The following is a 144,179-nucleotide window of genomic DNA, read 5'->3' on the forward strand; positions in this document are numbered from 1 at the left end:
TTTTGGGTGATAGAAATATTCCATATTATAATTGTATTGGTTGTTATGCAGCATATACACTCATTGTAATACATCAAATTGTAAACTTTAAATTGGTACAAAAGATAGTTGTATATACTGTATATCTCAACATATTTTTTAAATTCTACTTACAACAGCCACGAAAAAAAGGGAAAACAAAACAACCAGGAATAAATACAAGTATGTGTGAGATCTACATGGAAAAATAACATATACATGGAAATAAAAGAACTCAAGATATTATAAAGGACATAAAATGTGACTAATAAATAGAAAGTCATTTCATTTTCTTGGATAGGAAAATTCAGTGATAACAGGTAAGATTTATAATAAGTGAGTAAAATGTGCTGTTCTAAGTCTTTTTTATGTATTAACTTAATTTTCACAAGTGCCATATAATATTAGTACTATTATTGTTCTTTTTTTATCATCCAAGCAGAGACAGATAAAGTTACTTAGCCGAGGTCACAAAGCTGGTAAATGGTAGAGTCTGAAATTAAAAACAAGTAGTCTGGCAGTTTGGTGTTATATATCCATCAGAGGTAATTCTGCCTCTGAATATCATAAAGATGTCAATTTTTCCTCTATTGACCTATACATTTAATGATTTTTTAAAAAATACTATCAATTCTAATTTTAGAATGAGAAGTTTATTTTCCATTCTTATGGAAAAATAAACAATAATACAAAATCTAAAAAATAAGTAAAATGAAAAATCAATGGAACAGAACTGAGATGCTAGGAATAAAGCTTAATTCCAAATGAATTTATCTAGATGTAAGTATCAAAAAGGAAATGATAGATTTGTCAAAAATTATGTGGGATCACCAGTTGTCATCTGAAATAACATAGTATTTGATCCTTCCTTATTTCTTACATCGAGATAAAGTTCAGGTAGATTAAGATTTTAAATGTGAAAAGTGTAAACAAGAAAAGTAAAAAACATGAGAGAATTTATTTATAAATTTGTAGTACTGAAGGCCTAAGTATGATATAAAACCTCAAAGCCATAAAAGAAAAAATCGATACTTTCAATTATTTAAAAGTTAGAAATATCTGCGTGGCAAAAACGTCATTATTAATAGTGAAAGGCACTAATAAAAATGGGGGAAATATTTACAACACACATTACAGAAATGAAGTAATTTACTAAACTAGAAGTTCCTACAAATAAATCAAAAACCCAATGGCAAAAGGAGCAATAGACAAACTATTCAAAGAACAGAAATTTGAATAGCTCTTCATACGTAAAAAAAAAAAAAAGTATGCAAATCAAAACTCAAAAAAGATACCACATTTTTTATCTATCTGATAGACAAACATCAAAAAGCATGTATACTGTGTTGCAAAGACATTGGGAAATAAGCACTCTTACATTTTTGATGGGCATAAAAATTGATGCCACATCTATACATGGTAATTTGGTATGTCTGTCATAACTGAAGATGTATTTGCGATTTGAAACAATCATTACACTTTTAGAAATGTTTTATATACACATATTTCAAAACTGATTTTTGTACATGAGTAATTCTTGTACCAATATTAATCATATATAAACAGTCAAAATAAACTAAAGTTTATAAATAATGAAATAGCTAAATTAATTAAGATATATCCATACAAAAGAATATTATGAAGATGCTATGCATATGTGTGTTTGTTAAAACAGTGACATTAATATATTTTGAGAAAAGCATTCATTAAAAGTATGTATATATACATACATATATGTATTTTCATTTTTTCATAAACACTTACTTATATATAGGTATATATGTGTACAGGTTTGTATTTATAATCCCAGGAAAATCATACACAAAATAATTAACAGTGTTTGCCTCCAGGGAAGAGAACTGTGCATCTATGGAGAAGAGGTATATCATTTTATCCATTTCGGATTTTATATCATATATATAATCTGTTTAATAATTAATTTGTTAATTAATTATAAAATAGATATAAGAAAAGCTAAGTAATTTAGTGTCAATGGTCCATAGCAAGTCATTCAAGTACTGTGAGATTCTTGGAAATTTACCTTATACATTTTAATATTAAGCTTTCAGAAAGCAAACTGGACTATTTCTGTCAGATAAGAAATATTGAAGATGAACTTTTGAACTAATCATTGTGGCTTTCTTATATTTCAGGTTTTACTTGACCAGAGGTGGATTTGAAGTTTGAAGGAAGTGTATTGAGAGTGGGCAAAATAGGCTTACGTTATCACCTACTGTTTCAATTTACTAAAGGTTGATGCATGCATGCATGTGTGTTTCTGTGTGTGTGTGTGTGTGTGTGTGTGAGAGAGAGAGAGAGAGAGAGAGAGAGAGAGAGAGAGAGAGAGAGAGAGAGAGAGAGAGAGAGAGAGAGAGAGAGATAGCAGTAGGCAACAAGCATTGGTGGAGAAAAGAGAACCCCAAACTATGGGTCACAAAACATCCATTTTCTATTCATTACTATTACTTTGACTCTGTAAATAGTTATTGGGTCTTTCCCATAAATGGGTACCTTTCAGCATATTATGAAATGAGTGCTCCTATAGGATTTATTTAAGTAAGGAACAAAGGGTACATTAAGAATCTTTGTATTAAAAGGAATGACATTATTTTAAGAGATGTTTATTATTGCTCGGCATCACCAATGCAAAACAAAACTTGAGGATGAAGATGGCATTGCCAATGGAAAAGTGTCTTCCAGAACTGACGTTTCTTCCTGTGTTCCAGAATTGACTGGCCAAGCAGACAATGAGAAGGACTTGCTTGTTCTCCAAGCCTGTTAGGCTGGTGGCTTTTGCAAATACTAGGAATGTCCTTTCCACTCAATGTACAAACCCAGCTTCAGTTGTCTCAATTATAATTCTAACCTTTCAACCACCTGTTTTCCTACAAGACCACTCTACTCCAGGAAATTCAGAGTGTGCACACGTGCATACACACACACGCCACACACACATACAAACACACACACACGACGAGCACACACACAGTCTTACACACACAATGTTGACTTTATTATTTTAAATAATTTTGCTCAAATTTATCTCTCTGAACTCTGAACATCTCTTCTCTTTGGACCCTGCCTGGATCACTCCAAAGTTGTCACCTTCCCTTCTGAACTGAGAGCCCTTTATTGCCTTTATGCTAATATTAGTGTTGCCTTGTATTTTTGAGACACAAAAAATTGGTTGAGGTTGTTTTTAAATTATATTTTGTTTGGTTTTATTTTTATTTTTGCTTTTTTTAATTAAAAAGTCAAATCAGTTATGTTACAGTGAGAAGAGTGACATTCCAAGAGTCAAATTGGACTCTGCTTCAGAGTGATAAGCTCCAAACCACATTAAAAAACTGGACAACTAGACAAAATACATAACATTTGACAATGACAACTGTGTTTCCTCTGAGAAGGAAACAAATGAAATGAGCCCTCCAAGTGCTCTGGATTTCTGCCTAGAGACACTTTCAAAATTGAAAAGTGAAGCACAGTAGTCTCCCTGAGTTGAGATCCTCAGAGGAGGAAGTTATGCAGAGACAAAGCTCTAGGTATGTGCATAAGAGTTGTCTTGGAATATTTGTGTGACTAGTAAGCTATACAGGTATAGTTTGAATCTCCCCAAGGACAGGCAAAGGATAACTGGAGTCTTAAAGGTAAACAGTTCCCAAAGCTTGCCGAGGGCCAGAAGATATTCCAGGTCTAACCAGTTAGAGTGGGGAGACCTCCTTGGACCTCCAGTGCATTTAATAAAGACCCCAAAAGGGGCCACAACTTGGTAGTGGGACTAAATTAGCTCTGGAATAACGGCTCTTCTATACCTTGCCTAATGAAACTTGAACCTAAACTTGACTAAAATGAAGCTGATCCATGAGCACTCTTCTAAGAAAGACAAAATCCAAACACTCAAAAATGTAATATGTTCATACACATAAGTTATTTATTTTGTGTTTCTCCTCACCAAAATGTAAAATTCATTGGGCAGAGATTTTTATCTATTTTATTCATGGATATATATCAAATATTTAAAAGAGAGATTGTACAAAGTAGGCATGCAGTAAATATTTATTGAATGAGTATAAACTTTTTAGCCTTTTCTTATCCTATATTAAATATTGATATTACATGAACAGTATCATACAATGTTTTCTCTATATTAAATGTTCATATTACACAAACTCTGGCCTCATTAATTTGTGACTAGGAGAAAAAATATTTAAATAAAAGAAAAATCTTATTTTTCGAAACATCAGCAAGTAAAAATGAAGATAAACAATCACAATTCTTGTATTTGGGGAAAAAACAGAAAGCTTTCCCAAAAGTAAATTTTTTAATAGCCTAATTAAGGAGTAGCTAGATTTTCAAAAATGTGATGCTCTTACCTTTCCCACAACATAGTTTCATAAAACAACATATTCACACTGCACAGCCATGAAAGCCCAATATGGAAGTAGTCTTAAAGGGTCACTCGATATAAGGATCCAGCTCAGCAACATGGCCCCTAACGAAAAATGAGAATCCAACTCAACCAAGTAACAAAAAATAAAACACACAGAGATATCATTACCACGTAAAAAATCCAATATATGTTGTAATTTATTAAAATTTAGAAATACTGTATAGTCATAAAATAAAAATAAAATAAAAGAATTTTTCTAAGTTATGGTAACTTTTGTTACAAAGTAAAAATGTGCATAGGAACACCATTTTTCATATATTGCAGCAATTAATTTATCAGAAAAATTATATATTTCTCTCTATATTCTCTTTAAACATATAAGTGACGAGCCCCTATGTGAAGTCTGTTGACATATTCTCATTATACAAGATTTCTGTGAGCTAATAAGCTTGATAAATGCCACTGTAAAGGTCGATGCTCCCTGGTATTATACTTAGCTTTCTTTATTTCTCACCTTGCGATCATCAGGATTTCAAATCCCAATTGCTGCTCCCAGTTGACCTACTTTCCAATACACCTCCAAGTTTATATTTCAAATTGAACAAGCCAACTTACTAGATGCCCCACCCTACCTGCATAACTAGCTCCTCTTCCTCATGCTTTCCCCACTTTAGTGAATGGCATTTCACCCTAACCAAAGCCCCAAGAATTGGTTTAGTTATCTCCTGTCTCCTATGGTATCAATTTAATTTTTCTCCTTACTATCTCAGTACAAGCCTTCTACCCAAGTCCTGCCACTCTTCAGGTTTTTATTATCCCTAGTTTATTAAATCACAGTAGATCCAAGTGCCCTCCTTGTCTCCACCTCCCTCAGCAACTGCCCAATTTGTTCCCCAAGGTTCCCAGCATGATATCACTCACTACAGATGATTGCCCTTAGTAAGATTCTTTGTGCTTAACAAGATTCTTCAATGGTAGCTTATACCAGCTAATGTAACCCACAGATTATTTGTTTTGCCAGTTCTTTCAGTTTTTGTTGTTGTTTTGTTTTGTTTATTTTACAGCAGAAAAGAATAGCTTTATTAGAAGGAAAAGCAAAGAGACAGTACACTTCCAGACGTGGAAGCGGGCCAAGCAAGAGAAGGGTGGCTCAAAGGCCTATTTTAGTATTTAAAGTTAAAATGAACTGCTGCTTAAAATGAGAGACTTCACGCAAAATTCTATATTTTTATCTCCTCTCCAAAACTCAAACAATTGACAACACTGGGCTCTGCATTCCCAACATTGTGACAACTAGCTGAAGCTAAGTAGAAGGTGCTACATTTGGACAGGAGATAATACATTCGCCAGTTCCCAATAACTCATGTGAATTATCAAACCACTTTCCTCCACCTATTTGACACTTTATGGCACAGGTGTTGTCATTTGAGTTTACAACCTCTGACTCTACTTGATGCTACCCAGACTCTATCTGAGGACTGCTCTGATAAAAATCTTTTAAAATTTTCCTCTGATAAATCACATTACCTCTCAGTTCAGGTTTCTCATATATCAGATAAGAAGCAAAGACTAAATGGTCCCCAATATGCTCATTATAAGCAGGGGACTGTGAAAATAAATAGCCTGACCTCACATTTCTTCCTCCCTCCACTCTTCCACTAGGGCTTTTCATTCTCTGAACCCAACCAGAACCCCAAGGATAGATGGATGGTTTAAAATAATTTAGAACCCAAAGTGTCCAGGGAGCATCTAACTTATACAAAATCATGGTTGCATCCCCTGGTTCTGACTCAAACAGAACCCAGGGATAAGAGGCAAAAATTCTACTAGTAAGTTATTAAGCGAAATAGTGAGAGGCTAATCTTATCTCTATCCCTTGGTTCCTAGACATATTCTGACTATGTAAATGGAACCAAATATTAGCTACTGGCTTAAGGAACATTAGCTCCATCTTATAGAATGTTATGAAACCACGCAGGATATTTTTTCCTAGCTGACACTGTAACTAAGCCTTCCTAAGTCCATTGCACTATTCTGTCAGGACTGTTTGAGGTGGATGGGGCACATAGCAAGACCAAAGTGAATTTCACAGACATAGTCCAATGTCACACTTCTTTCATTATAAAATGATTCCCCTGGTCAGTGGTGATGTTTTATGGAAAGCCATGGATACAGCAATCTGTAATCCATGAACCAATATGCTAGCAGAAGCCCTAATGGCAGGGAAGGCACATATGTTCCTCAATAAGTCTGTTCCTGATGAGCAAACAGCCAGCCGCTCCTTTAGTGAGTGGTACAGGAACTCATCTTTGGCCTTTGTTACAGTAAGGTTGGACACTCAGCTGAGTTTCCAGAAGCCAGATCAGCATTGGTGAGAACAGGTCCATGTTGTTGAGTTCATGCATAATCTCCACTCTTGATGCCATGGCCATTTTGTAGTGAACCCATGAAACAGACACCAGGATCCTGGGATAAGAAGCTGACTAAATACATGATGAATCAAGTTGTCTATCTAATTATTAAGCACCTTCTTTGCAAATGAAGCCCTAGTAAATATCTATGTGGATGACAAATATTTTTTACTCAGTTCCCATTTTAATAGGTCTATTTATATACTTTACCTGTTCCCTAGACCTCTTTTGTCACCAGTCTTTCAAATGTGTTCATTTCGAATCAATGACCAGCCCATCAATCTATGAGCCACAGCTCATGAATCAACTACATCCACGCTCAAACCATCTTTCTTTCCAGAATATAGATTTAACCACATGAAACACCTGAAGTCCTACCTATTCCGGCAGTTCCCTTTCACTAGTATTTTTCAGGGCTAACTCTGAGAGGATTCACAATTGAATTGTTGCCCCCTTCCGGGTCATGCCAATTTTAAAAATATGAGGCAAAAGGATCCAGAGATCTGTTCACCTGATAATTATATCCCAAACCTATCCAGATCACAGGATAACCTCTAAAATTTCTTTTAGATTAATAAAGAGTGAAGAATTCACATAGTGCCACCCTCACATGTAAGCCCAAACCAGCTCTGTCCCTAAACTAGCACCTCTTGTTTCAGAAACATTTCCTATCAGGCAGTAAGGCTTACAAGCATTGAGTCAACTAGAAATTAACATTTCTACTGCATCAGAAAGAGGCAATAAAAACATTCTTTTAAAAGTATATATTTATTAAAAAATTTAAACATTATTTTAGAGCTATGTCAGTTTCTGTCTCCCATTTCTACTGTAAATGAACTTACTTTTACTGGAAAGGATAAAACTAATGGCAAGAAAAGCAAACAGTACTCACCCATGTAAACAGTTTCATCTGTAACTCATTAACCCTGTTACCCTCAGCCTCCCAGAAAATGTGTCCCATTTATTAGCTTCCAATCCCAAGTTCATGTTTGTCTTTTAGTCCTGGGTCACTATTGGGCAGTAAAGAAAGGAGACACTCTATTATTGATGACATCTCCTACATGGAGTTGACAATCTTACACCCTTGGTGCAGGTCGTATAATGAGTTATTTTTGTCTTTACCAGATTAGCCACCTCACTCTTCCCATTCTTTGTATTTTCTGCCCACTAAAGAAAGTAGAAAAATGCATATTACTGAGGTACCTCACTCTTTCTAATTCTTCCATCTAAAACAGAAGAAACATACTGAAATATTGATAGCTACGGAAGAGGAGCATTGCCTTCCAAAATGTGGGATACTATTAGTATTTGAGATGACTGGTTGGTATGCAAGACTATTGATTTCAGGTGCTACTCTAACCAAGAAAATAATATTAAAAAATAATAAGAAGAAAGTTAATTTTTAAAATATTTTCCTTCAATCCTTTAATTCCATCAGGAAAAAAGTCTTAGTTTTTATGCAGATAGAGCACTCCCAATGCTCAGAACATTTGGTGGGAATAAACATCTAGCTATAACCTATTATCATTATTCTGTTTTTTTTTGTCTATTTATGGAAAATGATGCTGATTATATAATAGTGATAAGTGATATTTCTCTTTTGATAAACTTGTTTTAAAAAACATAAATTATTTTAAGTAAAAATGTTAGCAAATAATGGTACAGATAATAAATACAATGGAAATTTCATAACAAGAACACAAAGAAATTTTGAAAAAAAAAGGAATCATTACCTTTTATGATAGGACTTTGTCCTAAAAGTAGGATTTGCTCAATATTGATGGTTGTTTATGTCTGGGCTGTATATTGTGCATAGAAGAGGATCTGCGGTTCTGAACATTTTCTACTTCCCATTTCCACATAATGAGATTAAATTATTGTTACATTTCCATTGTCTTAAATATATATGTACATTGTATTAAATATATGGTAGCATTGACTGTATTGTTCTAATAATTGATTGTGTGCATATGTATATATCATATTTTTACCACTTTTGATCATATTGAATCCCGAAATTTTCTTCTGAAATATTAGTTATTTCCTTCAATTAAATATATGAATCACTGTTTCCTGAACATTATGTCCTTGAGTATATTTCTGTTTGTTCACTTTCTGGGTTGTCTTTTACTTAGAATCTAGGCTTAATAAACTCATTTTATTAAAGTAAATGTGTCTGGAGATTTTGTTCTTCGGAAAGAATAGAGATAATTGGCATTTTGTGTGTAGGAATAGAAGAGCCTGCATTAAACTTCGTTAGTCTTATTCAGCTGAGATTAATGGTTAAAAATTATATTTTACTGCAATTATTTATATTTCTCTCTTACCCAGTCACATGCAAATGATTTTATTTGTTACTTTCACTTGAAACATCTGAATCTGTAGACAGATCAAGATGAAAGATTTATACCTATTTAGAATAATTCATTTTTCATTTCACTATTTTCAAACATTTCTTTTACCATATTGAAAACTGTAATAGGAAGATGTGGTTGTTTAAGTATCATCGCTTTGTTAATTTTTCATTTTCTGATATTCCATTGTATCTCCCAGCAATTATTGGTACTTACTTGACTTGACTGGACATGTTCCCCATAAGTCACTAAACCTTTAACATATCCCAGATACTTCCTAAGGCACAGCATGTTCTTTTTTCTTTCCTGGATTCTTGAATCAGAGCTAAAGTTGTTGTGGCTTTTGAACACAAATAAATAGACAACTTCTAGAGCTTTTTTTGGATTATGGTGATTAAGTTTTCACTCATTCTCATGAAAAAAAAAAAACAGTTTTGCCACATGTGCATAAACCTGAAGGGTTGCTGAACTCTAAGAACAGATTAGTAGTAAACACTGTAAAATAAACAGAGCCACTTTGGCAGCTATTGAATTTTCTAAAGACCTTCTCAAAAAAAGTTTATTCCCATGCTCAAATTTTTCATTTTTTAGTGCAAAGGGCATTTTGTGAAGTACTTTTTAAAGCATAGTAAATATAGTAAATGTGTTTTTTATATTAAATCTATGTTTAGAGTCCTACAGCTGTAATATTCAGGGACCAGGAATCACCTGTTTCTCATCATATAGATATTTTTAAACAAACACACAGCAACAACAACAACAAAGCATGAACTTCATGCAGATTTGTTTCCATGTTCTCTCTAGATTTACACTTTTTTCACTTAAAAGACAATTGACATAAGACAAAGACTTCTTCGTGTGTAAAATACAACTTTTTAAAATTATATTTAAAATATAGCTTTTAAAAACAATCTCTATTAAAGAATAAATTTCTTTAAGTCATTTTGTCTTTTAAAACTATCCAACATGAGTTTTGCATTTATTTAAAAATACAATCTTTGCTTATACATCTATTACAACTTACTTTTGGTTTTCAAATAATTTTGCAATTTAAGATTTACAAATATGTTAAGAAACAAAGAGATATAGCTTTTGTAATAGCTGATTAACTGCTAAAGAAGAAATTTTTTTCTACATAAAACAAATTTTATAATAAAGTCAGAATCATACAGACATTAAAGATATCTGAATACTATCAAAGTTTGATATTTCCTGCCCAAGAAGATTCTTGCCACCAAGACAAAGATGGAGAGAAATTAAGTAAAAACTCGAGACTTTGTATCTGCCAAAAATTTGAGGCCTTTACATATAGAAAGATAAGTTTTCTAGAAAGAAATGTAATATTATCAACCTGGCGTCCAGATAGCTTCTAAAAAACTCTTGCTCTTTTATCTTGTAGTTAAATTAAAGCCAAGTTCCAAGGGAAATTATTGGCTTAAATGAAGGAAAAACCCCAAAAGATTGAAATTGGCTCAATGTATTTTTGCTGAGTTTTACAATGCCATTTTTTACAAATATGAGAAAATAATTTTTTGGAGCTTGTATAAGAACATTTTGTATTGTTATTTATCTCCTGTTGAAAAAAAAGACTTATTCAAGCAGATTACAAAAACAATTACAAAGAAGACATAGTGCCAATAGGAATTATTATTCCAGGCATTAAAACTGCATTTGAGAAAGAAAACCCTCACTTATTTTATCCTAGAAGAAAAAAGCCCTGATTCACAATATAGCTGGAAAAGAAGGATTGAGGTGGGTAAGTAAATATTAAAAACCATGTTACTCTGAAAAGAAATTTCATGTGGCATCCGCTTGTGAATGTGGGCTGTTAGATTGCTCTTTAATCACTACATGTATTCTTGTCTTTATCAAAAGCAAGTTTACCACTTTCCTTTTCATTTTTCCCCTTGTGTGCACTGTTTCATTACATGCTAAATAATATTCTAATAGTTCAAAATCAGGCTACTTTCTTTCAGTTCAAATTGTACACCGAGCCCAGACATTTATCAACATTTCATTCCAAAATCTGATTAAAATTTTTAAAATGATAACGACAGCTAAAGTTAAAATACTAATTTCTATTGAGCACATATTATGTGCCAAACACCTTTCTGCAAGTATACCATTTAAGTCTCACCAACTTCCATTCTACAAATGAACAAATGGAGGCACGAAAAATTAATAAACTTGTGTCAAATCACAAAGCTGGTATTTGATGAAGCCAGGGTTTTAGTTCAGAGTCCATGAAGGGTGTCCCTATGTTACACTGCCAGTAAATAGAAGAAAGAGGAAGAAGAGGAGGAAAGGGAGTGGGGAAAAAGAAGAAATCATTAAAATAAAAGTGATGAAAATAAGAAATGGTCCTTTCAGTCAATCAAAATTTTTGAAAGATTTCTGGAAGACAGAAAATGCATTGGTGGAAGCAGTAAAATCATAAGAGCTGCAGCAGGCTATGGGGAAAATGATCACCGAGATATTGAATTTTAAGAAATGTCTGTATTACATCTAAACTAATTAGCCATTCTCCCTCACCCCAAAATACAATGCTGCTGCAGAATTTGTCTTCACTCTAAAATAGGCTTCCGTATCCAGTCATGACCCAACCAATGAAACAGAAAGAAAATATTTATACCAGAGAGAATTTAAAACAGAAAACAAATTACACAGGGTATGGTGTTGCTGAGAAGCCACACAGGGGATTGAGGGCAAAAGCAGGAAGCAGGTGGACGTGGTCTCCTGAAGACAAAGGGTCGGATCACTCAGTGGGAGCTTGGAGAAACCATGTCCCGGGAAAGCTGATGGTACTTTTGGAGACACTGCCTAAGACAGACAGCCAGAGGGAGGGAAAGCCTTTCCATTGTCCTCCGCCAGGCTGTCCTAGTCCATTGCCTTTGTCTCCCATTGGCCAAACTCAGTCAGAACCATCTTAGACATGACCCAGGAAAGACAGCCTGTGAGTCAGCTTTCCTGTAACACAGAGCAGAGCGATGGCAATGAATGATTCTGAATACACAGGCTCCAGACCAGCATGGATATTTCTAAAGGAAGTAAAAGGCCATCCTAGCAAGCTGTCCCAGCAAGAATTTTAGGGCCAGAGAAAAACACAACAGATCCTGACATAACCCTGGACTCCTAGCTTCACCAGTTATGGGGGCCTAAGTTCACCTGTCTATTTATTTCTCACACACTCTAAAGGGAAGCCCTTAGTTACCTTCCCCATTGTAGAGAGAGACTTTCTGTGTAAATTGGCCTACACAACAACAGAAGAACCACAATGGTAGTTGTCTCAAATTATCAAATGAATCAACAAGCATCTGAAGAAAATGAACAGTGTAAAAGAGGACTGTTATAAATAAACAGAACCCCTAACCCTAGGGGAAATAATAGTGTTGCATAAGAGAAATTTGAAATAATTCTAAATTAATGTCAGATAAATTAAACACCTACATTCATAAAACTAGTATATACTGCTATAAAAAGGAGCAATCAAAGAAAAGAAAATGTTCTTGGAATGTAGGTCATAAAGTTATTAATAAAAATTTCAATTTAAATTGATATAGCCAGTGTGGAAAACAGTATAGAGGTTCCTCAAAAAATTAAGAATAAAGTTATGCTATGACCCAGCAATCTCTTTTCTATATATCTACCTGAAAATTTTGAAACATTTATTTGTAAAGATACACATATGTATACCCTTATGCTTATTGCAGTATTATTCACAGTGCCAAGATGTGAAAACAACTGAAGTGTTCTTTGATGGATGACTGGATAAAGATGTGTTACAGATATGAAACACATATTCACTGTATCAAATATAGAAAGTAGAATGCAGAAATTAAAAATTGCTTATAATTCAATTACATGGGAAAAATCACTACTATCATTTTCATGTGTATCCTTCCCATGTTATACTTAGAAAAACAAAATCACACTTCTTCCACTGAATGAAATATTACTAATATTCTTCCATGTCAATAAACATGCTTTCATGTCATCAGTTTTTAGTACTGCATAGTTCTCTATTATATTGACATATTAAAATTAATATAAAGAAGATCTCTATGGGGAGTATTTTGGTATTTCCAGTAGAAGTAAGGCATTTTATGAGAGTGATAATAACTGATTACTGTGTCTAAATATCTTTCTGATTGTAACATTAAAATTATGCCAAATAATTTATTTTCTCTCCATTATAAAGCAACAGTTATATATCTTAGAATTATTTTTATCTTCTAATTATCAAAATAATGTCTGTTCACAGTATAAAATTTGTGAAATATAGAAAAATATAGTGAAGAAAATAAAAACATTCTAATCTTACCACACACACAGAAACACACACATATAAACCATAGCTACTGTTAATATATTATTAAGTACTCAATTCTATTTAAAGAATTAAATGTCACTTTACCTTTGGGATTAAGGGAAGTTATTAATATACACTTTGTTGTTTTTCATGTTCTATTTCTTATATTCCTTTTTTGTTTTACTAAATTATACCTTGAAGCAATGATTTTAGGAAGGAAATGTGTTTTTCAAAACTGTTTATATTTTGCCCTCACACCTAATACTCTGGTGCAAAAGCCTAGTTTTATAATTATCTTCAGAACAGAGACTTAAACCATATTAGAGAAAATTAAAGGAAGTTAACCAAGAAGAGCAAGAATAAAAGTAGTGAGTGGTTAACTACAAAGAGCATTTTGAGACCAAGAAGGACTACTTATGGCAGAAAAAAAAATCCCCAAATGGAGTAGTAGACGATAAAGTCAAAAGGTAAATATGCTGAATGAATGAAGTTTGACCTTAACCAAATTATGCAGTTCAAAAGATCATTACCCTAGAGAAAGTGGTAATGAAAACAATGAAATATTCATTAGCAAGTGTGAGTTTCAGACGTGATGTACTAAAAGGCAGCACATACTACTTTCCCAAATATCCAAATTTTCCTGTAAAAATGTTGGATTTGAAATAGTTTGCTAATACTATCACCTAGTTTCCCTTCTAGAACAATGTCGGAAAATTGTGCAGTATCCACTTTTTAGCTGGGTATATCCTAGAACATTTGTCTTATGGGTAGCATATCCTAAATTTAAATGCCTTTTTCCTAGAAGTAAAAAAAAAAAAGAATGTATCAGATTACAAAAAGACCAACAATAAAGTCCTTTGAAAAGTACAGATTCCTAATCTTGTGTCTATCGCTGCTTCAGTCTCCTTGTGTTGCCGTAGGAAGTCAGTTAATTGGAATGTGTCCTAAAAGTGAACCTCCTAATATGGTACCCAGCATATCTGAAACTCTCTTTAAATATTTATAGGACAAATACATTTATATAAGCACATTAATTGCAGAGAAGTAGTTCTATCAAACAATTTAACCCTTGAATTTTTACAACACTTTTTACTTCTGGAGATGCTTTCACATGTATTGTCTGATCAGCTACAATACATTGTATTTGGATGTTTTAACTATCATTAACAGAAAATCTAACTCAAACTGGCTAAAAATACTAACATGCAGTTTCTGAAGATATTAAAAATTTCTATTGTTGACTAATCTGACAGCTTAATGATGTCATCAAGGATCCTAATTTTCTGCTCTGCTTTCCAATGTCAACTTCATCATGGCTGCTTCATGTCAAAGGACAGCTGCCAAAAATAGAACTGGATTATATCCTTCCTCTTACATATACAGTTGAAGAGTGTCTCCCTTGAAAGTCCTTTCAGAAGATGAATGAAAAAGTTTCCCAAAAATCCCTCACTGAGGCTTTTCATTGCCCCAGATCACATTACATGTCTATTCCTGAATCAATCACTGGCCAAAGGGTATGATGGCTCTGATTTGCCTTAACTAATCAGAGCTCACTTCAGGACTTACTCTCTCTCTCTCTCTCTGTGTGTGTGTGTGTGTGTGCGTGTGTGTGTGTGTACATGTGTAGCAGGAAAGGGAGGAAAGGATACCAGAATGAAATCAGAATACTTTAGGCTAGAGGAAGGGAAGAATGGATACCAGGGAAACATTCAACAACATCCATTTCAGTCATTTTCTTGCTATCTAACATGAGAATTCTGAGGCTGGCTTGCCATACTAGAATAAGAGTATGATAGACTCATAAAACTTTAGAATTGGAAGGACCAGAGAAATGCTTTAGTCTAATCCTCTTTTTTACAAATGAAGAAACTAAGGTCTCCAGGTCTAGAAAGTCTAAATGCTTTACCCTAGGTCACAAAGACAGTTAAAATAGAACTGCTAAAAATACTCAAATTATTTAATAAACAATTGTATGCTATGCATATGACATTCCTTCCCAAAAATAGGAATGGTGACATTCCAGGTAAGATACGAATACTCAGTTGCTGACATATATCAATAAATTAATGATGAAAATATCTATAGGGTTTAATGGGTGATATTGTAAATAAAATAAATGATTAGAATAGTAATTATTTTAAAACTAAGTAATTATTAATGGATAAATTCTGTTGTTATTTGATTATTATCAATGTACCATAAAACTCATTTTCTAGGAAAAATTCTTAGGACTCTTTATTGCAAGAAGTAGTCATATTCTCTAAGAAATACTGTATTATTGGATCCCCCGGAAATCAAGAATGAGAAGAATGGGCAGAACTTGAACATAGATAAATTTGAAACAGTATTAAGCATTTTGTTTTACAATAATCCCAAACATTTTATTTGGAATTTTAATATTTTTTCTATTTTCAAGGTCATTCTAAAATTTTCTGTATTGTTAAGAGCCATTAAAACTAATGTAAACTAAATATGAACCATGAAATTATGTCCAAGAGACTCTGATTTTTTAACAGTTCAGTAAACCGTTGAACAATGCGAGGTTTAGGGACACCCCCCATCTCCCTGTCACCTTCGGTGAAGTTGAAAATCCAATTGTATAATTCAGGTTGGCCTTCCAAGTAGGATATGCAAAATACCAACCACGGAATAGAAATACAGCATATATTTTTCCTAGTCACAAAATAGCAGAAGGGCATAAGTTATTTCCATGTATGAAATAAAAAGTTTATTGAATAAAAAAACCACACTCATTTTTTCTATTTCAGACATAAAGGAACCATATGTTGTTTTCCAGAACTGTGATACCTCTGTCACCAATGATAATTTCTACTGTGTTTCAACCTTTCATCAAGCAATAGCAGGATTCTAAGAAATGATCACTGAAATATTCTAGAAACAAGTATGTGAGAAGAATAAAATTAGCTATTTCCAAAGAAGAAAAGACTAAGAACACTGACTATTGCTTTTAAGTCATTAAAACCTATACTAAATTACACTGGTTGTTATGATTCCCTGCCAGTGAACTTTTTAATGCACAACCTCGAATTGGGAAATATTTACAGGAAATATTTTATGTGACATGAAATCAGACATAAAAATTAAGTCACTGTGCAGGAGGGCACCAGTTTTCATTACTTTGAACATAACTATCAAATAGTAACTTACACCCTAAGCCAGAAGACATTAACATCAATTTTCTCATTATTCATTTTCTGCATGATACTTTTGTGATGATGAGTTGCAAAATTATTTAAAAGTACATATTAATTCTCTGATGAAATACTAGTAATGAAAATTAAAAGGTCTATCATTTAATGGTGCAAGTTAATCTCTACTATATTTTTTGGAGGCAAAAAGAAGAAATGTCAACTATAAATTAAAAATGTGTTGGGGAGAAAGATAATCCCTCTGCTTATCCCTCTTGAGTTCATATGGCTGGGTTAATAATAAAATTGACACAAAACCAGATAACAGGAGGAAAACCAATTTAATATGTGCACTTGGGAAATGATAAATGATGCTCAGAGAAATGATCGAAGCAGGCCACGTTTTATATTTTTTTAGACAAAGAAACAATAAATTTGTGAGGAGTTGACAGGATAAGGAAAGGTAGTTTGGGTACTCATTACTAAGAAATCTAGACAAAAAGAGGGATTGAGGTACCAAAGTGGTAAAGAAATAACAAGGTTTGTTGATACAAGCTTTTTGACCTAGAGTTCCTTAACTCTGATAATAAGGAGGCTTCTCTCAGCCCTCTTAGAGCAAGGAGAGCAACTTTCATAGGGGAGATTTACTTCATACATTTCAAGGAGACAAAGAAGAGTCAACAAGCCCTTCTTGCACGGGTTGCTTTTCAGGTAACTTTATTTCAAAATCATCTATCTGCCATTGAGGGATATTTGGGGGCTCTTACCCTGGGTCCCAAAAATGTATCAAGAAAAATTAGTCATTATATATACATACATATATATATATGTATATGTATATATACATATATATGTGATGTAATACATAATTATATAATTATATTTTCACATTATTTCTGTTTTCCAAGACAACCTTAAGCATTTTATGCTATTTTGAAATCATTCCAAAAAATCCATTGCTTTTAAATTTATTAGTTATTATATGTTGATATTTCAATATATTATGTGTTAATTGTTATTTAGAGGTTATTATGTTAGTATTTCAAGCCTACAATAGGATTCAGGCAAAGGAAATGCCCATTTACAAGCATAATTCTCAATGTATATATAAACTCACATAAACATGTCCAGCTATTATATATCTTGCTTTTGAAAGCATTTTGTGAATTATATTTATTATAATCGGCTTTAACATTTGTTCACTTTTGCCAACAAAGGTGTTGTGTTTGGAAACCCAAATATACTAAAGAAAGTAATGCCTTTGAACTTCTTTTCTGAAAGCTCAGCAATTATTTTGCCACTTTCAATTACATACCTGGCAGGTCACTTGTTTTAAGGGTCCCATTCCACAAATTAAGAGACAGAACAAAAATAAATTACCCTTTATTAGTCAAAATTCAGACCTGAAATATCAAAGGATAACAAGAGCAATGTAGAACCACAACACAGGCTTTAGAAATGTAATGGGGATAATATTTTTGAAATATCTCCTAGTGCATTTTTGCCTTTGATTAGATGGCAAAAATTCCTGTCATTACTGGCTAAGAAAAGGGAAAACAATTACCACAGCACTGGGAAGAAGAAGCATATGATGCAATGGAAATAATGTTTATCAAACCATTTCATTTTCCTCCTGCACATACAAGAAAACTACCTTTCCCAACTCCCACACACTTACATATAAGCAGAACCATATAAGATGTGGCCAGTAAGGAATGTTAATTCCTGTTCTCACCACTACCTACCCTTCAAATGTGCTTGAGATCTTTCACACACTCTCTTTACTGCTCTCCACATTACTTACTAGATGTGAAAAATGTTGAGGTTGAAGAAACACATGATGGAAGTACCCTAACTCCCCAAGTTCACTGTTGGAGGGGACAAACACAGGATACCCTGTCTCATTTCCCCACTAACTCTATTGGCCTTGGCAGGAGCAAAAAGTGAAATGTTATTGTGTTAAACCCCTGATTCATTATCCAAATACATATTATATAACAGAAGCTGTCCTTCAACAGGAAGCCCACAAGTCCTAGAAATAAAGACTAGAAGGAAAGAAGAGAAAGATGTCCCTCAAGAGTCAACTATAAGGGACTAAGATTCCATTATTAAGATTTTAAAAATAAATCCTGATAGGAGGAAGAGGGGTAATAAAATACCCAGTTGGGTGCCTCCCAAGGTCAGAGAGAGGAATACTTTCTTTTCACTTTTTAGAGTGCAGTCCTGGAAAATTGCAAGTCCCTAACTCAAATATCCAATTTAATGTGATGGTGGGGTAGGGGAATGGCTTCATAGTGTAGTGGTTAGCACATCTGCTTTACACACAGAAGGTCCTGGGTTTACACCCCACATGGAGCCACAGACCATACCGAGAGTGCACCAGGCCCCCTGGGTGCCCTGGGTGCCCTGAGTGCCCTGGGTGCCCCATGAGCATGTGGGAGGTGATGCCCTGCCTTCAGAGATCCAGTTCTTAAGGAGAAACAGCAACATCCATAGGTCAGGGGTATAAGGGGGGCAGAATTAAAGAGGGGGACAAATTTAATGTGATGGTGGAACAACATGGTGCCACCCAGACAACAGTTTAAGAATAACAAAGAAAGTTTTTGTGCATGGTAGTCTGCACATAGTGCAGAGAATTCGGAAACTCCAGTGGACCATATCCTGGAGGTATGTGGGCTGGCAGGGTGGGGTGGGGGCAGGCAGTCTGGAAAGTTCTGAGTGAAGCATAGACCTGGGGTTTTAAAAAGAAGAAGGCTACATATTTTTGCGAGTTTGCAAACTGAGACTAGATATGAACTAAATTTCCAGTGGAAAAAAAATCCAGATATGAAGGGGATACCAACATCATAGCATACTAATGTGGTAAATTGGGGATGAATGAGGAGCACAAAGAACAACATGTGGACCTAAGCCTTCTATGTATGCCCCTATCCGAAGATGTAAACTGATCCCTGCAGCCATCTTCTGATTTAAAAAGGGGAAGGAAAAAGTGAATTTCCTGAGAAGTAAGTAAAAGCCATGAAAGAATTTAGCATAAAATTGATTTGCATATTTACCCTTAAAATGCAGAGCTATCCCCAAATTATTCTAAGCAAGAGGAATCCAGAGCAATCTAAGTTTATTTTTTTTCAGCGCTCACCAGGAATGGCAGCTTGGGAGAAAGAGGAGATCCATTACAGACAATAAAGGTATCTACTTAGAAAGAGAACTATCAGTTTATAAAATTAATGAGAAAGCTGAAGAACTGGGTTTGGAAACCAGTAGGTATCAAGGGATGCCCTGAGGGCACCAATCAGAAATGGCAGGGACTGGCCTGAAGCAGGTGTGGCCTGAGGACAACACTCTTGGAAATTACTGAACACCTACTACTTTCAGCTTATATGTTTTGAGAAGGTGCACCTGATGAGCTGAACTTGTCAAGGGCCCTTTCTTTGGTAAGGAAGGAGAGGGCATGTCAATTCATTAACTCTAGACAGTAAGAAAGAGGTGATCTCTAACAGGAAACTGTAAGGTTCTATTAAAATTGAATGAATGAATGGTAGATGGATGGATGGATGGATGAATGAATGAATGAATGAATGAATGAATGAATGAATGTTCAGCATCCCCAGAGAACTCACAAATATCTGCTTTACCAGACCAACATACGCAAGGCTTAGAGAGGGTAGAGTTCCTCTCACTTGTCTTAGATTCACCTTCAAGAGCTCATTTCATAGAACAGGACTAAAAAAAAGACAATATTGACTTCCTTCAAGAAAACATCTTTCCAATAATGGTAAAACATAAATAAAGCATATTGTCTTATCCTTGGTCTCACTCATTGTCTTGCCCTTTGCCTCCCATTTTCAACAAGACATTAGAGCACTGTAGTACATCACTATATTTCCCCAAATCAGTGTTATTTCATCTTAAATAACAAACCAAGGTCCAGGAAAAATCTAGCCTTAGAGTGTTTACACAGCTTTCTGTCTCCTACAGTCAGCTGACTAAAGGAAAACAAGCAGAACTGTGCAGAAATCCTTGCTTATAAATGATTTTCTTCAATGTTTGTCCTATAAGAACCACAATTTACAAAAACATAGATGTTATAAAAGACAATCCTAACTTATAGTAGTCAATGAAATACAATTCCCTAATGAATATCTGCATTTAGACCATTTCCACAAAAGGCTTTCCCAAGTACCATGATTGCACAGAGATTTAAAACCAAAACTAAGTGTTTCATTTTTTGCTTCAGAAAAAAACTGTCCCAAAGGGAAATTAATGCAGCATTGGTGGAATAGTGGTGAGCATAGCTGCCTTTCAAACCTAAGTTAAAATTTTCACCTCAAACCTATGTACTTGATAAGTCAAGAACACTGCACCAAAACAACATAGTACTTTCGAGTGTATATGGAATATTTACTGAAATTAACAATACATTAGTAGATAAAATGAGTGTCAACAACCTTTTTAAAGATAAGCATCATACAGAAGATGTTTTCTGATAACAAAAAGAAACTAAAAAATCCTCTTAGGTTTGGAAATTAAGCAACGTACTTCCAATTAACACTTGGGCCTAATTTGGAATCACAATGAAAATAAGAAAATATTTAAATCTAATGTGGGAGATGTTACAAAACTGTGCTTAAAGGGAAATTCATGGCCTTAAATGGACTTATTAGAAAAAAAAAAAAGGAGCTAAAATGATCTAAGCTCTATCTCAAAGAGCTATAAAAACAATTAAATCCAAAGTAAGCTGATAATAGGAAAATGTCTAAATAAATAAATAAATACAAAACCTACTTGACAAAACTGATATAAGAAGTAGAAATTCTATTTCTATGCCTAATAAAAAATAAAAATGATTATTAAAATTGTTCACACAAAGATAATGCCAAGACCAGATATGCTTCACTTGTAAATTCTACAAAACTTTTATGAAAGAAATTGCACCAATTTAGTGCATTTCTTTCCAAAAAATAACAAAAGAAAATGTGATTGATATAATTCTTTATGTAGATAATTTGATAGACTCTATAAGTAAAGTTTAGAATTAATAAGTAAATTAGAAAGGGAACTGAATACAAAATCAAGATAAAAATCAATTTTATTTCTATAAATCAGTCACAATAATTAGAAAATAAAATTTTTAAAAAATCATAGAGTAGAATTAAAGGCTTCTAATACCTAAGAAATGAACACAACAAAGACCTCTTCACAAAAGTGTTACAAAAACTCCACCAAAAAAACTATAAAATATTATTAGAAAATAATAAAGAATATTTAAACAAACATTATTAAGTTCTTGGACCAGAAGATAAAAAATTTATTTAAAAAATGTGAATTCTTACCAAATTAATCTTCAGATTTAATGCAATACAAATCAAAATTCCAGCAGAATTTTTGTGTATCAATCTGATTCTCAAAGGCATATGAAATGAGCTGAAGGACTATAACTTATTTTACTGGACATCAGGATTTATGTTAAAGTATAGTAATTAAGGCCAAAATTTTACTGATGCAAAAATAGGCAAATATAGATCAATGGAGCAAAATAGAAATTCAGAAGCAGACCCGCACATTTGGGGAAATTTGATTTATGACAAAAGTTTCACTGCAGAGCTGTGGATAAAGACTTCTTAAAATGGTGCTGGAATAATTAGCTATTCCTATGGAAAAGAATGAAAGCAGAACCCTTCCTTACACTAGAGAGAAAAAGTCAATTCCAAGTGATTGTAGATCTAAAGACAAAAGGGTAATGTTAGAGGTTCAAAATGATAACATGAGAGAATATTATGATCTTGGGTCAATAAAGATTACTTAAGTATAACACAAAGAGCACTAACCATAAAAAAAAGTTGATTAGTTGGACTACATGATAATTTAGAAATTCTTTTCAATAAAATATTTTTAGTGTGTAAACTAGCAAGCTACAATGGTAGAGAAAATAATTGTAGTATATATAATTGACAAAGGGCTTATATTTCAAATATATAAAGAACTCCTACAAAACATACAAATAAAGCAAGAAAATAGACAAATAGGTAAAACACTGGAATGGACAGTTCACAAAGGGTATTCAACTGCATAGTAAATATATTAAAACGTGCTCAACTTCATTAATCATCAAGTAAATGCAAGTTAAATCCAAAACAAGATATCACTCTACACACATCAAAATGGATAAAATAAAAATAAAAAAAGACTAACAATACCCAGTGACATTGAGAATGTAGAGAAGCTAGAACTCATACTCTACTGGTAGAAGTGTAATCTGGCACCATTTTTGAAAAAAAAACTTGCCTGATGATATCTAGTGAAGTTGAACGAAGATATTCAGACTCTTTGACAAAATAATTTAACCCGTAGGTATATGGCCAACAGAAAATGGTGCATAGACATGTACAAGAAAGTTCATTGTAGCATTAATTGTAATAGATAAAAACTGGACAATTTGAAGTCCCATCAATAGTAAAAGTGATTAAACAATTCAATAATTCATTTTATAGCCACATAATAGAACACAATATAAATGCAAACAACTTCTACAAAGAACATGAATGACTTCACAAGCATATGTTAGTGAAAATAGCCAGACCCAAACGTCACTATGCTAACAGGTAAATAAAAAATTCAAGACTGTCCTGGTGTTAGAAGTTAGAATAATGTTATCTTTGGAAGGAGGGGGGAGGTGTGGTTGGGAGGAGATCCGTGGGCTTCTTGGGTGTTGACAATACTGTATTTCTGGAACCGAGTGGTATTTATTTGGGTATATTCACTTTGTGATTGAGCCACATACTTACAATATATGCACAAATGATGTTTTTTCTCTTATTTTTTCAGTAAGTGTTTCCCCAAATCACAGAATCATTATTTTCTCAAGATCATCATGATTAAAAAAAAAAAATACTAGTTACATGTTAAATGTTCACTGGGAATGGTTGGACACATCAACAGTGAAAAAGAAATAAAGTCTCAAAGATACTAAGGTATTGGTAAATGAAATTAAAAACTTACACAAACAGACCTCAGACCTAGTTGATTATCCCGAAAGCACTGAAGCACTGTTCTGTATTAACCTGCTTAAAAAATATATATATATATATATATATATATATATATATATATATGAGATACTCTCTACAAAGAGAAACATGTATTAAAAACTTCTTAAATTGAGTTGGATCATTTCAATGCATTTCTCTTTCACTTAAGGAAGCAGCCATGATGCAAAATGTGTGTAAGTAATAAATAAACAAGAACAGTTGCACATTTAGATAAAGGACTAAATGGATGCAAAATAAAAAGGTGTTTTTACAATTCTGTAATTTAAAAAAATATTGTCCTCACTAATGAAAAAGGAATGTGAAAAAATGTTAGAATATGATAATTTTTTAAAGCAAAGGAATTTAAAAATTAAGATTTTAAGCATTTACTTTGAAACAATATTAATTCATTCCTGGTATACAATAACACATGAATTAAAATTTAATTAACCCAATGGCAAAAATAAACAAGTTCAAACACAATTGTTCTTTATCTGTAGACCCGTTTAGTGCATTTGGTCTGAGTCTTGAGTTTAATACTTCCAATACTCTTCAAGTGGGGTGTACACACTAAATGCTCGTTCTGTTTTCAGGATTTTGGTGCTGAGTCAGGCAAGGCATAGATCCCTGGGGTAGGCAATGTAAGAATCAAAGGCGAAAGAATCAAACAGAACTTGAGTTCCATCAAGCTGACGTACTCCACAGAAACATTTAGCATAGAAAGAAGAAATACTTTACATAGTTTTCACTCTGGTTCATTTTTGACGTTTGAGGTTTTTCATTTATTTTTGTTTTCATTTATTTTTTAATTTTTTGTATATATCAGGTTAGAAAGAAAGTTCAGCCTGCTGAGAATTGGTGTCCCACTTTCATCTTTTTGGTTGAATTTTCCTGTGTATTTATATTTTGGCCCATACCTAATTAAGTAATATATTTCTTCCCAATTCTCATTTTTGAAAAAAAGCGGATGAATCCATATGATATTGTAGACTGAGCTTGGGATTAAATCCTTTAATTAAATGGATGATTCTTGCACTTTCAAATTGCTAAACCTATCTTGAAGCTACTCTGCATTTTTGAAAGCTCATCGTATTACATTAAGGCTTTGCTTTAAAGGTTATATTTTTGTTGGTCGTGGCATAAGATGTAGATATATCCATATGGTGCTTAACATTGTAAATTATTTTCCCCTTAAATCTCCTTAAACTTTAAACTTGTATTCAATGTTTGCACTCAGCTGTTCCCAGGAAACCTGGTGAAATGCACTGCTAAATTTTCACTGCATCTTTGATGTTTTTTCTTTCCTTGTTTTATGTCATATATAACTTGCTTTACTAGAACATCTTGAGCAGGAAGTGTTCTCTCAGGATACTATTAAAATGTGGTGGTGCTGATGGGATATAAATGAGGAGGTAAGAAGGAAAAAACAAGTAGCCAAGCAAGAGATGAGAGGAAAATGTTAGATAGTTAAAATTTAAGTGACAGTATGAGAGGACTCAGCCCAGAGTTACTCTATCCCAAATACTCAACCCCAATGTTTAGCACATAGTAGGTGTTCAATATTATAATTTGAATTAATTAATGATTATCAGAGCAAAACCTGATGAAAAGACAAAGATCAAAAGCTAGTTTGACCAATTACTACATGTATGACCCTAGGCAGATTTCTTGATTTTCTGAACCTCTAAAAAGATGAAAATAACATCCACCAAAAACTTTAGTGTAAAAGTCAGAGGAGACAATATATTTAAACCTTCCAGCAAGTATCAAGAATAGTAAGCCATCAATAAATGATTAACTATTATTGCTTTCTCAAAGTGATTGCTTATATACACACTTGTGTACCTAGAATCAGATGCATAAAAAAAATATTGAGGCCAAAATAAACTTTTAAAAAAGGAAAAAGTCATTGAAAGTTGTGTATATTTTAATATATCATACTAAATGTCTATTGTCGAACAGGTTTCATAGCCATTTCCTATTTTTAAAATGGCTTTCCAATGGCTTAAGAGAAAAAGTTATGATTATAGCTGCCAAATTTTACATCTGGACATTATGGAATGTCAAATGATCCTGATATTGGTAATCATTTTCTCTACAGCTCAGTGAAATTCTCCTATCAGTTATCATTTATTTGAAATAAGGGAAATTATATAGTCAAAAATAGTGGTACTGTTTAAAAGCATTATGACATACCTTGAAAGACTGGAATATAATTTGTTATCCTTCATAAACTTAAAGCAGCCATAACTAGTTCTTTTTTTGGCACTTATTCTTTTTCCCAAATCAATATGGCTTACCTACTAGGTTTGGCAGGATTGGTCCAGTTCTGGTCATTATTGAGGTTGTCACCGTCAAAAGTATGCATGGACCCTAAGAATTTATGTAGGTCCAGGAGACCAGGGAATGGGTTTGATCCTTGGTAGTCACTTCCTTTACTTCAATATCATTTACTATTTTTGTCTTCTGGTTCTTCACTGTATCTCCAGACAGGTCACAGAGTTAACATTGGCAGCTATCCACGGCCACAGGGAACTTTCACCCACTGCTTCCCAGAATTTTCCCAGTAAATACAACAACCATTCCCTCCATTTAAAGAACGCATCCCCAGTATCTCACAAAAACTCAGCAAAACCAGACCCTATATTCTCCCAATCCCTCTCCCTTCACCCATCTTTTCCCCAAATGGCCTTGGGCTTGTTTAATACCTTTGAAACACAAAGTAGTTTTATTTTCCCTTGACACAAGATATCCAAGAACAAATTGGCAACACCATCTTCTAAAGGTGGTGTGTTGGGTAATGTGAGGAACAGAAGGAAAAAAATTACTTATTATTGATTTAATTTTTCATAGAAGTAAAAACAAAGTTAAAGTTAAAATCTCAGTGAGCATTCTTCTCTATAAATTACATAGAAGATGGAAAAGTCAAGTTGAGTACCTGGAAGAAAACAGGACTTACAATTAGATCTTTTATGTCCACATGACCCAGCAACTCCACTATTACATATATGCCCAAGAGAAATGAAAACATGTCCTCCCAAAAATGTGTACACGGACATTTATAGCAGCATTATTTTCAATATCCCCAAAATGGATACAACCAAATGTCTCTTCACTGATTAATGGATAAACAAAATGTAGTATATTCATTCAATGAGCTATTATTCAGAAATAAAAAGGAATGAACTACTGATATATGCCACAACATTGATGAACTTTGAAACATTATGCTAAGTGAAATAAGTCAGCAAAAAAACCCCAAAAAACAAAAAACAAAAAAACATATTGTGTGATTTTGTTTATATAAAATGTTTAAAATAGGCAAATTTATAGAAACAAAATAAATTAGTGGTTGCATGGGGACAGCAAAGAAGGTATAGTGAGGTGGGAGTTGGTATTGGTGGAGGAGAAATAAGAAATGATTGTTAATCGATATGGAGTTTCTTTGAAGGAAGACGAAAATGTCCTAAAATTAGATTGTGATGATAAGAAATCATTGGAAAGATTTACTGTCACTTCCTACTTGAAATAATGGCCTTGAATGCACATTATTTATCAGGAAACAGATCCATGCAATGACAAAAAGTTCACATTAATAACACTTAAAATCAACAAAATTTTGGAACTCATCTGGCTGATTTATGATCGTTTGTACAACTAAATAATATAATTTGTTTAGAGAATAAAAGTAATATATGTTTTAATTATTGACATGTTAATTTATATGTTAATTCATTGGACCTATAACTCAATGCACTTACATTTTTACAGGAATCTACTTTTCTAGAAAATATAAACATTAACAAGGTATAACATCGACACATTTCCCAAATGTGTGAATAGTTCCAGGAAAATGCCTACAATTGCCTTTTATTAGATAAGCTTGGGTCAAACATCCGTCATTGAACTAATCCCTATGCCCTAAAAGATGACATATGCTGATTGATTGATCAAGGCTGAGTCATCTGACAGTTCTAGAACCAATAGATGAGGTCACCTCACTAGAACCACTTAGACTGAGATAATAGCAAAGGCATTTTTCCCAAAGTAATATCAGAAGATAAAATGGTTGCCAAGCAAGTAAGAACAACAGATGCCAACTATAACTTTGAATTTTTTTTTCTTTATTTATGTTACAAGTGATGAATATTTATCAGGCAATAGACCCATGTAACTAGTTTGGTTGTGACTGCACACATCCTAAGTGTATAAAATTTAGATCCATCAATACCTCTGCACCTCACTATAAAACTCATAATTTACTACATAAAGGAATAAAATTTACAAACTAGGAGGACCTCAAGTTCATTTATTCCAAATCCCATATCTTATAACTAAAAAGTTAAAGCACAGAAAGACTGACTGACTCATCAAAGTTACATACATCATGGCATGATGGAGACTAAATTCAGCTTCCTCCATGCCTCCAAGTGAGTTAAATGGCATTTAACATGAACTCAAATGACTGTAATACAATAATAAAAACAGCAAGAACTGTTAGAGAGGTACAAATAAAGTGTTCTGAGAATTCAAACACAGTAATCATCTTTGGGAAGGAAGCAGGCCACATGTTTCATCTAGATAGCTCAAACTCGCCCCTTAGGATGCTCAAACCTATTTTTTATATCATTTTATGTAAATTTTGAAAATGATATTAAATTTCTCTCTGCCTTCTTAGAATAGCTAACGCTGAACATAATGTGGCCTTTTGATAACCATGCCATCATTATGAATCGCTATTTCTGTTATTCTGTAAAATACACACAGTTCTGTGTCTGTGTACTTAATTGTCTGCTTCCTCCTTTCTTATCTAACAACTGTCACTTCATTACTGCCAGTTTGCTTGCCTCTAGCATTCCCTCATTCCTTTTTAATTTGTTACTTATAACTTACATTGAACTGGGAAACCAAAAAACACAATTATTATGGCCTCGGTTAAGTAAGAATAAACAATCTCTAAGTGGGAACATATAAGATGTTAAGAAGGAGAGTCCATGGCTTTAGTCTGGGGACATGGAAGCTATTTTGGGTACTCAAGGACCTTTTTGACTTATTTGTGGGTTTGCAATCCAGGGAACAGAGGGTGCTGGGAGTCTGACCTCTGATCAAATTGGACATTACTGTGTATAAGTTTTATAGAGATCTACTGGAGTTTCATCAAGGAAGCCAGATTACCATTCTTCCAGGGGATTATGACCGGTGTAGCAATGAGTTTATGTAGAAACACTTTCTAGACACACTACCGAAAATCTCCTAGAATATTTGCCATGGTTTAAGCTTATTTAACTGTGAGCCTAGAGTTGTGTAACATCCAAATTTCTATTGGCGAAACCACAACCTTTAGTCTAGATCCTCTAGAGCACTCAGCAATCTGATAGTTTCCAAGTCTCTTCTCCACAGTGAAAGTCATCTAAAATGCCATCAATAACGTTATTGCAAGCCCACAGAAATATAAAGCCAGCCCAACATTCTCAGCTCATCATACCCCAAAATATAGATTTCTGTTTAAAATCAAGACTCCTGAGTTCTATGAAAGAATAAAATCACAACAAAAATTAAAACTCTTATTTCATTGGCTCTGGTCTTTGACAGAAGAGTCAAAACCTTGGTGTCCTACAAAATCTCCATCAAATATTTATGGAGATCCCCAAGAAGTGCCTCGCCAATAAGAATACTCCTACGAGGCACCACAGTCTCTAACTATGATACTGTTCTTTCATTTTTCACCAAGAACCAAGCTTGCCAACTGATATCCATGGTCCAAGTAAGCATCATACCCAAAGCACTTGAGGGCTCACAGGATGCCTGTCCCTCCCAGCCCTTGATTCACTCTGTTAGGGACATCTCTAAAAGGTGTGCTATTTGTATTTCAATGATTTACTGAGCTTTCAGGTCTACAGGTCTCTTGTGGATAATCTGCATGAGACTTGGCCATGAGTCAGGGTTAAGGATGCTTGAGTCAGAAGGTAATACTCAGGGGCAATTACCCCATTCTACTTAAAGAGACTTTCTCTCTCATTCGATGTCTTTGTTTGAGTACTTTTTTCTTCAAGGTAAGTGCTTTCCAAGGAGAATCCTCAGTGCCCATGCAAAAAGGCCTCTGGTGAACTTATCTAATCAGTTTGTAATATGTTCCCCCAAAAGTCTCAGAATTTAGCTCTGGAGGTTGGAAGGAGAGAATGTATGTGAATTGAAATTCTGACCATCAATAATCTTTTTCCCTCCTCTATCCTTATTGTAATTGATCTTCACCCAGCTGTAGTACCTAAATTTTAACTTTATTATTTTTTCCTTCATCTATATCAAGTAAATCAATGCTCATTGTATGCAATCAGCTTAACTTTTAAAATAAATCCTTGATAAATTTGTTTATACAAAGAGCAATTTCTTTATTATAGATTTATTCACCCTCTACTTTATTCACTTACTGCTCAACTATTCTCATGATCAATTTTCTAAAAACAGCAGACTCATATACATGGTCTCCACTGTTACTTTGAATCCCATGTGGCAAAAATAGATACATAAATGAGTAAGATAAATATTTATACTCTGGGGAAATGTGTAAATGTTGCATACTGTAAATGTTTTATGTTTTCTAGAAGAGTACATTTCTATCAAAAAGATAAGTTTATTCAAATATAATCCCATTAATTTTCATGTTTTTAAAGCAGATACTATCGTTTTTCCCTGCTCCAACTATGAGATACAATTTCCTTCCAGGAAGATACAGTGACTAGGTAAATAAAACAATTGTGTCAAATGGTTAGATACCAAGATATCTCAGGTACTAATATTCCTTTAAAACAAAGTTGGAAATATATTCTAAGCATCCTCAGAATGGTAGAGACTGGACATCCTAATAGCACAGGGTTTTGGTGAAATGAGAAAAGACCTTTTCTCAGCCTGAACATGTGATAAAGCCCCACACTCCTGACAGACCCATCCACAGTCTTCTCAGAGAATATAGAACAAAATCCACTGTGCCTCTGAGGTCCCTGACATCCTGAGGCTAGGCACTCACTCTACATTCCAAGAGAGAAAGCTGAGGACTCGAATAAGCAAGCAAAGACTGCACACACACTTGCATGGGGACCCACGTACAAGTAGCTGCTCCCACACAAATAGTATTTCACCATTGAAAAGGCACTCTCATGCTTCACTGTGAGCATGCTTCACTTGAGAAGACAAAGACATCAACCTTCTCTCACTCTTTCTTCCCCCCACCCCTTCTTCCTCCTTCCTGGCTTTCCCTTCAGGCTTCCTCTCCCTCTTCTTTCTTCCATATTTCCTACTATTTTCTCCCTCTTTAGCTTCTGAAGGAGGCTATAGAGACAATGCCCTGAATATGCGGCACTTCTCCAGGCTTCTTACACTCATTTCATGGTTAATAACAAAATTTCTCAAAGCCAGTGGTGCTTTGGAAACACAGATCCTCATGAATAGCACTATTATTTCCTTAAGTCGAAGGCAGAGCACAGAAGAGAAATTAGACATCCAGGTCATCCATGTCCCTTACAGACAGGAGCTCACCTTGCCTCCCTTGGGCTATGTATACCAAGCTTTCTCCAGCCCTCAGAAAAATGCCTTCCTTGTGGATGGCACTGAGCCTCAGGAAGTCTTCTATCTTACAATCCAAGTTGTACCTGGTCCCAGATCTATGCTTTAATTTCACACATTTTCATCATTGCTTTATCTCTGTGTCAACACAATGTATTTTTCATCAGCCTCTTGCTGTTTTAATCAGCATTTCAAGAAAGATAGAGAGGTATAGAGGGCTCCTTTTCGAGAACAAGTAATTTAGTTCAGTGTTGCCGGGGGTCAGGTGAACCTAAAATGTTCATTTTTCACTCCCATAAACTACTGAGATTATTCTACTGAAATGTCTATCTGAATGTTTGGAAAATATCTGTTAAAAATGAATTCTTGGACATTTGAATTCTACACCTTTTGTTACATTTGAAGAAAGATTGCAAGGTTTTTTTAAATGCTTCCTTTCATCTAATTTTTTAGTCATTGAACTGCATGTTCTTTTATATATCATTCTTATTTCTTTTCTGGGAATAGGAAAATGTGAGACATTTTAAGGGATTATTTTTTTTTTTCAATTAAAATGAGTTGCAGAAAACTAAGAAATGTAACACTTCATTAGCAGGCATTTAATTCCCTAGCTTTTATTTTTAAGGAAATTGAAAAACCATATGCTTTCTGGTAACATTTCTGTTTTTCAATTGCAATATACATTATAACCTAGAACAGGGAATTTTTTGATAACTATGAGGTATTAACAAAAGACTTCAACCAGAATCACTAACTGGGATTTCCATTATTTAATGCCGGTGAGTGTAAGTTGTTATGTTTGTCTGAGGAGACAAGAAGGATACAAAAGCATGTATTAGAAACTGTGCACACTATGGATTTAATGTTTTAATGCACTGGCTTAAAATGGTGGATGTCATACTACAGATATTCTTTTAAGGTACTTCAAATAAATAAAAATAAAATGTTTATTTTTAATAAACACATTTAAAAACGTTTACAATAATGCCCTCTATAGTATAAAAGTTTACCCTTTCATGAAATTTTACTTTGAAAAAGCATTTTTAGAGATCATAATACAATGTAGTCAGTTCTAATGTTTTAAGAATGGCAGGAGATAGTTAATTTTTTCTATAACCTATTTCATACATGTTATATACATACTCAAAATTTTTATAGAATTCAAGTCCAGTTAAAATATGTTTTTCACTAAAGCCACTCAGGAACAAAATGCAATTTCTTTATCTTGATAGTTCAAAAATCATTTGGAGGTCTGGTAGTTTGTACATTATTGCTATGTGCAGCCATTCTCATTACACTATACATGAATTTTAAATCTATCTACTCGGCATGTTATGGAGTACAAACTATTTGAATTCTGCATAAAGGAAAGTTAAACATAAATTCAAATTCTGCAACATGCTATCCCTTGGCTTTTAGATGTTAATCCATTGTCCCAACATTAAGCATCTCAGAATAACCCCACAAGAAGAATAAAAACTAATAGTCAAAGACTGTAATGTATTATCCTGAAACTAAATTAACATTGCCACATTCTCTCCTGAAGAGAACACTGTAAACTTTACATTCGTCCTTGCTTTCTGTTCTTTCTTGTATTTAGAACAGACCAAAATTCTACTATATTCTACTGCATTTTATTCTTTTGAGTGTGACATCTGAGTGTTAACAACTTTTTATATGTGGCATTATATTTACTTACATATGCATAAATAATCAAGAAAAGTTAACCAGTATAACTTCTGATTGAAGTAAAAAACTTACATGATTTCAAAAGCTTCTTAAACTGCTTTGCTGAGGCCCTTTTCAAAAGAGGCTTTCAAAATTACTTTTAACAATACTAATAATAAAACCTAGAGCTCCTTTCCAGATTATATTAACCATAGGTCAGCATTTTTTCTCTTTCCTTTTTTTTTCCTTTTTTTTAATTGCCAGGAGAATTCTTAGCTTCTATTGACTCATTCATAGTCTATGACCATTGTTAAACATTCAAAAATACACATTCTAGAGAAATCACAGATCTTTTACTCAATGTTTTCTGCCTTTATTTCCTTTAAATAAAATATTTTCCATTTCACAAGTCTAAGCAAATATAATGAACAATTTGTGACAAAAGAGTGACAATTTAGAGATAGAGTAGATGCATTTTACATGCTGACTACAAAAAAAGATGGAAATTTCAGCTGAGCTCTTTATCTGCCACTTACCATTCTTAGAATAATGGCTGATAATGATAGAAATCACACTGGCTAATAGCACTATTAACATCTTCCATGTTAGCTTATATTCTTGCTGCGTATGAGTTCCTTTTGTAAATTTTTAAGTTCTATCTGGATTTTCTATGAAAAAAAGATAGGAAACATGACAATTTGGGGACGTTAATTCATAAGGCATAAACGTTCGCTAACTTGCAAGTTGCCCTCCACCTTTAGTCTTCTTTTGTTAAAATTGCAAGGTCTCAACTTTGTATTCAAATCATAATTTTGCTTTTCAAAATTCTTTGAACCTGATCTTTGAAATCTCTTATGGATCTAGTGGGTAATTAAATGGTACAATAATCGTTAGATGTATTTATGTTTCTGAATCAATGTGAGGCCAAGAAACAGAGTAACGGTGATACATGTCTTTTCGGAGGCTGCAATTTTATAGACTCTTTGGGCATTGTCAATTGAGTATTGACGTGAATATATGTGCATTTTTATTAAAAATACAAAACTATCATGAACAAAATGTCTTAAGTGAAAGGTTATGTTTGTTTATTTGTTTGTGTGCTGTGTTTTGTTTTGATGACTTTAAAAGTACACAATTAACTTATAGAAAGAACATCAACTGGAAAATTAAATCCATGATTCAAAATTCCCGGAGGAATTTTTGCACGGTTTATTTTGGCCAATTTCTGTTTCTTATGATGAATCATAGGGCCTTTGCAAAAAAAAAAAAAAAAAAAATGCCTAGGTTTTCTGAGCCAAGATGACTACAGCTGAAAAAGAATGGATTCATTTCTCGAAGATGGGGAAGTTAAAACACAGTTGTCCTAGATTGAATAGAAAGGGATTTGCTGCCTAAGAGACGTGGCATATTTGCTTTATGCATTGTAACTGTGGACACAAATAATCCATTTGCAGCAATAATTCTCAATTTATTGTTTATAAACCAGCCTTAATTTAAATCGACAAAACAAATTTCAAGAGCACACTTGTAACTCAGTTATTGGGAACTCAGAATCTATTTTACTATGGATAAAATGTTATGAATATTGTTTTGGCAGCTAGGCAAGACCACAAACTTATTTCATACTTTCCATCATTTTAACATGTGTTTATGTCAAAATCAGGCACAGTCTAAGAAACTGGGAGGCTAATATAATGAATAAGCTCTGTCATCTCAAAAAACTCAGGATTTATGCAAGGGATATATACTAAGGCTTTTCAACAGTGATCTGTATGAACCAAAAAAAAAGAAAAAAGAAAATTTCTACGCAAATAATTCAGCCTAAAAAAAAATCTTTAAGAGTACACAATTAAGTATATTGATTTATTTTCTTTGCTACAGAAATTGAACTAAATTTGCTTGCATGACATCATGCAACAGTGAAATAAGCAGAGCTGCAGTCAGATTTTCAGGTAGTGCTGGTTTTCCAGAGTTTGTGTTGTCTATACTGGAGTTCAAAAATCTCAAGCAAACTGAAGCCTCAATCTGCTAGGCTGCCTCGGGCCTGCAGGGTACAATGGGAGATAAAGAACTATAATTAGAGTTACCTCTCCTGGTAATATCAGAGTTACAGGGTGGTTGGATTTTATGCAATGGAGCCATACATTCCTGAGCCAAATTTAATTTTCCCAAGGGGAAAAAAAGGAAAATAAGAGAAATACTTCCTGGCCTGCATAAATCTAGTCTTTAGAATATATTTCTGCTTAATGCTGCTTTTTTATCTTCTCACCATAATCGCAAATATTTCAGAGTGCTAGCTCCTAAATTAGCATGGTGTATCCAAAGTGACTGACTGTCCAGTGAGTTGTGCAGCATTATCTCCACCACTCAATGAATGAATGCCACAGGAAATGTCAGGCTCTTTGTAAGACTGTGACATGGTTAGATGTTATTACTGTTTAGCAACTATAAAAATGGCCTAGTTTGCAATTTAGTAGGCCTATCAGCATTGAAATTATACAAGACTTTGTTGGGTTTGTCTTTGTTTTGAATATGGAACATAGAAAGAAACTCTCTTGATCTTGATTTTCAGCTTAAATGTGAAACACACAAAAAAGACCTCAGATTCCCCTTGAATTTTTGGATTGTGAGAAAAAGGTATGAGAAAAATTACCACAGTGATGTCATTTGATTTCTAATTTGATGTAATACAAAGATTTTATTAACATTTTATTAATGGAATATAAAATAAGTTCATATTTCAAATTATCATAATTCTCATTTGTATAAAATCTGATGAATTCCAGGAGTCCTCACAAATTAAGTACTTTGTTCTTAATCGCCATGGTACAGCCTGTAAAATGGGAGTACACATTGGACTTCAGAGTGGGGAAAGAGTTAGCTGTGAAGAGGATGAAGAGGAAGTGATAGCAAAGGTCAGAGGAAAGAAAAAGGTTTGGGCCATTCAGCCAAATGGGGTTCAGCAAGTGTTCTCACCCAGGTCTCTGTCCACTAAACTGGAGTTAAGGCAAAGATTTTGCTCCTGAAAGTCTGGAAACCTGGCTCTGATGGGAAAGTTAGTGGGAAAATCATACACCAGGATAATAAACACATAAGAGTAGCACTACTAGGTATATAGTCTTTAAGGATAAAAGTTTAAGAGGCTCTTTATGGAGGACCAATTTAGTTTTGTTTGGAGAGAGTACAATGTTCAAATCAGTATAATTAAAACATTAAAGAAAGAGTATCGATACAAATAACTGAAGTTTGAAATGTGATATATAAAAAGAGATATTCCTAGAAAAGTAAGGAAATGTAACCTAAACATTTTTCTCTTAGACTTGATGTGACATCCTTCTTTATGTATCTCTTTTTTTTATTTTCAGTAAAGCTTAGATTTTTATCATTTTGGTTTTGTATTCTTTTTCTCAGCTTTATCATCATCCTACTTTTAAAGTAAAAGGAAATGCGTTTGGCTTTCCATACGTAATCCCAGAGCATTTTTAAAAACCCTTTCACAAGTCCCTCAACTTAAACTTGATGCCTTTATTTGTTAGTGCCTCTTAAATTGTTGGGGAGGGGGCAGATTATTGCTATGAAAAACCTATGGAGAAACTTTTATGTGTTTTCCTACCAATTCCCAGAAATTTTGCACTTTTAAGTGTTTTATAGCATATGGCTACTGATGGTATATGTTTTGGAATTTAGTATGTAGGATCATTACATCCCACTTCTATATATCAAACTGGAGATGCCACTATTTGCCTAAGCACTTCCAGCCAGCAAATTTCCTCTGTTTTATTTTGTCTATACCTAGCATCTTCCACCATCATTTTATGTTACTTAGACCTTTCATCACACTGATTCTAGTTTTATTTTGCAAGTGATCAATCTATTTATGTATGTTCATTGTCTTTAATGCTTTTCATGAGGTTCTACAAGATGCTTCTATAAAGCACAAAAGAAAATTTTAACTAGCTGAAATTTTCATGTTTCAATCTCTTTAGTATTTTTTATTGTCGTAAAAAGGTACATTGGAGTCCCCTGAAAGTGTTGTCTTTGGATTCTGTGAATCTTTTAGCACCTTTTATTGATAAGAAGCATTTTTGGCAACTAAACTTCTTTGGATTTCTATCTAACAAACACCTGCTTTATATAGAATTTGACAGCAGCAAAAAGAGAGTAGCCATTGTATTTGGAACATGATATTTAATTATATTTGGAATCCCAAGAAAACAAATCCTTTACTTGTAACTTTTCTGTGTAGAACTTTTCTGTAAAATTATTATTATTCAATTTTTCTCTGTATTTTAAAATAGTTCTAAATCGTGTTATGACATTTTCCCAATTAAAATCAAGTATGGTTTCATAACAATATTGATTTCTGAGAATTTTATTCTGACAATCTAAACCAAGCTACAAAAAAAGAAAAAAAATGACAGTATTTCCAGTTTTTATATTCATGTGTGCATATGTCCTTATTTTATTTTGTGACTACATTTCTAAGTTTGACAATTAAAAGGTAACACTGGAAAATCCTCATTAGACTGTGGACTCCTAGAGGAAAGTGGCTCTGCCTTATTTATCTTTGTAAACTTGGTACCATTTTGGAAAATAAGCCTGCTAGTAACATAAAATACATTATCAAATTGACTTTTGAATGCATTAATTTTTCCCTGTTAAATTCACTGCCATCTTTACATTCTTCTCAGTCTGTTCTGTTGCATTTTGCATCACATTCTTCATTGCAGAATCAAACATATTTTTCTTTTTCATTAAATTTTATTATATATATATACCCAAAGTAAAAAAAAATTAGAAAATACAAAGTCAATATTTCCCTGAATTCCTCACCCAGATATAGCCATGAGGATTTTAATAGATACAGTGTAAATCTTTTCCCCTTGCGTACAAATGTGTAAATATTTTCCCCTTGCGTACAAATGCGACAGATGTGTGTTATATGTATTTTCAAAAATTGGGATCACATTACATATGCTACTTTGCAACCTCTGAAGCATCTTTATATGTTAATTAAGATATAACTGTAGCATCATTTTTAGTAATGGCATTTTTGTTTCACTATATATTTTCGTATAATTTTCTATTAAAATATTGCATACTGGCAACTCATAACTCAGGGCCCACAACTACATTTGGTTTTTCATGTACATATTTTTAAAACTTATATTTTGCAAAACTTTCAACTTACAATTATTTTCATAAGCCAAAAATTCTGGCAACTCTGTGCCTACAGTCCCAACTAGCAGCCATCTTTTAGAGTTGCCTGCATTGTTTGTCACACAACCAAGTTGCCACTACTCCCTATTGTTTTACACCCAGCCTACGTCACTGATTTCAGTTACCTTTCACTTGACTCTACCTTTGATTAAATAATGCCCTATATTGGAGGATTTTTCACTGGTAAAAAAGGACTTATGATGAAAAATCCATTTTTATGCAATCGTCTTTGTACATTCTTCTGATTTTTTTTTTCCTTAGGATAAGTTTCTCATAGAGGAATTGCTGGGCCAAAAGATATTTTTAAGTCTTGATTCATATCACCAAGTTAATCTCCAAAAAGTTTTTACATTGGTAACTCTTATCATCAGATCCTGTGAACATCTGTTTCTACCTACTGGCCCTCTGCTCCTCTGTCCATAGTATTCTACTTATGTTCTATTGATCTAAAAAGAATAAACAAAATGATGATACTTATTGTCAGCAAGGGTGAGGCAGATATGTGTTATTTCATACTTACATAAATCAATATGTCTCGGGAAGGTTGCTTGTATTATAAGGATTCACATATTTCTCTCCTATTAAATCACAGTTTCTAAAACGTTAAATATGAAATTTTCAACCTATTCATTTTTATTAATAATAATACAAAACTACACTTTGCCTCAGATTCCCTAGCTACACTTCTATTCTGTTAACCTTCTCATGTAACTGACTTAAAGAAACTTAAAGAAGGATAAGCTATGAATAGTTTGCCTTTTACTCCCTTAACACATATGGTGAGTTTATGTGAGAAATCTAGTTTACATGTTATTGCCCTTTGAGGAAAGTTACTAATTACCTGGGTCATGTTTACTTCTACATATCCAAAGCTATTAAAATTGTTCTGACAATGGAAGAGAAAACAATGATGAAAAAGGACTGCAATCATGAGATTCTGATTTATTTTTATATAAATTATGGGAGCCCCATAATCAAGCCTAGTACTAAATTGTGACTTTCTGAGGGACTTGGAACTTGAAGATTTCTTTGGTGTTTATTCCACGCACACTCCTCCCACACTTACCTTCAAGACTTACAGATGATGTTTATACGTGTTTATAAAGCCAATAAATTTCACAAATAAATCAATTAGTTATCTTAATAGGAAAAACTTTCCTGATGTTTTACTCGAGTTTCCATTTAATGACACTTAGGTCCATATTTGCTCATGTGTTCAATCAATTCTGAATCTCATTACAAAAAGAAAAGACTTCAGTTTCAAAATAACAAAAGATATGTGAGAATATTCTGTATTTTTAAAAAGACCTTATAGTTAATAATGTTGAAATAATTTTATCAGCTATATATACGTATTTATTTTTACATACAACACTATATATATAGTTGTGCGTGTGTGTGTATACATCAGTTAAGTCATAGGCAGAACTAGAGTATGTTTTTAACCTCGTACACTATATTCCTAGCTTTCTGCTTACAGGGCTATTCATAAGAAATTGTTGGAATTAACAAATAGCTCAAACTAAAACACATCTATGAAAATTCCTAAAGAGAAAAAATTCTCCATTGGCAAAATATATATTGGAAGGAATTATATTTCTCCTTCCCAAGTAGAATCTTAGAAGCGATGGCAACTTTTAAGCTTGAAGTGAGACAACTGAGAGCCTAGTTTCTTTCCTACCATGAGATATTGATGAAAGATGCTCACATCAGCATACACTGCAGCATTATCACCAATGAAAGCTTTTTGTTTTCCCCAAGAAAAATAGAAATAGAGATGATCTGGGGTTACTTTATAAATCATATTTTGAATTGTGAATTTTTTTCAGGTGACTAAACTGAAGGGTAGAAGATGGTAAGCCATTTGCCATTTAGTTTACTTCATTTAAAGGATCACTAGCTATATTTAATGACATCCTAAAAAAAACTCTTCACATACTGAAATACTAAGGTGAGAAGGCAGGCAGGGAAAGCATGAAGGTTATTCCAGTTTTATTTCATTTTTTGAAGGGCAAAGCTTCTCATTTATAATAAGAAACTGACCCCAAAGTGACAGAAGGTAAACATTATTCCAGGCCTGTGGAACTAACTCAAGTTGACAACTGATAATAGTAGCAAATTGTTTCCTTTTATAAACATTCAAGATAGAGCCTCTGCCTCTTATGAAATCAGAAACTGTAGTGGTTATTAATTCATCTAAATAATATGAGGGAGTTTTATTAAACAAAGTATAAGCAGACCAAGTGCTTGATTTCATACAAACAGATTTTAGTGATTGCATAATGCATGCTTTTCAAAAGACCTGGGACTCACCAGTGAGTTGTTTCACTGAACATTTTCAACACCCATTGTAATTAGGCCATTTTACTCAACAGGTAGCTCAAGCACATTAACATCGTCAAACTGCATTAGAACGTCAAGTTCTGAAACGTTCTCCTTGTATTTTTATCTTAAATTTTCACGTGTGTGCGTATGTTTGTGTGTGTATACTTTTTAATTTCAGGTACAAAAATATCCACACAGATAACATTTGTCAATAAACTGTCTTTAGTAGTTCGGTGGCTATTGCATAGTTGGCTAGTTAGCTAGAGTTGTTATATATTTTTAAAACAGTTTTTATTGGGATATAGCTGTCTCTGTTACAACACTTTCAAGTATTTTCTATTGTCTTTTCTTCTTTCCATAGCCTCTGCTTTCTAACCAATGAGATCTCTGGCTTACTCGTGTGGAAACTATTCAGCCTTACTGAAGTGGTAGCTGAATCTCAGAATCAGCAATCAGCAGTGGGTCACACGATAGAGATATGGCCAGCCAGAGTGTCATATCAGAGTCACCTTTGGTGCTTGGTCAAGCTACACCAATAGATATCCCCCACTGGAGATTTGAATTGCCTCCCCTGACAGGTGGGAATGGGAGAGAAAGACACCTCCTAGAGGCTGAAAATCAGTGCCACAATGAGCCACTGCTGTTATTGTGACTACATGGTATCCCTTAGATATAGAAATAATTGAGAATACTCTTCTAAATCCCACCCACCAAGAGATATACTTACAGCTCTGTTCTTCTTCAAGCACCATGCTGAGTACATAATAAGTGCCCAAAATATTAAATAAATGAGTGAATCAATGCATGAATAAATGCAAGCTTTCCCCATAAACTGACTTACGGTCTAAAACTCTTAAAATCATTGTGAGACAGATGATTTCACAACAAACACTGTTTCTAAACAAAATCATCTGAGATCTCCATCGGTGAACTGGTAAAATGAACATTAATTCTTTGACCTCTCAGTTAAATGAGGACTCAATTTAATTAAAAGTTATAATCTTGCTGAGAGAATAAGGTAGTTGTTCTTTCCACCCTTCCTGAAGCCCCTAATCTTTCCAAGTGTAGATCCATTGAAGAGAAGATCTATTCAGAAGATGCACAGATCCCTTCAATGGATCCACACTTGCTCTGGGAAACTACAGGCTTCAGGAAGTGTGAAAAGGACTACTATCCTTTTGCCATCCATGTTCCCTCTACCAACTATTATACCTCTTCAACTCTAATTTCAGCCTTTAATTAAACTGATTAATGAGAAGTCAACATGGCTAAAGAAACAAGTTATTTCTCATGTCTGAGACAGCTAGTTGTCCCTACACTTGCTGCTCCTCTTTTCCATAAAATAAGCCGCTATGGGAGGTGGCTGCCCAGCCAGAGAGTACATCTCCTAGCAATTCTTGCATCTAGGTGTGGCCAATGTTACTAGTTCTTGCCCATGGGCTGTCGACAGAAGTGAGATGTATCACTTCTGAGGCAAGATATTTGAAGAAGCAAATGTGCCTTCTCCTCACTCCCTCTTTTCTTTTTTGCCACCTGGATACAATAAAGACAAAATCTTAGGGAATGTAAGATCCGCAAGATAAAAGGAGCTTGGGAACTTGATCAAAGCACAGGCATAGAAGAAAGGCACCTCCGATCTAGAATACCTTCACTATCTTCTTACATGAATAAGACATAAATCTGTGTTCTACTAAGCTGCTAAAATTCAGAAATATACTTATTACAACAGCAAGAATTATAGTAATGAATGCACTCTCTGCCTGTTGCATTTTATGCTTCAGCAATAACAACCTGTGTGCAATTTCCTAGACTGACCATCAGTTTTATGCTTTTGTATGTTTATACACGCAGATCCTTATGTTTATAACACTAATTTTCTCTATCTATTTGTTCTCCTCTTCGTCCTTAATCAACTCATATTAATTCTTAAAACTCAGCTTCTAAGCTTCTGTGGATTGTTATCCTATGAATGGGCTCTCTTCTGCATGTATTCCTTAGTTTGTACATAATTCCACTTTTGCACATGTTGTCACAATATTTTAGAATTCTCTGTTTATAAATGTCAACCTTACAACATACATATTTATCATGTTTCTACACTCTAAAGCTCCTGGCAGAGTGGTGCTACATAAAAGATGATTTAGACTATATGCTAGGTTCCTATCTAATTAAGACTGTTTATTTTAAGTTAATCTGATCCATGAACGATCAGAAGAAGAAGCTGTTAACTACTGGAAGATGGGGACAGCAATGAAGGGAAGGAATCCTGGTACATGCTGCTAAATACTCACTAGGTAACAGAAACATGAGCTTGCAAATAAGACAAGGTAAAAACACATGCATTCCTACAGATTTCTAAATTTGGCATACATTCAAGGGAAACACAGATTCTGATATAGGGGCAAAGCCCAAATACCCTAAGTTAAGATAAATGGTTTAACATAAAACCTTTATGGCATTCATGCAGAGTTTGCATTTTACATCAATGAATTTTATTCTAAAAGGCATAATCCCATTTTTTTGTTGGAACTTTTGTGAGAATTAAATGAGATAACAAATATAAGAGCACCTAGAATAAGGCCTGGAAGATACTGAGTATTCAATAAATGTTGGGTAAATATCACTGACCAAAAACAATAACTATTTTTTAAGTCGAATTCATGTGGTTTCTATATCCTAAGTGTTGACCTGGGTTTTCCATCACTTTTATTCTTCCTTGAGGCAGGGCTAAAAGATGATGCATGAGGCGAGAACATGGGTAAGTCGTAAGGCATTAGGAGGTGAGGTGTCCTTTTTTCGAAGTTTTCTGCATCCTTCCCTTGGTACAAATTCAAGACAATTTGTTTTTCAGTTTAGAAAAAGAATCTCATTGAATTTTTCTTTTTATATTATATTTTATTCTAGTGACTAGTTTTACACTAGTCCCATAAAATGTACATTATAAAAAAATACAAAACCTCATTTGATAAGCCTATTACCTTGTGTTTGTGGCTGCCAGCTTTATTCTATTGAATTCAGATTTGCCTGTGGCAATACTTCGTATCTAATTTGTGACTTTTACAAGGTGAACCTTGCATCATTTTCCTTTGCCTCTGCTTTCATTTATCTAAATGAAAACAGTTTCTCTTAATGCATAAGTTTGCTTGATAAGCCATTAATACCACAGATAGGCCCAGAAATGCTCATAAAAAAAAGAATCATGTTAAATATTTATTGTTGTTTCTCCCCCCCCCCCCACACACAATCTGTATATCTTTAATATGGCTGGGTCCTTGGTTTCTCTTTTAGTAGAGCTTATTTACTTGATTTCATTTGCTCAAATAATTGCTCTTCTTCTGAGGGTTATTTGAGGGGAAGGGACAGTTGAAAGGGAGAAATATATGTTGAAATATGTGAGAATGAGGCTGGTGGTACATTTAAATTGATTAGAAGACTGAAATGAAATGAAAGTCAAGTGTTTTGTGCTCAAATGGATGAACTTGTATGGAATTTATCTAACTCAGAAAAAATATCTGTTAAACACAGCATTTCATATAAACACAGCTTCAGGAAAAACAAACAATTTTTGGCTTACTAAATTTCACAGAAAATAATTCTCAGAGGGCAAAACAAATCATGGAGAAGCTAGTAATGTTTTCTTTAGCTCTCTGTCTTTTATGGTTGGTGCCTAATATTTTTTAAAATCATATTTACATTCCAAATGACTTCAACAATCTGATAGCAATATTTGCTCAACTTTGAGCTAGTTAAAACAATAAGTTTTATTAACGACATGCAGTGAATTCAAAAGTTCTCCTCTCATTGGCAGAACCCTGTGAAGGGCACCTCATTAGGCACATAGTCCCTGGGTTTCAGAGCTCATAGGCTAATGGAAAAAGCTCCATTTCAACATTACAGGGACAAAAAGAGAGAGAAGTCAGCCCAGTGTGGGAATCGTGGGGACTCTCTTAGAGGAGATGGCAACTGATGTGGTTTTAAAGAATGTGAGGATACGTAGAAAGTAGTGGGTGCGGACAGAGGGAAGTAGAGAAAAGAAATTCTTTTAGAGGGTAAAATATGAACTAAGTTTCCCAGGTGTGACAGAACAACATGCGCAAGGAAAATTGCAACTATTTCTATATTGTTAGAACTTCCTTTTCTTGATGACATTTAAAAACATTGTTTTTAGAGTTTATAGCCCTTTCATTATTAGTTTACTTAGTCTAATCATGAATTTTTTTAAGCACATTATGATGTTGAAGCTGGAAACATGGAATAGTGTTTCCTTTTGTTAAAAGGAAACTTACTATATATATAATTATATTTGAATTTACTACATGTAAAAACTATAAAAATGAGCACACTGAAAAAAAGAATTTTCTACTTTTAAAAAATGATCACCAAAACTAAGATAACTTCTTTCTTGAAAGGATTTTACTCAACTTTTTATAATTAAAAAAGAACTTGGGGTGAGTGAAGAATTTTTATTTAAGGGAATGATGAGTTTAAAGAAAGTTATTTGAAGAGATAGTAAATAAAAGTAAATTTAATCTATTTAAGCTTAGATTTAAGAAATCTCTGGTGCATCATTTGAAACAAATGAAAATTACCTCCTATAGATTCCTCTAGATATTTCCTTGGAAATAGCATCTCCTGGGAACAAAAAGAGATATGGCTAATACTGAGGAAGCATCCCCCTACTAACGAGAAAATGTAGTTTGTATTTCCATGGGGTTTTCCATGCTGATTGTATAATATTTACTTGTTGACAAAAGAGGTTCATTTCTTATTTCCTCATTTTTAACCCACTCAGTTTTAGGAGTTATATAAATTTTTCATTGATTCTAATTCCTAGCAAGTGATTATATGTGGCTCTTCTAATTAAAGCTTCCTAAATTGAAGGAGAAAATAATTTACATTTTGTCAGGGAAGTTGAGTCTACAGAGGATTCTAGTTTTATAGGTGGAATATAGTGATAGGAACAGCATTAATCTTGTAAAAGCAGATTTTAAAAATCTCATTTCTCATTCATAGCAATGTTGGGTGAGCTTGAATATACTCAGAAAATTTAACTGTAATAGACTATCTACTTAACAGACTTCAGTAACCTTTCCATATGTATAGATATTGATTCCATAATTGGATTGTGAACTCCTTAAAGGTAGGAATTACTGTGCCAAGTACCATCCTAGAAACAGACTTTTCCTCTAGGGAAGAACGCATATTTCCAATTTTTGTATTTGTCAACAGTCGCTGGTTACTGTCCAAATTTTTTGTTAAGATTTTATCTGTTGAAAGTAGTTTAAAGTTCACAACAAAATTGAGAGGACACAGAGAGTCTCCATTTACCCTCTACCCCCACACATGCACAGCCTCACCCATATCAACATCCTCTACCAGGATGATGCGTTTATTATAATTAGTAAACCTAAACTGACACATCATAATCATCCAAAGGCCATATTCATGTTACCTTTCATTTGTTGTACATTCCATAGGTTAGGACAAATGTATAATAACATGTATCTATCGTTATAGTATCATAAAGAATATTTCACTACCCTAAAATTCCTCTGTGCTCCACCTATTCCTTTCCTTTCTCCCCTTCCCCCAAAACTGGCAACCACAGATATTTTTACTATCTCCATAGTTTTGCTTTTCAGAATGTTATATAGTTGGAATCATATAGTATGCAGTATTTTCAGACTCGCTTCTTTTACTTAGTAATACGCCCTTAAGGTTCTTCTATGTCTTTTTATGGCTTGATAGCTCACATCTTTTTTAGTACTGAATAACATTCCTTTGTATGGATGTACCACAATTTGTATATCTATTCACCTACTGAAAGACATCTTTGTTGCTTCTAATTTGGGGCAATTATGAACAAAGCTGCTGTAAACATCTATGTGCAGGTTTTTATGCGGACATGAGTTTTTGACTCATCTGGGTAAATACCAAGTAGCATCATTGCTGGGTCATGTAATAGTATGTTTAATTTTGTAAGAAACTGCCAGACTGTCTTCCAAAATGGTTGTACCATATTGCATTCCCACCAACATGAACGAGAATTCCTATTGCTCCATACCCTCACCAGCATTTGGTGTTTTCAGTGTTCTGAAGTTTGGCTATTCTAATTGGCGTGAAGTGATACCTCAATGTTGCTTTAATATGTGTTTTCTTGATAACATATGATGTGGAACATTTTTTTTTCATATGCTTACCATCTGTACTTCTTTTTTGGTGAGGCATCTATTTAAGTCTTTGGCTTATTATTTTTTTTTTTATCAGATTGCTTGTTTTCTTATTGTTGAGTTTTAAGAGTTTCAATTATTTTTTTAACTTGAAAAATATCACTTAGAGCATTAGTACAAATAAGATGACTAACTTTCAAACACAGAACTTATCAACTAAAGGTGGCAAAGATCCTCTAAAAAAGGACACTGCTACATCATGCAAATGTACATAGTAGTCAGTCCTCAAGTTCTCTCCCAAAGGGGTCTACAGACACTTACTCACATATCATCCACTGAAGAAAGGAAAATACTTCTTGGATACCATGCCCAAGTTAATATTGACTCAAGCATCTGAAGCACTATTATGGCTCTCCTATTAAAGCAAGGACATATTTGTATCAGATAATAATTAGAGTCCTGGCTCGTAGCTGTCTCACAGAGAATCCAAAGATCCATTTTATGGTTATTTCACCACTTTCCAAGTAAATAATTGGAATAGATAGACTAATCATTTGAAGAGCCTCATGCTGATTCTTTGACCTATAGAATCAAGAGTTATTATAAGAAACACCAAAGGGAAGCCCCTGACATCACCCTTCTTCTCCAACAAGATACTAAATCAAAAACAATGTTGCAACCCAGGGGAAGTTGCAGATTAGTACCACCTTCAAGGACCTAACAGATGTAGGAATCACAGTCTCTATAATATCACTATTTAATTCATTAGTCTGGCCTTTGCAGAAACAAGATACATCATGATGGATGGCAATAGACTATCACAAACTTTACCAAATAATAATTCGCATGCAACTGCTATACTAAATGTGATATTGTTAATGAAAGAGATTGATACACTATCAGATACATGATATTCCGCTATTCATATGGCAAATGCATTTTTCCAACTCTATCAGAAAGGAGGATCAGAAGCAGTTTGCATTGATTTGGAATGAAGAGCACTGCACATTCATGATTTTTCCCTAGACCTATGTTAATATTTCTGCCATCTATCATAATATAGCCCAAAGGGACCTGTGTGATCTAATCATCACAAAGAATATTGCATTGGACCACAATATTGATAAATTACGTTAATCAGAGCTTTTAGGCAATAAATGTTAAGCATTCTGGATGACTAGGTGAGACATAAGTTTAAGAGGGTGGAAGAAAATGATCAAGGACTTTCAATATAAATGAAATTTTAGGCATCCAAAGGTCTGAGGCATGCTGGAATATCTTCTTCAAAGCATAAAATACTCCCACCATTAAGCAAAAAATCACGATACTTGATGGGCCTCTTCAGGTTGTAGGGAGTGGCACAGTCCATACTTGGGAATACTGCAATGATGCTTTTATCAGATCATGCATTACACTGATTGCTTTGGATGGGCCCCAGAGTAGAACAGAGCTCTGTCACAGATCCAAGCAGTGGGAAGTCTTTGGCATGCTAAAAGAGGTGTAGTGAAGACTTCTAGTGTTTTAGATCAAGGCCAGACTATCTGTGGCAAAGATAAATATATCATTCAAAAATATATTACTGGTCCGGGCCCACTACTGGGCTCTGATAGAAAATGATCATGGGGTCATGGGACATCAAGTGACCATACAACCAGAACTATTTATTATGAGTTGGTTTCTATCAGATCGATAAAGTCATAAAGTTAGGAGAACAGTAGTAATCCATTATCTAAGTGACATCTATGATGTTAGCCCTCCCAAAATTACATGTCAAAATTCTAACCTCAAAGATCATAGTATTAGAAGGTGGGCCCTTTGAGAGGTGGGCCTCTTAGGTCATGAGAGTAAAGTCTTCATGAGTGAGATTAATATTCTTATAAAAGAGACCTCACAGAGATCCCCTGCCCTTTTCACTATGTGAGGACACAGTGAGAAGGCACCATCTATGATTCAGAAAGTGGGCCCTTACTGAACATGGAATCTGCTGGCACCATGATACTGAACTTCTCAGCCTCCAGATTGTGAGAAATAAATTTTTATTGTTAATAAGCCACCCAGTCTATATATCATTATAGCAGCCTGAATGAACTAAGACATCTGGTTTTGGGCTTAAGTTAAGAGGGCAAAGGTTGGCTGAAATAACAGGTGTCCCATGTCACCTACTACTACTGCACTGACATCATTTTTTCAGCTCACACCTATGACCAGTGGATGACAAAGGAAAAGATTCAAGCTTGGTTTGTGAATGGACTCCCTCGGTAAATGGGTGGAAGACCAAAATGTACTTGTGCTGCACTATAGCCCATTCAGGGGTGGTTCTGAAAGACAATGGTGAGGGGAAATCCTCCTGATGGGCAACATAATGGGCCTTTCACTTTGTGTGGAGAAAGAAATTGCCCAAAGTGAGGATCCATACAGATTCATGGACAACATAGAATGCTTTATCTGGTTGGTCAGAGACCTGGAAAAATGAGCTGGAAAATCAGAGATACTTGAGAAAGAGGTATATAAATGGACCCAGGAGAGTGACCACAAAGTGTAAAGATATTTTTGTAGCAATTAATGCCCACCAAAGAGCATCTACTGCAAAAGAGGCACTAAACAAACCAAATGGACTCAGTCCATAGATGTCAGCCAGATTCTGTTTTTAGTTATCCCAATTTTTGCACAATTATCTCATGAACAGCCCTGGCTCACTCTCACCAAAGGTTATCTAGCTACTGCCATTATTGACCTGACAGCAACAGAGACCAATGCTCCCTATCAGGGTACCATCCTTCACTGGAAACTTCCAGCCACTTGGTGACAAGATGATTACTTTAAACCCTTTGTACCCTGATTTCATGCAGACCAAGAGTAACATGTGCTTTAGATATGGGTTTTCTTTCCTGCCTGAAGTCCCTCAGCCAGCACCACCAGCTAAGGCAATACCTTCATGGAATCCTACATAAAAATATCTTAAACCAAGAGATCCACCTCAAAGCAAGGAAGTATAGTGATGAGTAAAAGTGTGTGATTCAATGATCCTATCACATATCACACAATTCATTCCAATCAAGCAAGGAAATGGCCTCTTAAAAACACAGCTGGGGTGCCAGCTTGACTAGGACGTCCTGTAGGGATGAGGTACTGTCTTTCAGGATGTGATATACACATCACACTGAAACCTTTATATTGGTAAAATATATGGATGCAGAAACCAAGCAGTTAGAGTAGAAGTGGCACTTCTCATCATCATTCCCAGTGACCCACTTGGAGACTTAGTGCTTCCTTCCCCTGTAACTTTCAGCACTATGAGACTAGAGGTCCTGGTTCCCAGTTGGGGAAGCTTCCACTATAAGAAGGATATCATTAAACTTAAAGCTAGTTCAGTAGAAATGCCAAGCAAAAAAGATCTAGAATGAGTGGCAGAGGAAGAAAATTACATCCTTGTAATTTAAGTTACTTCCCTGGGATCCACTACAGCATCAGGGCTGCTGTCCTGCTAACATTCCTCTTATAAGTCTTCAGAGACTGTAACCAAACACAATCTTGGAGAAGCTGTGCCTGGATGGAGTAAAATTAAGAAAAGCAAGTGTTTTTGAATGATACAAGGGAAGTCTATAGTGGAAACTATGATGCCTATCCTACATACCCTTTATATCTGGTGCACATCCCTCTCCTAGCTGCCAATGGCCCATAGCTGCCCCTTTCTAAGAACGTTCTGGTCCTGGAAACTAGTGTTCACCCAACATACCCAGGAGTGAGGGAACTTCAGTCAGCAACTGACTGACACTGTACAAAAGGCCAGCCTCTAGCTTCAAGGTGGACCACCTCTGTAGTACAACTTGTGCTACCCAAGCTTCCTTGTGGAATCAGACTGAAGCTAATCTCTGAGATCCCATCATCACTTAGCTTTTTTTCTTGACCAATCCCATTTCTCTCACTCCCCTTACTTTGAGTATGCTCCTCCAGTAAATCACTTGAACAAGATTTTCTGTCTCAGGCTCTGCTTCCCAGGAGCACAACCTTCGAAACCATTTATATTAGTTAAATATACATGTACAACAACATCAATACACATTTTCAGGAACACACATAAGTAAAAGGAAGTACATTCAACACATCAGAATTACTGACATGGTGGGAAATAATTGTAAAAGAGAACAAATAAATAAAATAAGAGAGAGGTCTACGCTGACCAACATGGATACTGTGATGTGAACTGAAGGTTTGGATGAACTCTGCTCAGTACACCTGAAATCCAAAAACAAACAAACAAACAAACAAACAAATAAAGAGGTAGTTAGATGATTTTTTTTTTTTGAAAATTCTTATCTTGGACTATGCAAATACATGCAGGCAAGGGCTCAAAAATTTTTTCCCTTCTAATATTTATCATTTGAGTATTCTTTTAACTCCCAAGAGGTCTACCTGAAAATATTTAAAAAGGTAAAATCCAAGTTGTTTTTTTTTTATGGTTCTGGGCCAAACCTGTTTCTAGTATTCTAAATAGGAAATTTGTAAATCGTGCTGAATTTAATACTTTAACCAGGTCCTACTTTTCCTTATCCCTGCTCAGCTCCTGTCTACCCCTAACCATTCCATACCCCAACCCTTTACTATGAAAAATTTGAAAATTTTATGGTTAATGTCAGAGCTAACAGAAGCATTTCAGCCTGAGTTCTTCTCTTTTGACAAGTCCAAAGAGTATGTTGTAACACCACAAACGCGCGCGCGCGCACACACACACACACACACACACACACACAGAAACACAATTTTTGCATAGGAACCGAATAATGAATTTTCTTCAGAATGTGTCTTACATGTTTCCATAATACTAGGCACAATATGTGGTCTACTTTGAGTGAATTTGCCACTACAGTTTTTTCTAATTCAATCAGGTACAACTAAAAAATATTGATTAATGATCACTGTTCCTTGTTACTACAAAAATAATTTAGACACAGTCTATTTATTTAAGAAGTTTGTAATCAGTGTTGGGGAAAAATATTTGAACATGATGGGTCTTCAAATTTTCAAGGGAAAATGTTCATACTCGTAATTTCTAAAAGTATTGCATTTCCATACTTTAAAAATTATCTCCATGCTTTGCATGGGAAAGAGTTAAAATTATTTTCTAATACAATGTTTCTTTTCAAATCTGCCTTGTAAAACTTTCATATTATCTATAATCTCTTTCTTGTCCTGCAACAGCAATATTTTATTTATTCCTCCCTGTTGACTTGCTAAACTACCCAGCAAAGACCTTGACAGATTTTCAAATGTCCATAACAACATTGCTCTTTCTTGTGATAGCACACGTGGGTTAAAATTGTTGGGATGACCAAGTATTTCATCAAAAGCGGCAATTAGCATAAGAAGCTCTGTGGGTTTATGGAGATAAAAGTGACAAAATCATTACTTGAGAATATTGGAAAGGTGTTCTGTGCTCTGCTTCTGCATCCAGAGACCCCAAATCCTGCCAACTACATGGGTTTGTAAACAACCACACTGTTATGCCTCCTGTATCTTCTTTATAAAGCATAGACATGAACTTCAGGGATGAAGTTCAGACTCCTGGACTAGGCAGGCTCACTGTCTGACTGCCCACCATCTTGCTTGACTTACATTTCCAGAGTGACTTCTGCTTTTTGCAGTGTTCCCAGGTGCCCCATGGTATTTTGCCCCCGTAGTACCATACACTCCCTTTTCCTGATGCAATGCCTTTGCCCCCTTACTCTACTTGGTGAATCAGGACAATGAACGAATATCCACATCCATATTCTATGATCTCAGAGCTGCAAAAGTATTTGTAGATAAAATATTAGTGTTTCTGTAAAGTTTTTATTCCCACATCTGAGCAACAGGACTAGCTGCCCAGCCCCTTCCCAAGTCATCTTCAATTCAGACAACTCAGGGAGAGACTCCCAGGTAAACAGTCAAAGCTACTCACTTCTCTAAATTTCAATACCAAGCCCACACTCCTTAGCCCTCTCTCAGATCATTTCTCACTTGCACATGCTTACTTCCTTTACCCTGGGGACAGAAGTGTACACATATGGGAATTACTACCTTCTCAATGCCTATGTGTCATTTTCCATTCTGGGACTTATCACTAGTCCAAAATTAATCCTGACAAGTCAATTTGCCTTTCTAAGAAACATTACACATGGTTGAAATTCAGTCTTACAAATCAAAGGGCCTGGAATTAGCCACTTTGTCTTGTGTACACTTTGATTTATCTCCCACGACGCCCTCAAGCAAAAAGTGCAAATCTTTAGTACAAAACTCAAAACACTTTATTGGATATAAGAACAGCAAACCACCCAGGACCAGCTTGATCATTTTACCAAGAGTTCCCAGGACAAGTGGTTCATATCGGGAGCAGCTGGACCCTCCTGGAAGGCCTAATCCTTCTCTCTTCTCATCAGATGCCAAAAGACAGCTGGGAATTCTTGGTGGGAACTTAGGAGCAGCAAAAGCTTTCATGTCTCACATCTTTCATTCACTAATTCCTATCTTGTACTGGGCTCTTACGTCACAGACTCACTCTTCCCCTCAGATCCTCCCGCTGTGCCCTCTGGGACCTCTGTGGAATCATAAACATAGTATCTTTTGCCTTTGGCTTCTTGACTAAACATTTCATCTCCCACCTTCCTATACGGAAACTGGCTTTTCTCATCAGATATCACATTATTTATGACTTTGCAGGAGGAGACAGTGTTGCTTCTCCAGTGCCACTTCAGACCTCTACACCTCTCTAACTTGTATAGCAAATGTCTGCCTCTTTGAGGCTTTCCCTCTCTGGCAATATTCTCCGCATCATCATCACTCTAGAAAGACATTGTAGCACCCATCTTGTTGCATTTCTCCATCCCAAGATCTGATATCATTCTGGCTAATATCAACATCCACAGGAATTACCCAACATCTTGACCTCTTTCTTTGATCGTTTCATTGCCAGGAACCCACATACCCAGTTCATTCACAGCCACCGTGAACTCTACACAGGCACCTCCAAAAGCTGAATTAAAGCATCCTACTTCGGCACCACAGCCTTTGCCCCTGCCAGCTTTCTGCTGTAGTTACTCCTTTTCTTGTTCCTTAATTTTTTGGGCCCTCCAGTCCCACAACCCCTCCACTTTATTCCAAGCCACCAACCCCTCCTTATTTCATTGTTTTCCTCTCAATATTAGCCTTGCTGTTTCAGTTCATCAACAATCATTTGCCAATGTTCTCAACTCCCCTGGACATTATCCCTTCATAGCACCCATGTGGCAAAAAACAACTATATTTTTATTATTTTATTCCAATATTTAACTTGGTATACAACATGTTATTATTTAATGTGCTAGGTTTTATTATAATTTATTAATGTTTAAATTACTTTTCCATTTATTATTTATTAGAATTTTCTTAACTTTGTTTAGATTAAAATACCATGTACTTGAAAACACTGTGCAGAGCAGAATTCGTGCTGAGGCTGTACAACAAGGAAGATGGTTTGCAGCCAGATTGCCAGTCCAGCCAAGGATACCGAACTATGCACTTATCTTGCTAGCAGTGTGCAAAAAAAAAAATCAGCTAATTTTTAACTATGTATTTATAATATTGTACTTTTCATCTTCTTTTATAAACGAAGCAGAGAAGTTGGGGGTGAGTCTACAGCCATGCCATCCTGAACAAGTCCAATCCTGTGATCTCAGAAGCTAAGCAGAGTCAGGCCTTGTTAGTACTTGGATGAGAGACCACCTAGGAAGACCAGGTGCTGTAGGCATAAAAAATAAAAAATAAGAGATTGTAAGCTGACAAGGTCCTTGCAATCTGTGAGGTCAATCAAGGGTTGGTTCACCTAAAAAAAAAAAAAATGGGGGGTAAGAGTGCAAAGGTTGTTGGAAGTTAGTTACAAGGTAAATATTCTGCTTTGTGTCCCTACATTTAGCCCTGTCCGCCCCCTTGGTACAGTCTTCCATTCAGGGCCATCACAAATGGTTGTGCAGGTTGCACCCTGCAAAAGGGCAAGGAGGTAAGTAGGGGCCAGAATTGAGTGTGCATGCTCTGATCTATGAACTGTGCATTATGGCTTAGAGGAAGAAGTCTCTTTTTCTAATCCATACAAAGGCATAATGTAAGCTATGTTTTCCCCATCCCCTCCAATGCTGAGGCTCCAACTCAGAAAACACTTAAGACAATTTGATCCAGTCAAACTACTGCTGATCCTCTCTTCTCCCCTTCCTCCACAACTTCCATTCCAGAGAAAAACTACCAAGTGTTTGGAATCAGTCATACGTGAATTTGGTCTCAGCTCAAGGGCTTACACACTAGGATCTTAGACAAATTGCTTGACCACTTTGAGCCTTAGTTTGCTCATCTATAAAAGGAATGAGTACCAAGTTTTTTATAAAGATTAAAGGAGTTAAAGGTAGTAAAGCCCCTAGTACAGTGCCTGGCATATGGGAGGTACCTATTAAATATTTGTAGTTAACTAACAAGCAAGCTAGATGGAAGAATGGATGGATAAAGCAAAACTCTGCCTTTAAGAAGCGAGATATGATCTACATGACTAGAGTAATGACATTCTAGGAGATTTCAGAAGAGAATCCTAAGAAACCAATAAGGGAGAGAATTTTAATAAATGACTTTATTCTGGAATTTCCTCCATCTATTTTGCTTGACTAACGAAAAGTTTTATAACTGTAAGATAAGAAATTATCTCTATCTTGGGGAATTGTCTGTCACTGAAGTCTCTGAAACTTTCCACATAAACTCAAAGACCTTTTGAATTTCATTAAAAATTTAAGAGAATTGCTAGCATTGTAGGTGGCTCAATTTTACTAATAACTTATTTACAGTGATATTCTAGTTATAAGAAAACACAATTTACAGATACATATTACATGGGGAGAATAAAATGATAAGAATTAGTTTCAAGCAGAACATAAAAAAAGAATGAGTTAAGCAATTTTTAAAAAGAGAAAGAAAGAAGCTCTCCATTTTCCATATTTATTTCTGTAAAGGATTTATTCATTAAAATTTTTAAATTCTGACCAGATATATATGATTAATTTCCTGACTATGAATACAGGAAAAGCATGGTGACAGGATGACTTAGGAAAAATTTGTGTTAAATATTAAATAATTATTGCCACATTTAAATGTTCTGCTTTAACTCATTTCTACACACACACGCACACACACACACAAAGATATGCATAAGTATACACTCAGATATACATTCAAACATGCGGAACAAAAGAAAAAGGAAATGAAAAACAATCCTACTTTCTAAAGTAACATAATATAACTATGATTATGATTTAAAATATCTTATCTATAAAAAGAAAGTATGTCCACTTCAACTGACAGTCTATAAAATGGCATGCTGCTGTTTATCTCTGTTTAATAAATGCAGTCAAAAACAAGACTTAATGCTCTTCAGCACGAAATTAAACACATACTTGATCCAGGAGCTGTGAAAGCTGAAAGAAGATTCGGAGGAAGATGAAGCAGCTGCAGGCCTGGTTGCTGCCCCACACCAGGAATTGTCAACATGAGTGAGCTGCAATGGCAGCACCTGCATTGACCTGAATGTAAAAGCAGTATGAAGGCTGCTGCTTCTTTTCCGCCTCTAAATCTTGCAAAACAAAAACTCTTGTGGATCACCCCAATTAGAAACATATAGTGACAGGTATTCTGAGAAATGAGGTTGAGTGTTGTCAAGGCAACAAAGCCACCATAGTCTTACCTCTTATCAACATGGTACCCATATATGCCTTTAAATCATATTTAACTTCCAAATAAAGACAATATCGAAGTGCTGCTTCCAGCTAATATGATACAACTATCCCATGTATAACTGAAAAGAGCATTCAAGTCCTTTTACTATCTTCAAGAGATTTTCATTCAGCTCCTGATCATGGCAGGGGGAGAGCTAGACTTTCCCTAATCATTCATCTTAAAAGTCGGCAGCCCAAAGATTTCCTCTCTTCGAGTCTGGAAATGGCAAATAATACTGCTAGATCTCTGTATGCTTTCTCAGAATGCTGGGAAACACACCTGCAAGTGTCCTATTGCTGTGGGGCTCCTATCATAAATGTTCCTCTAAAAGGCCTGATTTGTGTTCAAAGGATCACTTCCCTTTATTTGCTCAACAATATCTTCTTTCAAAATCAATGAATAATAATGAAGCAATTAAGAATTAAAATTTTTCTAAAATTGTATTGAAAATAATATTTTCGTAATTGTTCACTAAAAAGATCTCAAGCAATTACATAATTTCCCTCAAAATCAAGAATCCATTCTATTGACTCAAAGACTTTGCAATCTGAGTTTCTGATATTTTCCTTCAGAAAACTAAATTTTTTTCTCCCAATTCAAAATATGTTTCATATGAACTGTTAAATTAAATAAGTTACATTGATAAACTTTCATGAGTGATTTACCCAGCAATCAATACTCTTACTGGTTTATTTAAAATCCTATTTACCTGTTGTTCATTGCTTCTCATTTCCTTCTTTTTCATATGCAAAGTACAAACTACTTCACTAATCTTCACATGTTTAATTGCTCTCTCTGAACACTGGACTCAGGCCAAAATTTGTCATTTTTTTTCCCTGTATGATTCTGAGACATGTTGAACATCTGAGAATAAAATGAGGAATTATCATTAAGACAAATTGGGTTATAATGGTCAGTTGAGCCAAGAAATGAGAAGAATTCTAAGTAAGGATAGATAATAGCTTGATTTTTAAATAGCCATGTTTATTCTCAAGTCACACCATGTGAATTTATTCAAGGAACTTCTTCTTGGTTCAGTTTTTACCAGTATTTCATACATTTTAATGGATGGGCTATTATGGAATTATTTAATATTTTTTAATAATTATCATTGTTATAGTATATTATTATGCAATGTAAAGAATATTAATTTTATAACATAAAATTAATAGTGCAACACTATTGATGCCATTAATAGTGTTGAAAAATATAGCAGTATTATGCTAATTTCATGTAAATTAACAGATTTAATCTTCACAAAATATTTCAGGTGCTATTATTATATCTATTATATAGTTGAGGAAACTGGGGCCTAGAGGGGTACCTCGACAATAAGTGGCAGAAATATTATACAACAGAGAGTGTAGCACAAGTCATTCCTAACTACTATGTTCTACTATTAACACCTTACACGATGTAATGTTTTGAAGTTTACAAATGCTATCCCATAATCTTCTCACCAATACCAAGAGGTAACTACATCTATTTTCAAGTTAAAATTGTTAAGACTCAGTAAAGTTAATAATCTTTCCAAAGTCAAACAACTGACACATGATAAATCCAGGGCAAGAACTCATTCTCTCCCCAATTTTTTCTCTTCTGCTTTCTATAAAATTGGTTAAAATTATCAACCTGTGAAAGTCATGGCAAAGTAAACCTTCTTGTTTTCTTGTCACATCATGATTTCCTTTAAAATATTTATAATTTGTTACATTTAGTGTTCTTTTTTTGTGTGTGAGAGACATATGGGTGTCAATTTAGGAATTAAAACCTATATTGTAAAAATTGTTTCTTTCTGATCTATCACAATTCTTTATAGATTTAATTCATCATTTACATATGCTATTAATACAGCACTGGATAAGGTGTTAGGTGATTTGACTTCTGGTTCTGGTTCTATCAGCAACAAGTGAATTTGGATGAGTTCCTTGACTGCTCTAGGCACAATGAAAGGGCACTAGAAATTCTTTACAGCTCTCTACAGTTCTAACAATTGTGTTAAATCAGTATGTCTTTATAGGACACGTTCCATGTGCTTTACTGTGTCTGTGGCAAGTAAAGAGAGAAGTCTATACAAATTATATTCAACAGGGAAGCTCTAAAGAACATATGGGTGAATTTCAACATATCACATAGATGGGAGATTGTCCTCCTAAGAAAGGGGAGATGGATGCTGCTAATAATGCATTGACTTGTTTCTGTGTCCCAAACAATGTGCTTAATATTTTCATATGACTACTTTTATTACACAGTTCAAAAGCACTCTGAGAACTTTAATCAGTTCACCTGGAAATGTTGACTGGACACTGTTAAACTTACTCCTTCTATTGCCAATGTTGCTTGTACTTTACTTTTCACTTTGGCATCCTACCTTAGCACTGTATTTTTTCCATGATGCTAACTGTTAACTGGTTTCATCTTGTAATTTTCCAAGTATTGAACACACGCAATTAAAATATAGCCAAGGGTCAGAAGCCAAAGTCAGTTAATTATGTAACTTTAAAAATCTGTGTTAACAGATTTTATGACCTAGCTATTTCATTACCGGTATAGATGTTAGGAATGTGTATGTAAGTGCAGCTGTGTTCAGGGAAGATCATTTCAACAATACCAAGATAGCCAAAACATCAACCTAAAAGTCTATCCATAATAGAAATAATGTGGTAGGTGTGTTTGTAAAGTGAAATATTCTGTCATAATGAAAATGAACAGACTAGAGCTATACATAGCAATATGGAAAATTTTTACCAATATTATACTGAGAAAAAGCAATAAGATGGAGACAAATACATTAACAGTATGAATTTAACTATATAAAGTTTGAAATATATATTATTTAAAGATATATTCATATGTGGAAAAAGTTTAAAGAAAAACAAGAACATGATTACTATAAAAGTCAGCAAAATGGTAACTTCTAAGGAGAATGTGATAAGAAAAGAGGTACATGAGGGAGGGGCATCTGACATTCTGGCCATGTTTTATTTTTTGACTTGGATGGTGTATTAGTTTTCTAGAGCTGCCAGAACAAAATGCCAAAGTTTGGTGGATTAAACAGACATTTATTTTCTCACAGTTCCAAGATCAAAGTGTCATCATGGCTGACTGACGCCTGTCTTCTTGGCTTTATGATGGCTGCCTTCTCACTGCATCCTCACATAGCCTTTCTTCTGTGTGCTAGTGGGGTGGGAGAGAGCTCTCTTGCATTTGTTCTTCTCATAAGAACACCAGTCCTATCAGATTAAAGCCCCACCCTTTTGACCTCACTTAACTTCTATTACCTCCTGATAGGCTCTATCTCCACATATAGTCACGTGGGAATTTGGGCTTCAATATGAAATTTGAGAAGACACAACTTAGTCTATAACAGATAGTATTACATGGACGCTTGCTTATATTACTTGCTATAGTGTACGTTTATTTTATGCGTTTTTCTATTTGCGTGTAATATTTTACAATAAAAATGTTTTTTAAATTACTACCTTTCTTTTACTTGAATATTTTGAATTTTACAATGAGAAGCCTTCTTGGTAATTAGACAGATAATTCCTTTCCAGGAAACTTTATGCTTTAAAGTAATTTCCTTTGATTCCTAATCTTTAATTATAGCACTCGCTGAATATAATAAACTGGAAGGAAAAAATCAAAAACATTTTGTTTCTGCAACCTCTTTGTAAAAGGACTTTAGGTGTATCTCTATTGATGAAAACAATTTGTCCCAGAACACATATGCCAAGCATCTGTCTTTGGAAGGAGCTACGGCACAGAAAATATTACCGCATGATTTGATCTCAGAAGAGAATTATAGTATGAAAATATCATTAAAAATAATTAAAATAATGCCAGTGTGCCAAAAAAAAAGGTATAAAATTGGATTCTGAGACTTTGGAGTCAGGGATTTACCACAGAAAGAGTGAAGGTTAGTGATAAGAGAGTTCTATACTCAGGGATCCAGACAGAGAAAGGGAAAGAAAGCAAGTCTAAAGCAGGAGGAAAAAGGCCTACTGAAAGTAAATGTAACAAGATAGAATCCTATTTGAGCTGTGAAGTTATTTGTTCAAAGAGTAATCTAGTTTTAATATAACATATTTGATTTCTATTTCTTGAAATTTAGAAAAGTTTCATTACACCTTGGCATTATTTTTTTTTCACATGCTAGAAATGTCATGTATCAGGGGTAATGATAAATATTTAAATAATAATTTAAGAGGGATTGAGTATTATCTTTTTTGCCAATTTTCTTTAACTCTTTTTCTACTTTTAAATGAAATGTGTTCTGAAGCTATACTAAAGTTTTCTTCCTCTGTTAAACTATTCCCAACATACCTTTCTCATGAACTAAAATGTTTCCACATGCATTAATTGCTTTTATGCTTGTTTATTTTTTTTTTAAGTGACTTTTTCTGGAGCCTCCTTGCCTGTCCTGGTTCACACACAGTAAGGACTTGAGAGTTGAAAGTTTTAGGAACTGTTTCATTGGCAGAGCAGAGTAGGGTGAGGAGTCAAAGGAAGTTTACTTCTTTGCAGATTAAGTAGCAATGATGTCATCAGAGAAGGTCCCTATGCAAATGAATTACCTAAATACAGTTATGTAGCTAAGAGTTGTAATTCAAGTTTCCTCAAAGGTCTTAGCAACTAAAAACCAAAAATGAAACTTTAATTATAAAATAAATCAACATACATTTACTCCAGACTTCCAAAACAGAGAACTACAGGGATCTGACTCCTTTTTAACATAAGCCCATCTATTAAAAGATCTCAAAATACAAGTAAACAGAAGAATGTGTCATTCAAATCTTATTTAAATATAAGGACTAAACAGTCTTGCACTCTGCAAATTTCTTAGAAGTAGGAAAGGAAGCAGGATACAATGGAAAGGGAATTAGACCAAGAATTAGAGTGTCTGGGTTCTAATTTGCCATCTTTTAGATGTCTTTGGATACATTTAACTCTTGATCCTCAGGTTCTTCATCTGTAAAATGTAAACAGTAACACCAGACTTATCTTTTAGAAGGATTATTTTAAGGATCAAATAGAATTCCTTTCAGCCACCTTAGAAGCCATTCTAGAAGCAACATTTAGTATAGAGAGCACAGGAAAGGATATGATAGCTTAGTCGAAATTTTAACCAAAGGGCAAAGAGAAGCAAAGCTGATCTCTCCACCTGTAAACAGAACCCATGTCCTCCTGTCTTCCACAGTATCTCTCACGTCTGCTAAATCTTTCATCCCTATTCTTTTTCATGAGGCTCCTTTCCTTTCAAAAATGGTCAGGTTGACTAAGTCCTAAAACAAAACAAAACAAAGCTTTCCTGGCATTGCCTTTAGGCATCACCTTAATTCTATCTTTTCCTTCCCTGCCAAACTTGTTTATAAAAAATAAAGTCTCTACACTTACTCTGTCTATTTCCTAATTATTTCACAACTTGTTACAATAAGGTTTTTCTGGTGACTCTACTGTTACCACTTTCGCTGGGTCATGAACTACCTCTTATTTACAAGATCAGTAGTATATTTAGGGCTCACATACTAGCATCTGACAGTTAGCACCCCCTTTTTCTTTAAACCAAAACATAGCTTCTTCCCTGTTTATATATGGCCCATGAGTATAGAATAGTTTTCACATTTTTAAATGGTCAAAAAATTAAAAAGAAAATAATAATATTGACTTATGAAAATTATATGGAATTTAAATGTCAGTGTTTATAAATAAAGCTTTATTGCAACACAGTTTGTCTGTGGCTGCTTTTGAACTTCAGGGGAGGCAAAATTGAGTAGTTGCCATAAAGATAGAATAGCCCAAAAGCCTAAAATATTTACTAACTGGACTTGTACAGAAACAGTTTGTCAATGCCTACTTAAGCTCCCATGAGCCAAAGTTTCAAGATGCCTTTCCTGAGAAAGCTCCTACTTCTCTGCTAAGGCCTCCTGGAGCTGTTGTGAAGATTAAACAGAATAAAGTTGTCTAAGATAGCATCTGTCTCAATAGTTTATGCTCAAATGAATATTAGCTCTCTTGTCTGTTGACTCTTCTCCTTCTTATCTATTGCTTAAAAGTGTGTTGCCCAAAATTTCATCTTCATTTTCCCCTCTCTTTTCTCAACACACTCTTTTTTACAAACCTCATTTTCCTCTATAGCCTCAAGCATCATCTCCATACTCACAACTTTCAAAAAACATATCCCCCAGCCCAGATCCTGCTTTCCTTGGATGCCCTTCAAGAAAGCAAGCTGAGAACTTCCAAAATTAAACTCACTTTCCTCTGAAATATGTTCCCTTTTTTTATTATTGATCTTAGTTAATAACACTGCCATCTACACACCTCCCAATCCAGATATATCATCTTTTCTTTCCTAACTCTTTCTCATCCTACATGTCCAACTAGTTAACGAATCCTTTCCATTGTGTTTCAAAAGCTTGCCCCACCATCCACAGAGCCACCACTTTTGTTAAAGTTCTCTTTATCTCTCTACTGGAATTTTTAACTCATCTCCTGGAATTTCTAACTCAATAGGGCCACAGTACTGTCCTATTTGGATGTATCCTCTACATTTCCATCAGAATTACTTTTCATCTTTCTATATAATATATTGGATCATAGAACTCCCTGCTCCTTGACTCCTGTGACTCCCATTGCCCACAAAATAAGTCCAAACACCTGAACCTGGCATTTCAAATCTTGTCCTCACCTCCTCCATTCATTCTTTCAACAGGTATCTATTAACTTGTACTATGCCAGACTGTTGGTACAGCAGTGAATAAGATGGACAGAAAAGGGGATTCCGATTCAGTAGAAGAGATCAAGATTAAACAAAGAACCACTGCATTTTCCTTCTACCCATATTGGAACAGTCACTGTCATAATGCCATCTGCACACGCAGTGACCTCTGTCTGGAATATCCTAACCTTCAAGACATAGCTCAAATACTTCTGGTATGGACACTTTCTTCAGCTTGTAGTTATCAGAGTTAATTCTGGCCTTCTTTATATTCTCTTGGCATATCTCTAGTATTCAAAAACAGTGTTATACATTCCTCTCACTCTTATCTCACTGGATTGTCAACATCTTATATTCAGAGGCTATGTCTTATTGATACCTCCAAGCCTAATCCAGTAGTCATTATGGGTGCTTTGATTAATGAGTTGTGTCTCTTCTGTGACTAAAGGCCACTATCTGCTATAATAACAAGCAATATGTGAAAAAATCAAATAGTAAAAAAAAATTCAAAGAGACAACATATGTTGCTTGCTCATGTATAAATAATATGAATAAAATATCACTTTGCATTTTTAAGTATTTAATTGTAATAATTGGCTTTTACAGTTTTAGTTCAGAAAAAGTCAGATAGTTTGCCAATAAAGGCACATTTAGCTTGTAATGTCTGATTTTTATCTGATAATTTTGTTTCTTATTTTAGTATGTTCAAAGCATATTTTAGTGAAATATAAATCTTTTTGCTAAGAAATATTTGAGAATATTATCCTCACAATAAGATATTTGCTTTATATGAATAATATATCTATATTCTGTAGATATTCAAGTCATAAGCAATGCAGAAAATAGAGAATGATGGATGGGCTACAAAAAGATTCAAGGAAATAATTATAATAATAACTATTCTAATCTTTAAGATGTGCCAAAGGGGAGATCTAGGAAATTACCAAGCAGTTAACATCAATACTAGGAAAGAATAAGAACAAATAATAATAGAATTGATCAGGAAGTACTTAGGCAAGAACAATTTAATGAGCAACTAGCAGCATGAGTTCATCTAGAAAGATCATGGAATACAAACAAGACAGAAAATGTGAGTACAAGCAGCATCTGCTCAAAGAACCTGAATGTGTTTGTTTAAAATTATGCCAATAGACACGTGAAAAAGTATCTTAAGATAATTCTACAAGGATAAATCTAAAATTAACTTTTGGCTGATATACTAGAAAAGATAGTAATTAATTTCAAAAGCTTGCTATTCGGAAGATACCCTCAACCTAACCACACCTCCACCACTGGACTCCAAGTGGTGTATATGAGTGCCAATTGTATTACTTGAATACTCTTACTCCATCTCCCACAAACAATTGTTCAAACCTTGTTAACATGTGGTTTTCAAGCCAGCCGAATGTGGACTGTTTACGCAGGTTGTCTTTGTGAATATCTCCAGCATGAAAACTAGTGCCAATGAAATCCCTACAAGACAGTAGCTGTTAGCAATCCAGAGGCTTCAGATGAGTCTATCAAGTTTTACCTTTATAATAATAATTTATCTGTGTGTAAGGAATATTTGGACTGCAGGGTCAAGTTAAATATTTTAAATGGGCCAGAGGAAACTTCATTCATTAGGCGTTGTCTCTAATCTAATGGTGTTCAAATCAGCTGTAACATCTCCCCTCTGTCAAAGACATGCCTTTCACTGACTAATTAGGGAGGGAGCTGCCTGCTTGGACCAAAAATTATGCAGCTCGATCAGCAGAACAGGAGTGTGCCCTGGGCCAGCCGGGGCATTCTCAAGGTGGCTGGGTGCCAAGGAAGCATCTGCCGAGAGGCCTGATAGCATGACCTCTATAGTAAGTAAAAGATGGTCAGCATTACTGTGTGTATGAACTATCTAACACTAAAGAATGGGCCACCCACCAAAATTGAACTAAAATAAGAATTATGGTGAAAAATACTTGGATTGTACTGTGAAGACAATGGGAATTGTCACACATTTTTCTAGAATTTTTAATCTGAAAGTCTGTTGAGTTCTTTACATAGGTCAAAATATATCCTCTTTGCCATCCTAAATATTTACCTTGTTCTTTCAGATACTTCATTTCTCACCACCTCCATTTTTTAGCATTTACTATAAAAAACTTACTTCTTTCCAATATTGCAGAAATTAATACCACCCATACATATCATCAGTTCCTCTGTACAGAGCATGATATATTTATTCAACGATTATTAACAATAATGTTCATAGATTTATAACACTCACTTATTACAACTCTCCTGTTGAGAATATTCTTTTTGGCATTCTCTACATTTTTTTGTTTTTGTTTTTTGTTTTAATGAATCTTCATAACTTTTGTTTATTTATTTGTTTTAGCATTTTATTATTAGTTTCAAGTATACAGTATGTTGGTTAGACATTTATATAGTTTATGAAATGGTCCCCCTGGTTACTCTATCACTCCTCTGGCTCTACACACATTACATGACTTCTGACTGGATGCCGTGCTCCCCAACCCCATGGCCATATATGAACTTACTAATTTGTACTCTTTTTAACCCATATTTCTGTGGTATTTTTCATTCTTTCCTACTATCTATCAATGTTTTTATTTGTCACTATAATCATTCTGACTTTTTAAAGAAAATAAAATTAATACAATACTAAATTAATCCGTCTTCATTTACTACATCGGACTTCATCTCTAAAGTTAATGATAGCTTTATTTCTAATAGTTTTCTCCTCTTTCTTCATGAACATTTAAATATTTAAGTGTTTAACTCATAATTAAAACAAAATATAACTTAGAATAATATACTTTAAAATTTTAGATTCTTCCAAGCCTCTACAAATTTTATCACATTTGCCAGCTTATTGGATAATATGTTTATGCTCTGGTGAGTTATAGAACATTACAAATATTCATTCCCCATCTTTGTAAATGAAAGTGATAAGGAATAGTAGAAATCTTATCTGATTAATGATCTATGAAGTTTATAACTTTGTTTTTTTAAAGAGGTTACATTTGTAAAAGATAGAAAATAAGAAGGATAAAGCAGTTGTTTACTAGCTCTACATAATAGTTTCTGATAGTATGTCATACAATTGAAATAAATCACCTGAGACACAGATCCTCATTATAATATATAATACATAGCATTGTAAAACTCAGCTATACTTAATGAGGCCATCTGCATTCTCTGGAATGTTCAGCAATGCTGCTTTGTTGTCATAGTCATCTATTTTCTTATATTCCTATAAAACTATTTAAAGCAAGATATTGATTTTGGTAAAGTATATTGAGTATGATAGATCCCTTAGGATTTCTTAGAATAATAACCGTATTTGAATATTTGAATGACAGTGTTTAGAATTATTGGGGTTAATTTTTAAAAGTTAACATCTCTTGAGTACTGTTCTATTTGCTTTATATGTATTAATTCATTTAATTCTCATTCACATTGAATTAGGTGCTATTAGTACCCACATTTTACCGATGAGTAAACTAAAACATAGGAGGTTAAGTAACTGACCCAAGTTCACACAACTAGTAAACAGGATACCCATAATTACTATGGTATCCATTTTAGTGAACATACAGTGAACTTTCTTCTATACATATACATGTATGTATGTGAATGTGGATGTATGTTTTGGATAATTTAAATAACAGTATATATAGTGTTCCATAAACTGATTTTCACTAATTTACATATCATGAACATTATCCATATTATTAAGGAAAGAGCTAGATTTCAATTAGTTTGCCCAAGCTCCCCTGATGCCTATTGAGGGAATTAAAAATAAACTCTAGGCCTCTGAACTCCTAGTTAACGTCTCTTCCCATAAAAGTATACTACATTTTCTTTTCAAAAATGGTACAAGTATAGGCACACTCACAGTTTTGAAGCCATTGGGCCTTCAAGTTTAGTGTCAGCCAAAACTGTCCACAAACATTGACCCTGATATTCCTTGCTCTCCAAACATTTCTGACTTCTTGTTCATTCTAATTTTTTACATTGATATAACTGTTCTATAAAATTTGGATAATATAGACAAGCATAAAAAGAAAATATAATTTAAAATACCCATAATTACTGTGGTATCCATTACAGTGAATATACAGTGAATTTTTTTCTATGTGTATACACGTGTATATGTGTATGTGTATGTACATTTTAGATCATTTGAATAACAGTATATGGAGTGTTCCATAAACTGATTTTCACTAATTTATATATCATAAATATTATTCATATTATTAAATATCCTCTACATTATTTTCAATGGCTAAATTCTATTTTAGACATATCATAACTTATTTAACCAACCCTCTATTTGGGAGACAATTAAGGTTGTTTCCGATGATGTACTATTATGCAGAACTAAGTATATAACATCTTTGTACATATTTGCATATATCCATGATTATTATTTAAAATAAATTCCCTATTAATGAGGGTATGCTACAATCCTATGGTATCATTTTTTTTCTGCTTATAAGAGTACCGGCTTTCCCACATCCTTGCAAAAAATGAATTCTGGTGTTATCATCTTTTGTCTTTAATAGTTAATGATTTTATAGGTGAAAACTGCACCTTGTTTTAAACTGCATTTTTATTACTAGGAAGAGCAAACATTTTTTTTCACATCTATTAAGCATTGCACTTCTTTTGCCTGTCCTGTTGAAATTTTACTCCAGACTGATATTCAGAGTTGGGTCTTTCATAGATATTCTAGAATTTAACACGAGCCAAGCCCTGGCCTCAGCGGAGTGAGACACGCTGACTTCACTCATCTAGCATTTCAAAAAATATGTTACCACATGGTAACTTTATGCTAACAGTTTGAGAAACTACTCAAATATTTTCCAAAGTGGCTGCAGCATTTTACATTCCTACCAACATCTGAGGGCCCAAATTTCTCTTTGCCAGTACTTGTTATTTGACTTTTTAATTATAACTATGATAGCAGGTATGAAGTGATATCTCACTACAATTTTGATTTTTATTTCCTTGATGACTAATGATGTGGCACATCTCTTGATGTGCTTTTTGGCCGTTTTTCCGTCTTCTTTGGAGAAATGTCTATTCAGATCCATGCATATTTTTAAAGTGAGCTATTTTTTTTATTATTATTGATTGGAAAAAATTCTTTATATATTCTGGCTATAAGTCCTTAAAATATATAATTTGCAAATATTTTCTACAATTCTGTGAGTTGTCTTTTAATTTTCTTGATGTTGTCCTTCAAAGCACAGAAGTTTTTAATACTGATGAAATCCAATTTATCTATTTTCTTTGTGTTACTTAAGCTTTTGGTGTCATATCTAAGAGACCACATAATCCAGGGTCACAAATATTTACTCTTATTTCTATTTTTTTATAATTTTACTTTTAGATCTATGATCGTTTTGAGTTAGTTTTTATATATAATTTTACTTTTAGATCTATGATCATTTTGAGTTAGTTTTAGTATATGGTATTGTAAGGGGTCCGACTTCATTCTTTTGCATGTGTCTATCCAGTTCAGTACCATTTGTGGAAAGGATTATTCATTCCCATTGAATTGTCTTGGTACTTTTGTCAAAATTCAGTTAACAGTAATATACTGGCTTAATTCCTGGACTCAATTCTATTCCACTGAACTATATGTTTATCTTTGTGCCAATAACACACTGTCTTGGAAATTTATAGCTTTCGAGTAAAATTTGCAATCAGGAAGTGCGAGTCTCCCAATTTTGTCTTTTCAGGATTGTTTTGACTATTTCGGGTTCCCCACACTTCCATATAAATAGAATCGACTTGTTAATGTCTTCAAAAATAGTTTATTGGGATTTTGATAGGGATTGTATTTAATCTGTATAACATTTGGAGATTATCACTATTTTAATAATGTTAATTCTTACAATTCATGAATATGGAATGTTATTCAACTTACTTAGGTCTAATTTAATGTCTTTCAATCATATTTTCTAGTTTTCAAAGTATAAGTTTTCCACCCTTTTTGTTAAATTTATTTCTAAGTATTTTATTGTTTTGATCTATGGTAAACACAGATTTTTTTTCTTAATTTCAGTTTCAGATTGTTTATTTCTGCTTATAGAAATACAACTGATTTTGTATATTGATCTTATATTCTAAAGCTTTGCTAAACTTGTTTATTAGTTCTGATAGCTTTTTAGTTAGTTCTTTCGGATTTTCTAAATACAAGATCCTGTCATCTGCATATAGAAATAATTTACTTCCTTTCTAATCTGAATGACTTGTATTTATTTTTCTTTTCCAATTGTCCTGGCTAGAACCTCTAGTACAATATGGAATAGAAGTGTGGAGAGCTGACATCTTTGTCATGTTCCTGATCTTAGATGTAGAAACATTGTCTTTCACTATTAAGTATGATGTTAGTGAGTTTTTCATAGACAGACTACAGTTTGAAGCAGTTCATTTCTAGCCCTAGTTTGTTGAGTGATTAATCATGAAATGGTGTTGGATTTTGTAAAAAAAAAAAAAAAAAAATTCTGCTTTATTAAGATGACCCTGTGGTTTTTGTCTTTTGTTCTATTGAAATGGTATAGAAATTGATTTTTAGTAAACTAGTCTTGTATTAAGATAAATTTCATTTGGTCACAGTGTATAATCCTTTTTATATGTTACTGAATTTAATTTTCTAATATTTTGGTGATGATTTTTACCTATATTAATAATAAATATTTGTCTGTAGTTTTCTTTTCTCCTGATATCTTATCTGGTTTGGGTATCAGGGTACTATTGCCCTAATAACATGAGCTCGGAATGATACTTCCTCTTTTGTTTCTTGAAAGAGTTTCTAAAGAATATATATTAATTATTTCTTAAATATTTGATCATAATTTATTTTTAACTATTTCTATTATTATATAGTTTTTAAAAAATACAATTCTGATAGCATGTCTAACAGAAGGAAAGAATTCCACCCTTTCACCCTGTAACCATGAAATGAATCTAGGAGATGAATCTGTGATCCACCACAGTAATGTCAAAGTTTAACTTTCAGGAAACAGAAAGTTCCCTAATTCATCCTTAAAATGTTCCAAGTTAAAAAAGAAAAAAGAAAAGAAAAGTGGAGGAACATTAATCTCCACAAGAAGGGCTGTTTCTTTACCGCCAGCTCTCTACCATTTCTCCACCATTCCCCAACACGACGTTCAGAACCAGGTGGGCGCAGATCTGATAGGTGACTCTTGCGGGGAGTGGGGAGAGGTGGGGGTTATGTGGCATTATCCCACTTCCGTCAGCATCTGGAGAGGAAGGAGGTTGGGCCAAGAGGGTCTCCCAGGGCGGGGCGGAGGAGGGAATGCAAAACAGAGCCTCGCCCCTGGAACCCACGTTGCAGCAACGCCCCACCCTATAAATTCGGAGCTGACTCTTTGCGGCTGATTCCAGCGCCTGTCAGCGCTCCAGGCAGTGCGGGACAGAGTGCCTGGGCGGGCGCACTGCTAGCAGCTCTACCCGGCTCGAGGCCTCGATCTGTGGGGAGCAGCCCGACTGACCCCAGTGAGGGCTCACGGCCGGGACGCCGAGGCGGGGCACGGAAGCCAGGCACCAGCGCCGCCAGCTCGTGGCCCAACGTGGGTGCAGCGCCCCGGGCGCGGGTGAGTGGATGAGAACTGCCGGCCGGGCTTGGGGGCTGCGGGGCGGGGGTCGTCAGTTTCATGTCAAGTTGTCCTAACTGCGGGCACTGTGTTGGGAGGCTCCGGAGGACCACCGAGAGAGTGAGCTCAGTTGGGGTTGGCGCCCACCCGGAGTTGGCCTCCCTATCCCAAATCAGGTGAGGGTCTCTGGGCTGGAAAGATACAATTTGAGCTTGTTTGCCGCGTGCCCCACAAAATTTCATTTCAATTTAACCAGACTTTTTCAAGTACAAGCAAGAAATTTGCAGAAATGGATGAGACCAAGTAAACTTTCCTTCCGAGGCTTTTAGCTAACTCTGGTCTTTTAACCGTGACCTTAGTGGATAGCCAGTGTGACTGTACCCGGCGTCCATTTCAAAGTTGTACTGCTTCTCGGGCGAAGTTACAAGTGTCTCCACACTCCCTCTCTGCCCCTGCTCTGCTCATCACCCCTCCCCTTCCCTGCAAAACCATAATGATGGATCTTTGGCACCAGATGTCACCCGCACCAGGGGCAAACTCTCCCACCTTCAGGTGTCTTAGGTGCCCTTTGATTCATCAAAGTGGGGAAGGGAAAAGCCCTGGCGTCTCCACACCTTGATCCCCACGGCCTTGTCCAGTGCCTAATTTGTAACTGAGTCAGGATTTTAGAAGCTCTTTCCCGCTCCTTCTATCCACTCCACCTCTCTATCTAGTACCCGATTCTCCAAACCTCTTAAACTTCCAGTGTCTCCACAGTGCGTGCCAGCCTGCTAAGATCTCCGGAAGACCTTTGCAAGTCTTTCCTAAAGTGTCCCCTGCTCCATTATCTTTGAGCAGCCATTAGAACCTGGCTCTTGAATCCATCTGGGGCTTCTTTACCAAATCTTGGTTTGCTGACGGCCTCATTAATTTTCAAAACACACTACTGGCCCTCAGGAGCCCCCTCTTTTTGGCAAAAGTCTGGATGGATGTTCACTTTCCCCTGGGATCATTTTTGGGACTTGGCTACATTTATTCTAGTGCTATTTGGGGAAGAGAAAGTAATAGTGAGGGGGGGGAAATATCTGGCACCCTGCTGTTCTGTGTTGTGTCTCCTTCTGAAGGTGCCTTATCCTCAATATGCTTCTCTTGGCAGTAACCACCTGAGGGACTTGGATTCCCAGGCATTTATTCCCCTTGGCATAAGCTGTAACCCCCTTATAAGTTTTCTCTAAAAAGGAAACTGCCTGCTTCCCTTGTCTCCTGGAGTGTTTCCCTAGCTGTAGTGTGGCCTCAGGCGGATGACTCCTCCTTATGTGGGGATTCCACTACTCTTCCTGGCAGACAGTGTAGGGGTCAAGGAATGGAGACTGTCACTTAACTAGCTGTGTGCAATTAGGAATTATTTCACAACTCTGAACTTTAAGGCCCTGCCCATAAGTTTCCCTCCAGTGCTAAAATTCTTTGATTTCTTTTGTTTTCTACTTATTGCTTAGATATTAAAAAAAAAAAAAAAAGTCTAAATTAATTGCCTTTTTAGTCTATGTTTGGCATTTTGAAAAATGTCAAAATAACTCTCCTGGTAAATTATCTGCTCTGGAAACTCAGTAAGTTTTCCAGGACTGACTTCAAGTGTCTATGACCAAAATTATGACTGGCAGGTCCTGTAACCTGGCCTGTGTCTTAGGGAGTGGCCCCAAGTTGCTAGGTCTCAACAATTGTTAAAGCCTCATGATTATTAGTGTCAGGTATGTTGTCTACTCTGTCTCCTTTTTTTTTTTTTCTGACTCCATTAGTCTTTATGCCATCATGAGGCCTTGATTTCTGGTTTGGCTCTTCTTTACTTTTAAATGGAATCAACTGCTCCATCACGCAACTCAGAAGAAAATTGATTTTCTTCCACTGGGTCCATTGATGCCAAAGAAGACTCATCTTTGAGATTTAGAAAGTGTCTTTCAGTCACTGTTGCTTCAGCAATGCTCTGCATGCCAAGAGCTCTGAGCTTAAATCTTTCCTATCACTCTTGAACCCTAGTTCAATATTCAAAAATGGACAGAATTATAGATTGTTCAAGTTTCCTATTTGGTATGTGCGTATGTAATTTTGGGATTTTTGTTTTGTTTTGCTGCTGCTGTTTATACTGTCGTTGTTGTTGTTACTATGACTATTTGCCCTATGCTAGAGAGAAAATAACGAAAGAAAATTTAGTCTGCTGCTGACTCACAGGCCAGGTAGAACACTCAGCTGAGGAGTTTGCAACTCATAATTTAAATGCATGATGCATGCCTCTGTGCTGTCACAGTACCATTTTCAAGCAGTTACCTGAGAGTTGCTGTATTTTGCTTTCAAATTTGTTACAGGGACCAAGATTGATTCCCTCACACTTGCATGTGTGGGCTGCCCCACACAGGCGCTCAGCCTCACTACGTGCTCATTAGTTTACTTAATCCTCTTCCCCACTCAGTCATGACTGGGGAATGCCAAAGAATCTCCCAAGTAGGCTAGAAAATTAAGAATCTATTTAGAAGTTTGAAGTAAATCCAAGTGCAAAGATTAAAACGCCGTCTTGAAGATATGCTGTGGCAATAAACAAATAGAGAGCCTGAGCAACAAAATATGACAGAGTATCCAAGGCCAGATTAGGAATTCGTTTCTCCTATGTTCTCTGGCACACTGGACAATCGTCATTTAAACCCATCACCATTGGAAAGTGCTATTATTTTTCTTCAAAATAGTCCTAAGAGTTCTCTTTCAAAATTGCTTAAAGTCATTGGATTACATGATTCGTTTCTTTTCATAAAGGTGCTTATTAAAACAAATACTAAAACTCCAAGCAAAAATAAATTTTGTTGCATTCACACTGTAAATTTAGGTATCGCTTTAAATTTTCTATTTTATTAATGAAATGATTTTTTTTTTACTCCAAATCAACTTTCAACAGCTTACTATGTAAAACCATCTTAAATCAAAGTGTATCTATAGGGACTTAAGGTAATATTGAATTGATTTGGCAAGTGAGTGCCATTATCCTATTAAAGCACTAAAATGTAATGTTTCAATCACAACAACAACAACAAAACTCTAAAGAGCTATGAATTTGCCAGATGTATCATTAGTTAGTGGTTACTTTAATGATAAATTTGACGACTGGAAATAGAAAACAGTATATATCTAGAACAGACATGGGAATGACATGTATCATGCTTTTAGCTCCGCTTTTATTAACATTAAAAAGTTATGCTATTTTATTTTGATTATTCTCCCTTCATAGCAGATGGTCACAGGGAAAAAATTCCTTTAAATGTGAAAACCGAAATTGTCTTCCAAAATATTTTACTAACAAAAAATTCGCTACATACTGTAAACACTTTATGACTCCATTATTTTACATTATTCTTATAGCACAATTTAGAAGAGTTTGTTTTCATTTTGTTTGTTTAGTTCTTAAAATAAACACATCGTTTAAATGTCTTAAGTAGAAATAAATGTCTAGAGTCTGCCAGTTATTGTTAGAGTTTCTTATACTGAAGAATACTTTAAATTGAGTTGCTAGTCTCACGCTTAACTTTCTAACATTTACAAGTTTTGAAAATGAGTAAGAAATGGGGGTGCCTTATTTTTCATAACCTGATTGCGCCAGATTCCAATTCTAGATGTCTTTAACATTTTAAATCATAGAATTGATAATTACGTAGTTTGAATCAATAATTATGTGATTTTATGTTTATTGTATAAACATATAAGCTGCTTCATTCTTTACTAAATGATGCTAAAGACTTAGAGTAATGGGTTGAAACACTTTGAATGGTTAACTTCAGTGTAAGAATATTGGAGAATCACATATTTGTAGACAAAGAGTATAATTACTAATTTGCTCTCTAAGTTTTCTTTTGATATTTCCTATTTTTATTAATCCAACCTCCTCTTTTCTGCTTTGGAAAATGAAGAACGAAATGCATCCTATAGATCTGAGTGATATTAAGCCCTGAGGACACACACAGGTAGAAAAATGATCTTTGTCCTAGAGCGATGTTGGTCAAGCTAAGTACATATTTAGATATGGGTCTCTTTAATCATCTCAATGCCACTAGGATGGGAAGCCATTTAAAAACAACTCTTCTGTCCACCTTTCAGACGAGGGGAATGTCTAATGTGGTCACACTGTTTGACTCCGGCCACTCCCATGATGACCACCACATCTTTTCCCTGCCTGTGGGTTTATAACTCCTTTGATAGCATGGACCACATCGCATGCATCCTTGTAGTCTATTACTAAATGTTCCACAAGTCGCTTGCTTGCCTGTTTGTTGTTTTGTTTTGTTTTGTTTTCTGCTAAAGCTATTGGAAATGGTAAATATTTTCAGATCCCCGTATTTTACAAGAGAAATGTTAAAAACCATTTTTTCTAATCTCATTTAAATATATTATCCTGTTCTAATACAGTGACTTAAAATTGATGCTTTAGTTTTACTAATTGGAGAACTAAGTATTAGCATCATTTTTTTAGTCTAAAACTGTAATGGCAAGGGGCAAGTAGAGGAAAGAGTAAAAAAAAAGAGAAAAGAAAAAAAAATTAATGGTTAAAATAGCAAGTCAGTGTTTCTTGAAGTGTTAAAGAACAAGCAAGGCAAACATATTACAATCAGCTGGGGAGCATTTTAAATCTATACATATTGTCTGCACTCTCCTTCCTGCCCCTTCTTCCATTTCCTCTATTGAGAACCGCTGTATCACAAATTAGGAACGACCATCCACAATTACCTCAGGTACCAAGGTCCACAGACCAGCATCATGAACATCACCGAGGGGCTTGTTAAAAATGCAGAATCTCAGACTTGACCTCGACCCATGGAATAAGAATCTGCATTTCAACAATATCCCCAGGTGATTTAAATGCATGACCTGTGCCTTGTTCGAATGATTACTTAGAAGTTTTTTTTTAAATAAATATTTAAAATAAAACTAACAGCACATATAGTGTACCAAACACAACATTCAGCCTTTAAACATGTTTTATTTAATCCTCACACCTCTATAAAATAGTCACTGCTCTATCCTCACTTTGTAGATTGAGATACGAGATAAGTAGCTCATCCAAATGTAGTAACTGGTGGAGTCAAGATTTAAACACAGAAATTCTGATTCCTGTTTTCTTAGTGGCCAGCCTACACTGCTCTACACTAGGCTGCCTGCTTTTTAAAGCCAAGTAACTATTTGAGAATTATTTAAAGTTATAATTTGAAATCAAGTTCTCTTTCCCTCATGGAAAAAACAAGATTTCCATTTTAATTATAACATTTGCCTGTCATATTACCTTTAAGTACAACAATGAAGAATTCTAGAAATGCCTTCTTTAGTTGGGAAATAAATAAAACTGACAGCCCATTATTTAAAACTTAAGGTTCTATATCTCTATTTTTTTCCTATAACAACTAAAATTTTCCATTTTTACCTTTTTCTGTTGACAGTATAAAAATAAATTTCTCTTGTGACTTGAACAAGTCATTTCCTACAGTCATGAATTGTTCAGCATTCCTACTCCAATTACATACTACTCTTTTAGCTTTTAATATAAACACTTATTTACAAGCAATGGTTTATAAAATTGTAGTTGGATATAGTTACTAACCAGTCAATCTGCAAGCAAGTGGTAACTTATTTTAAGACAATGGTTTCACAAATGATTTAGTGTCTGAATGATTTTCCCCAGTGTATGTAGATTCTCTGACAGCTGCCAGTTGGACTCAGCCAACTGTTGTTTTGACAGGGGCTCACTGATGTTGCTCAAAAAATTGAGGTGAGTCAGTCTGGGTTTCTTGTGATCATATTTGAGAGGAGAAGTGTGTCACCAGCACTGAGACAGAATTTCACCAGCTGCTTGGATTTAGAACTTTAGATATGCAGGCAGCACTAGCAGTATATCGCCTAATTTGTAAGTTACTGGTTAAGCTAAAATCAAGGGAAAGGAGTGTCGAAGAGATATCTTTCATATAGCAGGCAGTGTTCCTTAGTTATAATAAATCATAAAATATCAATAATCCTCTATGACCCTTTAGAGCCCTATAGGTCTCACTAAGCCCTAATATTTTTGACTGTGGCTGAATATAATTTGCACCGGGTATTTTTCTAAATAAATCAAAAACAGTGTCACAGCATTTCTTCTAGTAACCTTCATACATTTACAGTTTTAGCATCACATGTACTTTACTTTTGGACCCAAAGTCTTCTCGTTATCCAATTCAAATGCATTTTACAACTTTCTAAATCTATGTGATATGCCACTAAAACAAGAATGTTCCATTAACGCAGCTTTAATAATCTCTCTTTCCGATCAAATGATGTCACTTCATATAAAACACATTTTACCCAGCCCTTAACCTTCACACAATTAATTGCTGCCACTTTATCAGGAATGAAAAAGAATCTGATGTGACTGCTACATAATGATTTCTTAAATGTGCTCTGGCATTTGATCTACTAAGTTAGCAGAATGGATTTTTGAGAGAAACTCAAATCTATTCCTATTCTTTTAAATTCCTATTAGGTTAAACCATATGAGAGAACATTATATAGCCATAATATATTTATATAAAAATATATTTAATATATAATATATTTAAAATATATAATGACAAGAAAAGGTAATCACAAGTGACTAAAGCAATGTATGAAAGATAAATCATGAGTGTGATCCAGTGTGTGTGTATGTATTTGGTAGATTCTTTTCAAGGTGCCATTAAGGTATTACTTGGATCATTAATATTCTAATAAAAATAATTTAGGTATATTAGCACTAATTTGTGAGTAAAATCACTGATATATTTTTAAATGCCTCCATATTTGTAGAACAGATAACAAAGACTAGGAAAAATATGTAACAAATCTTAAAAGCTTTTGAGGATTATTAAGATCAAGGCTAAGATCAAAAGTACTTTTTTTCTTTTTTTCTTTTTTAATGTGCTTTCAGAATGTCCAATAGTGAACCTCTATTACTTTTATACTTCTGACTTTCAGTTTGTCTTGGAAATTCTATTACTTTCCTTCTGACCAAGTCTAGATTTTAGATCTTAAACAATTGTTGTTAACTCTCTGGAGAATGACACTGATAAATCTGACCCTATCTCTAATCTGCCCCGCCACCCAAAGTACGTTAAAGCCTTACAAGAATCCACTGAATTCACACCATAGTGATATTTTACAGGAGAAATCATCTGTGGGAAACTTCTTGTGCTATAACAAAAATTCACCAAAAAATAGGGATAAAAATAGATCCTTCTAATGCCAAAATTCTTTTATACAATAATGCTTTAGGAAAGTTGATGTATGTTGTTTTAAAAAAATAATCTACATATAATCTTGCTGATTAACTATTCAGCTTAAAAAAATTCTTTTAAAAGACCTAAATCCAAAATGAACAAACATTGGTGAATTTGGTTTTATATATATAGCCAAATTTATTTACATATATATATATATATATATATATATATATATATGTATGTATAGTGAAAAACACCATTAAAAAAAAAGTTAAACAGCAACTTGGGAAAGCTATTTACCAAACATTACATGTAAAATGCCAGTTACCTTAATATGATAACATGAGCTCTGTAAAAGGGAAACAATGAACAACAAAACTAAAAAATGAGCAAAGGCCATGACTGGGTAAACAAGTAGAATAACTACATAAAATAAGCAAAAAGAAGCTCATTTTCATTCATAACTAAAGAAATGAAAATCAAAACAAATACATACTTATCCAACAGGAAATAAGATTTGATAAAAGCCAGATTTTTGGTATCATGAATTGTTGTAACTTTTATAAATGACGTTTTACAAGTATCTTTCAAAAATTTAGAGTATACAAACAATTTGCTTCAATAATTATGTTTGGAACTTATTCTACTGATATATTCATATAAGTACATAAATGCATATGTATAAATGTGATCCTTGAAGCATTTTTTTTAAGCAGTCAAAAAGAGAAACAAACAAAAAAAACCCCATTAAGGTCCATTAATGGTGGACTGGTTAAATAAGTTATCATGTATTAGTGCAATGAATATAATACTGTATATAGTCATCAAAAACAAATTAAGTAGATTTACATATACTGACACAAAAAGTTCTGCTAGCCATAGTATTATGTTTAAAAAAAAGCAAAGAGTAGAATAATATGTATAAAATGAAAAAGATGTGTATACACATATTTATATACATGTAAATACACTTTTTAAAGTCCTAGAGGGATACATAAGAAACTATTAGTGTTAAGTATTTCTGGGAAATGGATCCAGAGAGACAATTAGAGAGGGCTAGGAGACATATACTTTTTTATTACACTCATCTGTAACTTGACATTTATATCATATGCATATATTACATCTGTGAAATATAAAAACAGGAAAAGATCTTTTAAAATTATATTTAAAAATTATGGTTCAATAACACTTGTCTAAGCTTTATATGAAAAATAATCATTTATTAAAGTTTTAACTGTAGATTCGCAAGTAAATATATAATTTATAATATTTAATAATTATGTTACAGAAGTGTCTTAGAATAAAATTGTACTGTTTTACCCCAAAATATTCTTTTTCTCCTTCTCTGGTGTGTATGGATGACGGTGTAGGGGAAGATATTGACAGTAAGTAGGAAGAGGATACGATCTCATGACAGAGCCGTTTAGTGCAGCCTAACACTGCATAAGGAAAAATATGTCCCTGATGGAGGTCAGATGATTTCATTCCCTCAAAAAACATGCATAGGATGTAGTCTTAATGCTTCCTCTATAAATTAAAAAATAAAAATCTGACCATATTTAGTGAATCACACTAATCTTTTTTTCTTTCCAGATTTGGTGCATGACACATTGTTCTAAAATGGCTGAGTTCTTGTCTGAATAAGTCACTGAAGCCATCCTAGAAGGTCTGCGTCCAGGTAAATGTCTCACACCTAGAGCATTGTATCTGTCAGTAGTTTTCTGTAATGTGTCAACAGCACAGGTAGCACAAGAAGCCACACATACCGTTGTCTAGTGACAGAAAAAGAGAGCAAAAAAGAAAATTCTAGTCTTACCCCATCCCTTCCAATATATAGCTTAAGAACACATATATATTTATATGATTTTAAATTTAAACAGTTTCAGAATTACCAATATTCATGTATTAATACTAAATCATGTGAGAAATTTGCAATCCCTTGTGACAAGGGTCTCCTTGTGACAGTGGGTGATTGCTCACAGCAGTGCTCTCCATTCTGTACAGCACAGGCCTTTAGGAGAGCCAGGAGGGAAGTGATTGTACTCTCTCATCAGCCACAAAATAGGAGATTTGGCCTTTGTGATGCCCCAGCACTTACTTCCAGAAGCACATAAACCTTAAAACTTGACCTGCTCCCCTTCTGAAAACTCAAATGTCTCAGTCGTATTCTTACTCCAATAAGACGTAGGAAAAATGGCTCTATGAAACTGGAGATAGAGGCACCCTTTCATCCCCATGCAGTCTAGGCCCCTGGTAGGCATGAGTCCTGTGGAGTCACACAGCAGGGCATTGCACTCAGAACCTGAAAGGGCAGCCGGTCACTGCTCTGTCCACCCAACTCCCGTCACGTAGGCTTCTGTGCTATTTTTCATAAAAAGACTCCTAGATTTTCCCAGTTCGCAAGATTTTTTTTTTTTTCCTGAAAAAAAAAACTCAGCTCAGAGAATGAGCCCTTAGCTTCTCACATTAACAGGAGAGACACTCCTTATCCCCTTCAGGGAGAATGAAAAGAGTAGCTTGTCCACTTCTGAATATGTTGTCATTTTATCAAAGAAGAAGGTAGGATAGGTGGTGGGTGGGTAGACAGATGTTGAGGTGATTATTATTTGCTCAGCTGGCAAGTAGAAAACACTTGCTAGAGGGCACTCCACGGTGGTGTTAGGAAACTACTTAGGACTGCTTTAATCTTGTAGACAAAAATAGTAACGTTCCATGGAGTTCTATAACTGGAAATCTTTAAAGGTTTTCTTTTTTTCTTTTTTTCTTTCTTTTTTACTTTTATTTTCTTTCTTTCTTTTTTTTTTTTTTTTTTTTTTTTTTTTTTTTTTTTTTTTTAGTATAGTTAAGCCTAGGAAGCTGAACTGTGCATGTTTTCAGCAAAAATCCAACTCTGGAAAAAGTACATTAAAATATATGTTCTATTTAGGAAAACACTATGACAGGAAGCTTTATTTTTATATCCTAAGAGCACTGACTAGGAGGCGCTCTTTATCTGTAATACCCCATCAGGCTAACAGTGGAAGAAGCAGAACAGTAATCTGGGCTTCCTGCCAGTAATGATTCTCGGACTAGCTGCCCTTTTCCTACGTTTTGGAAGCCCTCAGTTTCTGACTAACATTCACACATTTGTAGCAAAACTTGCAAAATAATTATGACATTTTGCTTACAAATAGTAAAACACTGAAGAAAACATTCTGTAAAACTAAACTTTTCAAACTTTTAAGTTTCAGATGAATAAGCAAAACATGCATGATTCTAAATTTTTGTTTTTATTTTTTATTTTTTTAAGAATTGATGTTTGTTAAAGAACTGATGCTATACCAATTCTGCCACTAACTAGCAACTTTGTGTTTGGTTTGCTATAAGGTAATTTCCAAGGTTCCATCCCAATATGAAGAATACTAAAAGAGTTTTCAGAAGGACCTTCTGAACTTTGTAATATTCCTTTTACCCGACTTAACAATTATACAACTCTGATCTCTCAGTGATTTAGACAGTAATGTGTAAACAGCATTTCAAATCTTATTTTATAGGATCAAAAGATTTTAGGTTGAAATCTACTTATGAAAATTGAGAAAACCTGATTAGGATATTGAAAGAAAATAAAGATCATATTCAGTGGCTTAACATCTGTAGACCTGTGCTGTCAATATGGTTGCTGTTTGCTACATTGGCTATTTAAATTTAGATATGAATTATAATTAAATGAAATTAAAACTTCAGTTCCTCAGTTATACTAGCCACATTTCAAGTGCTCAATAGACACATGTAGTTACTGGCTACTATATTGGACAGCACAGATATAGAACACTTCTATCACAGAAAGTTCTGTTGGACAGTACTGCTATAAACAAATTTAATAAGCAGCATATGTGCATTGGTAAGGAAGTCATATGCTCTCTTAAAATTGTTTGGAAATGTTAAATTATTTTTAAATTTCAATTTCCTCAGGTGTAAGTTATCTGATATGTAGTTCTCACGGGCCTCTTTTTCTTTTCTCTTTCCCATTTATTTTTATATTAAAATATATGGAATTAAGTATTTTATGAAATGACACCTATAGGTCTTCAATATCAAATTCTCTCTCAACCCAGTCAGTAACAGCGGCACTGACATATGTATATTGGTGCACTGAGATGAGCACATACAAAACATTGTGGCCCATGTGGAATCTGCTCAGCTTTGAACATCCTCAGAGGGACCAAACTTCCTATACATTTGGCAAATGGAGCAATATTTTGAAAATATAACCCCAATACCTTAGGTCTTTTGACCAACTAAATAACTAAGTTTCACAACTGCTATACAAAGAATTCTTTTTGAAAAGTGCTGAATGTTTTTTTTAATCAGGCTTATCAAAAAATGTCACCTTCACTAATCAAAAAACTGCTCCATTTGCTTGAACTGTTTTTGGAAACATACAGCGATATCATTTAAGAGAAAACAGTTATAACTATCTAAATACACAGAACAAAAATGTCATCGTGTGAACAAAATATTTTTCTAGAGATGCCTGAAACAAACCATTCAGCATAGAGCCATTTCTTGGGAAATGTAGTCTCATAAGCCTGACTATCATCGGTCTAATTATGTCTAGAAGCATCTAATTTTAATGCAGAATCATCTTGGAGTTCACCTACCTGGAACCTCAGATTATAGAGAAGACACCACTGAAGCCATGAAGGCAGAAGCTTGCCCAGAGCCATGCAGGCCATCCCAGGTTTCCCATCTCTAAGTCCATGCTCTTTCCACTTCATTATGTTATACTCCTAGCATGGGGTTCCAAACTGGCCTACACACTAATCATCTAAGGAGCTTCAAAAAACACTTGATGTTCTGTGTTCTACTCTAGATTTGTGATTTATTTATTTGAGGTACAGCCTGGGCTCTGAAACTTTTAAAATATTCTCAGATGATTCTAATTTGCAGAAATGTTTTGGAACTTGTCAGATAGGACTTATCAGATAGAAGAATTTCAGCCATGTAAATTCCTGCCTTTTTTTAATCAATAATTATAGTTATATTAGTGAATATCATTTTAGGCTGCTCCCAATTGGTAACAGCCTATCCCTAAGGCCCTCTAGTTTACTGTTTCTAATCCACTGTGAGCTTTTACAAATCTGCTAACCAAACCTGTTAAAACTAGATACAAAATAAAAATAAATCTGTGCTGAATGAGAATCAGGTTCCTTCATCTGCATACATTTTGGTATAGTTATTTTAGCATCTTAGATGCCTTTGTCAGTTATAGCCATGTTGGGAAATAGGAAACAGGCAATTTCTTAAATAAATGCTTAACAATTCACCTACCCTACTTGTAGGTATTTACCTAGGAAACAAAAATATATGTTCACACAAAGACCTGAGCATGAATGTTTTTAACAGCTTCATTCATAAGCACCAAAATCTGAAAACAATCCAAACAGCCACCAACAGAGAAATGGAAAAAGAAATTGTGCTCAATCCATACAATAAACTACCACTAGGCAATGAAAAGGAGTGAACTAGGATAACACTAAGAGAAAGAAACAGACAGAAAATGCTACATGCTGTATGATTCTATTTACATGACCTTCTGGAAAAGGCAAAACTATTGAGACAGAAATCAATCGATGACTGTAAAGGACTGGGACTTGGAGGAGGGGACAGACTGCAAGGGAATTTGGGGGGTAATGAAAATATTCGATATATTAACTGTAGTGGTCATTACACAATTGGATACCTTTGTCAAAACTCATCAAACTGTACATCTTGAAAGGGTGAATTTTACTGTGTGTAAATTATACTTCAATAAATCTGACTTTAAAAAATTTTTAAAGTATTTTATGTATTCTTCTAAAGTCAGAGGATCTTGTTTTCTTAAAAATTTTGAAAAGAGATACACATAGTTATATTAAGCTAATATATGGCTGTTGACTTTTTTTTATCTTCATCATTGATAACTCTGAGTAAGAAAAACTAGAAAAGATGTAAGATCATTTTTAAAGGCCCATATTTCTTCCTTACTCTTGATATTCTGTAAGATTTTATTCTTCCTGCAATGATAGATATGTCTCGATTGTCATGACCAAAGCTGATTTATGTATTTTTAGGCAACTGGGGAGAGAATCAAAATAAATGTTAGACCATTTGTTTCTTCTTTTCTTTTTTTATGAAAATGTGCAAGATATTAGAAGTATCCATTTTTATTTTCAAATTATATATGTCACAGATAACAGTAGTATTTAATTTTAATTAACATAATCACCCCTTATTATAATATATTCTTAAAGTTCTTAGTCACTATTTTCCACTAATATAATCTCATTATTAAAACATCAGGCTCAGTTACTTTCCAGTCACTTATACCTAGTAATTCAATTACATTTGGCTCCTGGACTAATAGTTGTGTGTTACACAAGGCAAAAAATTAAAAACAAATTTGCCTTTGAGTCATTGAAGCATCAAGGATTTGAAATAGCCGTATAACTAGCTGTGAGAAAGGCATATAAATATCCAGCCAATATTCCCTTTACACATTTAATAGTATCATTTTTAATGAAATCCTAAATAATAGACGTTAGGACCCAATTTGGAATTGTCAGATAGAAATCGTAATTTTTTTACCAATGAAAAGAGGCAAAATAAACAGCCATTTGTGGGGTGTTTTTTCAACAAAAAGTATAGCTTTTTTATAGTTTACACCAAAAAACTATTATTCACACAGTTTATCTACAGAAACATTGTCTCTAGACTTGAATAATATAGGTAGATAGGCTTAGCACATAACTGACTATATAAGAAACTAAATTATATTACTATTAATATTTTTAATAATTAATGGAGCTCAGAGAATTAGCCTCTAAATTTAGAAGCTCTGTTTTGTTGGCAGGAAGAGCTTTTGACTAGTACCAAAAATGTTGTCATCCTCTCCCTTCAACTAGTTATTCCTTTTAAGACTTTTAAGAAGATTTAGATGTTTGAGAGTAATATTTTAAATTCCAGAAAGGTCTAAGATATCTTAGAAATGTAATAATACAGTGCATACCTGGCATAAGGTAACCAGTTATCTGGAACTAGGACTTTGGCACCTTTCCAGAATTTAAACAAATGCTAGACACCCAGAAAGCCTGGGACAACAGGAACAATGTCAGACCACAAGTCCAAAATCCAATCAGGAGTATCCTTCCTCCTCCTCTCATCCAGGCAAAATAAAAATGCTTCTACACACAGCATGGGCCACTATAGAAAGCAAACAGAGCTGCTGTAAATAAAACCAGGCAGTGCATAAAGAAAGGCAGTGTCTTGACCTGGATGGAGCCCAAACTTTGGCATCTCAGTAATGCTTCCAAATCAAAGAGGAAGAATAAGATGGGTGTTTCCCTGCCTCCTGGTCTCTCTAGTGTAGTCAGTATACAGAGCAGGAGGATAAAGCAACTGTGTGTCTTCCTTAACAATGCAAAGCAAGAAGTCCAACCTGCTTTAACAGTGTGAAAGCCATGCGAATTTGAATCATTGATGAAAACGGCTTCTCATATATTATTCAACTCTAAACCATTAATGAATGCTAGTCTTCATTTTACATAGAGCATGTTTATACACAATCAAACAAATAGGGAACACTGGAAATGGCCCTATGAGAAGTCCTGGACCACAATGAATCAGCTTGGTTTTGGACCAACTGAAATAGTAGTAGCCAAACCTCCCTCTGCCCCCAAATTTCTGCTAGAATTTAGATTTAATTAGATGAATAAATTAAACAAAATAGACCATCTGAATTAAAGAGTGAGAAATACAATATGCACTAATTAAGTGAAAGAAAAGTTATACTACAAATAAAACAATAATTGCCAAATTTAAAAATTTATTTTAGCTTCCTTAATATATATGACCAGCTTAACAGACCTAATTTGACATCTTAAAAGGAAGAGATTTACGTAACCAATTTTGTGATTTCTATCTATCATCTTAGGAGGATGTTTTGGTATCTTAAACTTGGATATTTAATCAATTTTTTAAATTTTTTTAGTTTCTGTGGTATTACCATCCATCATTTCATATTGGTTGAAAAAATACACACACACACACACACACACACACAATCACACATACACATACACACACATATTGCTAAACATCCCAAGAAAAAGTAATTCTGCAATCCTCCTCAGCAATTCATTCTAACAATTAAGAATGCTTAAGCTAAATAGAATAATTCATTTTATAGGAAACTTTTATTCAATATGTATAATTAGTTTTAGTTAACTGTGTTAAGGAAATGTCACAATCAATTAAGTTTGCAATAATCAGATGCAGAAGACCCAAGGGGCTATATCTCTCACAAGAGGGGAAGGTGATATACAATTTAGCTGGAAAGCAAATGTAATTAGATTTGGTCAGTTGAGTATTTCTGTCTGATGTGGAGTCAGGCACATGCCCAAGTGTGTATATAGTTGAAAAGAGGTAGAAAGAAGAATGTGACTTAGGAAATGTCTAATTGGCTGCAAACTGCCAAAGTGAGCCTTTGAAACCAGGTTTTCTTCAGATAGGCCTATGTTTTAAATTTCATTTTCAAATCTGAATGACTTTAGGGTTGTATATGAACTCTCCTACTTATCACAGACTCCTGAACTCCCTAATGCCTTATATTGGGTGCTTCATACATTTATTTAACTGCCCAAACTATCATGACCTAGAAGTTTATTATTGAAAGGGTAAGGGATAAACCTAAAGTTTCTTTTCTCTTACTCTAAAATAGGAATATCAAAAAAAGTTATGACAATAAGAATCCTTCTGAATGAGAATTAAATTAAATACAAGTCATTTCTACTTAGAGCTGTGGTTTGCAACAGATTCTGCTGTGATTCCTTCAATAAGTATTTTTGTTGGACATCTATATGCCAGCCACTGTTCTCAGCACTAAGGACAAAGCGTGAACAAAGCGGACACACCACCTGACCTCACAGAACTTACATTCTAGCCCATGTAGACAGAGAAACAATCAATAAAATATACACTATATTGCATGACGTGGAGAATCGGAATAGAACATGGAAGTAGTGAGAGGGAAGATGCAGTTTTGAAAGAGTGATTAAAGAAAGCCTCCTTAGTAAAAAGGAATGAACTCTATGGCTCTCTGTGGGAAGATTGCTCTAGGGGGAGAGGGCAAAGGCAAAGGCCTTGAGGCAGTATTGTGCCAGCATATCCAAGGCACAGCAAAATAGGCCAATATCCTTAGAAACCACAAAAGAATGGATAAAAAAGAATGGTCAAGTATTGAAGGGTATGAGAAACTAGCAGGTAAAAACTAGAGGCATTTAGAATGGATGCCTGAAGAGGAGGAAACAAATGAAAATTTTTAAATGTAAATGGTTTAAAGACTTAAAATGCTTCAAAATGTAGTGAAATGTTTCTAAAATTGGATATTTTAACAAGCAGGTCTATTATTCAATTCCCAATGGGTGGTTCTGACTGTAATTCAGGCTCTAATTATTAGAAACTTGCATTCAATGTCAGCTCCTCCTGGATACCTAACTGATTTGTTTAGTGCATTTGGTATACTTCAAAACCACTGCCTATCACTGACCTGTAATCCCATGTCTCTGGGCCTTAAAATAGAACTTTCAAGTAATAGAGAGGGGTGCACAACAATGCCATTAGATTTTTTTAAAATAATAATTTTTATTCTTAGACAAATAGACCAGTTAACAAGCCCTCAGGATCCATTGACTGTAAAATGGTTTCATATACTGGTAATTCCATTTAAAAATTTTTATCTTCAAGTCCAACAAAAAGAAAATTCTAAACAAAAATATAGAGTTTGGATTGTATATGTGGCATCCATCTACAATTAACTAGGAATAATATTATTTAATGGAAAATTTCAAATTTAACCAACTCTAAACATATAAGATAGTCTGAGTGAGTAGGAAGAATCCTGACTTTGTGTTATTTTTTAGTGGCGGTGTTTTCTCATAATCCCCATGTTTTTTTCTTTCCTGTTAGTCTTCGAGGTTTCCTAATGAGGATTAGGGAACAGGCATATTTAACAATTTGTATTTGCGGGTTGCAAACAAGAAAATGAAGACTAATAGTTTCTCCCTGATAATTTGATTCTTTATCTTCTTTCCCAATAGCTTAGGCAAATGCCTTTGTACTATTTCTTACAGATGGCCAAAGAAAAGACAAGCATCTGTGATGTCATGCTTCCCTGAAATGAGCCAGTTTTTCTTAACTGCCTTACAGTTAAACTCCATTGGAGACTTCTCCAAGAGTAAGAAATGAGAAGTGATCATGAACAGAATTAGAAAAAAATATGCAACTTCCTTTATTCTAGAAAAACAATACTTACTTGCTGGTTAACAATGCTATAGTGAACATTTTGTACATTTTTTCTGCATGTGTAGAGAGTTTTAGGATATGTACTTGGAAGTGGAAATAATGATTTGATTCCCAAAGTTATGGTGATAGAAGGAAACAGGGTTGTGCTGGATTGACAGAAAGACATAGGGTTCTGTCCTGAAATTCCTGGCTTTTAAATTGAAATAAGACCCAAAAGAACTGGTATAATTCTAGGTCATAAGGCTAGTTAATCATACAAACAGTTATTTATTTATAGTTATACAGGAACTTATTTCCCAGTACCCCTCATATCACTGATATTCCATAAAATCAGCCTTGCAAGGAACTAGAACATTTTGAGAATATATAATAATAGATAACTTTAAATGAGAGGTTTTCCTTTTCTTACACAAAAACATGAAAGTTGGTTTGAATTTATGCAGACTTCTGTCCAGGCAAGTGCCTCTAATTTCAGGAAGCATTTAACTCTAGGGTGTCCTTGGAAATTGCAGCATCGAGGCCAAACTGCCAAGTCTAATCCCTTTCCTCTGAGTAAAACCTTTTTAGTTATATGTCAGTAGCTGGTCTTTGTTCTCTTTAGTGCCTGTTGCAAAATACAGCAATTCTATTATTAAATCCCAGTAATATTGGAAAGATAAGTTAACATAACGCCTGAAATTGAATCAGTATTCTGTCCCTAATAAAAAGTTAGTCACAGCTTCCTTCAAATCTTCCACAGAAATTTCTCCCCAAAAGAGCTATTAGATAGCATTTTAGGGAAAACAAACTTTTTCAGTTGCTAGGGGTAGAGTAATGAAAGAGTTGAAAATAGCATTTTAAGCACAACCATTTTATTTCTTTCAGTTCCCTGAGGTTGAACAGAGTTTTAACTTCAGTTTTTTAACCGCCTTGAAAATAATTTGTTTCTATTTGACTCATATCAGTGCAATATTTTATCTTCTTAATCTAGTAGAGTCACAAATTTAAGTCATCATCCAGATCAGAAAGAAATATGTGAGACTTAAGTAATCTAGAAGGGAAATAGTCTCACTCAAAAATAAATACATACATACATACATATATACATACATACATACATACATACATACATACATACATACATACATAAAAGAAAAAGAAAAAAAATCTCAAATCTAGTAATGAATCATCCTTGAAACTCTCTCAACTTTTGGTCTAATTTTATGGGTAAAAACTTTGGTAGATGAGTTTGGGAAGCAACTAGTACCAGGTACTGTTTCATGCACATTATCTTATTTATCTCTCAAAGTAACACTTAAGAGGTAACTATTATTATTGTCATTGTACTGCATTACTATTTATAAATAGTAAAAAGGATCAGAGAAAATAATTGTTAACATTTCTTAACTGGACATTTACTAGGTCAGTCACTTCTGCATTTTCTTATTTAATCCACCAAAAAACAAAAACAAAACAACAACAACAACAAAAAACCAGAAACTAAAACAAAACCCTATAGGCTAGGTTCTTTTAGTGGCTTCATTTTTTCACACTGAGTCTAGACGGCCACATTGCTAACCAATGCCAGGACCAGAACTAGAATTGGAGACTGACTCCAACACTTTGGTGGTGACTATTTCTCTCCCAGATGTAACCCATCAAATTCTTCATACCCTGAGAGCTTCCTGTTGCTGTTTCTAAGTGCTACACTATCAATACACACACACACACACACACACACACACACACACACACGAACACTTAATATTAAATTAGAGGTTTATATAGATATTGGATGCAAGTACTATAAGCTAGCCTTATTTTGAATAATAGGAGAGTAAGGAGCTGTGAAAGATATGTTCAGGATTGGATAAAGCAGATATTTTTCTGTCACATTTCAGTCAGAAAATTGTTAATTCATATGCCACCAGCCATCACAGAAATGCAACAGGAAATGAAAACTTAACTACTTTAAGTAATGTGGTCTGTAGTACAAATTATTGCACTGTGAATTAGTTTCCTTCTGCTGTAGAATTGATCATTCAGATTATGTAGACAAGCAGGGTAAGACATTACTAAAATTATATTGAATCCTAGATTTGAGATCTACATAAAACACTAAGTAATTTGCTTATGAATACATAGAAAGCACTTTTTTAAAGGATTGGGATAGGTTATTTTCTGTTCTGTTAAATATTAGCCTTTGAAATGAACCCAGCTGATCTGCTAAATAACACTTGCAAATTGTTGTGTTTTAATAAAGTGACAGACTGAGAGAGAAGCCACACTAGACCTGCTTATGTTTCTGGAGGCGTTATAGGCCAGGAACATTATGCAATCATGCCGTTTAAAAGAAGGGAGCCTCTTAGCGTTGCACCTTGCCTGGCAACAAATGTAGCCACTTACTCCAAATGCAGTCATAATTAGAATCTGAAAATCTAGCTTCAGAATCCCAAACCCCTGGTGCCATACTCAATAAATTACAGCTTTTATACCTGTAATATTTTCAACTATTCCATTTAAATACGTGAATTTGTGAGTGATGTTTTAGGAGTCCTGCTCTATCAGACTATGGGAAGGCTTCACCATTATTAATCATGTGTCCTATAAATGGGACACCTCATTTTTAGATTTTTGGAGGGCTCAGAGGGCAGACCCAAATGGGCTAGTCTAGTGTAAATCTCAGGGCTGAACATGGAGCACTGTGAAAATTTAGAAAACCCAAGTTACAGTGGGTATCATTAGCATTCATCATTTTTATATTATAGCTTTAACCAGGCAAACCCAGGCTCATGCATTAGTTTATAAAATTTCAGCAGAGCCTTGTAAAGCCTGAAAAAACATTAATTTTTAATTAAATCTTGGATGACCAATAAAAGAAAATTTTGTTTAAAAACACTCATAAAAGTTGTACAACTGGTGTTTTAAATGAACGTAACTAAGAATTAATTTAACTTTTTGTTTCAATAGGAAAATGAATGCTTTAAACTTTAAGGTTAAATCACAGAAGTCTTAAAATACACTGGGGAAAACTATTTTGCAGAAAACAAGTTTTGTTCCTCTTATTTGTGACTGGCTGTTGATGTCTAAGTTTCAGAGTATGAAGTTGTGCTCAGCTGTCTTCTAGCAATAAGTAGCAGTGGAGACTTGGTTCCCTTCTAAATGGAAGGGTTCCTGTTAGTTTTTCTCCTTCATTTTCTAAAGTGTTGTGATTTTTATTACCTGGCATTATGTCTTTAAAAGCTTTTAAATATTAAAATGTAGAAATAGGTATTGAAATTGAGAGCTGAAAGTCTCAGCCAGTTGGGTATGATTTTTTAAAATGGGTAATACAGACCTCTAGTGGTAGAACAGTTTGAAAGCCTCTGCAAGGAAAGGAAATTGTGAGGCAAGTGCCTGCATTTTAAGTCAAAAAAAAAAAAAAAAAAACTTAGTTAAAATTACTCACATTGCAAAATTCATATATTTTGTACAAACCAAAAAAGGTAGGAATGTGCTACAAGGGAAAGTGAAGTATTTCCCATGTTTGTCGATGCTCCTTGATTCTCCTAAAATAAACAAGGACCTTTCCACCAAAGCCTCAGCACGAAATCTGGATCTGTATTGAGTTTCCCCAGATTAACATCTGATGCATTTATCATATGAGTGGTGCTGACAGACATTTGTGTTATGTGAAATAGATTTTATTTTCCTTGGTTCACAGTTTTGCCACATTTGGGACTCTTCTTCTGCTAGACTCCAAGGACTGTCCATGAAAATGCAAGAGTCGCTCACACAGCCACAGCTTGCCTGTCCTGTCCCCAGGTCTCCCTCGCTGTGGGCAGACACACTCCAGTGGAGTAGTTTCAGTGACTGGCGCAGCTCTCCAGTCTACATGAGGGGCAAACTATTGGGTCCATGTACAAACTTAGGTGATTATTAAATGTCCCTCTAGACTAGCACTTCTCAAATTCGAATGCACATACAAATCACCAGGAGACTCTTACTGAAATGTGGATTCTAACTCAATAGGTGTGGGATGGGGCCTGACCTTGCTTTGCTGATGGGCTCCCAGGTGATGCTGATGCTGTTCATATAGGACCATATGGGAATAGCAAGGAGACTCTAACTTCTCTTTATTTTTTTAATTATATTTCTTATTTTTACTGATTTCTTTCTTTCTTTCTTTCTTTTTTTTACTTTAATGGCATCTCTTAAAATTTAATTTTTGAATTTGTTAAGCTTTTCAAGTTCTCTTTCACTTCACTATAAATATCACTGGGAAACATTCAAATTATGTAAAGTTTATCTTATGTTTTAAAAATGGTTCAGTGTCATCTGTTTATCTTGGTGAGTTCATGGTGGTTTATCTTGGTGAGTATCTCTACACACTTGAAGTCATCGGGCACTCGTACCCACAATTAAATTTCTGATTAGCCATACTGGAAGAGTGGGTAAAATCTGGTTTTGTGCCTGTTGAAAAACCACTTAGAGCCCAAAGTAACACCCAAGTTGCAAAATCAAACAGAATAAAAAGCACAAGCTGAGACCATAAAAATCAACAGATTAAAGTATGGGAAAATATATTTTTCCGACGAAAACTATTATAATGCCATCATCTAAATAACTTCCTATCATAGCATGCTGTCAACTTTAATTTTGAAATACATAATTTTGGAACTTATGTCATGGGGTAGTCTATAAAAGCCTCTTGCAAACTTTTAACATCTAGCTTCAAATCAAAAATAATGTATTAACAAGCCATAAGATGGAGGGAGTACATAAATTATCATCATTGCCCTGCATGAACAGTAATTCACAGGTTTGGCTCAGACACAACTTAGATGAAATAATTAACTGTACAGTACTTAACAGTATAAAAGTAATTAATCTAGCTGCCTCATACTGGTTTGGCCTAAATAAACATGCAATAAAAAAAGCCATATGATTTTATTATTTTCTCACTCTGATTACTACTTTAGTAAGATGGAATTTTAACATGTCAGAAAGATATCTTTTAAAATATCACTATTTTCAAAAGTTAATGTACTGGTTATAAGCTGAATGAGTTCCATGTATTCATAATGGTGAGCAGATGTTCTCAATTAATAGTTCTATGCATTCTGCTTCACTAGAGTTCAGTGAAAATGATTATTTTAAATAAGATATAAATTTTTAAAAAATTTATTTTTTTTTATCAGCAAATCACATAGACTCTGTTGATGGTACCACAATCGTATGCTAGTGTAGCTTTCACAAAATGTTTCAGGTAAACTTAGTTTGAGCCCTGTGGGTTCTGGGAAGAGACAAGTTGCCTTTTGCCTTACAGTCCCTTTTCCAGCAGGATCATTAGTTGGAATGAGGGCAACAAATAAGACAGGTATCCCTGTTTGGGCAACAGAAGAGTGCTCAAGTGATTCCTGCCAGGGAGAGAGGTTGATCCCACTCGGGTGTTTGTTTTGTTTTGTTTTGTTTTGTTTAAGTCTACTCTCAGTGTACGGACACTCCTTTGCCTAATGTTATAGACTATGGCATGCTCTCCCCTATAGGACTACGTTGATTGATCACTGTATTATTATCCTCATTTTATAAATAGGCAAAGAAGAGGATGAGGCTGAGTAATTCTTTCAAAATAAAATAGTACAAGATGCAGGATCAAAAAGCAAACCCACTATACACACTATGTTTTTTTCTTGTACCTAAATACTTATAATAAAGTTTAATTTATAAATTAAGCATAGAGATTAACAATAACTAATAATAAAATAAAATAATTATAACAGTGTACTATAATACAACTTATGAGAATGTGGATCTCTTAAAATATTGTACTCTACTCACTGTCTTGATGATGTGAGATGACAAAATGCCTAAATGACAAAATGAAGTGAAGTGAATGACATAGGCATCGTGACGTAGCATTGGGCTACTGCTGAGTTTCTGATAATATGTCAGGAGGATCATCTGCTTCAGGTGATCCTGGATCATAAAGCCATGATGATGTCAATGGTTAAATGTCAGGAGCAGATGATGTCAATGGTTGGGGAAATTTGTTCTCAGACCACAGTTGCCTGTGGGTAATGAAACCATGGAAAGTTAAGCAGTAGTTAAGGGAAGAGTATTGTAGTGTGAAAAGCATAAAATTTTCTCTTCACACAAAATTAAATTAAAATGGAAGTTAGTATTTTTGCAGCTCCCCATCCTTCCCATCCAAGGTACTATGTATAAAATCATGAACTATGTTCTTCAAGCTGGCCAAGCAATTAACCCAAATATACATTTGTTCTTTTACAGAATTCAAAATATGCTCATGGGAATTAAACCACTTTTCCAACAAAGCTGAAAAATCAACTTACTTGTGCAGGAAGTTTTATGAAGGCTAGAATCCCATGAAGTGTATATGTGAGCCCAGTGTTACTGTTCATGAGAAACATTCCATCTTCAACCAGAATTAACCCTGTGTAACACCCTCAGTCAATGTAGCTACCTAATCAATAGCAGATATATTCTCTTTATTTCTTTTGTGTGCTCCTAAACCTACAGTGAATAAATTTAGAAAATATATTAATATTAAAAACACAAATGTACAGCTCACTTTAGAAACTTTCTTTACTTGACAACAAAGCTTTCAAAAATAAATATTTTTAACACTTACTAAACACATTTTAAAATCATCACTGGTTATATAACAGAGCCATTAGGTCAATGTAGCTCTATGAAATAGCATCAGTCCAGTTCACTACTGAAAATCTTTTGGGCACTAGATGACTTTTTAAAAATAAATTTTAAAACAATATTCAAGAACACACAAATGCCACAGATTCTGTGCTATATTCAGCCATGTGGAGACATCACTTTAGTGAAATACAGCAACAGCTCTAAAAGATACAACAGTATCTTTAACAGTATAGAAAATGAAGAGAGCAAAATTGGTGGCAGGAACAATTCAGGGAGGTGACATTCAGGCTGCCATTCTGAGACAGTTCTCAGACAGACTAAGCCAGTCTCACGCATACCCAGATAGGACAGCCCTGCTCTATGAGAGCAGGGGTGGATAATAACTTCATCCCATCCCATTTCTGTTTTTCCAATACCTCACACTCCCAGTCATGGATTGTTGCTAAAATGGAAGGAGGGCATACCTAACTGTGGTATACTTCAGGCATTTAGTGTAGTATAAAAACATAGCAATGCGGGTCTGTAGCATTTGCCAGAGTTTAGAGTCTGTTTTCTCAGTTGTAAATAAAGTGGTTGGCCTACATCCTAAGTTGTAAATTGGCAGCCCTTGAACCAAATTTGATCTGTGGAGGATTTCTGTTTAGCTCAACATAATGTTGCTTCTTATTTTTTCATTTGCTTTATTGAAAACATTTCAAAATATTTCACATTAAATTTGAGATTTCTGGCTTACCTTAAAAAATCAGCCTGTATCTCCCTCTGATCACAATTAGCTCAATTAGCTGTAGCTGAGAAGTGACTCCCCCACCTCCTCTGAGAAAGGGGAAGGATCCTCCCTTCACCACCACGCCCACTTCACCTATCTCTGTCACTCCTAACCCCTTTCGATGTTTGAATATGTAAACGCTGAATCATAGAATTTCTAGGATCATTCTAGTAATAAACTGTTATAAATATCTGATTTAAGTTGCTTCAATAAAAGCAAAAACTGTAGAGAATAATAGCTGAACTACATTATAGTTTAAAATAGACTTTGCTTGGGTAGCCGGACAACCAAAAACCATTTACTATACAGTAATTGTGTGTGTTTACAGGGACAAAGGGCATACATATATATTCCTGTATTTTGCTGAAAGCAATAAATTTGATCCATAAATTTCCCTCTATAGCAGAAATTCCTGATCCGCCTAGGGAAAAAGCTATTCTTCAAACCTGAATTGAAAGTCCATAGTGGCAGAATGACATTTTATGTAATCTTATTTTGTTGGTGTAACATAAACCATCGAATTTACCTAGAGAATGGCTTTAAGCTGATCATTTACATGTATACAAATATGCTTACTGAAATAGACTGATTCCTAAACATATTTTCTCTGAATTGGAACCTCTTCATATCATATTATTCAAAATTATTAGCATATTATGTTATTCTCACAAAGTTCTAATAAATCTGCCTTCTCTATTTAGCCTAATTTGTTTTTCCATTATTTTATATAGTAATAAAGTAATACCAAAAACAGAAACAATACAGTGTTGTAAAATTATTATGAAGTGAATCTCATGAAATCATATTAAAGAACAATAGTTACTACATGTTAACTCAGATAATTCAAGGAAGATACTTATATGAATACTAGGGGTGCTGTTGGCAAAGAATTTTTTTTCTCCGAATAGTCCATTTTGAAGGAAATTTTTCCCATTTAATTAGTTGAGCTATGATTCATCAAGCAAAGATCTATAGTGTGACATTTTTTCCTCCTCTAACTTAAAGTAATCCTCAGATCATCTGAGCTTTAGATGTTCATACTTTTAATTCCTCGTGGTTCTTTACATTGCCTTATGGGATTAATAACAAATTATAGCACCATATTGACAGGATTCCTAACATCATTCCAATCTGTTTCTTGGCTATGAGTAATAGTGTAACAGTAACATGCATAGAAAGTAAAATTATGAGGGTAATTTACGTAGTATTTGTGTGGGGACATATAAATATATATTGAGAACATATATATAATAGTAATAATAGTAATAATAATAGTAATAATAGATAATAGATTTATCATGTGTTTAATATATGACAATCTTTTTTCACCATGTTTTATTTAACCCTCATGTTTACAGTATACAGTAAGTTTTTTACCCTATTTTAAAGATGAAGAGACTAATTTTCAAAGATGGTGGTTAAATTGGCCAGTTACAAGATAAGTCAGAGGTGGAGCCAGGATCTTAACTGATCTTTGTGACTTCAAAGCTTATGGTTTATTTGTTTCCTATAATGCCTGCCAGCCAATAGACTCTGCTAACATGAATTAAATTAATGTTCCCTATTCTAAGTGGTGAACATATAGATTATTTTTAATATATAGATTAGCTTTTCACTTTTTTATTGTATCTATTCTATTCATATCTTTTAAGGAAATTACTTTAAACATATAATCTTATAATATTCTTCTAAGGACAGGGTAGAGGCTTTAGGGTACCATTCCTGTTTGTCAGATCAAAATCCAATTAAGGTTTAATTGTTTGCCTAAGGTCTCAGTTTCTAGAGAGGCAAAGAAAAAGCCTGAGTCCTACACCCTAAGTTCTAGACTAATGCTCATTCTAAGGCTTTTGTCCCCCCTGATAAAACTTGCAATCAACTGATTTCTGTTCTTGGACTTCTTAAATTGTGTTGCTTTCTTACTCATTGTTTTTGGTGTTATATATCAAGACTTGACATCAGCATTCACTATATCTTTTACTCCTAATTCTGAGTAATTCCATCTTATAGCTTATTTTTGTATTTTATGGGCTTTTTCCTTTATTTTACCCCAATCATCCAGGAAAGGCTGCCTGACTCTTTTGAAAGCTCTGATGTCCTCAGTGAAAAGGCCTTCCACATGACCTTGTTTGTCCCCCATGGACTTGCATATCACAACTTCAAATGCCTCACTAAAATGTTACCCATTTGGCATCAGTATACAGAAAAGGCTGCACTCAGTGATAAGAAGTACAGTGGTCTTTTACTAGTAGGAAAAGAGAATTCTTAATGAAAAAAAAAAAGATGAAGTAATTCTAGAAGAAATTTGTAGGGAAATACCACAAGAACCAAAAAAACAATTCAAATTTTGCTCGTAGAATTCTATCAATATTGCTTCTCAAGAGACCCTTTTTCCAGAAATGTTCTTCTCTGGCTACAAAAACAGCTGTTTCATGTTTTTCAGATCAGTAAAGCAGTTAGGCAGAGGAGGCAAGCAACAGAGTTTCAAACTAAGTAACTGAAACTCTGGTTGCCAAACTTGCAGAAATTATCTTTTGTTATTAGGTATGTTTATCCTCTCTTTCTCACTTTTCTCCACTTGGTTTCATTCTAATGAGAGCCCTGATGACAGGCTACATTTAATATGTTGTTTCACAAAGGAAAAAAAAAAGCCTACTGTGCATGCAAAGTTGAGTTTACATACAAATATTACAAAGTCATTTCAGACCCTAACCATAGTCTATTAGCTGACAGGCATTATAAGAAACAAATAAACAATAAACCATAAGCTTTGAAATCACAAAGGTCAGTTGAGATCCTGGCTCCACCTCTGACTTATCTCATAACTGGCCAATTTGCTCACCCTCTTTGAACATTAGTCTCTTCGATCTTTAAAATGAGATAAAAAAAAAAAAACCTTATTGTATACTGTAAACATAAGCATTAAATAAAACATGGGGGGGGGGAGTTGCCATATATTAAACACAATAAATCTATTATAACTATAATTATATATATTCTTGAAGTCAATAGAAACCCTTTTGCGGCTCTCAGTCAGGTTTCTGGCTGTCATACCACCAGAGGGCAGGGTTTGACTTCCAGACATGGTGGTGTCTTTCCTCCAGAGGCAACCCTGTGGCCACTATAATAGCCATCAAATCCCCTGAAGACTTTATAATAAATCTAAATTCAAATTCTCTCTTCCAGTGTACTTGTGCAGAATACTGGAGTTCTGGAAAATGCTTAGGGTAATTTCTAGAATTATCTGACACAGTAGATATTTAGTCAGCTCATAATTTCAGAAGTTCTACTAAGTAGTCAACATGACCTTTGGACAGTTGAAGGTTACCTGATAGGATTTTATCTTTTGCGGAGTCTATAGTTTCCCTAGGAAGATGGTGAATATAATACATAAAACAAAAGTCACCAATAAAATATAATATACAGTTACTTTATTCCATAACAGATAAGAACTATGGATTATAGAGAATTTAAAAAAAAAAAGTAGGGACCAGGACAAGGTTTCTCAACAGCAGCACTATTGACATCTTAGGCTAAATTCTTTGGTGTAGGATCCTGGCCTGTGCTTTGTAAGGTGATTAGTAGTCTCTCTGGTTTCTACCTACTAGATGCTAGTAATACCTCCCACCTCCCTCTCACCCTGTTGTAAGAACCATATGTCTCCAGACATTGCCAAATGTCCCTGAAGGGAAAAATTACCCCAGTAGAGAAGCACTGAACTAGAGTATGAAGAGATGATCTTACAAAAACAAAGAAAAAGAAAAAGAAAAAACTGAGCCTTGGAACTTTAGAATGTCAAAAATGTAAGAACCTGCTCTCTAAGCCTGTTTCCTCATCTGAAGAATGAGAATAATGGTGCCTTCACTCATAGGCCTCGTATTAGTTCGCCAGGACTGCCATAACAAAATACTAAAGACTGTGTGGCTTAAACAACAGAAATTTATTTCCTCACAGTTCTGGATGCTAGAAGTTCAAAATTGAGGTGCTGGCAGAGTAGGTTTCTGGTGAAACCTCTATTCCTCACGTGCAGATGGCCACCTTCTCTCTGTCCTTACATGGCTTTTCTTCTATACAAGCGCATCCCTGGGGTGTCTTTTCCTTACAAGGACACCAATAATATTGGATTAGGGCCCCAACTTCATGACTTCATTCAACCTGAATCACCTCTTTAAAGACCTTATCACCAACTAGAATAACATTGGGGATTAAGGCTTTCACCTATGAGTTTTGGCGGCACATAGTCAGTCCATAACAGGGCTCTTGAAAAGATAAAAGAAATTATCACAATACTTAGCACATAGTAAGCATTCAATTATAAATGTTACTAATGTTAATATTAAGCCACCATTGTAAGTCATCTTTGTGAATCAGATACAAGCAAAAACACAGAAGAGTACAAAACAATAAGTTTATTTGAATACTTGTTTGTCACTTTGTGCTAAAGTTACATAGCTGAAAAGTTTAAATGGACATTATCCCTGTTGACATAGCTAATCATTTCAAGGATGCGCTGTTTCCCCTTTTGTGAAGGTCAAAGGGCAGGATCTCCTGCATCCCGAGCATCTGGTGAGTTGTTAATGATCCAGAAATAAATTTTTGAGTGCTTTGGAGGTTCTCTGTGTGTAAAGAAATTCTACACAAATATTTCTCAGAGAGGAGGCGTGACAGTGAGAACTCACTTTCACTCTCTTAATTATATTTATAAGCTTCACCCATCTTACCAGGAGGTAAGAACAAAAATAAATTGGCAAGAAAAAAAATAAACAGCTTCAAACAGCCATGGTCTTCAGCTGGAACAGAGTAACTGTGGAGATTTCGAAATTGCAGAGGAACATTGGCCTTTGTCAGCCAAAAATATGTTTATAAAAAAAAAAAAGGATATTAGTGTTTCCATCACACTGGCTTACCATTTGAAATTTGCTGGCTCAAGTGAAATTATGCCATCCTATTTACCACTGTGGGGTTCCCTTCCTAAACACAACTGCTTTAGGATTGGAGGCTTATAACTCTGTGGACAAGAGTGAGCTTAGCTAGCTGGAAAAACAAGAGGAGAGTGTTAATATCTCACAAGGAAGAGAAGCACTAACAGGGCTGTTGTTACAGCAAGTCCAAGAAGAATGGAGTCGACATTGACAGTTGCTGACCCGAATGGTTTTGTTGTCTGTAATAAAAGCAGAAGCGGCTTGCTGAAAGTCAGGGCATTAAAAAAAGTCACTATAGCAAAGTTAAGGACAAGGTGTGACATGGAGTGTTTAAGAATATTCACCTTGTCTTTAAAGAGTTGCTGCTGTATGAGTAATGTGCCACTTGGCTACACAGCCCATCTATGCAGAAATGCTATATTTCCACTTTCCAGACCAAGGTTACATTTCATTTTACATTTAGAGGAGAAACAACAGTCAAAGACAAAAGTGATACATGATCTTACGTAGCTCTCCTGGAAAGAGTTTTTTTCTCTTGCTCAGACTGCACACAAATACTGGGAATATATTTTAATTTCAAATCTGATGTGTGACATCTGGTAACTCTTATTGCTAATGAAATTTTCACAGGAAGCAGCAGTCAACGGTATCTCATCGTATTTTTCAGTTGGCAAAGTGTTGTTTACCTTTTATTGGCCCAGCATCCGTGCCTCTTCTCACAGGCTGTTTAATTAGAAAACACAAGTAACCCCACATAGGAAATGGAGTGGTCAATAATAGTAGATAGACTGGGATAAACTTTTTATTACAATCAGGGGTGTGGTATCATTGTAATTTAATTTTTTAAATTACATAGGTATTCAAGAGAATGATTAGAGCTGGCAAAACTGTCCAGTCCAAGCAGCTTATCAGCAGTGTCTGTCAGTGCCCCCGCCCCAGGCTTTCCCTTTTTTCTGGTACTTAGCTTCTTCCCCTCCCAGCACCACATGCAGTTTCCCAGTCCCTCTTATCTAAATTTGTTTACAGAGGGAAAATTGGTCATTTACAACATAGTGCGAATTTAACAACACTGACAAAACTCTCAAAGCCACAGGATTTCATGGCATCTCCACACACATGATCTCATTTGATGTTGCCAGCACTTTCGCGAGCCAGACTGGACGGATATTTTTTACTTCATCATTATCAAGTACTTCGTGATAATAATCATCATTTCCAGATGAAGGAAATGAGTCACATGTTAAATGAAGAGCTAAAGACCCCATAGCCCATAAGAGATGAGTCATATACAGACATACAGGTGTTACGGTTTTTGTACAAACTGAAGGCAAGACCCTCCACCAGCAAAAGATTACAACTCGCTTTATTGTGATACTTACTTTATTGTGATGGTCTGGAACTGAACCTGCGATATCTCCAAGCTAAGACCTGGTTCAGATCTTTTAGTTCCCATAACCATGCTCTTCCACCACTTTAACTCTGGTCTGTCAGTGCGTCTTCTCCCCCAGGTAGATCTTAATTCTAAGGGATGCATGGAGGTGGGCCTAGCCCACTCAACTCTAAAGAATCCCAGACATTTGTGAGTAGGTGCGAAGAGTATTTTACTAGATGACATCCTGTTGGGCTCTCCTTAACTACACCAGTCCAGAATGTTTAAATAAAATACACAGTTGCACCAAAAGAAAAAAGAAGCTGTGGAACTTCAGCTGGCTTCATACTTATGAAAGAAAGACAATTCTTACATAAAAAATAAATAAAAAGAATTATCGGTTTAATGAATAATTCTCAAACTGCACTTAGGAGTTTGTTTGTACTTCAGGTTTTTAGGCCTCAGAAGAGCCAAATGAAAACATTTTGGCTGAGGGCACTTTTATTTGTTGGATTTGGTTTTGCCCATTTATTATGATTATCAGCATATAAACCAGAGTTGCAAATTAAGATGCCAAACAGGGCAGTGATTTTAAAATATTAGCATGCATCAGAATCACCTCGAGTACTCATTAAAATACAAATTGCTGGACCCCACCTACAGAGTTTCTGATTCTGTAGTTCTAGGGTGGGGCCTGAGATTTACATTCCTAATGAATTCCCAGGTGATACTAATATTGCTGTTCCAGAGACCACATTTTCAGAATGATTGCTCTAAGGGCTAATAGGTAATTTAAGCAAGAGAAGCATCTAATGCAGAGCTATCCAATTAGGTGGCCAGCTCCCAAGTCCAAGAGCACTTGAAATGTGGCTAGTTTCAACTGAAATGTGCTAGAAACATAAATTACACTCTGGCTTTTAAAGAATTGGTATTAAAAAAATGTAAAATAATTTTTGTATTGACTACATGTTGAAATTACAATATTTTGATATCTAGGGTTAAATAAACTATATTATCAAAATTAATTTCACCTTTTTTTACTTTTATAAAGTAGCTACTGGGAACATTTAAATTACATATGCGGCTCACATTGTATTCCTTTCAAACAGCACTAACCTAAAGTATCAGAAAATAGAGAATGGTGGGGATTAGTGAGCTATAGAGAATTCTAATCCCAAAAGCTGCAAATGCTTTTGGGGGCCAAAGAAAATATATCTGTTGGCCAGATTTAGTCTGAGGGCCTGACATTGTACCCAACATTTGCTGTCACAGTCATTAAATGAAGCTATATAATATGCACCATTTTTACTTTATTGCCACATTAATCAAGTGCGTCATTATAATGATGAAAATATATTTGCTGTTCATAGATATAGTTAACACACTGGTGGTTGCCAGAGGCGGGGGGTGGGAGACAGGCAAAATGAGGGAGTTAAAAGACAGAGGGAGTCAAAAGGTACAAACTTCCTGTTATAAACTATGTCATGGGAATATTATGTACAGCATGGTGACTATAGTTAATAATACTGTATTGCATATTTAAATGTTGCTAAGGAAATAGATTTTTAAAAAGTTCTCATCATAAACAAAGTATGTATGGTAACGGATGTTAACTAGATTTATTGTAGTGATCATTTTACAATATATACAAATATTGAATCATCATGTTGTACACCTGAAACTAATATGTCTGTCAGTTGTACCCCAGTTTTAAAAAAAAAAATTATGTGGAACTTCTGAATGAAAAAATTTCATTAGTCTTTTGAAGTTCTGAGCTTTCTTTCATTAAATCCATTTTACTTATTCTTGCATTATAGAGACGTTATTTTTTCAAAGTACTTTTATGTCTTCCAAAGACCTCACTTTTTAACAATCTGTGAAATAGAGGCAAAAACAGATATTGGTGTTCTCAATCTAAATGTTTTGTAATATTTAAAGGGTAACAAAGGGATTAGGTTACCTGCATATGATTGTCCTGCTGGCTAGTGACAGAGCAGACCTTTCAACAGAAGTCTAGTCTAGTGCTTTTATTGTCAGTCTGTTCTTCTGTCTCTCAGTTTTACAGCATTTTAATGTAAAAAATAAAAAAGTAAAAAGTATAGGGTATACAAAACTGTTTGAAAAAACTAAGAATAAATAATATTACCCTAATAAAATTCATTTTCTTAGGACCAAAGTCTATTCAGCTCTTCAAAACACTGACTAATATAATACTTGAAATATTCTAAATACTGGTTCTTTTATAATTCTGTGCCCTCACATCTGTGTTTTCATCTGGTCAACCGAACACCTTAACTAATTGCTGAACTTTAAAAAGTTGTGTTTTTCCTACAAAGAATCAGAGAGTAGGTTCATTTTGTATGAGTTATTTTAACAATAACAGATCGTGCCACCTTTTTCATAGGATGATGTAATTTCTACTGTCTAACTGCAGGATATGCTTTTAATTTCAATTTACAGTCATGATCCAATTTGTCCTTACCTTTCCACCTGGTATTGCCAATGCATAACACAGTGGATGCCTGAGAGGCTCAGCGTCTTTGGCCAAAAAGGGAGTAAAACCAGCTAGTCTAGATAGTACCTAAACCTATAATCTTGACCTCATTAACCTAGGGTCACAATCAGATATCCCAGTGTTGTACTGAGGAAACATTTCTTTGAGTAGGTAATTTCAAAAATGGGGAACCACTGTTACTTTAAATCATTATCTTATATGGAGTTTATTCATTTTCATCAAAAAGTAAAATTCTTTTCACTTTGTTTTTAATAAAAAGTTCTTGTATTTAATTATGCTATGTTATGTCATTGTGGATTAATTTTATATTGATAATAGATAATTGGCTGATTTAATGATTTATATAGCCGTTTCTACTTGTCAAGCCATTATTGTCTTTGTCTTCAAAGATCTATACTTATTCAAGAGAAAGATTATAAAATTTCAGTGTTTCAAAAGATTTCTTTAAGTCCCTGAGGATGCAGAAAACTAAGTGACTAGTTCAAGTTCACCAGCTGGAGAGTGAGAAAGACAAAATTAGAACTAGTCTCCTCATATATTATGCAGGACTAATTGGTAAACAATCATTCAAAGACTTGCTGCTATCAGGACATTGGGCAATTTTAGAAAATATATAAAATATATTGAATATTTAATCCTTACAGCTTCATTTAAAATTTATGGTTATGTGATATGTATAGTATTAACAACTTTAATCTGAAATAAATTGCCACGTGGCCTATAATATCTAACACAAAATGCATAATACATATAAATTCTATAATATCAATTTTAAGGGTATAAATTAATTAATGCTTCCTTTCCTGCCCAGTAACTTTCCTCATATCCCTCAAAGTGGGAATTGAAACCAGATAAGCAGTTTCTGCTGCCAATTTAGTCTCGAAGAAGCAAATTGGAATGGCTTCACAAAGTGGATAAAGCAGTTGTCACTGACTGAGGTGCCCACATAGTCACTACCTTTTTCATCTGTTAAAAGAGAAAAGCTTGTGAAGAGTCTCCAAGATCCATATTATTAAAAATGATGTTTCTTCCCACTTGATGGCTAAGATGCTGAGCTTTGAAATGTGTTTATGATTCTCTCAAGGAAATTCTGTGAGTCCATAAGTTTGAAGAATTTGAGGATACAAGAGGGCAGGGATTCATTTATAGATGAGCTTTCTCCCAAGTTAGGTTTTGTAGTCCTTTCTTCCTAATCACTGGAGCCAGACTCCATCCAGGCTTGCTGGAAAGCCTTCCATGGCCATCTATACTTAACATAACAAGAATATTTTCTACTAACACCAGCATGTCAAAGAAAGATTTTTTAAACACATGATTAGACTTAATCACATATCTTTCATCCCTATCTCTTTCTCTCGTTTTTTGAAATTAAAAAAAAAAAAAGACTCATACAACAAAAACAGCCAAGAGTTTAGGATAGAAAAGTGTAAAGGGAAATACCATAGGAATGAAGGAAGTTGTTCAGGGGACTTGGAATATTCAGCACAACTGAGTTGTTTATAACTTACGGAGTGGAGAAGGAATTAATAATAGTTTAGTGTTATGTTATTAGATATTACAGTACTGAATAATATCCAATAAGCTAAAATTCAGAATTAACATTACTTTCCTTGAAATTTATACTCTAATTTGGAAGGAACTTCTGAATATTCTTTCATAAAGCTGAATTCTTTAAGTTCTTGGGCTATTTTGAATGAAGCAAAGGGGAAGACTGGTTGAGGATGACAGAACATTTAACCACCATCGCCACAGTTGTTTACTATCAGTATGTCCAGAAATAAAAAAGTGGCTTGTGCGATTTTCATTTTTTGTGAGGGCAGGCCACAGTGGGTGATATTGGCTTGGGAAGAGGGCCAAATATTACTCTTCACCACTTAACCATTAAGTCTGAGGAGACTGAATCTGAAATATTTAATTAGTGTGGCATTAATAATTTTAATAAAATGTTTTATATTAAGAGAAATATTCATCCAGGAATTTCAGAGGTGAATAAAACATCATCTCCAAGGAAAGTATTTAACATAAAGAAGTAAGATTAAGATTGCTAATCAATAGCACGACATTCTCCTCCTGTCCATGTGACTTGAAAGCAGTTCTCATCACCTGTCCAATGGTGCAGGCTCTTCGCCATGCTCCCTTCTTCATGACTGCCAACATGGAGAAGAATACCACCCAGAAAGGCTTGGATGCTTCATCAAAGGGCATGATGTGCATAGAGGGACATGAAGAGGACCAAGACTATGGTCCAAAGTTTACTGAGTTCAAGCAACTTAACTATTATCCCCAAATAATGTTCAGGACAACTTCCGGTCAAGATTTAGACAATGGACTAAGCAGTCATGGGCATTCCCCTTCTCTCGCTAAACACATTAAATATCAGATCATGGTTCCGAATAGAGACTACAGGATGCTAACACCAACACCAGATACACAGCTGAGATAAAGTTCAAATGACTTCACGAGGTTGAAAGTCAAGGCCACTAGACTTGGTACTGAAGGCAATTGAAATTGAGTTTCCTGCGTAGACCAGCCAAAATGTGAGAATGGATAGAGGGCCTAATCTGCAGTAACTGCAGACAAAATATGGATTTAGAAACTAGGCTAAGAATTGGCATTAAAAATGTTTCCAGATCAAGTATTTGTACACCCAAGCAGAAATTTCACAGCACACCACCATCCACTTAGGCCTCCTACAGAAATTATTTTCCACTACAGATGACCTCACTGTCAAAGATTACAATAACTAAGATAAAAGCAAATACCAAAAAAGAGCCTCCACAGATTAAACAAATAGAATTTATACCTGAAGAATCCATAAATAGTAAAGCAATTAAATAGGGGGTTTTAACATACAGATGTTCAAACTTTTTAAGGAGATAAAAGTATAAATAGACTCCATAAAATAAGAACAGAAAGTTTAGAAATAAGAACAAGTAGATTTGAAAAAAACAAACAAGTAGAAACTCTAAAAATTTTAGTGTTAACTTCTATGATCCAGTGAATTCACAAATGGAGACTGACTGAGTTGTTCCTTGTAGAATGCCTCATTCATTACTGGGGGAAAATATGCAGGAGCAGAAGTGGTTGCTTTCTAAAATTTGCATTATAAAATGGGAGCAATAAAGAGAATGACTTTTGAATAGGATGGTTTATTCAGCTGCCCAGCATTAAAAGCAAATGACAAACACTGGCTCACTCTTTTTGATATCTGAGAAAGATACTTTGATAGATGATTATTCTAAAATACAATTATGTGGTCTTTTAATTCTCTATTATCATATGAAACTATGGAGTATTTTTTTTTTCTTTAGATTGCAAGCTCATTTAAAAAGGAGCTTGTAAAGAACATTTAATTAGATTGGTTTTGGCTTGCCTAAAATCTTAAGAAGGTATGAACATTCTAATCAAAGTCTTGAATTCTTAGAATTAAAAAAGAAAGAAAAAATTTTTTCTTATCCTGTTTTTAAAAGCCAGAGAAACTATCAAGGAATATAAGATAACTCCTACAAAAGCAAGCAGTGGATTAATGTGTGGCCACCGTGAGCCAACCTTGTGTTTGCAGCAGACTAAAAGTTCCCACCTGACTCATGGAATATTGATTCAGCTGTTTACAGTTACCTTTTACTCATACTTTGAAAGAACAACAGCTTGGTATTTTTAGCCTTAATGAGAGTGAAGAGTCGAATAAAACACATTTATTAAACACTTACTATCTCATTTAATTCCTACAAAAATCATGTGCAATACGATCATTGATCCCATTTCTGAAAGATGAGGAAAATGAGGATCATGTTCAGAAAAAAGAGGTGACTTACCCAGAATCACACAGATTTGTAAGTGGCAAAGAAAGATTCCATGACAAGTATTTTGAATCCAAATCCCATCTTCTTTCTCCCTCCCAGAAAAAAAAATGGTGCTACAGAACTCATGTAAGCCTGTGCCTGGGAATAGGCTATGATGAGACACAGAAAGAGAGAGGGGTAGATCCTCTCATGCTTTCATGAGTATCCTCCCCACCTATAACCACGCTGGGAGAAGAAACAGGATGAAACCGAAATATAGCTGCTTTCTGGGGCTCACAAGTTTGGGTCCTGTTAGAATACTTCTCTTTCCTTCAGCTTCTCAGCAAAATGGCATCCTTTCAGTTTAAAAGAAAAAAAGAACCTCATGCTTTCCTAGTCATTTATCAACAACCTAAGGTGGCTGCCAATTACAAGTTCCATTTTCCCTCTTTCCTGAGAAACAAGTTTCTCTAGGGAAGCCTACCAGTGAGAGAAATGAGTGAAAGGTGGTAAACAATAGAGAAGAAGAGAGAAAGAAGAGAGGAGAGGAGAGGAGAGGAGAGGGGAAGGGAGGGGAGGGGAGGGGAGAGGAGGGGAGGGAAGAGAGAAAGAAGAAAAAGGAAGGAAAGAAGGAAGGAAGGAAGGAAGGAAGGAAGGAAGGAAGGAAGGAAGGAAGGAAGGAAGGAAGGAAGGAAGGAGAGAAAAAAAATGGGCAATTATAACAGATTCTCATACCAAAAAAAACAACAACAACAGTGCAGACCAGAGAATATTTCTTGATTCTTACACACCAGTAGGGCCTGTGTTACCCTCCCATCTAGTACACATTCAGACCCCATCCCACTGCCAAGAGGGTAGTTCACTATCTATAAATTTACAAGAGCAGTTTTCCACAGATGAGGCTATAGGCATTTGTAAGAACAAAATGTTCAAGTGATAATGCAATCTCTACTCCACTCTGTTTCCCATAAACCCTCCAAAGTCCAAATACTATCTTCTCTGGAAAGCATCCCTAATCACTCCCTCATACCCCTCCATTGGGCTGGGTCAATGGTAAATACAGAATATTCCACAGGCCTCTTGTATGGTAAAGTATTCAATACATTGGAGATAATTTCATCTTTAAGGCTCCTGTCCTCCCAAATAGACTTAAATGGAAGAGGAGTATGACTTTATTCACTATGTATTCCTGAGCCCAGCACACAGTAGGTATTCATTGACTATAGGATGACTACCTGCTGAATGCACTATTTGTAGTCTGTTTCTCTGCACTTTTTACCACTATTTTCTTCACTTAAAATCTTCTCCCCCTTTCCTCCAGACTCAAGTATGAGGAAATTTGTTTCCTTACTAGGTAGGAAGTCTTGGTCATTACTTATATAAACATTTATCTAAAATGTTCTTTGAATTAGTATATTCTATGCTATGTCCGAAGTTTCTCAAGTGATATATTCATTAAAATAAAAAATACCTCCCTGAAATTTCTAGGGATGCTCCCCAGCTGTTCAGAGCAACCTTTTACATATTCAGCATTAGTCAGTATGAATTGAGGAGGACTGAAGGGGAGGCTGACCTCAGATTGTGAAGGAATTGGAATCCAAAACAATGTTTCTAAATTGGTTCTTTCAAACATGAACTTCCCCCCACTGAAACTCTTTTTATAAATGATGGTTACAGTTTCAGCCTAGTCAATAAAATGCTACCTGCCTTAGACACAGGACTAATGAACCCAACCTCAGTTGTATGCCCTCAAAGCAGGGTCGAGAGAGGAAGGAAAAGAGGGGAGAATTTCCTCCCTGTACCCAAGCTCAGGGCACCCAAGGGATCCTAATGCATGAAGTTTATTCCTTCCTATCTTTTAGTGCCCTTGTGTCCAAGCTGAAATAAATATTTACTTCCGTCCTAGTTTTTAGTTTTGGAGTTCACCCAGACTGCTTTTAATCTTTGAAATTCTTTCACCTTGACATTTCCAATTTTTTCCTAGGCAAAATCCAACTGATCTTAACAGATGTTAGGAAAGCAAATGAGTAAATTAATCCACGTTAAGGTTTAAATGACTGCTAGCCTGTAAGACTTTTATGAAGCACTTAATTTTTAATAGAGAATATTTGTTTACCTAAATGAATTTATACTTCTAATTTGGTATAATTTCAGTATTTATAATAAAATGAACTGAAAATTCAGCAAAATGTAGGGAAATCCTTCTGGGTGAGGAGAAAATAGGTCATAGCTCCCTGAGAGCCCAGCCCTAGTTTCTATTAAATTATTCCTTCTTTTCATCTTCTGTTTTGTAAACCACAGATTTCTAAAAGTGCCAAGCCCTTTTTTTGTTTGCTTGTTTTGGTTTGGTTTGGATTTGGTTTTGGTTTCTTAGCCAAGGTGAGGCCATAATTAACTTTGAGTATTTTCTATGAGATTCTTTGAGGAGCAGAGTGTAAATTGATTTCATTAGCCCCACAGAAATTATTCTCAATACTTTATACTATTAGCTTTTAATTTATATCCTAGTCATCATTCATTCATTTGTCCATTCACTCTCATATTCACTAGACAGTTATGTTTCCTGGAATGTGCCAAGGCCTACACTGGTAAACAAGCTCTACTCTTAAGCATCTGACAAACCAGTAGTAGAGAAGACAGATTTGTCAACAGACTATTATAATTTGGTGTCAAAACCCACATCCGAAGTGCCATAGCACACAGAAAATGGAATAGCCAATGGCCCAAAAAAGTCAGGAAGGCTTCAGAGAGGAAGTGACATTTTCCTGTTTGTAGATGCTAATGCCCTCATGAATGAAAGAAGAAGAAAGGGATTTAGATTATTCAGGGCTGAATACAAAAGAAGTTAATGAGGACATGGTGCCAAAACGCAGTAGCCACTTCAGAACCCCTTTCTTCACAATTTTTCTCTTAAAACCTGACTACTTGAGTCTCATCCCTTTCACAGCAACATTTTGTTCCAAGACGCACACGACCTTACGCCCATCCAGCTCTCTCGGATGCCAAACACAGCTGTCCTGGGCAGACTAGTGGTGTCTTAGTCTTTTTCCTCTTCTTGCCCAGGACACTATCGTGAGGAGAATGCACAGCCATGCTGATCTAGGGACCTGCTTCTGGTGTAGCAATAGGATCTTCATCCGGTACCACCACCCTGCATGGTCAACCTTGGCTGTACCCAATGATCACCTTTACCACAGAGCGTGCCTGTGCCATATCCTGTGATGTTACCCTCGGAGCATCCTTCCCAAGGATTTTCTGAGGAACTCTTGTCTAAGGCACAATATGTTGATTTTTTAAATCACATAAATGAATAGCGTAATTGATAATGCAAAAGATTGGAGCAAATATTTGCAGAAGTCTTTATGGAGCTCATTCCTGAGCATCTGATTCTTTCTAAAGGACTATTGCTATCTCAGATCCCTACAAAAGACATGTTTTATTGATAGTCCTAACCTAATCTATTCATTCAACATCTTTATTACTCAAATGGTTCATCTTAAAGTTAATTCCAGAAATGACTGGCAGGACAAAAGTTAAGAGATTCAGATCTTTTTGCTAGACCGAGTTGATAGTTAAAAGAGTAAGTGGTTACTACCTGTAGTAACCAAGAAAACCATGGAAAAATGCTATTCCCCAGAGGTTTGAACCCTTTCTCTTATCTCCTCTTAATTCTCGTAATGATCAATTCTTCAGTAACCTAGAGACAGCTATTCTGAACACTTAAAGGAGAATGCTAAAAATTTTTATACCTAAGTAAAGATTGCGGGATGGGAGCAATAGTTAAAAATAAGATACAGATGTGTCATATTTCTGAGGTTAAAAACAAATTAATTGGCCTTGCTTTACTTCAGGAAAAACTCAAATCTTTCTGAATAACTAATTCTGTAATGTTTTCTGAGATTTAGATTATGCTTTTTAAGCCAACTTGGAAGCTAGAATTTACTTCTAGAAAAAATACAAATGACTTGGAAAGTTCATTCACCTAGTATCCCACTACTATTTGTCTGGAGGATATTATCACTTCCTAGAAAAACAATGTGCTCTAAAAAATTTAAATATGTAATCTAAACTTGATCAGTTCAGTTTTTCTCCAGAAAGTTCTATTTTTTTTCCAAGATAAAAGTTAAGTTACTGTATTTATAATTGAGAAATAAAACTATTTGTTTATAACTGGAAGTTAATTTTTTTTTACCTTTTCATTTTATTTTCTACAGGTACAATTGGCATTAGTGTCTGAGACTAATTAACCCAGAAGATCAAAATGATCCTCAACTCTTCCACTGACGATGGTATTAAAAGAATCCAAGATGACTGTCCCAAAGCTGGAAGGCACAATTACATATTTGTCATGATTCCTACCTTATACAGTATCATTTTTGTGGTAGGAATATTTGGAAACAGCTTGGTGGTGATTGTCATTTACTTTTACATGAAACTGAAGACTGTGGCCAGTATTTTTCTTTTGAATTTAGCGCTGGCTGATTTATGCTTTTTGCTGACTTTGCCACTGTGGGCTGTCTACACTGCTATGGAATACCGCTGGCCCTTTGGCAATTACCTATGTAAGATCGCTTCAGCCAGCGTCAGTTTCAACCTCTATGCCAGTGTGTTTCTACTCACTTGTCTAAGCATTGATCGCTATCTAGCTATCGTTCACCCAATGAAGTCTCGCCTTCGGCGAACAATGCTTGTAGCCAAAGTCACCTGCATCATTATTTGGCTACTGGCTGGCTTGGCGAGTTTGCCAACTATAATCCATCGAAATGTATATTTCATCGAAAACACCAATATCACAGTTTGTGCTTTCCATTATGAATTCCAAAATTCAACCCTCCCCATAGGTCTGGGCCTAACCAAGAATATACTGGGTTTCTTGTTTCCTTTTCTCATTATTCTTACAAGTTATACTCTTATTTGGAAGACCCTGAAGAAGGCTTATGAAATTCAGAAGAACAAGCCTAGAAATGATGATATTTTCAAGATAATCATGGCAATTGTGCTTTTCTTTTTCTTTTCCTGGGTTCCCCACCAAATATTCACTTTCTTGGATGTATTGATTCAGCTGGGCATCATACATGACTGTAAAATTGCAGATATTGTTGATACCGCCATGCCCATCACTATTTGCATAGCTTATTTTAATAATTGTCTGAATCCTCTTTTTTATGGCTTCCTTGGGAAAAAATTTAAAAAATATTTTCTTCAGCTTCTGAAATACATCCCTCCAAAGGCCAAATCTCACTCAAGCCTATCAACAAAAATGAGCACACTTTCCTACCGCCCCTCAGATAATGGAAGCTTATCCATCAAAAAGCCTGCCCTGTATGTTGAGGTTGAGTAACACACCTGAAACCTGTCTGTGAACTAATTTTGTGAAAAAGGAGCAAGAGAAACATTCCTTTACAGCACTTCACTACCAAATAAGCATCAGCTACTTTTCAGAAATTTGAGAGTGGATTACGTGGACTGAATAGACTTTTCTAAAGCTCTGAACAAAAGCTTTTTCTTTGCAACAAAACAAAGCAAAGCTATGTTTTGCCACATTTTGCATTAGATAAATGATGGCTGCTCAAAAAACAATGTCAGAAATTAGATAGATGTGTTGATTTGGAAAATTTTACTGACAGAGATGTCATCTCGCTAGTCCTCTTATGTTATTTTTGATTTCCACATAAAGGTATTTAGAATATGTTAAACCTTTAGAGGAGCCACAGGAGATCAGTGCTCGAGATTGCTTTCCCCAGTTTCCAAAGGGCAGGGCAGCTTTTGTGCCTATTTAGCTCTTAGCAACTGTGGTCCACTTGCACCTGCTACTATACATGTTGTACAAAGACTTGCTAAGCAGCAGTTGTCGACTTTCCCAAACTTGTGAAATTCAACCAGTGTCTTATTAATTCACATTGCCAACACATGCCAGCTCAGGCTTATTTGTATAATGATGTTACTAAAGTCACGTATAAAAGTTAAACTACTCATGAAGGTGTTACTCTCGTTCTAGGTAGTAGTGTCTTCCTAGTCATATTAGTTTTATTTCATATGTGAGAAGTACCTATATTTTGTGGTAAAAAGATTATATATCATAGAGTATACCTTACTGTTTTAAAAAGTATATGTTCTATCTATATATGTATATGTATATGTATATCTCTAAACTGTTACTTGGTTCAAATCTGGTAAAGATATATTTACATTAAAATAAAATAATTTTATTGTAATGTATTTAATCTTCATTATTTAAATGGATGCTGACTTTTTTTTTGAATCAACAATTGGTTAGCTTTATTCATACTGACATCTTATAGATTTTGCATACCAAACACTTGTTTCCAAATGAAAAACATAACTAAACCCTACCATTTAAGTGCAATTTGCATTAAATTTTCAAGGACTGAGTCCTCCATAAGACATTCCTTAACATCGCATTTTGATTACCAATGTAGTAAATTTGTATTGATGTATACCTTTAATTCTTCCTCAGAAGGTAGATATGAAATTAAACACCATCTGAAAAGAGGTTTTAAAAGTTCTCTTTATCCCATTGTATGGTTTTAAGAAAAAAATGGTTAAGATATTTTAAAGTTCAATATTACAATTGAATATGAAAAGTGTTACTAAAAGAGGTTCAACAAAAACCATGTTTTTTAAAAAATGTGCATTTATAAACATATAAAATAAGACCTTCATTAATCAAATTCTGGTCAAATGTGCTATTTCTGGTTAAATGAGGGATTTTCTATTAGTGCCAAACCTTTTATTTTTGTTTTTTAAAGTTTATTGGGGTAACATTGGTTAATTGAATTGTATAATTTTCAGGTGTACATTCTAATTTGACATCTATATATTCTATTGTATGATTACCATTCAGAGTCAAATTTCCTTCAGCTACCATATATTTGATCCCCTTTACCCACTTCACCCTTCCCCAACTCTTATTTTTAAAACAAGACAATTGTGAATAAGTACAAACATATTTTGATTTAAATTTTGATTCAACTGATGGTTTAATACTGTCGGTTATAGATTTTATATCCTGCCATTGAAATAATAAAAAATACATTTTATTCCACTGCACAACATGGAACAAATATATCATTTAAAATTTTCCCAAGTTTTTCATGCAACAAAGATAAAAACTTGTTTCTTCTAACACTGAAATAAAACATTATTCTACATTTCTAATAATAGGATTTTTAATTACATAGATCATTGTAAGAAATTTAGAAGATATAGGGAAGCATAAGAAATATATTTAGCTCTCTCACTCAGAAATAATCATTTTTAACACTTGGATGCATTTTCTTTTATTTTTTTGTATTCATTATATGCACATATATAAATCATATTAGAGTCATAATGCGTATAGTACTTTTTACACAGATTTTTCACTTAATGCCATAGCATAGTAGATTGCTATAGCATTAAATATTTTTCTAAAAAATTTTAATAATTGCATAACATTACAAAATACTGACACATCCTAATATAGTTAGCTAGCCCTAAATTGAATCGTTTAGTTTTTCTCATTTTTTTAGTATCATAAACTGCATGGTGGTGGACATTCAAGTACATGAATTTGATAAATTACTTATCGTACACTCCTAAAAGTGTACATTTTTAATATTCTTAATACATATTGCCAAATATTTTCCAGGAATCTTATAACAATTTATAATACTAACTATGTATGAACTACGTATGAACATATCTCACCACAGCTTCAGTAGCGTGGAATATTTACTAGATTTAAGTAGAAAAGGAAATTTTACTGTAAAGATCCAGGTGCCACAAGCAGGGATGAAACTACCCTGAAGAATGTGCTGTAGCATTCCTGCTCCCCTGGGCAATTGCCTCGTTCTTCTCCCCAGATGCCTTCACAGCTCCTAGTCCATGTGACCAGTCTGAGGTGTTCAGCAGGCTCATAAACAGTGGCCAAAGGATTGGGGTGGTGTATAACATAGCCGATGGGAAGTGTGGGCAAGGGGGGCCATTCAGAGAGGCCTAGGTGGGCTAGGCAGAATATCCACAAAGTCGCCTATTACATCACATTCTCAGGTACAGAGTTCTTTTGTAAATATATGCAGTTACATGTGCCTCTTATTTTCATTTCGTATTGTTTTTAATTTTACTAACATAATGCCAGCCACTAACTCCAAAGGTCTTTTATATTTTTGCAGAGGATCACCTGTAAAAAACAAATTCTAGCTCATCTCAAATTATAGCATAAACTTACCCCATTTGAAATCCTTCCACGTCAGCTTTATGGTTTTTTAAATTATTATTCAAATATCCTTCTGTCATTTTAATCCAAGTGATTAAACTTGCTGAACTACTTGATAAGTTATAATTGATGAGATTTCCAGTAAATAATTATATTTAGATACCCTCTATCTCTAACTGGTAAGAATAACATGTTCCAAGGCTTGTTTTTATTTTGATTTCATCAAATTATGATTTTTTTTCTCCATCCCATTTTGTGAAGTAGATATTGATAACTTCAATGATTAATCTTGTTTTTTCAGTGAGACCAACAATGTTGAATTTGAGACTCTATTTACCAAAATTATAGGATGAGATGCCATGTTTTAATCCTTATGAATATATTTAGAGATTAGGTGGTCTCCTTATTTGGGGGGATAATTTTTAAAATTTATGCAGAAATGAATATTTACCATAAAGACCTAGGCGCCAAACAGAACTCAATGGCAATACGTATATACCGATTTACATTCCAATTCTTGTTTTCCCCATGAAAGATTTCTCTTAGTCAGTGATTCATTAACTTATGGATTCTATACATTTTGTATTGTTTACCAACTCTGTTATGGGGGGCTGGATTTAAGTAACAGATAGCTTAGAACAAATGCTAAATATTTCTATCAGCTGTTGTGGGCAGTATGAAAGAGAGCCCAGTGAGAAGTAGCTTGCCTGCCATACCATGGAAAGGTTCACAGAATTTTGATGAATTCTCAGTTTTTTAACTATACGCTGGGGCAATTTTTTTTTCCAGGGATACATGCCAACATGGGGAACCAGAGAGGGAAAAATAGACTCAGGCCACAAAAGTGGTGAATGAAGAAAATGCATCCCAGGGAATTTTGGATACTGGTATGAATGGTAAAGCTTCCTGAGGGTAGAATCAGGAGCACATGAGAAAGAGAGACTGGAGAGTGAATAGAGGTCATACACTGCTTCAACGGCCAGGGTGCAAAACTCATAAGAGAGCTTCATGCAGATGTTTAAGGTCCAATGATGGCCTTGTTGAAGCCACTGGACCCAGACCAACCAGAAGAAGAGAGAACCGAAATATTAGAGAGAGAAGCAAGCTATAAACAGTAGACTGAATAATATAGGGTAAGAGTCAACTATGATATTTATATATTTCAGATGCATGTTGGGAAAGAATAGGTTCTCTGTAAAACCATGCTGGAGGCTTAGATGAGACTGAAGAATATAAAGAGAATAAGGAAATAGAAGAAGTGGAATACTCGAACTAATATTGGAGAATCAGATTTTCCAAATTTAAAAATTTGAATACGTTAAAATATATCCGTAACTACATCCACTCTTGTCTAATATATTCGAATAGTGAACACTTGTGGAACCATCTATGCAGTGACCCTTATTATGAGAATTTACCACCTCGACCAAGGACAGGACCACATTTTCCTACCTTACCCTATCCTCAGGCCACAGTTAATTGGTCTAGGCTTAAAGTGGACCAATCATAGTTTTTTTTAATATTATTTTTTAAGTTAACACTAACAAGTGAAGTTAACACTAAAAGCAAGAGCCCTAGCAATGTTAGAGTCCTGCATTCAGCTTATGTCTGATGACCAGCTGTATCCATGACCACCTCAATCTTTGAAACAAGCATTTATGTCTCTAATCAAGGGACAGAATAAAATGATTTATACCTGAGATCTGCATGTATTCCTTCCTACTTGACTGATAAGAATTTCCCTTCTGAAGTGGCAAGTACATCATTCATTGGACACTCAACAGGATGATACCAGTTTAGGTCCAAAACTATCTCAGTCCCCATCTTAATAGGAAGTCATATGAGCTGTCACTCTTTCATGTGTCTTATTATGAGAGGGTGATGACCAGGACATTCAGTAATACATGTTAGAGAAGAAAAGGTGTGGTGATATAGAAGGACCTGCAGTTGGATGGGACGAAGAGTACTAGACTATCTACCATTGTAAATTATTGTAAACTGAGCTCTCCCCATGAGGTGGCACACTGCTAAAACACTCTTCTCTTGCCCACAAAATTATAATAAATATTATTTGGATCATGAAGTAGTAAGTAAGAAAAAGAAGTAAGCATCCTGCACCACTTGAGAGCTCAAATACATGGCCTGCAGCTGCCTGGACCCTTCCTCCACTCTGTGACCTGGATGTTCTCTAGATCTCACAGAGCCTGACAAAAGGCCTTTGTTCAACAAGTCTACTCACCTTACTTGAGAAATGAGTTTACTGAGGTCCAAAAACTGAATTTTCACAATCAGAAAGAGCCAGAATTAGCTTATCTTTTTTTTTTACAAAAGACAATAACCTAGAATGAAAAAATTTAGCTTAAAAATTAATTCAAATTACTCATACACAAAGAAGCTTGGTATAATAACTCTCTAAGAATTTAAATCTCCTGAGAGTTGTCCTTCAAGCAGCATGATAGGAAAATATTTATGTGCACAAGAGATATAAATTTGATGAATAAATGATATTTTGAAACTATCAAAAGCCAGTTTACTATTATGATTACTTTGCTTCACATTCAAAATAATGATTAACCATAAATGCCCCACGTCTGTTTCTTGATTCTTTCCATGTCTTTTAAAGCTTCTTTTGAAAAACTGAACAAGATGAGAAATAAAAATTCTTACTGAATATCCCATTGAGTTGGAATATATCTCATGGAACTTCTTTTCCAAGCTTGATGAAGTCCTGCTATGAGATACTGGCAAACACAGATACTAAATGATAATTTTCACAAAATATGCTTCAGTTCTCCAAAGCAGCAAATAGCAGGCTGGATGATGTTAACCAACAAGGAGAAGCCCTCATAGAGTTCACCAGAGAAGAGAACATCACACATGCAGACTCCTGAGCAGATGTGCTATGAATCAGCCAGCACTATATGATGAAAGAATCCCCAGACGCAGATTAATTTTGACTGGTGGCATTCTCCTGGCTATTGCTATGACAGAGAAGTAGTACTGAATGGACACAAAGCAAAGTATATTAGCCAGAGAATATCAGGGCAATTCTCTAAAGCTGAATCTCAATTTCAATCATTGGATAAAGGCAACAACAACAATAACAACAACACACAGAGAAAACCCCTTTCACTGATATCAACTTTATAGCTATTCTTTGAGGCCCCCTATCTGCTTCTGCTTCTTCTAGAAATAGCCCCCCTATTTCCACTTGGGTGCCTACCCCTTTCCATACTTAGTGCAGAATCTGGATAGGGCTTTACCCCCATTTCCAACACATCCAACAGGGGATACGAGAAGACCTAAGCAAATTGGCCCATCATATTCCCCTGACTGTAATGGGATGTGCACATAACTTAAATGGACCCAATTAAGGTGAATCTTCTGATTTTGCCAGGAATTACCAGACAAAATGTTGTTTTTTCTCATTATATACAATCTAAGTAGATATGAAGGGCCATTGCAGCCATTTAGTTACTCCAAAGGGCGAAGCTGGAATTTCCTGGAATTTTCACAGGGAGCATAAGAAAAAGGCCAACATATGGAACCAGCATAATAAAAGGCTGGACAAGAAATGGAGAGGGACCACGTCCTCAGGACACTGAGAACTGATTTTCTGTGCCAGGGGTTAGGACTATCCTCCAGACTTACTTTTTTTCTCATGCCAGTTGAGGCTAGGTTTCCTGTCAAAATTTTCCACTGAAATCCAATTTTTACCAAAATCATTATAGCTACCATGTATCAAATTCATATTATAGGACAGCCACAGAGTTATCTGCTTATATGGACTATATTATTTAATTTTCACAATAACCAGTCTCATCAGCTCTATAATTATTCTATGAGACAAAACGAGGCCTAGAGATTTTATTTAATCAGTCCAAGATAGCTTGACTGGCAAGTACTAGAGCTGAAATTTGAACCCAAGCATTCTATTCACAATCTGTGCTTTTACTTGCTAAACTTTGTTGCCCTCCTTAAAAAGCATCACAAAATATGAATCATGTAGGTACTTCTAAAGTACTGTCTATGTCTAGTTGCTCAAAATCAATATGAGTAATATTTTACTGCTTTAAACCCGTATGTACTGGGTTTCAAGCCTGAATTTCAACAGTCTTTGTTCTTGAAAGTTGGGCTCTATTATAGAAAGTACTAATTGACTTCACATAGCATAGCACTAAATTTTACATTTATTGTAATTTGATTTTGGATGAGCTTGTATTGGGTCTAGCAAATAAACAGGCTATGACTGCTAACTGTCACAGTAATTAGTTCAATACTTTAGTTCTTTCTGCAGCCAAGATTTACTAAATAAAGGGGGGGAGGAAATTCCTAAATTAATTTTCATGTTAAATTTTACCTTCATACAATCTAATGGAATGAAGTTCTTTTGAAAAAATATCATAGAGGAACTACATTATATTCTGAGACAGATTTCCTTGTAAGGTGTACAGTTAAAATTTATTAATAAAGTTAGATTAATATATACATACACATATATATGGAATAATGAAAACAGAAATGTGATTTATTTCAACTCTGTCAAGAGACTAGGAGGAAAAAGGTGATAAGATCATAGCCATGAGTCCTGAGGACAGTTCTAGCAGCATCATTGCTAATCACCAAAAAGTGGATGCTACTCAAAGACAGTGAGAGGTAAGAAGAAAGTTGTGACAGAACAGGAAAAATGTGCTTGCCACTTCACCTTTTGGTTCTGGCTGCAGAACAGGTAGAAAGGAGTAGGTGCACATAAGACATTAAAATAAAAAGAAAGAAAAAAAAAAAAAGATGATTCAGCCATGGCCCATGGCTGAGGGAATGACCATAATATGGTGAAACTTCTAGCAGCCAAGATAAATCAGAAAGCAGTGATGAAGCCTACCATGATAGGAAAGTTAGACATATCAGTAGGGACAATTTAGCCCCCCAGGGGATATTTGGAAATGTATTGGAAACATTTTCAGTTGTCACAACTTGATGAAGGATACCACTACTGGTATCCAGTGGGTAGAGGCCAAGGATGCTGCTAAACATCATACAGCGCACAGGACAATACTGCACAAAAAGGAAAATATCATTAGTGCCAAAGCTGAAAATCCCTGGGCTTGAGAAGGAGAGGAAGAACACCATTTAAGCAGTGTGAATTAGTGGCCATACATGGTGGGAAATGAGAAAGTGCTGGTCTCTGAGTTTCATGACCCATAAAATACCTCTTCCCCTCTCTGTCTATTCTATGCTTTCATTCATCTTCTCCAGTTGCGCTGCATGTGAATTTCATCCAGATAATCTATTTTATGGGGAAAAAATTGCTTTAAAAAGAGTGGTGTCATTTCTGAGACCAATAGGCAAATCTATTAAGCTAGTGCAAAAATCTGTATATTTAAGTTCACTCATGCATGTCAGGAAAAAAGGAGCTGGTAGCATGACGTAAAGCCGAATGATTACACCTTTACTTCCATGGGAGACAAGATGGAGGTGTTGGTCCCACTGAGCAGCTAATCCTCAGAGAAGATACTAAGTGCAGAAATGAAACACATGGGCATGGCGGTACAGCTGGCAGCTATACCAGGGCACTCTGTAATAGTTTTAACATTTGATGTGATTCATTTTAATTGAACAAAATCAAAGGTGTATTTTATTCTTACTCTATTTCCATGGAGGATTTGTGCGGCTTCCAATGAAGTACATTAAACAGTAATACAATAGAAATTAAAAATAAGGTCCACAGAAAAAAAAAAGAAGCAAACCTCTGATGATGCAGACTAAAAGAGTTTTTGTGACTAAGAAAAATATTGAGTTTTGTTCTTTTTGTAGCTGGGATGAAAAGATGAACATCACAACATCTTCAGTTCTTTAGATCAAAATAAGAGCAGACTAGATTCCCCAGTGGAGCAGAGTCTTCTTGACAGTTCTGAAGGGAATTTCTCTCATAGGATTGTGGATAGAGGTGTAGTCACATAATGGGTCATTTTAAAACAATATTTTTCATTTAGGCCTGATTGTTTTAGTAATGTTCTTCTATAAAAGCCAAGAGCATGACACTACCAATTCAATAAATTTAATAATGTGAGGGTGTCCAGTACTGTGGTATGAGAGTTATCCAATAGGGCACTTCATAGGAATAGTATCATATTCGTGATGTCAGTGGGGACCTTTGGGTCCATTGAAACCTAAACAAGATCGACTCAGACTCCTTGAGAAAATCCAAGATCTTCAGAATTTTCTGAAGAAGGCTGAGAAGTTTACATTTCCATGATCTCATTCTATTTATCCCAGTTCCATTTAGAGATTATCTCACTATTCCACACAGGCTATAGGGTACCCTCGTTCCACGTGATACGGACATGGAACAGTTTCAATCACACACACACACACACACACACACACACACACACACACACACTCATAGGTATTAAAGGATATTCTTGATTCAAAAAGTCCTCCATCTCTCTGGACATTTTGCCCTAAACTCCATTTAGTCTCCACTTTTATGCCATCCCACACATAATCCCCTTCCTTCTCTGCATCCTTTCCTCTTTTATTACGACCTCCATTAGGGAAGAAGACCCACATCTTTTTCTTCTCTCACATAAAGCAAACTAGCCATTCATCCCATTAATTTTCCCCCTGGTGAATATCAACCATACCTGAGGCAGAAACTCATCTTCTCCCCCAGACTGTCAGGATATTTTCTCAGAAAAATTCCAGTGCACACACTACTAAAGCATTGTTGACTTCTAGTCAAGATGACATAGTAGGTAGATACTGTGCTAGTCTCCTCTCATGACTACATCAAAATTACAGCTAAACTACAGAACAACCATCACTGGGAGTCACCTGAGTTCTGGCTGAACAGAAATTCTACAACTGTGGACAAACATAACAGGTCACTTAGAGTCTGATAGGAGGGGTGAAAGAATGAGCTGATCCCACAACTGCAGAATGGGGAGGGATATCTCCACTATGGAGGTGACCCTGGAGGGGTCCTAGCCTCACATTGGGCTCTCCATCCAAGGGTTCCAGTACCAGAAATAGAAGTCTCCATAACCTCTGGCTGTGAAAACCATCAGAAACGGTGGCTAATTGAGATGTTCCTCTTGAAGGACCCATGCAAGGACTCACTTACTGACAGGCTCACCAGCTCTGAGCTCTAGCTCTAGCTCTGAGCTCTAGGATGCCCTGTACCTCTTGATGAGCAGCCTTAAGCTTGGCACTAGTGGCAGCTGGCCTAGATTTACAGCTTGACCTCTGGAGGAACCTCTAAGCCCAGCACAGATGGCGGCCATTTGCGGATTGCTTAGTGACTCCTGCCAAGGCATTGGGCAGTGCATAGGCTGCAGCTGAACTTGGTCTGTGGAGGAGCCCTTCCCAAGAGGCCCTGGGACTGGCACTCCCATTAACTGGCTTTGAATTAAGCTGGAGTACCACCTGGGGCTGCATCTGAAGATAACACATCCAAAAAGCAGACTAGGCAGGCACCAGGGTCCACCCCTCACTGACCATTCCTCACAAACAATCAGACCAAAAGTCAGTTTCCCCCACTGACGTGCATAGAAACCAAGTTTCAACTATAACAGGTTGTCTGTAGGGTACACACAACCCACACAAGGGACACACCTGGAACACGTGGCCCAGGTAACTAGGGCCCCGCAAGATACCTACTACATAAGGCCACTCTATTACAACTGGGAGACACAGCAACCCTATCTAATACATAAAAACAATCACAGATAGGCAGACAAAATGTGGGAGAAGGGACAAAGAAATATTTCCCAAATGAAAAAATAGAACAAAGGTCCAGAAAAAGAATTAAACAAAATGGAGACAAGTAATCCACAGAGATGCAAAGTTCAAAACACAAGCTAAAGGTTGCTCAATGAACTTAGGGGAAGAGTAAAGAAATTCAGTGAGAACTTTAACATAGAGATAGAAAACAAAACAAAACAAAACAAAAAACAGTCAGAAATGAAAAATACTATAACTGAAATGAAGACTACATTAAAGGGAATCAACAGTAGATTAGATGAAGCAGATCAAATAAGCAATTTAGAAGAGAAGGTAGCAGAAAACACCCAATCAGAGCAGCAATAAAAAAAAAAAAGAATTTAAAAAATAATGAGAATAGTTTAAAGGGTCTCTGGGACAACATCTAGCATACCAATGTTCACATCACAGGGGTACCAGAAAAAGAAAAGAAAGAGGAAGGAATTAAAAACCTATTTGAAGAAATAATGACAGAAAACTTCCCTAACCTAGCAAAGGAAATGGACATATAAGCCTAAGAAGCACAGAGTCCCAAACAAGATGAATCCAAAGAGGCCCACACCAAGACACATCATAATTAAAATGTCAAAAGTTAAGACAGAGAAAATCTTCAGAACAGCAAGAGAAAAGCAAATACTTACGAGGAAGCTTTCATAAAATTGCCATGTAAGTGTTCGATAGAAATTTTGCAGGCCAGAAGAGATTTGGCATAATATATTCAAAGCGATGAAAAGCCAAGACCTATAACCAAGATTACTCTATCGAGCAGTGCTATCATTTAGAGTTCAAGGACAGATGAAGATCTTCCCAGACAAGAAGAAGCTAAAAGAGTTTTCACCATCAAACCAGAATTACAAAAAATGTTAGAGGGACTTTTTAAAAAAGAAGAAAGATAAAAAATATGAATAATGGCAAAATATAAATAAATGGTAATAACTACATATCTATTGACAATTACTTTAAATATGAATGGATTAAATGCTCCAATCAAAAGATAGAGTGGCTGAATGGATAAGAAAACAAGACCTTTATATATGCTGCCTACACAAGACTCATTTCAGATCAAAAGACACACATAGACTGAAAGTAAAGGAATGGTAAAAAATATTTCATGAAAATAGAAATGAGAAAAAAACAAAAAAGCTGGTATATCCATACTTATACCAGACAAAACAGACTTTAAAACAAAGGCTATAACAAGACACAAAGAAAGACCCAGTAATCCCACTTCTGGGTATTTGTCCAAAGAAACCCAAAATATTACTTTGAAGGAATATTTGCATCCATTGCAGCATTATTTACAATAGCCAAGATATGAAGGCAACCTGGGTGTCCCTAAGCAGATGAGTGGATAAAGTGATGGTATATATACACAATTGAATATTCCTCAGCCATAAAAAAGAATAAAATCTTGCCATCTGCAACATGAATGAACCTAGAAGTTATTGTGTTGAGTGGAGTAAGTCAACAGTGAAAGACAAATGCCATATGGTTTCACTTACATGTGGAATCTGAAGAACAAAATAAATAAACAGAAACAAACTCACAGATACAGAGAATATTTTGAGAGTTGCCAGATTGGAGGAGGGTTGGGGGGATGGGTGAAAAAAGAGGAAGAGATTAAGAAGTACAGATTGGTAGTTACAAAATAGTCATGGGGATATAAAGTATAGCCATAAGAATATAGTCAATAATATTGTAATAACTATGTATGGTGTCAGATGGTACCAGATTTATTGAGTAATCACACTGTAAATTATATAAATGTCTAACCATTATGTTGTACTCCAAACTAATATAATATTGTATACTAACTATAATTCCAAAATTAAAAAATTAGTTAAAAAATTGTTCACCCTGTTACTGACAAGTCCCACTCTCAAGTAGTAGTACCAGTCCTAATGGAGGAAAGCGATAAAATTTCTTATGGCATGGAGGATGTCATTGATATATTCAGGATTCATGCCCCACCAGTCCTCACGTCTCTCTATAAATCTGATGTCATTTCCTGCTGTTCCTACTTACCAGGGACTATCCACTGCTTTTTGCATGCTTTGTGCCCCATGATCTATGTGGATATCCACTCATGAAGGCACACTCATGAGGTTTATCCAAAGGATTTTTAAGTGGAAACACCTCCTCGACCTTTTTTCTCCTTATGTTCATTTAACAAATCACAGCATTTAGTTTTTAAGACATTTTCATATTCTATAGTTGTTTGAAAAATTTAAAACAATATCATTTTTATTTTAAAACATAAGCCATTAGGTAGCAAATACTTAGAAATACTCTAAGTAATTATTTTCTCCATTTACCACATGCAAGCATAAAAATAATTGATGTTTTTCATATAACCTCACATTTAAAAATATACAGGTGGCAGGTGATTAAGTTTACTGAAGTTAAAGATTAATTTTTGTTCCCTTGAACTATATGTTCTTTTATAACCTTCTTGGCTAATCTCTTACTTACCTAATTCCTAACTTTTATACATTTTCTTCTCCTGTCCCTTATATAGGTGGGTTTCAGTTTCTTCAGGAAGATTCTAATAAAGTTTTATGTGTTATCAATTTTAAGAAAGAAAACACCATTGGATATGTTCTTCTGCAACCCTCTAGTTTTACAGACGATGACAGCAAAGCCCTGAAAGGTGGACTAAGCTCTCCTGGAGGCTTTCTGCTTTAACACAGGACAATGCCTCACAAGGAAGGAACTTAATAGGTGTAATTTCAACTCTTAAATATCAGACAGAGGGAAGAGAACTTTGGAGTAGAAGATGTTTCTAGGACATAAAATTACGCCATAGGTCAACGCTGATAATAGAAAAAGGCAGGCAAAAAACCCCCCAGGGAATCTGGGAAAGGGGAGAAGGGGAAAGTGGGTTTGCAGGTACTTAGGAAGAAGAAGCCTAGTTTCATGTGGAAGCTGCTTTAATAAGCAGAACAGCTCAGTGACAGCTTGTCCTCATTAGTTCTTCATAGTGAAAACTTCCACATGCCCTCAGCGGTCATGACTTCCAGCTCCTAAGACACTGAGCCTGTAAAGCAAAGGACCGATGGCAGGGAGGAATGCAACCCTGCTTTAGAAGAGTTATTTTCTAGAGCAGTGCTTCTCAAACTTAAAGGTGAGGATCCAGTACAGAAGATCAGAGTTTAGCCACAGTTTGAACTCAAATCTCCCATTTCTTAGGTATATAGGCCACTAGCTCTCACCTAGGAAGCATTTCCTATATGTGAGAGTTGTGCTAAAATGAACCTTAGGGCACTTCTGCTCAGAACTTGGCTTCTGTTACTTTTGACACAGTGACTATTTATGAAATATCATTTAGGCTGCTTGAGAACAATAATAACAGAAACTCAAAACACTAAAGCATTCGAATCAGAAAGCACTTCCAAACCACAAACCGAAGTTGCTACGGCTGCTCCCACGTTGAATCTAGGGTTTCTCTAATACCATTCTGAGTATTCAAACATCTCTGAAGTGTCTCTGGTTCTGGCCCTGCCATTTAATTTGGTATTGCTTTTAGAAACAAGTTGCAATTTCTTGCCTGTTAAATTACAATGCACAGATTTCATGTAGATTCTAAGACTTGGTATGTGCAGTGATGCACAGTCTCAGACTGACTGTCTATTTGAAGATGAAGAAAGAGAGCCTTTATATCTCAGGGTTTTATCTTCTCTCTAATGCATATGGATGCACAGCAAGCAAGCAGCAATACCACACTTCCCTGGTCATTGAATACCCTGCATCATACTTCTTAATTAAAACCAGCATCACAAATATGATTGCTTAAGTGCCAAAAACCTGGCTCGCTTAATGGCCAATCAGAGAACTACATGATCATTAAATTCATTTGGAACCACTTTCTTTTTTTCCTGAGATAAATACAGTTAAGCCCTAAAGATTCCTATTATTTCCCATCCAGTGTATTTTTTAATAGTGCTTATTTTCAGCATCACAACTTCCATTTCACTTTTGTCATCAGACTTAACTCTATGTTATAAAAGTTTGTTATGGTTTTGTTAGTGGTGGTGATGTTTTTTCAAGCTAGAGTTTGATGTCAGGGATTAAGGAATAATTTGAGTGTATGACACATAAGGTGTTGCCTAGTAAACAGGCAAATCTGTGCAAAGCCATAAATTGCAAAATTTCATAGCAGCATAAAAATTTTTACTGGCACTTAAGCATATTTTTCCCTGATTGAAGCAGAATTCATGCAACAATTACAACAACATGATAAAAGCTGGTAATGATTAGCCTTCAAGAGCTGCTGTTATTTCCTGACAATTCCAAAGCTGTTTCTGTTTGTTTCAGAAAAGAAAGCATCAAATTCTTACTGGGCTAGCCTCACTTATAAGATGGAATCGAGCCTGGTAACTGGCCAGTGCCAGCATTTTAACTACAGCTCTCAATAAATAATAGAAGAGTTACATAATAGTTTACAGTTCTAATTATTTTGTGTCAACCACAACCAGCTCTAAGTACATCCACACACACTTAAGAGGCCAGCCCTCCTATTCTGTAACATAAAGGTGGAAACATGTAATCCCGCAATGGCACAAACATCCCTACAACTATCACTGAGAAAAGAACTTCATGAAAATGAAAGCTGAAAGCCAAGAAGGTTTTCATGTATTGTAACAAATATCTTAAAGGAGCTTTCTTAAGGTATCTTCAATACTGACAGTTATTAAAGTAAAAAAATACAAAATATAGTTGTTAAAGAGTCCAGGGGAAATTTTTACAATGAATTCAAGGTAGATTGTTGAGTAATATCCCATAGCCAGCCCAAAGAAAACAGAATCTCTCTCTCTCTCTCTCTCTCTCTCTCTCTCTCTCTCTCACACACACACACACACACACACACACACACACACACGCAAGAATGAGTGTTTCACTGACTGGATACCAGGTGGTATCTTTTTCTCTGACAAACACATGTTTCTATGAACAGCCACCAGGGTCAAGGGATTCATACTACAGCTCAAGGAAATTGAGAAATAAATGTTTTTATCCTTTCATAAACTTCCCATTCTTCTTGCTCTGGCTTCAATAAAAAATGCTTATAAAAATTAGTAATGCAGATAATGCAGACACAAAAAAAATGCATCATGAAACACATTAGAAGACTTGTATGTCTTAGTCTTTCTGTCAATTTTGCGACTGAGTTCCCTAGTGTACATTTCAATAACTCCTAATTTACTTTCACTCGATCCACATTATGCCAAACTTCTGGTTTGATGTCTCAGAATCCTCAAGCTTAACATAGCTACAGTAAGACATTTGCAAAGATTCAGATGCCACCAGAGGAAATAGAACAAGATGGCACTGAAAGCAAAGGTTGATGTCTAAAAAATGAAATAAAACCAGATAAGAGAATTCATCTAGTCCAAAGATACCAGGCCTAAGAAAGCCCATCTACACACCACAGAAGTAACACTTAGGAATGTATGGCAATAGCCCAGAAGTAGAATGAGCCCACAATTTAATAACTGTGGAACCTTGAGCAAGTTGCTTAACCAACTTAAGTCCCAGTTTCCTCCTCTATAAAATTAAGGGATTGGATTAGATGAGTTCCAAAGTCCCTAACAGTTCCAAGATCCTATATCTAAATCCTTCCATTGATCTATAAGAAAGTCCCATGGCTTCCTACTCTGTCCTTCTACTGCAAGCAATGATGAGGAAACCAGCAGTCAGAGCTGAGAAACTAAAATTAGGCACAATCCACAATTATTGAGGTGTGATATGCTTTCCAAACATACAACTTCATACTGCAAAATAAGTCATGTATAATTACTTAGCATGCTCATTGCGTAGTGATTGTAAAATTACCCCCAATGCCACCCCTCCTATAAATACATGAACCTCCGCACAGGTTTTGCAAAGATTCTCCTTTATGGAATGAGCTTCTATGATTATAAGTGTCAATTATAAAGACTTAAAATAACAAGTCTCAAAAACTCATTTAGAAAGTGGCAGTACATTACCTGGATTATATATAGACTGAGTGATAATTTAGTCACTAATTTCTGAGTAAATTTTAAGGCTTATCCACTTAGATATTTTAAAAAGAGTTGACATTCATCAAATAAATCTTAGTGATAAAAGAAACATGTTTTCTACACTGTTAGAAGGCAATAGAAACATCAAATTCTTAAATGATCATTAAATGAATTAGATGGATTATGAATATTTTATACTTCATTAAAACTAATCATTAATTCTGGAAAGAGGCTATGAAACATGGATTCAATACTCCACTGAAGCTAAGAGTAGCATAATCAGAGTAACAGAACCTCAAAGAGAACTTGTACAATCAGCCCAAGAAGAAAACAGATTTATCAAAATGATACTTTCTGTTGTTAGTTAGAATAAAATAAAGCATACAGATTCCTTGAAATATATTTTCTAAGATATATTACTTGAAATTTCCAAAGACTTCTTAAGGCTGAATATTACACAATCTTCAATTACTATGGTAAAAATTCTAAAATCTATGGTTTATCAGAGTCATATGTAAATTTCGCCATTTACTGAGTTATTCAGAATTACTGAAGTGTTTAGACACTGCATTATACAAATGTAGGGCATTTTTATTAAAAGTCTCTGGCCCCAAATTGACGGGTGAAAATTTTGTGAACGTTTTCATTTTTTTAGATAAAACTTATTTTATCTCTCAACCTCATGATTTAGGAATAAGATCTATGTAGCAAACATTGGGGAGTTCAGGTTTTTAACAACTAAGGGGGAAGTTCCAAATTAGCTTTTTGTCTTATCCACAATGTCATTACATTTCCTAAGAAATGGAATTATAAAAGTGTTTAAAACACTTTTATTTTAACTATCCTTATGTTCTGTTTGGGACCTTTCCATTTATATGAATGATGTTGGACAAACACATTGCCTGATATAAGAGAACTGAAGGTTTGAAGAAGACCAGGTTTCTTAAACATGTACTTAAAAGAAGAAAACTGTACAAATAACATGCTTCTCTTAGAAGAGCACATTTAGAAAGTGCTCTACCTTTAAATAAGGTGCAACAAACAGTATCATTATCACCCTTTAGTCTAAAATTTGTAATGGGAGAACCATTGAAAGGTAACATAGTGATGAAGGGGGCAAAATAAAGCATGAGTTTTTTGTTTTGTTTTGTTTTTCCCTTGAAATAGTGGCTTCCTAAAATCTCATGGGAGACTGGAAAGTAGTTTCAACTTGGAGGCACAGAAAGTAAAATAGGTCAAAGTCCATTGCGTCTATTTTCAATTATTGAGACATACAGTCCTCAAGCAGCCAGTCAGCCAGAATTCTCTGAGACCTGGGGATCATAATGAAAATATCTTATAGTAAAATGTATTCCCCATAGGTTTAAATGCAAAATGAGAACCCAACTTTTTATTACTCGTTAAATGAAATGTGCAGTTGTCTTCCCCTTTTAAGGTCAAGTATGCAATATTTTGGAAAACAAACCATAAAAACATGATTAGAAAGAACAGAGGAAGTCATTATTTTCTCCAGTCATAAAGAATGCAGCATTATTCTATCAATCTAATGTATCTTTGTAACAGCAGTGGCAGCATGTGGCAGTGCTTAAATTGCAAATACAGTATTTAAGAAAAAGCTTGGATTAAAAGAGCACCAAGATGAGCTGGAAAATATCGACATGGATTAGATTATTTTTATAAATTCCATTTCCTTCCAGAGACTCACCTAAAACAAAATATTGTCATATTATCTACCTACTTGGAAATAATACACTCATCAGGCCCAAAATCATAAAGTAAATCTAAATGTGCATAGTTAATGGTAATGAGAATAGAGTCCACATTGTGATACATGGAGTAGCTAACAAAAATAACTGTGAAATCAGTGTAGAAAATGTTGAACCTGAATTGATAAATGTGTATAACATCTCTTGTCTTTCTTTGGTTTCTTAGAAAGATTTATAATTCAGAAACAGAAGATGGGAGGCTGTATGCTCTCAGTGTTACCATCAGGACAGACATCATATGAAAGCTTATCACAAGGGCAAATATTCTGAGTGTATGACTTTTACAAAGCACAACTTTACTGTCGAGGCAGTTCCAATCGAGTCAGTTTTTCAACAACTGCTATCATACTTAGGACAGTTTTGCTTTCAGTATACTCCACTAGAGGCAGCTGGATCAACTTGAAACAAATTTTAAAAACATATTAGGAAAGTAAAGGAAATAACCTGTAACATTATAAACACACCATATTGGACATGATTCTCTCATTGGTCTAGCTTAACAAGTCAGTTTATCTAAGAAGGGATGAATTTTTTTAAGCTACTGTTCAGACTGAGGATTTCATGTTTCAGGACTTAATGATGGCTTCCATTTCCAATCTATCTTCCTTTAAATGATGTATGGAATTTTTTTGTAAGCCCTAGTTCTCCATAAAACAAAAGAGCAAGAGGTAAATACTACTAACAATGTCTGCAATACCTAATGAGCAAAATCGTTCTCAGGGAGAGCATAAGACAATTTAGAGATTTTGCAAAATCCATAGACGAGAACATTTTGTTTGGTTGGTTTGGGGCTTTTTTGCTTTGCTTTTTGTTTTGTTTTGTTTTGTTTTGTTTTGGGGGGGAGGTCCTTTTTTTTCTTTTTCTTTTTTTTTCCTTTTTTTTTTTTTTTGTAGAGAATAAAGATGTTGCAACCTTCTCATATGCTAACATGAATTAGGAAAGTGGCCTCTGTCCAGGCCAGTTTGTTTCTCATCTCAATTGTTTGTTAATAAATCAGATAAATGGTCACACAAAAAATAAAATTGACCTCATGGATAGATTTAGGAAATATCAGGCCTCACTTGTTACTGAAAACTCAGCAGAAATCTACACAGACCCAGAATAATTGGAAGGAAGCCAAAGGCACAGATGCTAAATAAACTGAAGATTCTCCTTCAGGCTTCAGTTTCTTTATTTTTTCTACATTTCATAGTTAAGACTCAGGATTTGGCTAGGCACTGCTACATAAGAATGTTGAGGTAATCAGAAAAATTGGCTTAAAAGAAATCAAGATTTATTATATTTAAAAAGTCTTTTCTCTTATACCCTTAAATATTCATCAAACTCAGTTGTTGGCCATACTGAAAATTTGAACATCTATGCCTCCAGTTTTTTTTCAAACAAAATGCTCCTGTCCATGTGGCATTTTAGGATTATTAACAGTAGGATAAATCCCAGCTCAAAACAAATTAAGAAAATAATAGTTCCAGCTCTCCCTTTCAGCCATTCCTGGTTCACACATCAGCAATTCATTTCTAAGGGGAAATGCAAGTGAGCAGATAAGACACCAGCTAAGGTTTCCAGGTCCATACAAATGCACACACCAAGAAGGATTCCGCACACTTCCCCTACATCTCCAGTCATAGCTCAGCACCTACATTTAGTGAAGTAGCCAAGGGCTAAAACATCCACGTAAAAGTCTTGATAACAGTCCTGTGTGTGGAGTAAATTCGTGTTTTCATTCTGCGTGAGATCATACTCTGACCTATAAAATCTTGTTAGGTTTTGTAGATGGTATATTGCACATTTTGTTGGCATAAATATTGTTCTCGTGTGTTCCAAATGCTGCTGGAATTTGATTCCCCATGTTAATTTGATATTGCAGTTAAATCAAATGCACCTTCTGGAGTTTAGTTCAATGTGCAGAATAACTGATATATGCTAACAAACCTGAAAGCTAATGAAAAGAAGGGTCTAAGGACTTCAGGCTTTCCTCTTTATCATTATTGTGACAAAGCAAAGTTAAATTGCCCAACTAGCATGAATTTAACCATTCGTTTGTTAACAAATCCACTAAAAGTCACCGGAAAGAAAAAGAGTGACTAGTCAAGAAAACGGTTTGCAAACCAAGGAGACACAGTCTCCCCGGGGGGAAAGGAGAAGCCATCTTTCATAGAAAAAGTTCCCATCTAGAATTCCTTCAAAGGTGCACTTATGCGAATGAAGGCTTCAGATATTAACAGCTCAGATTGGTCGGTAAAGGTGAAAATAAAGGTACATTTGGTGTATTTTTGATTGGTCGTGGCAAGTTGCAGACTATTGGTCTAGTGGTAGTATGATAATGAAGAAACAAGAAACTTCCCTGCAAGGTGGACTCTGAGGAGGCAAACAGGCCAGGCATAGTACACAAAGCTAAGAGTTAAAACTGGGGCTCTTCCTGGTGTGCAGAGCATGTGAAAGCCCCTGGTCAGTAGATGGCTACTATACTCTTAATTTTGAATTTGGGCCCAGTTAAACACAAGGAATCCACCTTAATATTAATTTCTTCTCAGTGTCCACACATTGAACAAATCTTTTTGAGCACATGATACTTTTAAAATTGTCGAATATACAGACCCTAAGAAACATTTGGAAAATAAAATAAACAACCTCTGCAATTATAGAAATTACATTCTATAAGAAGATAATGATGGGATAGATAAGCAAAATAAATAGAATATCGGTAAATAAAATACACAGAATAAATAGGTGCTACGTGCTAAGGAAGTGGAGAAAAGGATAGTGATTGCCAGGTGCAGGGGAGGAGACAGGGGTTCAGCTGAAAATAGAGTAGTATCAGGGAATACCTCATTGTGATGGTGACCTTGAGCAAGGGTGATGAGATATCAGCCATCATGGTATCTTAGAGAAGAGCTTTCCAGGCAAAAAGAATAACAATCAAAAAGTGAGGAGAATGTGAAGATTTTACAGTGATTATATAGATTATAGTAAGACTTTTATTCTAAGTAACATCATTGTAGATATTTTTTTGGATTTATTCGGAGACGAGGAAATTTATACTTTTATAAAAACATTAAAAAATTTAGATACAGTATATAAGTTTTCATGTATGTTATCTTCACAGAATATTAGGGAGAGTGATGAGTTTGGGATGGCTCACCAATCTCCCTTATTTTTAAGTCAGAGAAAGAGAGGCCCAGAGAAATGAGATGTTTTCTCAAGGTCACACTCTTATCTGGTGGCAGAGCTAGGGCTAGAATTCAGAACTCCTCACACCAGAATTTTTCTTACTTGAATTACTACTCATAGTGAACACTCTGAATTCATTCTGAATTATGGTGGGAAATCACTGGAGTATTTTAAGGAGAAGAGTTCATGATTTACTTTACCTTTATAAAGGCTCATCCTGGCTACCATGTGGAGAATAAATTTTATTAGGGAGAAGGCACAAGTGGACACAGAGAGACCAGTTAAGAAGCCAATGTGGTATCCTCTAAACCTAGAAAAATATCTGTCAAATGAAAAGATGAATAAATGCAGATAAGTCCCTCACAAGAGATCAAATGTTATCTGCTAAAAGTAGTGTTTCCCAAAGAGTGCTTGGCACTTATGCATTTGAAACAGAAATACCAAAGGAATCATAAAAAATGTAGCCCCTTGGGATTTCTACTTTTAGGAAGATGTGGTAAAGATTTTTTTTTTTATTCCTTCCACTACATACAACTAAAATGATGAACATTATACATAAAATAAAAACAAGACAACTCTGAAAGGTGGAGAAAAGGCAGCAGACTAGCTAGGGACCTCAGGACCCTAGAAAAGAGATGCAAGTGAGTTCCTGAGTTTTCTTTCTGCCTCATATATACCAGACTTGGAGTTGAACAATATGACAACCCAGAAAGGGCAATGAGCACAGAAAAAATAAGCCCCAATGAAAGCCCACTCTCTCTAGCCAATGGATGAGGAAAGGGGTAGCCCAGAGAGACAGAACACTTTAAATAAGAACTGCTGTACTCCAGAAAAATATCACACACACACAAAAAAACTGTGGCCTCACCTCTCCCCACACCAGCAAAGGCTAAGTGCAGAGCCTACTTACACCCTCATGAGGCAGTAATGAGGTGCCTCAACACCCCTGCTAGGGGGGATTTGGAGAAAGCCAAATAGAGAGCTACGACTTTCTTCTCCACCAGCCAGGAATAAGGTCCTCCCACAGTGCCAGAGAAGACCACTGGGGAGCTTGGAATTCCACCCCCTCCCAGCAGTAACCAGGTACCCCTCCGATTCCCCACAGTGGGTAATATCAGAGAAGGCTCTGTAGAAATTCAGGAATTTCATTATAGCAAGGCCACCTCCACCATGGTGTCAGCAGAAACTAAACAATAACCTAGAACTCCCACCTTGGCCTAGCAGTAAGAAAGAGCCTCCCCACTCAGATGTCAAAGGAGGCTAAATGAGAAGCATAACTTCTAACTCCGTTTGGTAGCAATGAGGTAACACTCTTTCTTCCCCTGCTATAGCAGTGTCAGATACAGATAAATCAGAAGAATTAAATAAGATCTAGAGTCTCATAATCTAATGTACAAAATGTTCAGATTCCCATAAAAAATTACTCATCACACCATGAACCAGGAAATGTAAAACTGGATGAAAAAAGAAAATCAATAGTTGCCAACGCTGAGATGACAAAAATGCTAGAATTATCTGACAATGATTTAGAAGTAGCCTTGATAGAAATGTTTCAATGAGCAATTTTGAACACCCTTTAAACACGTTTCAAAAAGTTAAAAGCCTCGACAAAGTAATAGAAAGTCTTAGCAAAGAGAAGATATTAAAAAAACAAAAAAAAATTTAGAATTGAAAAATAACCAAAATAAAAAACTCTGGAAGATCTCAACAACAGAATGGAGGAAACAAGGGAAAGAACCAGAGAAATAGTAGAGCAATAGAATTTATCTAGTCTGAAAAACAGTGAGAAAATAACTGCTAAAAAATTGAACATGAGATTCAAGATGGCTAGAAGGTAAAGGCTGTACACGCCTTCTCTAGAAACCACACCAAAATTATAACAAAACCATAGAGCAACCAGTATATGGAGTCACCAGAAGTCTGGCTGAACAGAAGCCCTACAACTAGGTCACCTCAAATAATAGGTCACCTCAAAATGGGAGGCATAGCAGAGATGCAAAATGGCTCTGTCCTATAACTGCGAGTGGTGATCAAGAATCAAGAGAGCTATCTTAGCCGCAGAGCCACCTCCGCACCTGAGGAGCGAGGGATCTCGGCCATACACTGGATTCCCTAGCTCAGGGCTCCAGTGCCAGGAAGAGACATTCCCACAACCTCTGGCTTTGAAAACCAGCAGAGGTTGTAGCTGAGTGAGACAGAGGGCTGTGGCAAGCAGAGACCTTCTTTTAAAAGGCTCGCGCCCAGTCTTAATCTCTGATGGACTCACTTGCTTTGAGCTCTAGCATTGGGACAGCTGCTTAAGGAGCACCAGGGAGATACAGGAAGGTACTGAGCTGTCGGGATATATGGAAAGTGCTGGAGGGGCAGCTTGCTCCCAAATAGAAGTAAAGGCAGAAGCCATTGTTCCTTTGTTGAGCCCTCCCTGCTCCCAGCCTGCAGACACAGGCGCCATCAACTTGGATAACATAGGTAACTCCGCCCAGGAGATTCCCTGAGACTCTACCTCTCCCAACTTGTGGGTCCACCCAAACTGCTTCCAGTGATTTCATTTCATACAAATGGACTGTCTTGGCTCTTGCTATGAACTTTCATAAAATCTCTCAAAGGCTGTCAAAACCCAAAGCAGCAGCATTTGGCCTTGGCATGCCCTGCACCTCTTGCTAAGCAGCCCCAAACCCTGCACTAGTGGCAGCCAGCCTTGGTTTCGGACTTGACCCTTTGAGGCACCTATAAGCCCAGCAATGGTGGCAGCCATATGCGGATTGCTTGTAATTCTTACCAGGTGTTCCCAGAGGTTCACAGGCTGCACCTGAACTTGGCCTGTAGCTGGACCCCTCTCAGGTCTATGCCAAACGGCCCCACAGCACATTTACTACGTAAAGTCACTCTACTAATACTGGGAGATTCAGGAGCCCTACCTAAAACATAGAAACAGACAGAGAAGCAGCCAAAATGAGGAGCCAAAGAAACATGTCCCACCTGAAAAAATGAAGCTTCAGAGAAAGAATTCACCAAAGTGGAGACAAGCAATATATCAAATGCAGAGTTCAAAACACGGGTTATAAGGATGTTCAAGGAATTTAGGGGAAGAGTAAATGACTACAATGAGAATTTTAAAAAAGAGATAAAAACCATAAAAACAAATGGAAATTATAAAAGGAAACCAGTCAGAAATGAAGACTAAAAATATCTGAGATGAAGAGTGTATTAGAGGGAATCAACAGAGTGGAGGAAGCAGAGGATCAAATCACCAAAATAAAGGATGCGATAGCAGAGGACACCCAATCAGAATGGCAACATGAAAACAAAAATCCAAAATAATGAAGATAACGTAAGGAGCCTATGGGATAACATCACATGTAACAACATTGCATCATAGGGGTACCAGAAGAAGAAAAAGAACAAGAAATTGAAAAACTATTTGAAGAACTAATGATGGAAATCTTCCCTAATCTAGTGAAGGAAGTAGACATACAACCCCAGGAAGCACAGAAAGTCCCCAAAAAAGATGAATCCAAGAGGCCCACACCAAGATACATCATAATTAAAATGCCAAATGTTAAATACAAAGAGAAAGTCTTAAAAGCAGCAAGAGAAAAGCAAGTTGTTACCTACAAGGAAGCTTCCATAAGACTGGCAGCTGATTTCCCCAAAGAAACTTTGCAGGACAGAAGGACGTGTCACAAAATATTCAAAATGATGAAAACCCTAGGTTACAACCAAGATTACTTTATCCAGCAAAGGAATCATTTAGAGTCTAAGGACGAAGATCTTCCCAGACAAGAAAAACTAAAGGAGTTCATCATCACCAAGCCACCATTACAGGAAATGTTAAAGGAAACTTCTTTAGAAAGAAGAAAAAATACGTAGCAAAAATATGAATAAATAATGGCAATAACTACGTATCTATTAATGACTACTTCAAATGAAAAAGAGTTAAGTGCTCCAATCAAATGATAGGGTGGCAGAATGGTTAAGAAAACAAGACCCTTATACTTATGCTGCCTACAAGAGAGTCACTTCAGATTAAAAGACACTCACAAACTAAAAGTAAGGGGATGGGAAAAGGTATTTCATGATGGACCTAGAGAGTAGTGTGCTGAGCAGAGTAAGTTAGATAGAGGAAGACAAATGCCACACGATTGCATGTATATGTGGAACCTAAACAAAATAAACAAATAGAAACAAACTCATAGATACAGAGAACGTTTTGAGGATTACCAGATGGTAGGGAGGTTGAGGGAGTTGGTGAAAAAGGCAGAGGGGATTAAGAAGTACAAATTGCAGTCTCTTCAATCGATGGTGTTGGGAAAATTGGACAGATACGAGAAAAAGAAGAAGAAGAAGAAGAAGAAGAAGAAGAAGAAGAAGAAGAAGAAGAAGAAGAAGAAGAAGCAGCAGCAGCAGCAGCAGCAGCAGCAGCAGCAGCAGCAGCAGCTGGCCCACCTTCTTACACTGTATATAAGAATAGACCCAATATGGGTTAAAGACTTAAATGTACGACTCAAAACCACAAAACTTTTAGAAAAAAACATAGGTAGTAAACCCTATGATATTATTAACAGCAATTTCTTTTTGAATATATCTCCTCAGGCAAGGGATACAAAATAAAAAATAAACACATGGGACTACCTCAAACTAAAAAGTTTTTGTACAGCAAAGGAAAGTAGTAATAAAACAGAAAGGCAACCAATTGAGAGAAAATATTCACTAATGATACATCCGATAAGGGGTTAATATCCAAAATACATAAAGAACTCAAAAACTCAACAACAACAAAAAATAAACAATCCAATTAAAAAATGGGCAGAAGACCTGAAGAGATACTTCTCCAAAGAGGAAATACAGATGGCTAAAAGACATATGAAAAGATGTGTAAGGTCATTAAACATCAGAGAAATGCAAATTAAACCCACAATAAGATATCACCTCACACCTATCAGAATGGCTATCATCAATAAATCAAAAAACAAGTGTTGGTGAGGATGCGAAGAAAAGGGAACCCTCGTACACTGCTGGTGAGATTGCAAATTAGTACAGCTGCAATGAAAAACAGTCTGGAGGTTTCTCAAAAAATTAAAAATGGATTTACCTTTTGACCCCGCAATTGCACTTCTGGGTATTTACCCAAAGAAAATCAAAAAAATAATTCATAAAGATCTATGCACCCCAATATTCATGGCAGCACAGTTAACAATAGCCAAGATATGGAAGCAACCTAAATGCCTGTCAACAGATGATTGGATAAAGAAATTATGGTTCACATATAGAATGGAATATTACATTTGAAAAAATGAAATCCTACCATTTACAACAACATGGAGGGACCCAGAGGTTATTATGCTGAGTGAAATAAGTCAGAGGAGAAAGATAGATACCTTATGATATCACTTATATGTGGAATCTAAGAAACAAAAAGAACAAACAAATCAGAAACAGACCCACGAATATAGTGGACAATTTGGTGATGGACAGAGGGTAAGGGGGTTGGGGGGCTGGGAGAATGGGATGTGGAATTAAAGAAGTACAAATCAGTAGTTGATAGATGGTAACAATGATGGGTAGCACGGCATAAGGAATGAAATTAGCATTAATATGTTGGCTAGGTGGAGGGCCAGGGGAGGGAGAGAGCAATTGGATGGATCATTGTATGAACTATATAGATGTCTAACCAGTGTACTATTTACTTGAAACTAATTTAAATAAATAATTTTTTAAGTACAAATTGGTACTTAATTTGTAATAGTCATGGAAATGGTATAGCATAAGGAATATAACTAATAATATTATAATAACTATGTATGGTGTTAGAGGGGCACTAGATTTATTGGGGTGATCATTTTCTGAGTTATATATGTCTAATCACTATGTTGTCCCCCTGAAACATAGTATTGTATGCCAACTATAATTTTAAAGATATATTTTAAAAATTAAATAAAAAGAGCTTCAGGGGCCAGGGGGACTATCGCAGAAGATCTAATATCTGTGTCACCAGAGCCCCAGAAGGAGAGGAGAAAGAGTGCACAGCTAAAAATGTACTCAAAGAAATAATGACAAAACTTTCCATATTTGGCAAGAGTCAGAAACGTATAGATTCGAAAAACTGAACAAACCCTAAGCAGGATAAACATAAAGAAATCTATGCAGAAACATATCACTAAACTTCTGAAAATTAAAAACAAGAAAAACAACCTTGAAAGTATCTAGAGAACTATAACATCTTATCTATGGGGAAAATAATTACATTGACAGTGGATTTCTCATCAGAAACCATAGAGCCAAAGAAAGAGGCACGGTAATTTTCAAGTGTTGACAGAAAATTACTGTCAGCCCAGAATCCTATGCCAAGTAAAATGTCCCTCAGAAATGAAGGGGAATCAAGGCATTATCAAATAAAGGAAAACTAGGAGAATTTGTCCACAGTATACTATTCTAAAAGAGTGGTTACAGGAGGGTCTCTAAACAAAAAAGAAATAAAAGGAAGAAGCTTAAACCTCATGATAGGAAAAAAAAAGCAGTAAGCAAAAATATGATAAATACAATAGATTTTCATTCTCTTCTTAAATTTTCTAAATTATGTTCAACAGCTGTAGGAAAAAGTATTACACTATCTGATGTGGTTCCAAATGTATGTAGAGGAAATAGTTAGGACAATTATAAATGGAGGAGAGTAAAATGATAGAAGCAGTGGACTGAGAAGTTAGGTTATATAATGTAATACCTAGAGCAGAAAAAAAAGCTTTAAAAAAAGCTATCTAACACAAAATACTCAAAAACACGTAAATAAAATGTAATTCGTAAAAAAAAAAAAAAAGTTTAAATAATCCACAGAACTCAAGGGAAATAAAACAGAAATGAAAAACAGAGAACAAACAGAATACAAAGAGTAAAAACAAACCCTAATAATTACATTAAATGTATTGCTTTTCTATTGCTGCTGTAACAAATTGCCACAAACTTAATGGCATTAACAATATAAATTTATTATGTTACAATTCTTTAGGTCAGAAGCCTGACACAGGTTTCACTGTGCTAAAATTAAGGAGTCAACAAGTCTTCCTTCTTTTCTGTAGGCTGCGTAGAATCTGTTTCCTTGCTTTTTCCAGCTACTGGAAGCTGCTTGCATTTCTTGGCTTGTGGCTCCCTCCTCCATCTGCAAAGCTGGCAAAGGCAAGTTGCATCCTTCTCACATTGCATTACTTTGACCTCATGTGCTTTCCTCTTCCACTTTTAAGGACCCATGTGATTACATTGTTCCCACCCAGATATTTGAGTTATCCCCATGTTAAGGTCAGCTGGTTAACAACCTTAATTCAATCTGCTACCTTAATTACCTTTTGCCATGTAAAGTAACATATTCACAGGTTCTGGGGATTAGGATGTGGACATCTGTGTGGAGACACTGTTCTGCCTACTATAAATATAAATGGTTAGGTGTTCCAAATAAGACAGAAATTTATGGAGTTTGTTTTTTTTTTAATATGACCCAACTATAAGCTATATATAAGAAAGTAACTTCAAATATAATAACACAGGCAAGTTGAAAGTAAAAAGATGGAAAAAGATATATCATTTAAACATTAACCAAGAGAATAAGAGTGGCTATGTTAATATCAGATAAAGTAGACTTTGGGCACAGAAAATAACCAGAAACAGAAAGGGATGTTAAATAATGAGAAAAAGACTCATGCATCAAGAAAATGTAGCAATCCTAAATGTGTATACACCAAACAATAGAGCTGCAAAATATGAGGCAAAAACTAATAGAACTGAATGGGGAAATAAACAAGTTTATAATTATAATTAGAGACTCCAACACCTCCTCTCGAATACCAACAGAAAAAAATAGGCGAAAAGTCAGTAAAAATATAGAACTCAACAATATCATTGATCGAAAACTTGTGATATTTATAGAACACTCCATCTAACAACAGCAGAAAGCACACATTCTTCCCATGTGCTCACACAACATATACCAAGAGAGACCCCATATCCTGGACCATAAAATAAACCTAGACAAATTAAAAATAATTGAAATCATACATAGTGTGTGTAATAGACTGAATTGTTTCCGAAAATTCACATGTTGAAGTCCTAACCCCCGATGTTACTGTATTTGAAGGTAGGCTTTTAAAGAAAATAATTAAGGTTGAGTGAGATCATAAGAGCAAAGTGCTAATCCAATATGACAGGTATCTTTATAAGAAAAGAAAGAAATGCCAGAGATACGTGTGCACAGAGGGAAGGCCATGTGAGGACTCATTAGAAGGTGGTCATCTGCAAGCTGAGGAGTGAAGCCTCAGCAGAAACTAAACCTGCTAGTACTTTGACATTGGATTTACAGCCTCCAGAACTATGAGAATAAACTTCTGTTGTTTAAGCCACCTAGACTGTGATATTTTGTTATGGCAGTGCTAATAAACTAATACAATATGTTCTCCGATCACAGTGAAGTCACACTAAAAATCAGTAACAAAAAGGAAAATCCCCAAACACTAAACAATACAGTTCTAAATAATCTATGGATCAAAGAAGAAGTCTCAAGGAAAAGAAAACAATGCATTGAAATGAATAATAATGAAAATATATCAAACTCTATAAGATACAGGTAAAATAGTGTTAAGAGATGAATTAATAGCATTAAATGCCTACATTAATAAAAACTCTCAAATCAATAATCTAAGCTCCCTCTTCAAGGACTAAAGTAAAAAAAGAAAATTCAAGTATACACAAGGAAGGAATTAATAAAGAGCAAAAATAAATAAAAATATAGCTCCAGCTTTCTAAAAGTTTATAGCTTGTATTTAGATAATATTTATATGCAACACAAAACAATAGAAAACTAGAGCCTTTCAAGGTCAAGAGGGATCTGGGTCTCTTTTGTTTTTGAGGATCTCAGTATTCTAAAAAATAAAGAAGGCCAAAAGAGAGTTTTTAGTATTGTGGTACATTTTAAAACTTTACATTTAGTAAATTAATACTTACAAGACAAAAAATGCA

At 35.0% G+C, this 144,179-nt stretch overlaps 1 protein-coding gene across 2 annotated transcripts; it reads left to right on the top strand.

Annotated features, from left to right (window-relative positions):
• The first annotated feature begins 70,488 nt into the window (after positions 1-70,488).
• AGTR1 (angiotensin II receptor type 1) lies at positions 70,489-114,473 on the top strand. Of its 2 annotated transcripts, none has more exons than XM_016150087.2 (3): positions 70,489-70,713; positions 79,548-79,632; positions 112,476-114,473. In XM_016150087.2, exon 3 carries the CDS (start codon positions 112,523-112,525, stop codon positions 113,600-113,602), a length of 1,080 nt encoding a protein of 359 aa, XP_016005573.1. In that variant the 5' UTR covers positions 70,489-70,713; positions 79,548-79,632; positions 112,476-112,522; the 3' UTR covers positions 113,603-114,473. The 2 variants fall into 2 exon arrangements, with proteins under 2 accessions (XP_016005573.1, XP_016005574.1); XM_016150088.2 differs by lacking the exon at positions 70,489-70,713 and adding an exon at positions 70,762-70,889.
• Positions 114,474-144,179: the final 29,706 nt, after the last annotated feature.

The sequence above is a fragment of the Rousettus aegyptiacus genome, unplaced genomic scaffold (assembly GCF_014176215.1).
Source record: "Rousettus aegyptiacus isolate mRouAeg1 unplaced genomic scaffold, mRouAeg1.p scaffold_m13_p_4, whole genome shotgun sequence".
In the NCBI taxonomy this organism is placed as follows: Eukaryota; Metazoa; Chordata; class Mammalia; order Chiroptera; family Pteropodidae; genus Rousettus; species Rousettus aegyptiacus.

Coding starts and splice junctions, on each gene's coding strand:
- AGTR1 (XM_016150087.2), top strand. CDS start 112,523: ATGATCCTCAACTCTTCCACTGACGATGGTATTAAAAGAATCCAAGAT.